The following is a 144,179-nucleotide window of genomic DNA, read 5'->3' on the forward strand; positions in this document are numbered from 1 at the left end:
TTTACTCACACATCCTAAAGAGCTGAGCACAATCCCCTTACTGCAGAGACACATATGAAGTCTTCTGTTCTCACATGGTGAATATAACAATGGAGCCAACTTTACCATTAAATGTATTAGTCATTCCGGATGAAAAATGGATAGTCATTTCTAGCTAATTATAATAGCACCTTTTACCAAATAGATTTTATTAGCTAGTGCTGTTTCTGGCTCACTTCTTTCTGCTTTAGATCAGGTCATTTAAAAAAAAAAAAAGGATGAAAGTTTCCATTAATCTGATGCCTGCAATATAATGTGAAATAATTGAAGCTAAAGCTGTATGTCCCAGGGAAAAGTCTGCATCACCAGCTAATGATTTCAGACATTCAAATAAAAAAGCTGTTGTTTTTTAAGATAAAACAAGTATAATAAATCATAGGCCTAATTATAGCTGAGCAGCTTCGCTTACGCACTTGCTTGCTACATAGGATACCTGAATAAACAAGATAGAAAACGTGGCTTTTACGTTTTTTGTCTGTCCACCTGTATGTTTCTTTTTTATTATTATTACAGCCCTTTTAGTGAAAACTGTAATAAACTCAGAGCTGGATATTTGGTAGTGTGTGAACCTTCATGAATCCATCACAGAACTGCAAGTAGTCTATAAACTACAAGTCGGACAAAATTTGTGGCAGAAATCTGGCACCTACAGACATTAGACAAATACACCACAGTATATGCACTACTCTGAGTAGAGACTTTCAAAATATGAAATTTTCCTTGGCTTTAAAAGCAGCTCAATTATTGCTGTTGCTGGTAAATAGTTAGCTTGCAATCCTTAGCGTAATGTTCAGTTAGAACCTCTCAGTCAGATGACTGTATTTCAAAGTTAGACGTAGCTTTTGGATATCATTACGACTGTGGTCTAATTTGTTCGTTTTAAGTCTGGTTGAACACAACATGATGCTCACATAATGCATTATTGCTCCCATGGAATCCTATATAGGCTATAGCCGTGTGTGCTTTTAGGGTGGAGTGGTAAGGTGTGCAGCATCCCTTGTTTCCTTGACTTGTGTTGTCAAGATAAAAATGCTCAGCTCAGTGCTTCATGACTCGTCTCCATTAACCAGTGGGTGATGTCACATTGGCTATTGTCATTATTAATATACAGAGGATGGGACAACTATAGTAAAAAGTAATTTACCTTCTGTAATTTCCATCTGCAGTAGTTTGGCAGCATGGCACTGTTGGGCCTCGTAATTGAAAGAGCAATGCCTAACGTAAAATTCAACCCTTTTAATCAGCTTCAGATATTATGTCTGCTTTATTCATCAACAGGCCTCAGCTGGTCATGAAAGTGATTGTCAGTCAGTTGTTAGCCAGCTGTTAGTTATCAATTAATTTTGAAATGGGGAAAGTATGAAAATGGCTGTAATTCCCAAACACTTAATATGTTTTTTTGTAAAACCCCTTGCATTAAAGCTACATGTCATGCACAATATAGATCTAACTGTACCTGGAAATAATACGTGGGGAGAGCATGAGCGCTCAGCTCTTCGCATTAATAACACTGCCAGCAAAAACACTTGCTTATATTGTCTGCTGAGCACATTGTCCACATGTGTTTTTGTACTTCATGTCTTTAAGGCTGAGTGTTAACTCTCAGCATTTCACGTTTTGGTTGAGGATTTGGTTCAAATTTCTGAGCAAAGGTAAACAAATAATATAATATTGAGATCAAAACAAGGAGTCGTAAGAGTGTGGTGGTGGTGGCCTGCGGGGTGATGATGGACTGAGGCCTATGCAGACAGTTGGTCATCACAGTCTCTAGGATCCTGGAGATTGTTCTTTCTTTGCTGATCCATCGGGATGACACCTTATGGGTCAGCTGATACCCTTCTGTGCTGCTGCTGATGTAGCTTGGCACGGGCTTGGCACTGAGTCGCAGGCCCACATAGGGTTTTGAGACAGATTTTCACACAGATCCACGAATGTAAGCTGCATTCAAGTCCTATTTGAAAACTGGGACATCTGGTCTTCCACTGTATTCTTTTTGTAAGTAAACAGAATAGCTCATCACACCTCAACTAGATAACATGGATTTAGCCTTTTTAATACAGTCGGGTGTAGACCAAACCTGCTGCTGCTGACTCATTTTCTGAATAACTGATAAGTCTGTTAGTGTTTTCTGCATCAGAAATTCTAAGCAAAAGATTTTGTTTTTTCTCTTCCAAAACTTTAAACCTTGCTAAATAAAATACACCCATACCTTTCTAGTGATTACATATAGTGAATTAGCCTTTTTCAAATACCCTGTGTTGGTTCTCAAAGGACGCTTTATAAGCAAGAGTCTGTCAAAAAAGGCATTTGCAACTCTTATCATAGATAGTAATTTAATGAGAGGCACTTATAATAGACTCTAGCACAATTAGATGTTTCATGACAACCTTTGGGAGTACAATTAATCTCTCAAATGAAATTGGTCTCAGTGCTCAATATGTCACCCAGTGGGATACATCTTAATTTCTATTCATTGACCCTGCATGAATTAAAGCTCATTTCCTCAACGTGTAGCTTTGTGGTGGCTGCCACAGCAGGATGCAGGCTTTCAGTCGCACTAGCTCAGAAAAACGTCCCCTCTTCCCATTTGATTCAAGGATTAGATCTGATTACAGACTTGAGCTGAACAACCTCTGTGACAGCGGAGCAATCTCCTTTTCTTTGAATCTTCTTGTTAAATTTACATAAAATTGATGGGATTTTGTCTTGAGTTTCTTTTCATTCTCCCATGTTTCATGAGCACAACAAGAGCGTGTCACAACACAGTAAAATAACCAGCCATGGACAAAGAACCAGGGAGTTACGCGTTAACTGATATTATTATCAGCAACTGCTGTTGAGTTTAAAATCCTTTATAATGACATTCATCTATTGTCATTGGTTTGCACCTATCTAGAAACAATAAACCCGTAACTCTACATATGTTGTTTCTAATAATGTTACCATTGTTCAACAACAACACAAAGACATGTTTCGCTTTTTCGCTTTGGTGGAAGTGTATTGTGTAAGTGGGAATGTAAACATAGTTTTGACAGCAGTTCTCAAACCATGAAGAGAACCATGTGCCACACAAGCAAAGAAATAATACAACCAAAACTCCTTACGCACTCATAGTCCACATCTACTATATGACAGGTCGCCAGCAATAGAAAACAAGTAATACATCTTTTTTTTTGCGTAGTCATGAAAATATCTGTTTTATACAAAATTAAATACAGTTACAGTATGTTACACCTTTTTCCCCCCATACAGGTGAGTTCAAGCATGACTACAAAGCCTCTTAAAAAAAAAAAAAAACATACTAGATTGGTACTTTTAGGGAATTGAAAACGCATGTGCAGCTTTTGGCAAAACAACAGACGCCCTTCCGCAAAGTAAAATCACCAGGGTCACCAAAGCACATGAAGGAGAAAGATGGTAGCAAGGAGAGAAGATGGTAGCAAGTAAGGAAGGAGGCAGTGAGGCAACATGATTTTAGTCCCGTCCACACTATTATATATATATATATATATATATATATATATATATATATATATATATATATATATATATATATATATATATATATATATATATATATATATATATATATATATATATATATATATATATATATATATATATATATATATATATATATATATACTTTTTTTCTTAAACTTCAGATGATACTTAGAAATCATGTGTCTAGTTTTATACAGTTTGCTCTCAGGATGTGGGTATCTTTATCTGAGTGGAGTATCCAGTCTGCCTTTATTGAAGTATAAGCCAATGACAAGATCACAAAGCAAAGGCTCCAACCGTTTCCTCTGGGAAGTTATAAGACAGCAGTGATTTCACCAGACCTTTCATAAATCCTTCTATCATTCAGTATAACACATCAGTGCACAGCCATTTGCGCTAATAACACTGCCATCCACCACTGTGGCCTTGGATATACAAAAAAGAGTTGCTTATATTGTCTGCTGAGCACATTGTCCACACATTCTTTGTTCTTCATGTCCTTAAGGTTGAGTGTTCATTCTCAGCATTTCATGTTTTGGTTGAGGATTTGGTTCAGGTCCCTCAGCAAAGGGAAACGAATAATAGCGGGAACACTACAAGGGTAAGAGTGTGGTGGCGGCCTGTGGGGCGATGATGGAGCGAGGCCTGTCCAGACAATTGGTCATCGCAGTCTCCTGGACCCTGGCAGCGAGTTCTCTCGCACAGGATGCCCGTGAAGCCGGGGGAGCAATGGCAGCGTTGATGGTGGTGGCACGTGCCGCCGTTCTGACAGCGCAGCATCGCGTTGTCACACACCCGAGCTGCACAGACAAAGCAGAAAGGGCAGGGGAGACAGGAAAGCGTGATTAATAGATCACTCAGTGATAGGGCGGCAGAGAACATCAACAGGCAGGTTCACGGGGCACAAGCTGCCTCTTCCTGTCCTGTCTGTACTGCTCTGTGTCCTTAGAGCACAGCTGACACATTAGAGAGGGTAAAGCCAAGGACTTCAGAAAGTGTGCAAAAAAAGGAAGAGGACACCGACAGCAAGGGTACATATTAAAAGAATATAATGCTGCCAACAGCCTCTGAAAATACTTAACAAAGGAACACAGACATTGTATGGATTCATGGATATTTTTAGTAGCGCCAAAGGGACTTTATAGCAAATAATTCTGGCAAAACAAAAGAGCAAGCAAACCATGGCTCTGATGAGGTGAATTTAATTATTTGAGAATCAAAGGATGCCAGAGTATTGTGAAACAGCCCCTCTGTGCTGAGGTGAAGAGAACAGAAAGAGGAGAAGACACGGGATGGATACCTGGCTCCATCACATCACCACAACCTTTCATATGCAAATGAGCATTTCCAGGTATTTCACCAGTAGCTGTTATTTTCTTCTCTGTAGTTAACCTTACAGCAAGCAATACAACATTGTCAGAAGAAGGATGTAATATCAGTGGCTGGAGTTTTACCGGCTAACAAACATTTCTTTGTTTTGATGTAGACTGATTAGGACTACATAAGTTAATATCCACATTTCCAGACAAAAACTCACAACTCAATTATCCCAGGAATCCTCTCTGCTTGCAGAGGTGAAATCCTGGAAGAGGTAATATTTGCCAAGAGATTTCAGTGTAATTGGATATCTCTCCTTGCATAAATAGTAATCACATTTTTGGTTTTCAGTAATGTGGCTCATGCATCAGAATAAACTCAACAAATAATCATTGCTCATGCCAAAACCGATTAAGAAGGCATTGGTATTGCATTTAACTTAATAATATTCCCACCCACTGCACATAGACACCACTGCTGTTATGCACTTTAAATGGAAATTCCAGCTGTGGACACAGGGTTTTATCTTTAATATAGGATTTTCAATAACTTTGCGATGAAGTGTTGGAAATGATGCTTCTGGTAGATCTGCTTTTCCTGACATGTCTACATCTTCTTTGAACAGTCTCCAGACTTGTTTTGTGTTAGCCTTGTTATGTTTAATGGCCTTTCTGTGCTTTTATTTAAAGCGTCAATAACAGTGGCACTAAACAAGCAAATATGGTAGTCAAACCCTTTATTTTAATAGTAAGTTTGTTACTGTATGCAAAAGTTTTTTTCTTTGTGTAGCTGTTTAAAAGAATGAGTCTGGAAAGGAGAGTTCTAAAAAAGACCCAAATGCAGAAGGGCGGGTAAGGCAAACAAAGGTGAAATTTAATGAAATTTACTAGAGATGAATAACAAAAAGATGCTGGAGGGTTAAGACGTGTAATATCAACAAGCCAATAAAATAAAAAGCAAAGAAACAACCCACCCCACCAAATAAAACAGTAAGAGAAAGAAATAAGCAAGTGAAAATGGGCAGGAAACACAAAATAACTCACACATGCACTAACAGCTGACTAAAAAACATAACAAGTAAAACTAACAGGGTTGGGAAAAGCAATCAAACTGACTGAAATAGAGACAAGGACAGGGCAAGACAAAGCATGACACATAATCTAAGTAACACATGAGACAGGAATATAATTTACATGTAGATATATGTAAATGCAATAAACAAACTAAACTAATTAATAATAAAATGGGCCTATGGCAAATCCAGTCTCTGTACACGGCTTGAATGTTGTGGGACTTTCAGATTACAACCATTTCATAACTAAATAGGTTGCCAATCAAATGTCAATGCATTAATCGTGTCTTTCTGTTGTGTGAAACTGACTGACTGGACCACCACGTGGGAACAATGTTGTAGTTGTTGCTCTCAAAGAAGGGACAAATATGACTGGGGAGATATTTTAACCAGGTGTGGTGGGAATGGACTCATGAATTATGGGTCCAGAGTGGGCGCAAACATTAATGGCCCTCTCGCAATTCCCCAATCAGTGATTTCTAGTCAGTTAAAAAAATAAAAATTCTAACAGCTAATGCAAACACCTGCTCAGTGTGTTTTGGAAAACACTTCAAGTCTCAGTAGTTTAGTCAACACATTAACATTGTTGCCTGTGGCCGAAGGATAATCTGTGTATCCTCCAGCAGACCCTCAGGACCATTACCTCTCTAAAAGCATCTGTAAAACCAATTAGTTTGCTTATGCAGAGGCTTAAGACTGTTCTGTCTTTGTTGTGCTGTCGTGACAAAAGATGCTTTACGCTATAAATTAATTATTATTTTTTTGTTATCTAAAGTGAAATGAAAACTTTCTCAGTTGGTTGTATTATAGTAACAAAGGACAGCAAACCAAGCATGGTAGAATACAACATCCACAAAGTAAACTACCTGGATGCAATACATTTCACATAACCGTGTACAGAGTGGACAACAGAAGAAGAACAGATTGGCTTACATCCACCCCAGCCCTCAACCCAGAGTGCTCCCTAGGTTTAAAATTGGGGTGTGGAACGTTTGTTAAATTACTTACTTTTTTTTTAAAGAATAAATCGTATTTATTTTCTCAGCTCTTCTGCTATCGCTGAAGTGACTAATACTTTTATCATGAAGTCTTTGTATATACCCAATATTTTTTAAACTATTGGACAAATATTAGAGTAAATCTATTACTCAGTTCTCCCCTGTGGTGATAATAGTTGTCAAGTTATATCAAGAAATATTCTATAAAGACAACAAATGCACCCAGTCTCTCCAGGCCTGCAATCTGAAGCAGCAAGATCATATAATCTAAAATAATTCCTGACATGAATATTTATTCAAGACCTGCTATTAGATGTGGTTTACTAACACTAGGTATCACACCATCTTCCATGAGAGAAAAGTGTCTTTTGAATCGGAAGATGTGAATGAGAAATTCATTATTATGGGTAGTTTAAATTTCCTGAGCTAGATTGTTATGTAGTTTACTTTTTTAAGTGACACATTAAATAAGTGCACTGGCAGTGAAAGTTAAACTGTCCTCCTGCTTCAAACCCATCCAGTGGCACATATGCATCTCTTAGTCAATAGGCAATGGAGCGGATGCTGGCAGCACAGTAATAATGTGGGAAATTTGGCAGAGCTGGTCCTCCTTCTATCTTCAATTTACATAGATGAGCCTTTCCCATGTAAGAATAATGGAATCTGAAAGGACACCGTGGGACACTGTAGGGAGCGTCCCTGTAGAGATTCCTCACTGTATGCCACACCAGCTCTTAGCTTAAAATTTGTAGTCTTCAGTCTGGCTCGGAGGAATTAATGAAAACATTAAAGGGCTATTTTTCAGCCTTTGTAAAGCACCCTCCAGAAGACATTAAAAATCCCCCCCCCCCCCCCCCTTTTTTAATGCAGTGGGTCTACAAATTTACCCTGTGTGACATCATTCACTCTTGGGCTTGTGCAAGTGAAGACACAGCAATTCCAGTCGTACCCAAGGACCGGCGTACTCTGCGGGAGACATATGTGCACCTCACACCTCTGTCACATGTGTGACATTTTAGCAATATAACTGTTATGACAGAGCCACTCTGGGGTTTTGGTGCTGCACGAAGCAACATGGAGAACATTTACCAAAGCAACAGCACAGAAGTGACAGGAAGGACAAACACCTGAATTATGTTTCCCATTGTTGTTTGTGGAATTGCAATTGTGACACAATTTAAAGCAATTGCATTGTGCTACAACTGGATTAGACTATTGTGGATACATTGAGTCTATTGTGGTTGTGACACTTTGGACTTATTCATCCTTCTTTTCTGTTTTTTAAAAGGAGATTGTAGTCTGTTTGTCCAAAAGCACACTCAGACAGTTCTTTTATCCTCTCATCTCTGTGAACTCTTGATGTCCTCACATACTCCGCAGCTGAAGTGTCTGAGATACCGAAAATCACAGCACGATAAGTTAAAAGGCACAAATCGATAAGCTGGATCACACTGTAGCTAGTGTCACTCTTTTAATGAAAGATCTAGATATGTCATGTAGTGGAGGTGTATTCTATTGAACATCCAATCTTGTTACATACATCTGTCTGTACCAGCCAATCGGGTTTATTACATGAATGAGGTTTGCTCATGATGACTGAAAGTGAGTCATAAAGTTTAAGATCCAATTTTTTAAAAAGACTACCCTGCAGAAACAAAATGCCCCTGTATTTAATTAAAGTTTAAAATATATTCATTCACAGTTATGCATTTAATATTTTTTAAAATGTCTCTATAACTATGGATTCGTACAGGTAATTGACTTTACCTGGAGACAGTTGTCAGATACAGGATCTTATTATCTGCCTGGAGACAGAATACTGTTGTTTCAATTACACTCAGTCAATATCTTTTGCCATGATGTCAGTGAAAGCTGAAACTTTCATTCAGCCATATCCCCAGTTATCGTATTAGCATGAAGGCTTCATCATTAGTCAGTAACTCAGCGCTCTGAAGTTCAATATAAACTGTCAGTTGTACAGTAGCACTTGAAGGTGGTTTTTAGTATATGTGCTTAGTTACTTCTGGGCCGACAGTATGATGAGGACAAGGCTATCACTTTTATGTTGATATGCTATACTTCAATGCAGCTAACATGCTACCAGTTTAGCTTAGCACACGGGAAACACGGGAGAAACCTCTGCTAATGTAGTTTGTTAGTTGATTTTTTTGTGTGTTTTGCTTTTTATTGGGTCTTCGCAAACAACAGAAGTGCGTATTAGGTCAACTATATACCCATTATTATAGTCCAGACTGGTTTGTTGTAAATGCTATTTACACTTAAGAGCAATTAAATCAGCGGGTGTTCAGGTTAAGGTTTTAGTTTTATATATCACAAATCAACAGAAAATTAACAGATAATTTTCTAAATAATTACTCAAAACATTGTCTGCTTCAAACTACTGGTGGAGTAACATAATCCATTTAAAGATGTCACGTTTGATTTAGAAAATTCTTGATGGAGTTGTTGTTTAATGGCCAGTTTCATTTAATTATTTTTTGACGGCAGAAAGATTAGATTATTGTTTAATCTCATACACAGTTTTACAAATCCAGAAAAAGAAAAAAAAGAGGGAACCCCCCCTCCCCATCTTAATTGTGGAAATCCTCAAAGTCTTCTTTTAATTTTTTTCTCTCCTGGTTGTGAGAGCAGTGGTGCAGATGTGACTTAACACACACTACACAGAAAATCTGGGTTTGAGGATTATCTGGAGATAGCTGGAGATCAATCTACATAAACCCCCCCTGGAGCCTATTCTCTCCTTCCTTCTCCTTCTCCTCTTTTTTCTCCCTGTTTTTTCTTCTTCTTCATTTTTTTCCTTTCAGAACGTGGCAGAAAGGGTGCACCCCTAGAGAACATACTGGGTAATTAAAAAAAGGGCATGATCAAAGGGGTTAGAAGGCTGTGGACTCGGTGATCATGAGGCATGTGGTCCATTCCCTGCAGTGTTCTCACAACAAAAGGTCTGCCTTGTAAGGACCAGCGTGTGTTTGTTTGCATGCAGGATGAAAGCATTGGGGCTTTGGGAAGACAACCTACTGCACACAAGAATTTGCATATTCTACATTACACTTTTGTTTTTTTCCAAACGGTCAATCAATAACCAGTCGATAATTTTTTATCTATGGGTAATGTCATGCTGAAGTTACAAAGCCAATAAGCCTACCTTGATTACGATTTGCAACACCAAGAGATGAAGCATTTGCCCGATCTGTGTAAAAATGGGAAAGGTTATGTATTACACTGGCTGTCAAATAAGTCATGCTGTTATTTAGTTAAAGCACAGGGACAGCATGCATAGTTGCTGGTTTTTACAATAATGACCTTTATCAGGCCAAAGATATGTCCAATTTTCCAGAAGATTCCTGCCATACATTTGGAGTAGTAAATGGCTTAATGTAGAATAGTGTGCATGCAGCTTAAATGAATTTTCCACAGTACAAAGATAGCAATGTGTATGCATGGTAGCTGCTTTTGTTATCCAGTATGTGGAGACACCTTCAGGCATCAACATGCAGAGGGAAGCATGGCTGGAACCACACCTTCATTTAAAAAAAAAAAAGGTTTTCCTTTCTTTAGGGCAAATATCTGTCTGTGCGCTTAGAACAAATATTCTAGTTTGGAAAGGAAAAATCATTCTGATACACTGGCCAGACACTCGGGACTTCCACCATATTTTATAAACTCGCCAGTACCAAGATGTATCAATTGTTACCATTATTTTGCAAGTTTTCACATAATAGCTACCAAATATACATAATATTTCTAACCACCAATCCAATTTATGCATAGCTTAAAGTAATGAATATGGCAAATCTTAAGATCTGAATTTGTTTTAAACCTCAAAGATTATTCAGACTGGCTTATGGTATAATTAAAACCCAGAAATTTGATAGCTTAATTTAAAGAAGTGTAACTGATTTAGTGCCATATGGGAATTAATGCACATTGTTTTTTATTTAATATGGCAAAACAATCATTTCAAACTATGAAAACCGGCAGCATGAAATATGAAAAACTGCTGGAATGTGGAAAAGGTTTGAAATAAATTAGAGGAATGTTAAAAGGTTAAATTGTTATTAGTAGGATAAACTCTAAAGTTTTCAAACACTCTTACTTTTATGTCAGTGATCATTATTAGAACTACACTGGAGAAACTCAACCTCACGCCATGCATCGTTTCACCCCCTCAATAGACGTGGGTATTAGGATTCAATTCTACATGAGTGCCCTGGTAGGATGGATTTTTTTCCCCACTGTGGAAAACATGCTGATCAATGGTAATGGCAACGTACAGCACAATTTCTCACACAACATCATCAGTCAAACAAGAGTTAGCCATGACTGAGGGAGGAAAATATTAGTCAGCATGCCAATAAAAAAGCCTGATCAACTTACGCACTGGTCTGTGATTACTGGGAATACCTGCGGAAAGAGCAAGGAAATAATGTATCATTAACGCATTGACTCATTTCTTTTTACTTGTGAGAGAAAATATTGTTGATGGTGCTGTTTACTTTGAAAAAACAAAAAACAAAACACCAGCACTTATCACATTGATCTCCAGTGCATTCGCTGATTAGCAGCAGCTACTGTATTGCTCTAAAGAGAACCTGACCACTCCGCCTTCTTCTGATGATAATAACAGGCCTGCTGGCAACAAAATGTCAACCGAATCAAAACTCTATTGAAAAAGTCTTGTCATCAGCAGTTTCATTCATGTTTTCAATAAACAGAGTTTTTCTCTCTCATCTGCTTTTGGCTTATGTTCACCGTTTTTCAATATCATCTTTGAATGAATGAATCAACACATCAAACGTCATCTACAAATGCTAGTTGCTGTAATCGTCTTTCATTGTCAGGTTCGTGGAACTTCCTAATATGTAGAAAAGAGAGATAAAAGCTCATTAAACACACTGGGGAAGAAGAACAACAAAAAATTACCTTCAACTGTCTTAAAACAAAACACACATTTGCAAACAATGACAACCTGACAATCCATGTGTGTTTCGATCTGGCTGTGGATTCACCATCTTTGTGTGATATTTATCACCAAGCAAATGTGACTCCAGGATTAGTGCAATTTTGGATGCCTTTCACAAGCTTTATCACTTTGCGTCACGTGATTATGTTTCACTGGGGGTTTTAATATTGTTTGCAGCCTATTCATCACTAAATTACCTGTTACAACAACTGTTGAAAAAAACGGAAAATCAGAGATTCTGAGCTCCAATTTGCAAAAAGCACATTTAGGCTGCAATTTCTCACTCATAGCTTTATGTGAGAAATGGAGGGCAAACAATATTGCCCTTTGAAGCCAAAGCACATTCTACAGTCTGATCAAACTCTCAGACCCAACCTGCCTTAACCTCTGAACCTGCTTTGGAACACAAGATGAGTTGACGCTCTTTGCAAAGTGAACTGTCAACATAATTCTTGAAGTGATTCCTCTTCTGCTCTGAAGGCAACTTACAGACAACACCCCTTTTCCCCCACCACCACCACCTACACACACACACACACACACACACACACACACACACACACACACACACACACACACACACACACACACACACACACACACACACACACACAGAGCTATTTACTTCAGAAAATCATGGATTTGAATCACTCTCAGTCTTTCTGCTGCTGACAGCTATGGCCCCTAGCAACTCAGTGCACCATTTTGGGCTAAAATTTATTAGATGAAGGGTCACGTATGTCCATATATCTGCATGTACAGTGGTTTTGAATATGTAATAGACCCTGCCCTGTTCCTAGCGGTGAGATAAATGACTTCCGAGATTAAAGAGGAAGACTTGATGACAGATGAAAGCTATTAAATCGTAATTACATTTCGCATGTTCCACATATTTGTGGTAATATAAGGGCTGTATGTTTAATATCCTCATGGGAAAAATGAGCTTCACATAATAGGTAAAGGCATATTATTGGACCCAAGCTTAGAAATAAGAATCATTCAAGACTAAAGTGTGTTCGTTCAACACCTGGGGGACCAATATTGTTACGTCACTACCATGTGCAACATTATTGCATTTTATGCCACTTCCAAACAACTGCTAATATTGCTTTTGATATGGGTAGACCTTGGTTTCATCAGTTCAGTGCAGATGCGGCCAAGTGTTGGATTTTTTAATAACACCCTGTCAATCTGACAGTGAGCACCACATTGCCAGGAGATTCATAACACAGAGGAGGTGTAGGGGTAAATCCAGCAATATCTCCTTAGAGTTCACAAATGTTCCCACAAACAGACTCCCACACACAATCGAGTGTGGTGCGTGAGCGTGTATGTCATGCGTGTGCGTGCACACAGCTTAGCGTGCATACATGCAAACAGGAGACTGATAAAAAAAATTCTAATGAACGAATAATCATCCAATCCATCAATGAGAAATTTCCCTTAGAAGAGCAAGAAAACTAGTGTTACTGCACAAATTTACCAACACAGCGGATCGATAGCAATACCATATCTCTGTACAAATCTAATCATAACACGATGTCTGAGAATTCAAGTGAGACAATCAAACTGAACATCTGAAGAACTTGCTGTCAATCCCAGCAGACGGCTGCTATGAGAGTGTTTCTGACTGGAGGCTGAATCAGAGCGAATGGGGGACCAGAGGGCTAGATCTTCCACCATCTGGCCTTGCCTGGCCGTCTACCACCATATCCCTGCGTGGCTGTATTAGATTTATTGAAGCAATGAGCCCCCTGCCTCAGGCATGGGATTTGATAAATGTGACTCAACTCCAGTCCAAGATTATAATGGGGATAATGCAAAAGAGCACCTTCTGCCTCAGAGATACCAAATTCACACTTGTCATGGAGTTGAGGTAGCAATAATAAATTCAATGTTAAAGTGTTACTACTGTAGGAGGACTATTGACACTTATTTAATTGTGAATACTAAATGAATGAAATACAGAAAATAGGTTACCAGTGATGCAAAGACCCTAAGACTAACAGGTTACATTGAATTTGAGTCAGTGATCCCATTGCGTTCGCATCCCAGGGCACAAAATACTTCTATTCCGTCAGATGCAGAGATATGGACAAGGTGTCCTTTGGTGTCAGTGCCTTGACTTGCTGGCTGCAGCAATATTAGACACAGAGAGATTAAAGTTCTCTGTTAAAGCTCGCTATAGTATGCCTTACGTTTGTCAGACAGGAGAAAGCTGTCTGTGACCTGCTCAGGAGCTTTCCCCTTCCCAACATTAACCCTTCACACTGAAAAATGGAGACTTACTCAGTATGTTTAAATGTGACACCGATGAATCCTTTACATACACATACATCCATATGTCACATGTTTGGACTGAGTCGCCCATCTGGTTATTGTCTGACAAAACATGAATGTGAACAGTGTTTTTTTTCCGCTGTATTTTTCTATATTTTTTCTATACTGGCTTTGCTAACTACTTGGAAATACTTTAAAATTATTTATAAGTAGCAATTTAATACAATATCAAAATAAGAAAATTATAGGATCTGAAAAAAATCATTAGCGAGAACAAATACTAGTGCATCTAGTATTATCAAGAGCTTGATGCTGATTTCCTTTCCCAGCAGTACCAAACATCTACCCACACCACCAAAGCTACTACCAAATGGTTTGCTGACCTTCAGATTACTGTGCTTGACTAACCAGCCAACTTGCCAGACTTGAACCAGGTATTGTCAAGACAGATAAGAAACAAATGACCCAGAAATACAGATGAGCCAAAGACCGCTTTTAAAGTGCCAAAAGCTGATCTGCTCCAAACCACACCACACTTTACCAAGTAATTCTTGGTAATCTACCGAATGTTTAAATAGACATACATTTGGAAAGCTGTACATCATTTATTCTAATAAATTGAGACAATTGAGTTTGATTGTTTTTTTGTGAAAACACAAAAAGCTTATGTTATTTGACTTTACATGAAATGAATATTGAATAAATGAAAGCTCACCCTTTTTATTTATGAATTTTTTTTCATATTTTAATGTTTTTGTGTTTATAACTAATATGTTGTAATTTCTCTTGACAAATGATTTGAGTAAACTATGTTGAAAGGCTGTGCACTCTTGGAATACCCAGCTATTCACCAGTCAGCTTGTCACAATGTAAACATGGGTCTTTTAACGAGTTTCACCTCAAATGTCAAAAATACAAGTTATACTACTGATCATTGTCAAATATGATGTGACATGCAAGTCCTCAGTATGCAGTTTGTTAAATCTACAATGCATTAGAAAACATAGTCAAAAAACTAGGCTACAAACAGCATCTGGCAAAAATGCAGTGCAGTGGCAAAGAGCTGAAATCATAAAGAGGCAGAATAAGCTCTCAAAGAGAATGAAAAAAGATGTTTCATTGTGGCTCCCTTTATTGGTAACAAGCAGCAAGAGTGGAAACAATGTGCTGCCAGCCACTTGCAAATTAGCTGCATGGCCAGTGCTTGTCCACATAGCATTACAAGCGCTTCCGTACTTACATATATTTGCAGTTCCTTTGGGTATAGGGAGGTAGGACCCCACACTCCAGGCTCTTCCATGGTAGTGCTTCTTACAGCGGCTGCAGTCTGGCCCTGTGGTGTTGTGTTCACACTCACAGCCCAGCTTCCCCTTGTCAAACACACAGCTGTTGGCATGCAGGTTACACTTGCACCTGAGACACAAGAATAACAACAAAAGACAGAGACATGAATAGGCATCATTCTGCATCCATTGAATCAATACTTTCTGGAGGGAATATGCATACCCTGCCCTCGGTATGTTTTTTTGCAGCTTTCAAAGTTTTTGACAGTGGTAAATTAAAATCCTGGTGGGTTATCTGACTTGGATCGTTCCTCCACAAAGCTTCATTATGCTCTCCTTTAAAAAAAACAAGGCCTCATTTGTTACTGCCCCTGAGAACAGCAATGCGAATAAGGTCACTTTTGCCACTCTTGCTCTAAATGAAAGGCACTCTGTAAGATTCGCTAATTGAGCACAAAGCAGGGATCTGATAGAGAGATGATACAATAAAGAGAAGCTGGGCAGCCAGAGAATACTCCTTTTTTCTTTCTCTTCAAAGTTATTTGGCAAGGGAGCTTCCAGGCAGGAAACCCTACCAGTTGGCAAAGCTGGTTTATTAGACCGAACTGTGGCAGAGCTGACAGATTCTCCTGACAGGAGAAGAGAAAAGGGCGGATGGCTTTCAGGCGCTCCAAATCCACCTCCCTTCTGACCACATGGAAGAAGCATGCGCCTATGCTTGCTGAAAAAGAACAAGCTGTTTGCAATTTGAGTCTCCTCTGAGTGTTTCTAAACAACCTGAATGAGCAGACAGTAAACTACGTACACTTAGAATATAACCTTTTTTCCATTTGTGTTAACTCCAAGGAAAGAGCTCTACCCGAGGCAGAACAAGCTGTTTTTGTCGCCAAATGAGATAATACAGTTTCATATAGTAAGTGTTCCAAATATAATTCCCTTTATTTGATTTCAGTCCCATGAGGGTAAAAGGTTACAGCTAGTGACCTCAGATCTTGTAAGGAGGAGGGCACTGATACAGAAACAGCTGGGATGCAGGCCATTGAGTGAATCTGACACGGGAGACCTCCCCAGAGGTTTGGTCAGCTCATGGTTTCACATCATGCCTATGTTTGTTTTTACAATGTGCTTCCGAGGGAAGATTTCTCTCATTTGAGAGTCAGGATCTGGGTATCTGTTTCCTATAATCACCGCTGAACATGAGACAAAGAAATAGCAGCAGCAATCTGAAATACATCTGTTCTAATTGACTTTCTGGCCTTACTGTGACATCTCACTTTAATGATAGATAACTGCGGGAAACAAAGGAAACTAGACCCCGTCTGGTATTGCTGTTAAACAGAATTAGAGAGTCAGTGAATAAGCTTTAAAGGAGCGGTTCTCAAACTATTTCTGCCATGGCCTACTTCAATCAATACCAACAAAAGAAGCTCAAAAGTGTACTTTACATAAAATAATAGTAGAATTTAGATAAAAACAGGACATTAAATAACCATCAGCACAATAATATCAGAACTATTTTAAAACTAGGATTTAGACTTTCCTTTTTTACTTACAGTATGTACAATGACAATTGGATAAACTGACCCTGAATCCAACCCTAGTTATGCTACATTACTTGGGCTACTGGGGCTTTCCATGATGCGTGAGTGTTTCTCCTTCTCTCATACTTTTTCACTCATGCTGCGTTTATACACAACTTTAGTAGTTTTTATTCATCTCTGGTTCTCACATGTCTTTGTCCTGTCTCCCTCCCCTCTCCCCCAAACCATCGTGACTTGTGTGACATCGTGACATTGATGTCGTCACATCCTTGTGACTGCTTCTGCTGGAGGATTCTTCCTGTTAAAGGGGAGTTTTGCCTTTCCACTGCCTCCAAAGTGCTTGCTCAAAGGGGATCATCTTTGTATTATTGCAGGGGCTTTACCTTACAATATATAAAGTGCCTCGAGGTGACTGACTGTTGTGATTTGGCTGTGTATAGATAAAACCGAATTGAATAGAAAAAGTCTCTATCTATCTATCTATCTATCTATCTATCTATCTATCTATCTATCTATCTATCTATCTATCTATCTATCTATCTATCTATCTATCTATCTATCTATCTATCTATCTATCTATCTATCTATCTATCTATCTATCTATCTATCTATCTATCTATCTATCTATCTATCTATCTATCTATCTATCTATCTATCTGTGTCTAAATGCACGCACACAAATCATCTTTCCTCATTAGCAACCATTATAAATTGCGATGAATATTGGACGACAATCACAGCAATGAAATACTAGTGCCTCTTACCACGCATTCCCTATAGTCCTTAACTTTTTAATCAATTAAAGTCCCCGCTTCATAAAATTAATGACTGGGTGTAGCTCTTCTGCCATGCAGACAGCATCAGCTCCCTGAAGTCAAGAGCGATGAGATTTGACCTTCCACTTAATTAAAAACCAGCAAAATCTGGATCATCAGGCCCGACCGGTGCAGCTAGCAGGCTGATAGAGTAGAGGATGTGGACTCGGGGGAGCTTGGGGATGTGACGCTTTTGCCACTGGCATTGTCATATTGAAATCAGAGAATTTTATTTTTTAATAAATGGTTTTGGCCACAAGAGGAAAGCGGTCCCCTGTAATTCCAACCTATTGAGCTCAAAACACTATAAAAACACATTTTATAATTGCTGGTTCAGTACTGATATAGGCGTGTTTTGTCTGCAGTGAGGGGATTATTAAACAATTACAACATGAGCATCTCAATAAATACAAATGACACAAACAGGTAACTAGCACTAAAATATTAAAATCTTCCCATCAGTCAATTATGCAACAAAGTAACAATGAACTCTATTTCAAATGCCAAAACAGCTGACTGCTGCTGTGCAAAGAAAGAAAATTTTTTAAAATGTGGTAATTTAAAAGGAGCAACACTGCAGATTTAACAGGGTGGAATAGATGTTTCATCCTACTACTGCTGTCAACAAAACAAAACAAAATAAAGCAAAAGGAGTCTTTAATCTTGACATTAAAAAAGAAGACATTATAATACTGCTAATTTTTGCTACATGTGGAAAATAAAGAGACATACGGATCTTGATTCCAACTAAATTTGCTGCCTGCTCATGCAATTAGCAAATTATTAAGCAAGATGGATTTTTGGTTTATTTTCTGTTGATACTCTCGAGTAGACAGCAGAAGTGCCTTTTCTTCTCCTCTGGCTGCTGCCTAACCTTGGCTTCTCCTAGCTGCTTGGCACTGTGTTGACAGGCTCACTATGTCTAACACAGCTTTTCTTCCCTGTGACAGCTTCTAGCATCACTGATTCAAGACAAGAGAGAAGTACAGAACTTAAGTTAAATAGAGAGCCTGAACTGGCAGGTTAGAGAAACTTTCTTTTTGTTTTTATTATAGTTTTTCTTTCTTTTTTCATTTCCCTTTATTACATTTTTGTTGCTAACCGTCAAATTGGATTTTCCAAACGGAAAAAACCCCCCATTAATTTATCTACTAGAGTGTAGTTTTACTTCAGACAAATACCTGTAATTACTGCTGTTTTCTACAGTTATATAAACGTATTATTGTGAAGCAGCACTGACTAATAAACCACTGTAATAAACTATTTTGATAAAAATTATATTTTTATTACAATTTCATTTAAGAAAACATTTCAAACATTTTAATAACAAGAAATCTTAGTTGAGAAAAGAGGCATCACACTAGGTACCTACTAATTTGTGCTTATTAACATGAATAATAAAAATGTAATTCCACCCCCAAAATTGACTTCTTGGACAGTCTGTTAGGAACGTTACCTTAAAGAATCATATTAGATAATTCCCTTTAAAATGCAATACAATCATGGTCAAGTGATTGAATTCCTTGAGTTAGTTCCTTAAATTATTGTCACTTTCGATCTAAGACTAGATATCCACTTAAAGAGGTCAAGGTGACCACAGTTGGCTTGTGGAGCCAGCCTCAAGTGGGCACTCGAGGAACATAATGTTTTGCTTCTGCACTGGTCTGAATCTGAAAAAATATATACTTCTTTTTTCCTTTTGACAAGCTATATAAGCTAAAGGACCGGTATGAATGATATAATTGATGGGTGACAAATTCAATTTAGCTGTCATGGTTTCAAGGTCTCATTGGTTACTGCGGGCTCTCTAAGTGCATCTTGATCTAGCTCTTTTTATATTCACTTTATAAAAAAAATCTTTCAGGTTTGTGTGAAAGGCAAAGTTGATGTGTTATTGAACAAATAAAAGTAAGAAGTGACAAAGTGCAATGGAAACAGACTTAAAAAAATCATTTTGTGAGATTACATTTTCTGCATTAGTTTAACGGCACTTTCAAGATACAGTTAAGATGAAAGAGAAACCTGTCTGCAATTTATGTTTTCTGAAGCACTTTATTAGGACAGAATCAATATTATTAGTAACATATATACTTTTCCTACAAATTTTCCATGTTGAAAAGGTCTGCTGGTGCACTGAGTCTGGCCTTTACCTTTTATAATTCCCAGGATAGCGCTGCTAACTTTAGCCTGAACATAGGTCCAGTCAATCAAGTGTGCTGGTGTGCAGGAACATGTGTGCAGACCACTGACATTAAAGAAGATGTTGGTTATATATAAACTTGTTCCAGTAATATTTTACTGTTAGCAGATTAATAAATCACCAAATCCATGTCTACCAAAAAGCTACATAAAGCTTAAATGCTACAAACTCTCTGTTTCTAACTTATTTCACATCTTACTTTTTTATCTTAGGTCCATCCATCCATCGATCCGTCTTAGTTATTTATCTAATGAGTCTATCACGGCTGTCACAGGGCAAGAGACAGGATATACCCTCCACAGATCCCATTCCATCACAGTGCTAACACAGAGGGACAGACCATTTACAGTCCCATTCACACCTATAGCCAATTTTGAATCACTAATTAACTTAATAGCAGGACTGTAGGAGGAAGCTGGAAGCCCTTTTTTTTCTTTTACCACTTCAATTAATTTGTTGCTGCTATAAATATTATTTCATGTTAATGTGTTAATGTGCGATGTGCCTTGTTGTAGCTGGTTCAACTTGGATTCTTGAAATGATATAATTTACTGTGGTTGCATGCAAACTAACACTTCTACATAGTTAGGATATAAACTGCTAGAGCGTTGTCCACTGCTATGAAAACAGGCAAAATAAGAACACCTCCATATAACTTACACTTAAAAAATACAACAGATTAATACTATTAAATTATTATTATTATTATTCATTATTATTCCTATTTTGTCAAAGAGCATCACTGCAAGAAAATTGTCTAAAAAAGCTGAAAATGTTTATGTTGGTACTACTGTCAGATTTTTTTTTTCTAAAATGGACACACAGTATCTTAGAATGGATAGCCTTTCTCCCTTTTTCATTCGAGATTTAACCCATGGCCGACACTTTGACTGATAAGACTGAGCAAACCAGTCTCCCTCAGCTCCATATCTCACCTGTTTCCTCACACAAGTCACCCATGGTCAGAGTCCGTAATGTGCCTCCATGCTGTATAAATACATACTGAGGTTTCCTGACACTTTTTCTCTACAAGACACTGTACTGAGCCTCACATATCCTGACCAGTGATAGCTTTGACAGATATGGAGAGATCAAGGCTGTTGAGGGAAACTTTGGCCTTGGTGAGAGTTTTAGAATGTCAATGTGTTGCTGGGAAAGACAGAAAAAAGGCCACCACCTAACAGAGAGATGGTGGCTGTTTGAATGAACACTGTAGTGCAAGTACGCTACAGGGCTCCAAAATAAGAAAATCAGAAGTCCTTGTTTTATTTTAAAAAGAATTATTTCCCCTGAAACAATATCTAACCTCTTTATCCCCAAAGGGGTTTCTGAGCTTCGTGCTCGAAAATGAAATGCCCAAAATTATTTGATTATTTCTCTGCAATTACAAACTCTGTGCTTACAATCTTGGTATCAAAATAAAGCTAACACTTGTGAAATTTCATCAGAGGTGTAAAGATTGCAGCAGATATTACTGTGTAAAAGTTACTGAGACTGGAACACAGAAAAAGGAAGTAGATTTTAACCTCGCCTAATTTCTTTTATTTATTTTTCAGCATATAACCATTTTAAAAATATGCTTCAGTTCACATTTCATTCCAGAAATTCAGTAACCAACATATAAACATCATCTGTGCAAAGATTTATTTTGATTTGTTTCTACAGTGAAATAGTGAAAAATTTACAACACTATCAATACATGAATAAATGTCAATTTTTGGTACACATTGGACACTAGGCCAGTTGAATTTTTTAGGTATTAAAGAGCAGAAATTAATTAATTTTATTAACAAGCCTAAAAATGCTTTTTTTACAAATATATTTTTCTAGGAATTAACCACACATTTACATGGCCTTTTCTGCCGTGCGCATGGAGCATTTAATTGGCCACTGGCCCTTTAAAATTTGAGGGGCTGTAACTTTGGTTTCTTTTGGTCAATTTGCATGATTGACACCTCTTTTTATTCGTTTGAGCCAATAGGAGCACAATAACGATGTCACGGTCATGTTACTTCAACCAATCAGAAGTTGCAAGGCCAAATCCCGTGGGCCCAAATTTACTGCATGTGGCGTCTGTCCAGTCACGTGTCTGTAGGTGGGTCTAAAATGGAGGTTGTTGACGGAAACGGCTCTGATGCAGCTAGTTAGGCATGGTAACTGCTGATAATCACGTGGCTACCGGCTACGACAAAAATAACAGAAATCAGGACGGTAAGCCAATTTCTGTCTTAGCATTTGCGCAGTGTGTGTTTTTGTGGTCTTCTTTTGCGACGCATTCAGTGAATTTTGGTCAGAGCGTGGTGAAACTTGGTGTTTGGGGTCAGTAATAGCTCTGGAAGATAACCAGCCTGTCTTTAGCCAGTTACATGAAGTTTGGAGAATTTCTTGTTTGGTGTTGTTTGTTTTGCGGATTTGTGTAACTGCTCGTTTAATCGTGGCTTGTTTTCGTTGTGTTTGGTGGTTGTAGAAACGATTTATAAGCGATTTTAGCTGAGATTCAGAGGTTTCTGTGGATACCACACATGTTGGGACTTATATTTCTCAACCCGTGTTATAACCGATTAAACGTGATCTCCTCCTTTTTCCCCCGGTACCAGGGGCGTGGGGCTTAAGTGGCTAAGACAATATTTACATTTCTGGAATAACCTTAAAACCAGTTATTGGGGAAATATATATCAGTGAGTGTCAAGGTTTAATGATATTACAAGTGGCCATGAAGTCATAATGGGTATGAATACTATGGTAATCTTTTTGAAGTTTTGTTTTTCCTGGGTGTAATAATTGCATTCAAACAGCAATTGGGTGCACAAGTTTGAATTGATTTATTATTTGATTTATTATGTATGGATTTATTATTGAAAAAATGTGTGTGTGTGTGTGTGTGTGTGTGTGTGTGTGTGTGTGTGTGTGTGTGTATACTTGGTTAATAAATTGCAACTTGACCAGGTGCGTGTAGCCATTAACAGGTGTGTGGCATAATTCCGATATTTGACCATCATTCTTGGCAAAGTAGAGTTCATTTAAATTGGTTGGTTTCCTGGCACAGACCAGGTTTTCCAAAACACAGGTTTGAGTTTGGGGCCTTTCCAGAAACTTAAAGTTAGCCTGCTTAATCCATTCCAGAACCAGGTTTAATTTGTGTTTGGGATCAACGTCATGTTAAAATACAAAATTTTGGCCCTAGTTACCAGCTAGCTGTTGATTTGAGGAGAAATTGAAGAATTTGGAGGTAGTCCTCTTCATTGTTCTGCAATGTATAAATATCACAGACAGCAAAAAAGTCCCAGACATGACGCTGCCACCACCATGCTTGACAGTTGGTACAGTGTTCTTAAGCTTGAAGGCCTCACCTTTACCTTTCATAAATTGGCATAACATCAAAATGCAATGAAAAGAAAACACAAGTCTTTCTACAGCATGAACAGAACAAATCCAGCTAACACAGTGAGCTTGCCAGGGTTTCTTTACATTGAATTCCTTCACATTTCAGATGGCATTGAAGTTTTTCACAAAAAGGCTGGTGAGTCGCAGAGTCACCTCATTACAGCAGCCTGTGTCACTGTGAAATTGAAGAGTCCGATTAGGCTTGTTTTTGTCGCTCTACGCTGTGGCCAATTTTGTCATTCTTCGCGGTGTTATGCAATACATATCAAGCAAATTGTTTGTGTTCCCCATTGAAATATAGAGTAGCACCGCCAAGGCTCCACAAAACGCTGGAGAAATATTAGGAGTGGATCACAAGTTAATTCCCCCTGCTCCAATTTTCTGCTGAAGCGAAATGAAATTTGAATTTGCATGGCTTGGGCCACTGCCCCTGAAAGCCTGTGATTTGTTTACATGACAGGGCCTATTATTGAGGTTGTGCTTTGATGTAGGAATACAGTATGGTAATGTCTATCCCCCTAATCCCACCTCACTCCTCATGGTGGAGAGCTGTATCATTCGTGATGTGATCTAAGCAGCTGAGACAAGGAGGAAGTAGTGAAGGAACCAGAAAGGGAAAGCTATATTAATATGAAAATCAGAGTTTGGCTGCATGCTCTACAGTATATCTGACAGCATAGGCCCTTGCATGGGCACGCAGTCACCTAGTGCATTATGATGAGTGAAAGCATTAATACAATATTTTCAGGAAAATAGTTTTAGCACTTTAATAGGAAGAGGAGAGAAAACAATTTGCCACTGCATTCGTTAAGAGTGGAAACACCCACATAAACCTTTATATGCCCATATAGCATTAGCACTCAAGAAGCCAAAGCAACCTTGTCTGTTTCACTTCTGGTATAGCCTTATCGTACAATATCATACAATAAATGTAGCAAGAGAAAATTTGTGATGATTTTACTGGAAAAATGACTGATGCCTCTCCGGAGACTGCTTATGTTGATTTACTTTCTCTATCTACCATATATTATTTACAAAGAAAACCTAGGCCTTAATGAGCACTAATTAAACACTGGAGACTAGGAGATGACTGGCAGAAAACATCGCAGCATGTGACAGACATCTGGTGGAAGATAAGTGAGCAGGCGTTGGCAGAGCTGGGAAGAACCTTACATTGGAAGCAGAGTAATGCTGGGGTCGTGTGAACCTGCACTTGAACCTGACTTTCAAACTCTGTCAATCAAGCTGGCTACAGCTGTCATGGTTCACAGGGCATGGGCTTAGAGGATTGGGAGTGTGTGTATGTGTGTGTACTGTATGTAAAAGACTGGATAAGAGCCAGTAAGTCGGTGTGCTTGTTTTGTGTGCAAGCATGTTTGCAGTTTGTGCTGGCTTCTGTGGCTATGTGAAGAGCAAGCTCGCATTTACAGTGTCAGCAATAGAGATTCTGTAACAAAAAAACTAACAAGAAAAAACTGCAAAACACAAAGCTGTGTTTAAGTCACAGTGAGACACAGTGCTTTGAACAATATATCTCCTTCCAGCTATTCACTTTGTCGTGTGTCAGTGAAACTTTGTAAAATGTAAAATTTGAATTTTTTAAAAAGCATAAATATCAAAAATCCTTTTATTAATCACCCTTTATTAATAACCTAAAAAGTAACAACTCTATCAGTATTTCTTTCAGATACACTGTGCTGTAACTGTACACAACAACTAATAAGGACTTTTTATGTTTTCTATAGCTTGATAATGATAAATGGTCACTCAAGCTCGTTAACACGCTATACTTAGATTTTTACATACTGTATATACCTGTAGGTTGGGTATCATTTAAATGCAATTAGTGCACAGTTAAATCTTGGGCCATGGCAGCAAGGTCTGACACACTCTGAGGGCAACCTCCTACAAGGGAGGGAAAGAGAAATTATGCAAAGAAGGTGATTTTGGTTTCTGGAAAATTTCCATGTAAAAATTCTTCAGGACGAAAAAGTATAAAATTGAACAAGCCATGGTAAGAACCCAGCGACTAAGCTGATTCACAGAGCATGGGTTTTCTGTGCAGTAGTTTTAAAATAAGTCACTTCTCAGTCCTGTTAAGGGTGACATCCTAGAACACAACTAGCAGCTCTACAATATTATCAGCACAAAATACCACACTGCAGAGCAAAACTGCTAAGCATTTCCCAAATCAGATACACTGTGATGTTATGAACTTGCAAAACATTCTCCAATCAAGGTCAAACTACTGCCATCTGTCAGCAGCACAGGCTTCAATTGTAGAATATGGGAGATGGATTAAACTAAGACTTAAGGAGAAAATCTATAGTGCTACAAACACTGATATAAACTGAGAAACTTGAAAGAAAGATCTGCAGAGACAGTAAAAAGGCTATCTTTTGCATAGAATGATATTCAAATGTCAGTTCTAGTTTAAATGAGGGAGGGAAATGTGTAGGCACATTATACAGGAGATAACGTGGCATAATGTCATTACTCTGCTTTTCCCCAATTCCTGTGTGCAGCTCTTTGAGACACAAACTGATAGATATCCTCTGGGTTTAGATCTTCTTTATGCAGTTCAATGGGGTGTGGTAACCATCATGTGATGGCACTGGGGAAGAGCTACAAATTTAGTCTTCTTTTAAGTGCAAGATACAGTTGAAATGTGGGATACAGTACTTTTATGCACTTAGGATTCCCACAAGGGGAGGGAGATGTAAAGTTTTTCTGTGGCTTGAGGGGAACATTTGGGAGTGTAAAATAACAGTAAAATGTTTCATACCTTATCTAAACCTATTATTCTTTTTATTAAAATTGCCTTTGAATAACTCCCATGTCTACCTCAGAGGAACTGTTCAGGATAAAATAATTTTTGGTCTTTGAAAATTTGGTTTGGTTTAAAATTTGTCAGCATAAAAAGTCAGTGGGGGATAAAGGATCTCTTTTTAATTTCTGAAAGCCTGCAGTTATGTCAACACAACTCTTATGTGTTACAAAGCTTGTGTTTTACACTGATCTGCACTAGATCTGTTGATAGAAAAACTAGCATATCATGTCTATTCTAAGTTTAAAACTGGCTTATTACACAAAAGTTACGCAAGTACAGCCCATAATCCTAGCCAAGGCATGCCATCTGCAATCTTGTATTCACCCACAACAACTGTAATCTATTCATGCTTTTGCAGTATCTGCCAGTTGGTTGCATATCTAACTAAACCAACCGATGCAGCCACAGCATTACTCTACTACAGATGGCAAAGTAAAATATTCATTTTTATCAAGATGTCATAATGGTCAGTTGTTACAAATTAAACCTATTCAAAATGGAAATACATCCCAGTGAGACCTACCAGTCAAACCACAGCATTGAAAATAAAATGAAAATACAGGTGCATTCTGAAAGCAATCACATTCAACCATTAACAAAACATATGACCAAGCAACTGCAATGTCTTGGAAAATGATTGTGGCATTTCAGCAATATCTCTTGGTTGATCTATATTCAGCCAGTCTATGGTCATTCTAAAGATTCACGACTGACATCAGTCAAAGAAAAAGCACAACGTCTTCTTTTAATGCTTTTTTCTTTGTTGTGTCATGAAATTTCTCTGTCAGTAAGAAGGCTGTTTAATGGACCTCAGACCTTTTACTTTGATTAAATGAACATTTCAGACAAATACTCACACAAGAGAAGAAAATCTGCATCTTTGCTAACACTAAACACAGCTACACTAACTACACTAAACACAAGTATAATGATTGTACAATTCCCAACCAACAGTCAACTTAGAAAGTGCTATAGTCTTTCATGGCTAAGATATCAAGTTTTAATACTAGATATGTGAGAGTGCTGCTTTTCCTCACCCCTTCCACCTAGTCTCATGTCTGCCACACCCACATCACCTTGCTCCCAGTTTTCCCATTAGCCTGTCTATTTCCATTCATCACTCTGGCATAGTGTACAATATATTCAAGATTCTCTGTCTCTCCAAATGTACTCTTCCCAGGTTGTCTTTGGATGTTCAATCAAGCATTCCAGCCTTGTTTTGTCCTGTTTACTTTATTGCCTTCTGAGATTTCTTGCCTTACTTACAGTCTTTATTCTGTTCTCACCCTCCTGTTTTGTTTGCTTGATCCTTTTTTCCCCAATTAACCCATAATCAACTTTTCCTGACTTGCTTTGGTGTGCATTTGGGATGTCCTCACTGCCTTCCCAACATTGGACTGTGACAGGAACTTTAAAAAGACTAACAAAAATTGACACAAACAAATAAATGAATAGCAGGCGGAAGACAAATCAATATTTTATTTACAAAATTGCACTTGCAAGATAACAGGGGGTGTTTAAATCCTTTCATACACAGGACAGTGTTCATCTAAACGCATCTAAAGGCGCTTTATCTACTAAGGTGATTTTGTTCATACAACAGAGCAAAAACCACAGATTTTCTCTATGTTCTGTCTCACCTAAAAAGAACCTCATGTTTAGCAATCTGTGATCCTGAAGTGATCTTACACAGTATCCATCATGAGGCAACCGTAGCCATGTTGTTGACAGTTGCTAATTTTAATGTTACTTTGAGACCGTTCTGTGTAAAATGGGAAATGAAGGAGAACGAAACAGTGATGCTCAAAGAAAGAAATAAAGGAGAAAAGGTGAAAAAATCTAGAGCGTGACATGGAGAATACGAGAAATAGCACATTAGCACTTATAGATTAGATGCCTCTCGTTCCCAGGCCCCACTGCAGCCCTGCAGATGTGCAGCGGTGACCACGCAACCTGCCGGTAGCGGTCATGTCTTAATTAACAAGCAGACATCTGATCAATAAGTGAGGAAAGATGGAGAGGGAGACGAGAAAGGTGGGCCCGCTTGCATGGTTCAAGGTTTTTGTTTTCTGTTGATGTGGAATAACATTAGAAATCAATAGCACAGCTAGCAGTGCCGCACTCTCTGACTCTCTATTCAGAAAAGGTGAAAAGGAGAACTCCATTTCAATTCTTTTCCCTTTTACCCATCTCCTTTCTGTCACAATAAATCATTACAGGGGATGATTTGTGACAGTATTGGTACATTTTGAATCAAAGCACTGTTGAGGCATTTTATAAACAACTCGTAGATTATTAAAGGAGAAATCTACTCCTTTTCTTTGCTGCCCTAAGAGGTAAACTCAAGGTTCCTCACTTTTGTAATGTGAATCTGCTAAGATATGCCATCTGCATGCCTTTTATAAATGAACCAAATAGGAAAAGCTGCTGTTTTCTTTTTTAAAGCACATTGTCAGTTTATTTGTGATAGCTACTACAGCTGTATGGATGAACGCACATTCAGTGAAAAATCATAAGATTTTAGTGATAGAGATGTGATGTATAGCAGTTTAGGCAAAACATGATATTTGAATGTCTATAAACTTCTTGTTAGTAATCATGATTGACTACAAATGATCTCTTTGACAGCATAAAAAGGATTTGCTTAACAGCAATAATTGAACTGACCGATACTGAAAATAGTGGGAAAGTAACTTATTGATATCTTAGAAGGATAATTATTAATTGCATTCTAGTGTGCTGAGTCGTTGAGACACCTGTCTAGTGCACTGGGAGGACAAGTTGGGAAGACATTTCTAAACCGATGCTGATTCCACAACCATCAGCTCTAACAACTAATGCAAGTTAATTGGATGTGTAACAAACTGTGACTGTTAGATTAGAAGAAACTGATTAGGATGTTTGATTAGGAAACTGATTAGGAAGAAACTGATTAGAAACTGATTAGGAACAACCCAGGAACCACCAAGGTTCAAGACTGCCATGAACTGAAAACTGCTGGATCACTGTACACAGTAAAATGAGTTTTACATTGCCATGGACGGAGAGGCTGCTGATCAAAAAAAGGAGTCCATCTCCTAAATCGACAGCATCGAGCTTGCCTGAAATTTGAAGCTGTCCACATAGAGAAACCAAACGCTTTTCATTGCTCTGAAATCCTTCCTCTTGGGCATGAAGCTGTCAGATTTAAAGACATTCAGTAGGAAGCGGACTGAGCTGCCTTTAGTACGACAAGTTATGACGTGGCAACTTCTCAACATCTTCAACTTCCCCTCAAACCAACAGGCAAATGGCTGAAACTTGGACACAGTTGGGGGTTCCAACAGGACAATGATTCCAAACACATATCAAGACTGGTTTTGGAATGGATACAACAAGCTTATGCTGGCTTATTATTACTATTACTGCTGTTATTGTGGAATTTGTGTCTCATTTTATTTTCATTTCTGTAAAAAAACAAAAAACCTTTTGTCACTCATTTCCTGTCTCCAGCCATTTCATTTCGCATCCACCTCAGTTCCTATTGTAATCTTGTCAAACCTAGCCACTGGTCTGTACTTTTGGCTGTTCTAAACCATTTAAAGTGAGTCAGGGGTTACATACGCACTCTATATTTTATCAAAAAAAAAAAAATCGTAAAAAGCCCCAAATTATCATGACATGCAATAAACAAAAAAAGGAAAATTATCATTACTATGTTATGTTTGTGGGTTTTGAAAATGACATTTTTTGGATAAATCCACACCAACAATTTGTGTTTACACTAAAAAGGATATTGAAAGACAGTGTGTCACTGCAAAATATGTACATCCAAATCCTAACTTATAGATCACCGTGAAAAAATAATTTAATATTTATGTTCAGAGCAATAACATCACATTTACAAACACTTCAGGATGTAACTTGAGACTAAATATTCTGGTGTGTGTGTGTGTGTGTGTGTGTGTGTGTGTGTGTGTGTGTGTGTGTGTGTGTGTGTGTGTGTGTGTGTGTGTGTGTGTGTGTGTGTGTGTGTGTGTGTGTGGTAGAGAGAGACTGTGTGTATACGTCAGTTAAAGTTTATCAGTGTTTGTGGAGTATTCTGGGAATTCTTGGACAGGATGGCCATTCTGTGATAAGGCTTTCACATTTGGTTGTAGCCAGAAGGCTGCTGGGGCTGGTGGGAACTCTAATCAGTCTCTCCCCACCTGCCTCCATCACCCTCTTTCATGTGAGTTACTGATCCACCTCTGGACAAAAATCGTATGTTTATTTTCTTTTCTTTCTCAGTGCAAACTTTTGGTCAAAAATTGAATTTGATGCCCAGGGGCAAGGTGGAAAATTGGGAAAAATAGCTTATTTTCCTCACATTCAACCTTTTGCTACTCTTTCTAATGAATGGCAGAATAAGATATCTGTGGGAGATGCTATTCTGTGCTGTGGAGCAATCTCTGCAATTTAAAACTCATCAATTCATGTTTACACAAAAAAGAATGAATATTGAAAGACTATGTTTACTGCAAAATATGTACATTCATTGGCCACTTTGTTAGGTACGCCTGTTAGTCATCTAGGATGTAGACACATCAAGATGACCTGCTGAAGTTCACACCTGGTATCAGAATAGAAAAAACTGTGATAGGAGTGACTTTCAATGTGGCATGGGTATTGTTCCAAATGGGCTGGTGCAAATATTTCAGAAAGTGATGGTCTACTTGGTTTTTCCCACACAACCATATCAAGGGTTAACAGAGAATGGTCCATTATCCAGTGAGAGACAGTTCTCTGGATGAAAATACTTTTTTGATGCCTGAGGTCAGAGGAAAATAACCAAAATGTTCAAGTTCACAAGAAACAGTAACTCAAATATACACACATTACAACCAAAGTATGAGGAAGAGCATCTCTGAACTCATAACACAGTCTTGAAGCAGTTGGGTTACAGCAGTAGAAGACCACAGCGAAGGCCACTCCTGCCAAATAAGAACAGTAATCTGATACTACAATTTGCACAAAGAATGGAAAAATGTTGCCTGAAGAGCTTCATATTTATTTTCAGTTGGTACGGTCAGAAGTTGGAGTAAAAAACATAAACGCATGGATCTATCTTGCCTTGTGTCCACAATTCAGGACCAAAGTCTCTGAGGAATACTTCCAGCAGCTTGTTTAATGAAAGTCATGAAAGGTTAATAATAATAATAATGGATTGGATTTATATAGCACTTTTCAAGGCACCCAAAGCGCTTTACAATGCCACTATTCATTCACTCTCACATTCACACACTGGTGGAGGCAAGCTACGGTTGTAGCCACAGCTGCCCTGGGGCAGACTGACAGAAGCGAGGCTGCCATATCGCGCCATCGGCCCCTCTGGCCAACACCAGTAGGCAAGTAGGGCAAAGTGTCTTGCCCAAGGACACACAACGACCAGGACAGAGAGCCCCGGGATCGAACCGGCGACCTTCCGGTTACAGATACGCTTCCCAACCCCCTGAGCCACGGTCGCCCGTTAAAGATGTTTTGATGCTAAAAAGGTGTCTCACTGGTACTAGTATCATGTACTCCATAAAGATCATGGTGAATGTATTGTATATCTGTCTTATGCCTGCCTCATATTTTTATTTTTCCTTAGTTTTGCATTTGTATTGGCTCAGTGTCACTACAGGTAGCATAAGGTGACACCTGACCTTACAGAGGTTGCACAGGTATTCCAAATTCATGATGGCACATGATCATGATGCTGTTGGCAGAAGTTTTGCTGCGTCTCCCAGCACAGTCTCAAGAGCATGGAGGAGATTCCAGGAGACAGGCAACTATTCTTGGAGAGCTCCGAGTGCAAGAGCATCATAATATGGCCTCCAGCAGGCCACTGGTGTGAATGTATCTGACCAAACAATCAGAAACAGACTTCATGAGGGTGCCTTGAGGCGGTTGGTGGGCTAGTGGGCCTTGTGCTCACCAACTCAACCGGCATGTCCATGAAGGGATGTAAAGACCTCTACAGACTCGGCAACAGCGCCCGAACTGCAATTAGGTACTGAGATGAAATCCTTCGACCTACTGTCAGACTCAGTGTTGGTGCAGTGGGTCCTGGGTTCCTTCTGGCTCATAACCATGACCGGGAGTGGTAATTGTAGTCAGAGTATGCAGGCAGTTCCTGGAGAATGAAGGATTTGATACCACTGACACAGGCAGGTTGCACCTCAGACTGTCCAGAAGTTCAATTGATGCCCTGATCCAGATCTGGGAGGAGATCCTGACAGGATGCATTCATCGTCTCATTAGGAGCATTTCCCAACATTGTCAGGCTTACATATAAGCATGTGGAGGCCTTACAAACTACTGAGTAACATTTTGAGCAATTAAAATGAAATTTCCGAAAAAGAACAAGCCTGCAGAACCATTTTTTTACTGTGAGGTTTTGGTGTTTGTTAATTCAATCATCTGTAGTTTGATAGTTTTCAATTCCATCAAACGATGTAGCATCCTTTCTTTTCTAACACATTACACAGCCCATATTAGTATACATATCCAGCATGTTTTTCTTCCAAGTGAGATCAGATGTGTATTCAAAATGTTCCTTTAATCTTTTGAGCAGTGTAATAATAAGAATATTAGAGACCTGTGAAACTGTTACTTCTGAAACAAAAAGTGTTGCTCGCTCAAATAGGAAACCTCATTGACACAACATAAATCTACTCGTTATTAAAGAAGGCAAGGCTAAATTTGGAACAACAGCCTGGTAATTGTAAATGTATTCACGTTTCACTGATGTGTCCCTGATGATTACCATTTAATCAGCTGCAAATGCTCTTAATTACAAGATTAGTCTCCTACCAATTAGCCAATGTGCTAATGGTTCTAATCTGCCATTGAAGTTGACTGAATTCTAATTAGGGACTAACTGTTTTAATTCACCTAGGGCCCATCTGATGGGTCATTACCAACCTAGTTACCCTCCTATAAACTCACTGCAGAAAGCAGCACAGGTCCCATTTGGAGAGCAGCTGTGGAGGCTTTATGATCATCATGTGGGTGATTTCCATGCATCATGAAATGACAGTGTTTCCATTTCCTTTCCTCACAGAGGCATTCTGATGACTCACTGAAAAAAAAACGCTATTATTCTCTGTAATATCACACTTTATGTAAATTAAACGCGCACCATAAGTTCCCTTGATTTTACTAAACAAAGCATGGTTGTTTAAATATAGGAAAAAGAGGGATTGACTCTTGTTGAAGAGTATTGAAATTAAAATATGTCAAATATGGTTATAGGCTTGAAAAAGAGCTCAGCACTAAATGCCTTTTTTAGGTGCCAGTGGACAGAATGGCAAAATTAATTAAACAGATCTTTTGGACAATTACCCAAAAATAATGGATGTTCATAATCAGAAAACAATTCTACTGATAAAAATATCAGTAGCTCTCATTGCCATCAGAAAACAGCTGATAAAAGGCTATTAGCTGATAGCCTTTTATGGATCTCACCACATTTATGGTTACATTGTTTTCTACAATTGCTCCACATCTGCAAGGTGCTTTGTAACCCAACTCTTCCCCAGCTCCTCCCTCTCATGACATCATCTAAGTTACAGCAAATATTGTTGAGTTTATGCTCTTCTCATCTTGGGATATTTTGTAGGTATACAACCTAACAGATAGCAAGTTGTGCACTAAATATAGCCATCACACCAAACACCAATTCAGGCATTTATTTTTCTGACAGTAATGGTCTTGACTGGCTATTGACTGCACGGTCAGAAGATTTTCAAAGCAAACACTTAACTGAAGTAAGTAAGGTAACTCTTGATCTACAGCTTGACTCAATGATTATTTCTTAATCCTCCAGCCATTCGTCTGTCAAGTTATTTTTCTGATAAATAATTAAGAAATTTAGTATCAGCTCAGTCTGCTCCTTCTCCCAAAATTCTGGTCAAATTAAATAAAAAGGCTGCATTGAACTTAGCCTTTGCAAACTAAACACTTGTGAAAGTTTAAAAGGTTACTATAAGAGTGGTACTCAGCGTCCTATCTTTCTGAATTACACTGTAAAAAAAAATCCTAATATAAAAGTATTTTACTGTGTATTTTACAGTTTTGTACTGTTCTTCTAGAATATCGTTACATTTACATCAATAGACTTTGATTTCACATTTCAAATGTAAATGCAATGGGGAAGGCTTTAGGACCCAGGGGACCCAAGTAGCAGCAGGTGCTCGTCGTTTCATTTGTACTGATGAGCGGCTGTGAACAATTGTTGTGTGAGTAGGTGAAGAGCCTGAGAAGTTTTAATTGTCTTCTACACAAACGGTTGTTTTAAACCTCTACAGCAGAGTTTCGAGGTACAGGCTGTTTTTCTTTCAGTGCTTTTTTTAAAAATTCGTTGAAATGTATTTGATGTTTATTGTATTTTATGTTTCTAGTAGTGATTTTAGAAGACAAGCCAGGTGTGCAGCAAACACAATTGTCTGCTGGAGGTATGTTAACTTAATACATTTGACATTTAAAAAAAAAAAAAAAAAAGTATATTTATGCACTACAATCTAATTTATATTGTACTGCCTTCTGCAGGACAGGCTGCACATGTGAATTTGTCACTGTTTTTTTTTCCTCCTTCTCTTTTTCTTTGCGTTTTTCTCCCAAGTTGGTTTTAGAGTAGGGTCACCTTTTAAAACTGATTTTTTTTTTTTATGCTGGGTTTGTTTTTATTTCTACTGGGCTGGTGCAATATTAGTCGGGCAATGTGCAATCCCGGAGCTGGGCTCTTACCTTAGGGGAATTAGGTCTTTTAGAGGTGCTCCGTGTGGATTTGCAGTGAATAAGTTTTATTAAGAGTGATTTTAGTGGCACCAATTATTGCCTGAACTAAAACACAGTGCATGCGATAAGTGTTCTGTTGGGCTCGTATTTATTTGGGGTGGATTTGTTTCTTTTAAAGCAGCGAGCATCTGGGACCACCGGGGTAGAGCAAGCCCTCAGGTGATAGTTGCATTGCTGGCACCCATACGGAAAAGAAATGGTAAAAACTGTGAATACAGAAAGAAATAGTAAAAAATGTGATTACTCATGAAAGTGGCCACTTTCTCATTACTTTCATATATTGTTTTAGTAAGTATCCAAAACATACAAGTTTCATTATATAATTTTTCAAGGGACCTTATATCTGTTTTCACTCTTATATGCTTTTCATACAAGTTTCACACAAGACAGATACAAACTTTATAAGATTTATATATATCTTTTCCATATGGGCAGGTTGCACCAATAAAACTATATTGTGGTCGTTAGTGACCTTCCCCATTTTGATGTTTTAGGCCTTTTGCAAACCCTTTGTTTTCTTTTAAAATAATAAATTTTAACGTATCTGACTGATATCGACCCTCTTGTCCCGTTTATTCTGGGCTCGTTTCTGTAAGAGCTTTGGTCCTGAAAGTTTGCATGAGTAGTATAGAGGCCCTTAGCAGTTACTCGGTGGCTTTTACTCGCTACATAAATTAACGTAAAATCACTGTAATGTAATAAAACATAATTTTTTTTTTTTTTATGTATTTGTCTGTACATATGCATATTTAGATTGTTAAAATACATTCACAAATGTATCATGATTTCACAAATATTTGTCCATTATTTGAAAATGTAATGCTATGGAAAAATGCATAAAATGATTCTTATAAACTTTTTTTACATCAAATAATTATTATTATTATCATTATTGCTATTTAGGGCAATCGTGGCTCAAGAGTTGGCAGTTCGCCTTGTAATCAGAAGGTTGCCGGTTCGAGCCCCGGCTCCGACACTCTTGGTCGTTGTGTCCTTGGGCAAGACAATTCACCTACCACCTACTGATATTGGCCAGAGGGGAATTATAAAGTGGAATTGTAAAGCGCTTTGAGGGTCTCAAAATGCGCGATATGAATGGAATCCATTAATTTGTTCCTAATTTAATGTTTAAAAGCACTTGAAAAAGGCAAAATCCCATGTAAAATTAGGGCAACAAATTGTATTTTCATTACTGGAAATAACCGTATTTTTGAGTTATTTTCTATTATTTTACGGTATTATTTTGGCGCCCCAGCTGCCGGAATATTACTGTTTTTTTTTTGTTTTTTTTTTAAAGATGTTTTTTCTAACAGTGTACCTTTGTACCAATTTCTTTCATTAGGAAGCCTGCTTATCAACATGAATCCAGTCTTTCAATCATTCATCTCACTTCATATCTGGACAGTGGGGGACAAAATGTAAAGTACTGTCTCCAGGCAATTTTTTTTTTCAAGTGGTTTCTGCACACAGGATGATTGCAGACACTCAATGATGCCAGTGGTTTCACAGTCAGGTGATTGTAACTGACTGATACAAACAGTGAACATTAACAACAATACAAGCCAGTAGTATTGTTAGACCTACAAGTCAAAATCATTTGTCATTCATTCAGTAGCACTGAACATAAACACAAATATGCAACTACAACAACCTATTAAGGTGTGTGTGTGTGTGTGTGTGCATGCATATATATGATACGCTCATAGTTTTTGTTCAAACAGAATGATTTAGGGGGAAAACAACTTTTACGTGCTTGTAACTGTTTACTTATCCATTTTAAAAAGCCCTAAATTAGCTATCTTTTCTGTGGCTTTCAAAAATATTGAGACCTATCAAACACTCTGCAGTACTTTCTGAAAACCTGACAGTTTTGTAGATGGAAATTTACGTAGTTTAAAAAAAATCAATAGCTCATAATGATGACATGGAAAGATGATTTTAAATTTTTGCAGATGTAATTGACAATAATGGACACTGCCAGCCAGGACTGATTTTAACTGACACAAGGTCCAAGAAACTCTCTGCAGACCTTTCTGTTAAAACTGTGACACGGTGTGGATCAGCAGTGTAAAATCATTTCTAAAGTTTCAGTTTCCATAAATCTGTCATCTCAGTGACTCTGAAATAAGGGAGGTTTGGAATGACCAGACCTTTTTATGGAGTTGGTTGTCAACCAACTCTGCCGTTGTTCATCAGTCAAACCTTTATACTAGAAATGCTAAATATAATGAACCAAGAAACACATGAAAGCTCACATCTGAGTTGACAAACAGAATTTAAAGTAAAATATAAAGGAAAAGATTCTATGTCCTGATGAGACAGACTGTTCTGAACCCTGCTGTCGAATACTATGTCTGTTGAACAGCCTAAGGGCAAATACCTTTACAGTGAAACATGGTGGTGAACCTCAATAGCAAGGACAGGGAGAATGCTCAGATGTGCCACGGGAATGAAATCAGCCACAAATCAAAGAGTCCAAAGACTACTACTACTTCTTCATCGTGGCTAAGTTGTTTAGACTGGGAGTAAAATATTGACCCCCAAAATGCTCATCTTTGCAAGTCCATCTTAATAAAGCAGGTAAAAATCTGCTCAACGTGGAAAAAAACAGCTGAAGTGCAAAAATGCTAAGAATCTGAATACTTTCTGAGGAAACTATTACTACTGAACATTACCATATGTAAAAGAGCTTACCTGCCCTGCACTTTGATGTCAGAGATTGCGTAGAAGTATCTAGATAGGTTGTTCTCATCTACCATGGTGGCTCCAGTGGCTGGCTTCAGCAGCCTAATCCTTAGATCAGTGATTGTGAAGAAGTCTCTCAGGTTCTTGGTGGTATCCAACTGGCCATATAGTGAGGCCATGTTGTGTAGTCGAGGCCCAGCAAACAATGCAAAGCGGTCCTTTATCTCAAAACGTACTGTCTTGTCATTCTTCCACACGTACCCTCTAGAGTAGTCCTCGGTACAAATGATGTCCAGCAAGGTCTGCTGGGTGAGGTCATTCGCTGTCTTGGGCTCCATGGTGAAAGCGTCCAGGCAGTCAGTGGCGTAGAACTGGTAAGGGGTCCAGGTCCGGCCGTAGTCGAGTGATTTTTCCAGGACCATCTGTTCTGGTCGGCCTGACTCGAATGTGAGTACGATGTCATCAGTCAGCTCAATTGTCTTGTTCCATGACAGCGTGATGTTGACCTGCAGAGGCTTTGGGTATTTCTTCCATGACGTTGATTGCCAAAAAGTTGTCGGGTTGCGACCCTCAATGTCAAACATCAACTCTGGAGGATGAGCCAGCTCCTCAGTGGCAGCATCACATTCATTGTTGCACATATAAGGATTCTCCTATAAAAAAACAAAAAAAGATACAAGTATCGATTAACATGTTTGTTTTTGCCCCATTCTGTATGTGATGCAATCCAGTATTTAAAAGTATATTCTTAAAAATGTATTACTTTAAAAATGCCCATTGAGCGATGATGTGAGCTCTTTAACATGTGCAAGAAAACTTCAGTATCTGTAATAATTTTAGTGAAAAGCACAAGACAACTGTAGCATAAAAATGAATGCAACATCAAATTTACCAAAAGAAAGTTAAAACTGCACGACCTATTCATGAGAGTGAATTAAGATTTCACAATTCGCTGACAAGCGTTCAGTGTGCAAGGTATGTTGAAAATGCACTTCTTTATACACTGCTTCCCTTTTAACACCTGTACAATCTATCAGGGAGCAACTCCCTCAGCTAAACAGGCAGGCAGGCAATGCTACAGCACATGGATTTGATCAGAACTGATCAAAGCAGCAGTAAAACATTAGAAATGCAGCCAATACTGAAACATTTTAACGTGCCAGTTTACCTTTGCACAGAAATTGTTTTCTACTATGTACTTGACAGTTTAAAAGCTGCCCTTTGTGGTTTTAGAAAAGAAAGCTTGGCAAGTGACTTGTCAAAACGGTAGGTAAATATTTAGTTTTTCATAAAATATTCAGTAGAAATGCCACAACTTACAAAACAGTTATAAGGCAACATTGAGCAATATTCTCATCCAAAAATATCCCACAGGTTGAGGTACTTTAACTTGAAAAGTTATTTACTTTTACATTGCCTTGTTGGCTCACGATCCCACTGCTGTACTCAGTAACATTCTATCACATTCAGGGCCAATGTGTATTTTATAATCTGCTCCAGGAGACAGTGACCCTCTCACTAAGATGACACTGTGGATGCCATATTCTAGCTGCACGAATTCCCTGCCTAAACTGCCACCCAAATTGCTTTCGTAATTGATATTCCTGTGTTGTATTTCAGGTGAGATGGGAATGGAATCCTGATGAGTGTTTCTTATGAAATACGCAAAGGGACATGCATTTTTCATAGGCCTGTGTCTGCTCTGTACCATAGTGAGTCTGGATGTTTGAGTGAGCATGTTTGTGAGAGGAAAAGAGGAGCTCTTGATGTCTGTGTGTTTGTTTGTGAGTGAGAGGGATAGAGAGCTCTGAATGTGTTTGTTTGTGTGTGTGTGTGTGTGTGTGTGTGTGTGTGTGTGTGTGTGTGTGGATGGCAAAGAGAGGAACAGAGAGAGCTGAAACAGGCCCAGAGAGCAGAAGACACACTCCAATTGACATTCCTCTCACCTCTGCTGCAGGAACAATGAGGTTAAGTGCTGAAGAGATTCAGATCAACTGTAAAGCGGTTCGATAATCAGCAATCATCCAACACTCTACACGCAAAATTATCTAAAGGTGAGAAAAGTGCTATCTGCAACATTAGTCACTTATCTCTCCAATATTGTAGTGCATTCAACCCAGACTGCCACTTTCTCTGAAGATCACTGCCAGGAATACTGATAAGCAGACGCTATTATATTTCATTTGAAAAGACCAGTAGCTGCTTTTTGTTTTTGAGTAAGTGCATCAAATATCTCCTCCCCAAAGAGGGAAAAAAAAAGTGATGCTTTATCTTCTTCACAGGAAAATGTATGGATGACTTCCCTGCTTTAGATATAGCTCTCCAGAGACCGCATTATTTCCTGTGAGACTATGATATGTTATCAGTTCCTTACTCCTCAGCTAAAAGTGATAACTATTTGATGACAAGACTGAAAGATTGTGGGTCACTAGGCCTGCTCAGCTGACTCAAAGGAGCATTGCATGATCCAATTAGGAGGGTAATAAGGGTTATGCTGCCACCACAGATTGTAAGAATAAGAGAGAGTGGGAGGGAAAGTGAATGTAACCTTTTTTAAAGCAAGACTTCAGCTGCTAAAAGTATTCTCCTCTCACGCCCATGCACACCCACACACATACAAAGCTAACACAAAAGCTTGAAAGGCCGGGCTGTAGAAACACAGAGAAAGAGAGATTTGAAGGAGAGAGTTGCGCAGTAATAGGCAGGTTGGTGGCTGCCTGAGTTCTGCCACAGGGACAATAAATTGTACTTGAGTCAACTGTTTACCAGTGATGTGTGCTAAGGCTCCTTATATTCCCTACTTGTGCTTGAACAGCCTTGGAGGTCTGCTCAGAGCTCAAACCTTAATGTTACCTAGAGAGAGAGGGAGGGAGAGAAATATATTGTAAGAGAGTGATTTCCCTGTTGTCATTCAAGACCATGAATTTTCACCTATATTTGATTTATTTGTTGTCATGGTTTGGTTCGGGGAGCAGTGGGGTGGCTGTTTTTGCATCTTCCGAAATGGCAGCCTTATTCACAGTCGATATGAAGAACTCCGACCACGGCGTCCGTAGCTAATGAGAAAAACAATTTCCCAGCAGAACAGTGAGAAACAGAGTGAACAGAGGCTTTAAAAAGAGAGAAATTTGCTTCATCACACTCAATGGCGTGTCCAGCGGGGTGGCCTGGGGGGGCACAGGCCACCCCCCCAACCAGACTGGCCACCCCAGGTGCCACCCCAAAGGCAAAACAATAAAATTCAATCAAATATCAAATGTCCGATTATGTTTTCACGGTGACGCTCAGATATCCGAGTGTAAGTGAATGCAGCATCGGCTTCTGCGCTATGTGCATCACGTTAGCAAAGGTAGGAGAGCCAAGCACGAAAGACGTCACTGCAGGAAACAATTTTTCGGTGAAAGAAAATGAGGACAGAATAAATGTCCCGGTAAGTAATATTAAGTTTGTTGAGTTTAGTAAACTTCGGCGAAATTAGAATACCAAGGAAAAAATAACACTTAAAGAATTATTGCAGCCGTGGAATATTTCAGACAGTATGCTACAGAGGGGAGCTAACATAAGAGTTATGAGTTATAAGATGTAATCTAAGTCGTAACATTGCTGTATGGAGCTGCAGATTTGGTTGCAGGTTAACATAGCTGGACTGGCCATCGGGCTTATTTGACTTATTTTTTATTTTTTTTGTAACGGCATGAACAATGAGAGGTGGTGGATTGGCCAGATGCAGGTCGATGTGTAGAAATAACTCCGTTGTTTGGTGGTGGCTATGGCGGGGCTTCCACAGAGGCAGCAGGTGGATGAGGGAAGGGGAGGCAGGAGGAGAGCCCCGAGGCAGCCGCCAGTCCGAGTGTCAGGTGAACTGAACTTCAGGTAAGAAGTTATGACCTGCAGTCTATCTGGGTCAGATATGAACTAAGTTTAGGTGGAGTTTATTTTCGTTGTGCTGACTTTTTACTGTCAGTTGCAATAACTCATACTGCGTTCTAGCCAGCTTGGAGTTTTTATACAGCTGTTCGGTTGCTATGATGTTACTGATAGTGAACTTTATTTTATTCATAAGGTTAGTTAGTAGAGTTGCCAACGGCTCCTTAAAAATGGAATGGTCCCTCAATCAGAGAAAATATTACACGTTTCGTATTGAGCTGAGAAGAGACGCAGTTTGTCCCGAACTTCAGCTAGAATGGAAAAAGACACAAAGCTGGATTTATTCTGTCTTTACGCTGCACAGCTGCCTCTTCTCTCATCCTCCCTCTCCTGTTGCTACTTCAATCATGAAACTGATCGATGATCAGCTGATCGGCTTTTCTCTCTTGTTTGTTTATCGCCCACTTTGCGCCAGAAAGACGAAACCAGCAGATGTCGCGCTAAACAACAGCAGCACGTTTAAGCTTGATCGGCTGTTGTTAGAATTTATTTAATATTAATTTCTAGTATCAGCTGATGTTTGCTGGAGCCACAGCTGTAAAGCTGCTGGTCATGATGTCGGTTTGGATATCTGGTGAGAGGGAAACGTGAAGACCACCCACCAGGATCCTTTTTTATGTAGCTGACAGCTGGTAACTGTGCAGGGGCGGGTCTAGCAAAGTTTTGCCAGGGGGCCAGGTAGGGCATTAACAGGGAAAGGGGGCACAAAGAAATACTTTTCTTTCCTATTCTCATTTAAAATATCTAGCTTTTATTAAATAATTATCTAAATCTTACAACCAAAGTTTTTATCTGACGTAAAATGTATAGAAATCATACATATACCAAAAAGACTGTACATCACTGTCACAACAGGGTTTGTTTTCAGTCAAAGTCTTTATGGCTTTAATACCTGGTGGGTCGGTCTGTAGTCAAAATGCCCGATTTTCTGTCCCAGTCCAGCCCTGCAGGTTATACTGGCAGTGTCACCATGCCAGCTGAATGTATTTCATCATCAGCCAGTGTTGTTCTTTATCAATATTACCAAAGTTTACCATAAGGCAGCATAGAAAGTATTTACTTGCTTTCAGGTTTTATTCAAATGTTAGTCTTTTCAGTTGTTTCTCCACTTTTTTCCTGTTTCAAAATCAAACACCAGTTTGTGAGAAGATTATCTTCTTTTTTTAACAGGCAGAGAAAGTTTTGCATTGGAATGGCTAATTTGTCAATTGTTTGCTACAAATGTTCGTATTTTAATATTCAAAAATGTTTTTGCCCAAAACATATGTGCAGTATATGTCAGTAAAAATACTATGCAAATATTGCTGTCCTTGAATGCTGAGTAAACACTGACAAAGCACTGATTGTATCTCTTGTACTTTATCAACGCAGTATCTAAAAACTTTGCACCGTAGTGGTTAAAATCTCATTCTAATAAGAGTTAAAAGTGCATTTGGTTATTAGGTTTATAGGATTATTGAATTATGGTTAAGGGTTGGTAGAATTTTTTTTTAAAACATTATCTGCCAATTAAATCTGCCACCCTTCTCCAAATCTGTGCCCCTACCTGGCCCCCCCAACAAAAATTTTCTAGACACGCCACTGATCACACTAGTAGAAGTGTTGGGAGACCAGTGGAAAGCAGTCATAAATTTGATCCATAATCATTTTCTTAGTGCCTGCCTCAACTTTCAGGCCTTCGGGGAAGTGATCACTCTAACCAAACAGCCCATTCATATTTGGGAGCTGGCTGGGGACAAACCTTTCATAAAAGCCCTGTCCATCATTAATAACAAACAATAATCTAAAGTCTCTTTTCCAGTTGAACGTGAAGTGACATGTACAGTATTTAGTTTCTACCAGTAAACCCCACCATACTTCACTGCTTTCATATAGCCCAGTTTAGGTGAAATGAAAGACTTAGACAAAGGTCAGGACCTTCCATCGGATTTCCTGTGGTGGTTATTTAACAACAAAAACAGTGCCTTATGAAGATCAATACCTTCTGTGGTCATTCAAGACCAAGGCTACAGCGCTATGCCGGGGGGGAAGCTATTAAAAAACAATAAACCCTCTCAACTTGATCCTTTACCTGTGATCATAGGGGCAAGTAGTCAGCAGAGGATTTGGGGGAAAAAAAACCCTGAGTTTTGGACTAAAATGAGATATTGATCAAATGAAAAATGTGGCCAAACAAATTAACTGGTGCCACAAAAATATAATTGAAGTAATAATGGCACCACTTCTAACCAAAATGTTTCATGGTGATGATATGATTCGACTACAATATCAATTCCACTGCATGTTTGAAATACTAAAAACACATTTTTGCTAAAGCAGCATGTTTTTTTTAAAAATTTTTTAAATATCACCTTATTTTAGTAGACAAGAAGATTTATTTCACATTTAACAGACAGAAAGCATTTAGACAAAACTAATTGTCAAATTAGAAGAATTATAGTAGCCAACATGTTTGCACGGTCCTTATGGTCACGTGAAAAGCAAAGTTTTCCAAGGACTCTATGCAGATTTGTGAAAAACATTCTTACTTTCAGGAATTAAGTTGCCAGGTCTCTCTTGGAAATGAGATTTGTATCTGAATGAGATTTTTTACCTGGATAAATAAGTATTTAAAAAATAGCAGCCAGGTTCTCCTAAACAGTGCGGCTAATAAATTAATTATCAATAAGTGGGAGCACTTCTATAAAAGAGGTCTCTGCACACAGGATGATTGCAGACACACAGTGATGCCAGTGGTTTCACAGTCAGATGATTGTAACTGACTGATTGTTACAAAAAGACAGTGAACATTAACAGTGCAAGCAAGTAGTACTGTTAGACCTGCAGGTCAAAATAATTTGAAAGCTGAGTTCATATTTTTCCTTCAAACAGAATAATTTAGGTGGAAACCAACTTTTATTTGCTTGTAACTGTTTAGTTATCCATTTTAAAAAGCCCTAAATTAGCTAGCTTAATTTTCTGTGGCTTTTGAAAATACTCAGACCTATCAACCACTCTGCAATACTTTCTGAAAACCTGACAGTTTTGTAGATGGAAAAAACAGTAAAAAAAAAAAATGCAGACTGCGAGTCAGGGCTGATTTTAACTGCATGAAGTCCAAGAAACTCTCTGCAGACAGAGGTTTTGATAGTTTGCTCGTCTAGAGCATTCAGCTGATGGTTGAAGAAAGAAAAAGAAAAGAATCAAAATGTTGCAATGACAAAGTCAAAGTCCAGACCTCAACTTGATTGAAATGTGGTGGTAGAGAATAAAAAAAGCTGTCCTTAAACAAAGTCCACAAATCACAATGAACTAAAGACATGTTGTAAAATAACTCCACAATGATGTAAGAGACCGAAAAACTCATACAGAAAATAATTACTTCAACTTATCACTGCTAAGAGTGTTTCTATAAACCATTGTCTCATGGGGTAGTATACTTTGTGTTTTTTTTTTTTTTTTTTTTTTTTTTTTTACAGAACTGCATAGAGTCATGTGAAAATTTTCTTCTTCATGCAGATCTACAAATCCATATTATCACTATAATTTCTCATTAAATCTTTATCTTGCATAGTACATATAGGTTCATGTTATAGATTGATGACCTTCCTATGTATCTCACACCCACTGACATTACAGAACATACAACACTGCAAGAGCGTCTAATGGGTCATCATTCATTGGCATTGCTGACATCTCTGTTACCCTCATGGCTGCTGTGTAACGGAGCACAGTTTCTATTGATGCTAGATGATCCGTCCGGGGGCACTGCCTTAGTGAAAGAGTGAAAGGAGGCCTGAACAGCAAATGATGTCCTAATCTCTGGAGCCTATACTGTACAGCCATTTATGAGGGAGACCCACATTTTACACACACACACACACACACACACACACACACACACACACACACACACACACACACACACACACACACATATACACACATAATGTGTGAGGCAGATGCTTAAATGAGTGACATATGGCCTGTGAGATAGACAAAGTGCAACCTCCTGTTGAGGTGCCGTTTGACAGAGGATGTGGCTCGGAAGATAAATTCTGTGGCCAGTGACAGCCACTGCTGAAGAACGGATAGAGGCAATCCAACCAATCAGTTTAGCTGACAGATTTCTGGACCTGAAGCACAGATTACATATTGAACTCAGCATAGTTTTGCACTCCAGTCATCTTCTTTAAGGCGTGCTTATTATTTCAGACTATTTTCAGACTGAACATTAACATGTTTTGGCTGGTTTACTTTGTCTGTCTATTGCTTGGAGACATATCACTTTGCATAGTAAATGTGTATTAAGTGAATTAGACTTCACTTTTTTCATGGTGATGTCTCATTTAAATTTACACACTACCCTGTGATAAATGTGTTCAATTTTAGGTGCAAAAAGAGGCTCAGAGGATATGAAGAGAGATGCAATTTGTGCACTTAAGTTTACCTTGACTAAGAAAAACAAAAGGAAGACATAATGATGACATTTATAAAGTCATATTTTTCAAGTTATTACTAAGAGTCAGACTAAATCAAACAACTTCTTTGGGTTTTCATATGGAGTGTTAACCCACATTAGCACCTACATATACAAAATAATACATGTCTACAATGATACTCTGTATGCATGCTTATACAAATGGAGTAGAGAACAAATTTATACAAAAAAGGAGAGAAACCACATTTTCAGTTCTAGCTAAAACTGACAACTTGATAACAATGATTCAGTAAGCATTTATGTTAAAAAACAAAAATGCAATTTCATCAGATTCAATGCAACAAAAATAAGCATATAAATGCAGCAAGCATTTTTTTCTTGCAGTGTGGGTGGCCAAAGTAAATGTGACAACCAGAAGCACTATTTGCATGATAAAATCTGAGGGGGTAAGGGAAAAAACAAGAGTTTATCTAGATTATCTAAACCGCATTATTTGGAGGTTTATAGAAAATAGCAGTGGACTTAAAATGGAAAAGTTTAAATTAGCAAGATTTTGAATAATTTTAATAGAGGTTGATAATTATTTTGATAATATAATATTATGATAATTTTCCACTCACCCACACTTTTTCTTCCCCGGTAAATCTGACTAACCTGTGGGCTTCCTGAAATACACAACAACATGACTTCTTGGTACTTTGGAGATTGTTGTAGTATAATTCTGTGGTTTCCATTCTTATTCATGAAATCTGCAACTACAATTTTTAAGATGCTTCAGTATTTGTTTATATGTACAAATTGAAGTAAAAGTGCAATATGAACCCTATGGTAATATTAATCTGTGACCTGCGTGTGCCTCGCTAGTTTGTGCTGAGACTTCAGTAACTTATTTGACTCAGCACCTCTGTGGCAGCAAAATCTCTCCCATTGGACCTGAGGTGTTGCTGGATTAATCAGCCCATCATCCTGCTCGGCCTTGCACCTCCTGACTTGCCGCATGACACCTGCAGACCTGTCGCTGGCCCAAACCCCCTTTATCACACAATCGGATGCCCATCCTCATTCATGGGGTGCACCAGAGGAGGAGAAACCCTGACAAATGACAGTTTGAAGATGTAACTCGGCTGCGATTCAGTGTTCAGGTAGTTGATCCAAGAAAACCAAAATGGCGATAATTTGAGCTGAAGCGCCACTCGACAAAATCAGAAGATGCCCATCAGATGTGACAATAAATTCTCAACTCTCAGGAAAACTCTCTTTTGAACTGAACTCATACTGTTCCTGGCTTTAAGTGAGGATGATACATTTGTAATGATGCACAGGCGACAGGCCAAAACGATGATATCCAGGAATGCACATGTGTATAGTGAGCACAGAGGCTGGGTGTTGATCTTTTCAGGGCTTGGTATAAATTGGACAGAAAAGACAGCTGAGATGAGCCATGGTGAGATATTGGTAGAGTCAGAGCTTTGGCAGAAACTCAATAGAGCTTTAATGACCTGCAGTCAGGGCCAGCAGTGGTTCACAACAGAGCCAGACTTTTCATTCTTCTGACCTTCAGAGGAATGAAGGACATCCGACCTCTGTGTGTGTGTGTGTGTGTGTGTGTGTGTGTGTGGGGGCGGGCTGGCTGGCTATCATATCATTTCTGAGGTTGGTGGGATATGGGTGTTACTGACCTGACGACACATAAGTTAAATTATATATAAAACATGTACATTTAATACACAAGACAATAGGATAGTTTAAACTAAATATTTTTAACAGTAAAATTATACTTATTATAAATTGCAGGAGCTTTACAGAGGAGATAAAAAAAAAGTTAATATAACCATTACTTAACCTCAGAGATGTGAAGTAATGAAGTACAAATACTTTGTTACTGTACTTACATAGAATTTTCAGGTATCTGTACTTTACTTGAGTATTTATTTTTCTAGCAACTTTTTACTTTCTACTCCTTACATTGCATCTGGCTAGCACTACAGAAGATACGGAAATGTGAAGGGAGGAGGACTTTTGTCAGGTAATTTTAAGGAAGCTGTAGGAAGACAGACAGGACAGGAGAGGAAGAAAAAAGGTTAGATTTAAAGGTAAGGCCTGCTCAGTAACACTCGATAAACTGCAAATTTAAAGCTTATATCTGATGTCATAATTTTAATCACATATTGGTTTTGTATAGGATGTGTTTTGATAAATTATGTATTTTCATATTGTGAAACCTCCTGCAAAACAAACTAAGTATACTATGTCTGTGTTATTCAAATGTTGCATGAACATACTGGATAGTTTTGTGCAGGATAAGCAGGTTAGCTTGCAGTAGAATTCACAGTGGCTGTGGTGCTCGTGGTCAGATTTAGGTTTACATCAAGTGTAGCAGAGATCATTTTGCATTAAGCTGATTAATTCAAATTAACTGACTGAATTCCAACTTTATACTGTGAGTATAAACAGTATAGTGTCAGTGAAAGGGATGGACATTAGGCATGATAACTGCTCAAACTGTGTACATCTTGCTTGATTCTGATGTGTAAATCCACAATCAGCAGCACATCAGCTGATTATATCCTGCAGACTAAGAAAATCTACTGAAGCTCACAACAGAAATTACTGTGATTTTTTTTTTCCCCTGTGCTGAGCCACTGCACAGATATTAGGGTTCCCCCACCTTCTGAATCTCACTTTAACCCTTAACTGCATAGAAAGCAAAGAAAGAATGCCTGTATGAATGGGTGTAAATGGATGAATGAAGCAAGTTGTATAAAGCACTTTGAGTGCTCGGATAGAGTAGCACAGCACTATATAAGAACCAGTCCATTTACCAGTTACAAAAAGGTAGGAACTCAAGATGCTACATAAAGATGGCAGAAAAATATTAAATCTAACGAAGGAAAAAAAAATAACGCAGGGGAAAAAAACCCTCAAGGACACAAGGTTGGAAAAACAGACTGATATACAAAACCGAACATGGAAAACAAAAAATCTGAGAAAGAGGCTATATAAAGGTCTTATATATAGATCTTAGGCTATATATGCATTCTCAGGGGAAACTGACAATGTCACACAAGTGAAAACAATTAGGGCAGACATTACAAAAGGCAAGAAAACAAAGATAAGAACAAAAGACACCAAAGACACAAGATATAAAATATTTTCAAAATAAAACAGGAAATTAAGATTAGCCAGTCCTTAAACTCATGACAAAAAATTTAGCCCCATGACAAATGTAATAGCAAGAGTTTTTATACCCGTCAAAGATAATAAATAAGACATATACTCAATGATTATTTGAGAAAACTGTGCAAATACACCAGTATGTTCCTCTGAGTGTCACGCATGACACCGCATACTGCAGATAAAATCTTATGCATGAGATAGTTATGCAAACAACATATCGGAGGGTGTTGTAATGTGTTATTGGTGCAGACGTTTGATCAAAACGAAAACACAAACTTCTCCCGGCGCTCGTGTTTCAATTTGCCACATGCCAAACACTCCGCCCTTTGGAACACAGCTCTTGCCAAAGGAGTCCCTTTGAGGGTTGCAGCACAGCCAGTCTGGCCTTTTAAAGTACACTGCTTGGCAAATCAAGCGCACCACGATCCAGTGCCCCAGTCTTGATTGGGATTCACAGGGTGTCAACAGACTAGGAGAAACGCACTCCACATTAATTAACACCTGGCCTCATTATCTATCCCATGTGGCAGAGTTCCAGTGGGGTATATTTAACACTGCCTTATTATCATGGGGGATGTTGGAGGTGAGCACTTGATTCTGTGTATGAAATTTGTGCATTTATATATGGAGAAGTGAATTAATGTGTTTTGTACTTGTGTATTTGTGTGGCTGATTTTGCTTGTATATGTGGATATGTGGATGTGTATGTTTATACACCCATGTGTATCTGTGTATTGCTGTGTGTGCTTTGTAGGTATCTGCTTTGTGTGGGATATATCCTCTCTTGTGTCAGAATTCAATAAAAAGCTTTAGCAATGCTATAAAGAGTGGATGTTTCAGTGATTAATAGAAGATGTTTAATTCTCTTTGGTAGATTTCTATCTCTTTGCCTACTTATATGGCACAATTTATATTTCTCTTGTCAAGACCTGTCAGACAGAACACTTAATGCAGTCAGATATTTCTGTGTAAAAAAAACACCACTCAAATTTAAAAGGTTTTGATTCTGTATAAAGTAAGCAAGCGTGCAAAAGTAAATTGGACAGGCTGGACAGACTAACATAATTTTAAATAGCGGACATCATGGACATCACCAAATATTGAGTTTCTTCCCTTGAGATGCTTCTCCGGGTTTTTACTGCAACCATCTTCAGTTTCCGCTTGTTTATGAGTGCCTATCTTCATTTTTGTGTTCAGCACTAAAAACAGACTCTGCTGGGTTAAGATCAAACTATCCAATTTCTTTGCCTTGAAAAACTTATTTTTCTTTGGCAGTTTATTCTGGGTCATTATCCACTTGCACTGTGAAGTAATCAGTGATCAGTTCTACACCATCTGGCTGAATCTGAACAGACTGTATAGCCCTGTACTCTTCAAAAATCATTCTCCTATTTATATTAGCACTCACATAATAAATAACTAGTAGTAGTTTCACTGGCAGCCATACAGATCCATGATCTAACACTGTCTCCATTATGTTTGATGCTATTCTTCAGACTATGAGCTGTTTCTTTCCCTATCCATACTTTTGCCATCATTCTTGTGAAAGTACAAAGGAGTATTAGGGGCACATTAAAAAAAATACTATCAATCATTTTGAGATAAAAGTTGAGATAGTGTTTACAATTGTTGTTTCAAGACAAACTGCCATAGATGCTATACCCTCTAAGTTAGTGAAATCATTCTTCAGAATCAGCTTTAGTAACAAGGAAGGAAATAATTTTTCTTTTGTCACATAAACATATTGTGGTGATGAGTATAAGGATGCTGAAAAGCTGGTGCAGAAATCTGCGGCTGCGGCGGCTCAGTCAGAAAAACCACACAAACTTGGAAGAGTGGATTTGTACAAAATTAAATTTCTGTTCATGGCTAGATGCAAGGATGGTTACACCCTTGCACAATAAAGAGGAAGTATGTTTTATCACAAGACGGCTGATCAGTTTGTTCCACTATCTCTACTACACAAGGCTTTTTTGTAAAGGGTATAGCAAATATGGCAGTTTGTCTTTCTCAAAATATTATTTCAACTTTTTCCTCAAAATACAATTTTGACTATTTTCAAAATGATCAACAATACTGTTTTTTTTTTAATTTTTTATATGGCCTTATTCTATGTCATAAAGCTTGCATTCATATGTTCAAAGAATCATTTTCCACAACTGGGCACTGCCTTTAAGAGCTTTTTATAGAGTTTAAGCAGTGGTTTACACCTTTTCTAAACTGTCTGTATTTCTATTGCTGGAGGTGTCTGTCCATTGTAGATGTCATCAATGATACATCTGCCTCCTCAGGACTATTTTTGACTTGGCTAGACACTGAGATGTGGTTTCTCTTAATCAAGGGAAAAACTCTGTGATCATCCACTCGAGATGTCTTCTGTGATCTTTCAGGCTTGTTGGTGTTGTTGAGCAGGCCTGTAGATTCACTTTCTTTGAGGGTGGACCAGATTGCTACTCTAACCACTATTAGCAAGTTTTTGTCATCTTTCTGATAGATTTATTTTTTTCTTCATTTTAATAATGGACCTCTTTCAAATGCACCAGCAGCTCTTTGGACCTCATATTGAGATTTCCAATAGGCAGCTACCAAATGTAAGTTCATGAGAAAGAATCAGCTCCAGATTTTTTATCTGCTTAATTTGTCATGAAAGAAAGAAAGAAAGAAGAAAACAGCCCTCACTTGCCATAAACCTGCTCAAAAGTCCAGTTATTTTTAAGCGTCTAAAAATGGAGAACAATTTACAAAATTGCCTGTATTTCTTACATAATTAGTGCAGTATTTTTAAATCAGTTGAATTAAAGCTAAAAGTCACTAGATTAGTCCAACCTCGTTTTGACTATTCAATTTAAAATGCACTTTGGTGTTGTACAGAGGCAGAATTACAAAAAAAATCATTGTCCAAATACTTTGACAGTATTTTTGGAAGAGTTGTTTTCTGTACCTATAGTAAGAACCCAGCAAGACGTGAAAAACCACAGAATTACATTTTGAGCCTTTGTCTTATGTGACTGCATATATTGACATTATACTTTTTAGCACATATACTCTTTGTTTGCCAGTTTAGTCACAGATATCTTGCACATCTTGTGTTTATGTCTTATACACAAATATTAAGTATGAAACTTGCTTATAATAGAAGCCCACCTCAAGTTTCCATAGCAATGCAAAACAGTAGGTTGTGTTTACATTTGGAAATTGGAAGTGATTTATTTACACCTTCTAGCAAACTTTTATTTGGATGAATTATTTTTTTTCCATTTTGGCTAAATGCCATTTTGTTTTTACATGATACAAAGTCTTACTTGCATGCCTGTGTCAGTGAAATCAGTATTTACCTGTCCAGACATGAGCAATCATATCAGGGTTCAGAATAGTGGTCCACAAACTTAAGGTCACAATGACCTTGATATTAGATCTAAATCTAATCAGTTAATCCAAAAGTGCAAGTAAATGACTCCAAACAGTCCTAAAGAGATCATATAAACCATTGTTTCAGGCATAATTCTGAACTAATACCAGCTATAGAGTATAATCTGTAACACCTTCTTATCTACCTCTTGCCATTAAATGCATGTTCAAATGTTTTCAGCCCTGGAAGTTCATGTTCACCAAAGTCAAACTTATTAATACCAAGTAATTTGACCTCATAAACAAATTATTCCACTGGAATTAACATATTTTTCACTCTGTAGTCCAGGTAAACTTGCTTCTGCTGAGTAAAGAGGCTTGTGTCCTGTTTAACATTTGCCACATAAAACCCACAAAATGGCAACTGTTTGCATCAGTGCACTCACTTTCAGTCCTATTTGGCCCTACAGTTTGCAAGTATTTTGAAACTAAATTAGAATTAAAGTGTAATCCAATTCTTGCCTCAGAATGCTGACAGGCTAAGTATACATTGATAAGCTGCCGTGAAATCAATATTTTATTGATTTGACTCATTTGTTTCATATAAGCAGCTTGGAATCAGATAGAAATCGATCACTGGTTCTAGGTGCACTCTAATTGAGAAGAAAATCAAAAGACACCTACTCAGTCCTTAGCTGTTCACAATGGGATGCAGGGGCCATCTCTAAGAAATTGGTAGAAACTGGGATGAAATTGAAAGAGTGAAAGCAAGAATGAGGCGAGTGTGAGAGTGAAATTGCTGCATTGTTCATCAGTGTGTTAGCTCATAGTGTGTCAACTCAACCTCCATCTTTTCAGTCTGCATAGTTATTAGAGGCTTTTATTAATTTGAAATGCCAAAGTAAGGAATAAAACATTACTGAAATGTCACCATTTCACTGAGCATGATAAAATCGCACCAGCCACTTTTGGAAACGAACACTCTTCCCCTCTGTACTTTACATCTCTACCTCTCACTTCCTCCCTCTCTTTACAGCACAGTCTCTTTCATTCTTTCTCAGCGATCAATATGGCCTGACAACATGATGGCTGGGTTTCCTAAGGGGAGGTGGGTTGCAACAGTTGCCTGTCATCTCCTAACCATTTCTGTCTTTCAAGTCTGACCCCTATTACTCAGTGCATGATTCTTTAAAAAAAAATACAAAAACATAAAACAATGCTCTGTAAGGGCTGACCTTTTCAAATTTCATTTTTCTCATTTGGACTTGTTTGAGATTTTAAAGGCAACATATGGTAAGTCTGATGCAATATAAATATTATCACCTTAACAGAACAGTGCAGAATTGTTTTGGTCATGTTTGTGGATAATTTGAAGCTACAATTGATAAGCTGTTTGCCTGCTTAGCTTAAAGACTTGAAAATGGAAAGTTAATTTGCTTCATTAAATATAAAAAATAACAAATAGGATAACTTTTTAAGGAAGATGTATATTTTCACCTTATGATACTGTAACAGTAAAGCAGTAAAATGTAGAATCTATAGTCTGTAACTCAACTTTTTGAACATTTAGCTCCAAATGAAGGTGGTGCCAATATCCAGATGCGGCCTCATGTAATTCTTGAACATTCTTGCCAGCCACAAAAAAAAAAAATCACATTATACAAACCCAAGTTAAACTTTTAATCTCTTCCTCCAGGGACCATTTCTCGTATCCGGGCACTGATTTAATTAAAAAAAAATATTATACATCTTTATATACAAGCTATATCTCTCTATATATCTATAGATTGATATTCTGGGCATCTCTGCTCAAGCTTGAGACCCGAACCCAGATAAGTGATAGAAAATGGAAGCATTCATGAATAATTTTCTAATATTAAAATTTGTTTGATGATCGAAAAGATTTTTGACAAATATGCAAAAACCAAAACAAAGCAAAGCAATCTGTAAGGGGGAAACACTTTTTCCACAGTGCTGTAGATAGACTGTGCTTGTTTCAGTGCGTGTGCTCAATCTCTCTGATTAATTTCCTTGTATGAATTAACACTGCCTCTCATCTATTAATCAGCTCAATAATCATTGATCATTCTGATCAACCTAAATCCTCCATATCCAGCACAGTAGACATTTGACAAGAATGCCTTTCTGGAAATTCAACAAAATGTTTTTTTTTTTTCTGGAAATTGGCAAAAGAGCACTAACATTATTTTCCAAAAACATTTGAATAAAAAAATTCAAACACTTTAATACTTTACATTACTTTGCATTTTATTGTATTAAAACATTTGCTGTGTTTTTAACACTAATAACTGGTAACCTGTTAAACATCTCACCAACAAAGACTTCTGTGTTTACTGCTTTGAAAGCATTCCTCCCCTGTGAGAGAACTTCTTGATTGCTTGAAACCCTTTATTCTAGGCAAAATTATAGGCAATGTCTTGAGGGATTGGAAGTCCTTCACACACACATGCACTTCACATCTTAGAAAAAAAAAATCTTTCACAGATGGATGAACCAAGTGGAGTTTTTTCTGGGGGCACCAATAGAAAGCCATGCTGCCAAGTAGGTTTTGAGTAATTCAATTACTATATCTTAATAAGAATTTAGTTCAGCTTGTCAAGCATGAAGGATGCTGAATAGATATACAAGCACTGAAGGCCGAGAAAGCACAAAGAATGCAGCTTAATAGTGAAAGAATATCTTTTTATTTTTTAAATTGCAGCAGACAGTGTCCAGTCACCTTTATGTCTTTACTGAAAAGCTACAGGAGGCAAGGTGTGCAAAGCAAAACATGCTCACATGGAAGTCACTGCAACAATATCTTCACTGGGAAAGCACTTCATTAACAGCTCTGAATTATAACTTCTCTTGAAGAGTTAAGCTGGCTCACTGGTAGTGACAGGCACCATGCCCAGTGAAATGACAAATTATTTCTTAAGTGCTCATTTACTCATGTTTGTATTATGTCTTTGCCAGTAGAGTGCCACGAATGTGCTAGCACAGTTACAGACCACACACAGCCCACTTTGATCTTAGGAGGCCCGGACACATGACACTCCCCTTTCTGTGTAAAGTCACATATTTTACTTTTTCCACCTGTTAAGGAAAAAGCTGCTGTGACAAAGAAAGAAATCGGTCAGCATGACTCTTTGGACTTAAATTGTAAGAAATAAATGTATAAAATTACAGTAGTAGTTCTGGTAGCTCATTGTCCAGATTGTCCATTTTTTGTGGTTGTTGTTGTTTTTTTTAACTTTAGTCATAAAAAAACCAGAGATTTCTATAGTAAAAAGCAAAAAAACAGAAACAAAGTCATAGAGGTTTTATTAGAGATATAGTTCAGCATTTTGCATAAATTGTGAAAGCTGAAATGTCTGGTGCTGTAGGCTTTCTTGTCAGATGGCATTTTTTGGGGAAAAAAAACCAGCGGTTGACAACACTGTACACAACGGCAGACCGGTGCGTAATAAGCAAGCAAATAAGACAGAAAATAAAGATTTTTGGTGGGAAACTAGTCTTGAAGCACACTGAGGTAGAGCTGTGAAGGAAGTGTGATTTGATTGTGGTGGAAGCAAGACAGCTAAAGTAAGTGGGGATTCATCACAATGTTTTTCAAATATGAAGTGTAGTTTACTGGTCTTCTTTTGCTGCTGGTTCAGTGATTTTCGGTTGGAGAGTGACCAAATCTGGAGTTTGAGAAGCTGTCAAATGTTGGCTTTTCATGCCCGATGGGCATGTCCTGTATGTGGGATCCGGGCTTTGTGTTTACATCTTTTGGCAGAATCTGTTTACCTGCTCTTTAATTGTTTGCTGTTTTAGCTTTTTGGTGGTCATTGAAATGGTTTTATAAACTTTTAGCTGAGATTCTGACCTTTCTGTCGATACCACACATTATCACATTACTATATTTAAATAACAGATCTGGCAGTACATCACGTTAAACTAGCTGTTCTCCTTCTTGTCCCTGGTACCAGGGCTCACTGAGTTTCAAATAACTGAAATGCATTGTGGTTTCATACATGCTGCTTTACGGCCAATGAGCACTTTTAGGCAGCGTACACTAAACTTATTTTAAGACAATCGTGCACAAGCTCTCGTGGGCCACATAAAATGACTTGGTGGGCAACATTTGGCCCACAGGCCTTGAGTTTGACACGTGCTAGCATTTGCATGTGTAGCGAACTAACTGTATGTGGCTAAACTATGGGAAAAAAGATGTGTCATAGATGATGTAAGTGGATTTCCTTTGAATCATTTTGAGATACATATTCCTACTACAGTCTTGTGAAAAAGAAACTTTGCACAGGACTGTGCGTTTGTGTGAAAAACTAAGTACACCCCATGTCTCAGTAGCTTTCTGCTTTTAGCAGCAACAACTCAAAGAAATCATTTTCTATATAACTTTATAAGACTCACAATGCTGTGTATGAATTTTGGCCCGTTCTTCTTGACAATGTGGCTTCAGTTGACTGGGCTATTGCAACACTTGATTCTTTTCTTTTTTGTTGATGTGCTTGCCGTCATTGTCCTATTACATGACACAATTTCTTTCTGGCTTTAGGTGTCAAACAGATGGCCTCACATTTGAGTCTAGAATACTTTGGTATACAGATGAGTTCATCTCTACTTGTGCATCTGTCATTGTACCATGAAGTTCAAAGTGCATGGAAAACAACAACTTCTGTATCCAAATTACTTTGTGCTGAAAATCATCACAATGGATGCAGGGCGGGTCTCAGACTACAAGCACGCAGCTTCCAAACCCAAAGGCAGCACATGATGTCAGGTATGTGACCAGAAGCATGCTTGTTTACAGGGTTTTATTCTGAGAATTTTCCCACATTTTTGTCACGCCAACACAACCCTCCCTTAACCATCCCACCCTACTTGCCAGATTTGTCTCTGTCTTTTGACTTTGTCCTTTTTCTCAAAGTAAATTAAAGCAATACATTACAAATGCACTAGAAAGCATACATACCTTCTCCATGAACCAACTCTGAAGGGGGGATCGGGCAGATTTAAATTATGGATAATGTTTGGTTATCGTTGACAGAATCGTGGAACTTTGTGTCACTACTCATAATGAAATGTTTTGACGTTGAAACAGAGAATGATGAGGTACTGAGATGTATTCAGCTCACGATAATCTCTCTTACATGAAGTTTGTGGGAGTGTTTTTTATTGAATTATTCTATTTGCTAAATGTTTCCAGTATAGGTTTAATAACTTTCTCTGTGGAAAATGAAAACCCAGCTATCCAAATTAAACATGCTCCAATGAAAAGATTGGGGTCACAAATAATATTTACCTTACTTTGGCAAGAAAGCAATTTGATGAATAGCAATTACAGAGCCTTTGAGTCAGCAAAGTGAATACACTTTGATAATGGATCAAGAGTTATGCAGATAAATTACAAAAAACCCCACAAAAAAGGGTAACACATGCTGACATATGTAGCAAAAATGTAAGGCTTAGGATTTGCAGAGATATATAAAAAGAAAAATCTGTGAAACAGCTGGCCAATGTTATAACAATAGAAGTTTAAATACATTTTGGTAATTCAGCTGAAAAATCCTGCATTTCCTTACTTGCATGTGCTTGACCCCAGCTGTGTTAAGTGGAAATGTATGTCACATTTTCACTTGATTTTAAAAGCAGTTGGCAAACATAATGTCAAGAAACATCACGGTCTGACAATCTGCCGTGCCAACCAGCTTGGTTCCATCATATGCTGGTGAAAGTAGTGGAGTGTAAAACTCACAAATCCACAATAAGAACTGAACCATCTGTTTCACTGAATCAGAATGGTAAGCTTTCCCGTTTCGTAATAGATAATAGATAATCTTAATAGGCATGCACTTTTATATGGATAGCAAATATCATGGGGGTGTAATTTGAGATTATAGCAACACAATTAGTAACATTTTTGCTCAGGAAGCAGTATTTTCATATACACATTAAAATGTCAAAACTGGCTTTTGTGTACTCGACAACAGAATAAAGCAATTACGATATACAGCAATAATACTGTATGTGCTCTAAATCAGAGTGAAAACATGCTTTGAATATTAAGCCAGGAATACTCTGCCTATTTAAGCCACAATGCCCATCATTTTCTTTTATATCTCCATGCATAATTCATCCGTCTTTGTATTTACAACCCTCTAAGATTTAACCTGTCACAGATCCTGGGGCAATAATGCCGACATATCTCTATCTGTCAAGTGCTCACCTCATATGGAGCATCCAACCTCCACATGTTCAAACAAGACATGGATATTATGCATCATCAGCTGACAGAAAACAAGGGAGAAGGAAATTAAAAAGCCAGGAGACAAAAGAAGTGGCAGGCGAGTGAAAGAATAAATGATGACTCTCCTCCTCTCTCGGAGTCAGGGGACATGTTGCATGTCATCTCGGTGTCTTGGTACGCAGTGGTGCGGTGATGATGTGCTGGGCAGGGCCAGTTCAGAACAGAGTCAAGGGCATCGGGGTGACGGCAAGTTAAATGCTCCAACTGTTCCCTGTCTCCAAACAAATACATGGATGAGTGAATTCCCCACCGAGGAGGAGGGGTACAGAGATCAGAGAGGTCCAGTGACAGTTTCTGGCTTGACCTCTGAACTGCTTGGTTAGTTCCAGAACTGGAGATAGACACATAACTCCTGATACCACTACTTAACCTGGTTCTGCACAGACACGTTCATCACTTATTGCTGACCCTCATTTTATCTCAGAAAATTGGACTAGTGAGAGATTACAGCTGATCACAAACTATACAAAATAATAAAATGAATAATGCTGCTTCTTTATTCACTGAAATAACTGGGAGTAGTGTAAAAAAGTGATTTTGGTCAAAACCATAAGAATACAATTACAATGTATTCTCATATTTTATATAATCTAATCTTTTCTGCCTTGCAGTTGGTACTAGATTGATGGTATAGTGTGAGCGTGATTATGTGATGGGGTGTGGTTTGTGGCACAGCTGAAGGGGAGGGGTGGAGCAGTGGGTTCAGGGTGTGGTGGCATAGGAGGCTGACCCACACCGCTGTTCTTCATCACCTGGTCAAGCCTTCCCTGTTTTAGTAAGTTGTAGGGACCTGACGCGAGTGGTGTGTGAAGTGTTGAGTGAAGAAGGTAGCTGGAAAGCTGCTCTAAGAAAAGCACGAAAGATGCTGAAAATAAGGATCACTGGACTTGCACTGATGTGTGCTTCAGGTCTTTTTGTTACAGATTAATCCAAACATCAGTGCAGACTTGACATTGAAGACCTAATGCTTTTTACTTTACCAAGTTTTAGCCCTAATTACAAGCTCTGCACAACCAAATATTTCACCAACTCAGGCCTAAAAACACACATGATATATGCTTTGTTAACAGCTGAGCATTTTGTATTTTGAAACTTGAACTTGACAAGCAAGATGTTTCACTGCAATCTAATAAATGCACACCATGATCTATTGAAAATAACTGGAAGCTGGCAAATAAGGGGGGATATTTACCAAAGTCACAGAGTGAGATGTAGTTTGACTTTCTCATAGAATAGGTCTTCATTGATTCATGAAACCACAGAACTGGCCCCTACATGCCATGAGAAAAAAGCCATTTTGGAGATTCATCTGTCATTGCCCTCACATCCAATGTATGTATCAAAGGTTACGTCCCCTTTTCTCCCCCATAATCTAGTTGTCTTTTTAAAGTCTATTACGCCAATTCTGTGTGCATGTAAGACACAGACTGAAATTTCACAATGACTGCTGTCATTGCCAGCAAAGATAAGTCTGCTGCATTGACTGTCAATAATGTGGCAGTCTCCAAGCAGCTTACTCGGAGCTCTCGTCTCGTCTCTCCTTACTAAGCCTCCAAAGGGGGCCGTGTGGCAAACTGGCAGCCACAACTTCTTTCATCCATTCTGAGAGAGCTGAATAAAGTTCAGAGGAATTACAAGAATATACCCAGTTAGACCCAGAGTAGCTGGCATAAGCACGATTACTGAATCACTCTCAGAAATGTTTACACAATTGCCAACTTGATGTGGTTGAACCAGCATGGCTCAAGATAGCGTAGAGCATGTGGGCAGATGACACCTAACTCAGAGCTCACATTCATTCGTTTAGATTAACTGCCAGATCCCTAGATGTTGTGGAAGCACAGAGTATCTCTCATCTTCTGCCACGTTTCAAATCACCAAACCACTGGGTTCTCTAATCAGAAAGGTACAATCCAGACACTACTACACTATGGCAGCTTCAGAGGGAAATGCTTGACAGGGTGGTCTATTCAGCAAAAGAGAATTTATTTATCCAGTATATCCAGATCCATCTTCCTGATGCTAATTTATGCTTTGTGGAGTAAACATATCCATGCTCATGCACTTGAACTACAAAAAATTAAGTCTATCTATGAAATGCTTGAACATTAAACCTCATTTCTCGCTGCATTTGATCCAATGGTTTGCTACTTTAGTGAATTACTATCAGATCCCCACAAGCCAGCCTAATATGGCTTTTAGAGACAGAAAAAAGGTGTGTAATTGAAAACACTTATTTAGTTTCTCTGTTTTAACAGCTAATTTTCATTAATGCCCAAGTGGTACAATAGTATAATTATCATTTGGCCAGCAACTTTTTAAATACATTTAATTGGATCATTTGTATTAATACAGAATATTACAATTTTATTGTTTCCTTCCTTTCACACAACCTGTACAGTAAAAAATACCAGTGTTGAGTGCTACTGAGTGACAGCGCCATAGCACACCGTAGGAGAACAGGCTTAATACCAACACATTCTGAAGAACCCCTGAAGGTCTGCAGCTAAAAATATAAACAAGGCTAACTCCTTGATGCAGAACACATCTCCTACACCCTGTATATCCTGGAGTCTCATTATTGAATATTGAGTCTCTAATTCAAAAGGTTGTATCTTTGTCATTTTAGCAAAACCACAACACAATTGAATGATTAATGAACCTTTCATATGCATAAAATCTTCTTTGAGCAGCAATCGAAATAGGAAATGGGAATCATAAACACATGGAGAAAGGGATGGGGGCCAAGACATTGAGGATTCTTTGACCATCCACTATGAGGAAAACCAACTCCTGGGAAAAACTGATTAGAGTCGGCTCACAACAACAGGCAACTTAGTGATTGGCTGAAAGAGCTGATTTGCATGCTCCTCTCATCTTCAACAAAGTCTCAGGAAGCACTGGTGGATAAGGTCACTGGTGTCAGTCTGCATGTAAACAGATCAAACACACAACAGGCATTTAAGTGTTTCCAGAAGGAGTCTGTGTTCTTGATGATCTAGATAATCATGACCCCAAATTCATGTCAGAGGTGAAAGGCATTCTAGCCAGAAGCAAGAATAGTTGAGAGTTACCATACAGCTGGAATTTACACTAATGGGACTGTTCTGTCCTACCAATGAGGCAGAAAAGTCTCACAACAGATCAATATGGTTTGTCCTCAGCTAATCTTTTCAATTTATTTCATTTGGTGGCTGAACACAGTCTACTTGTGTCTTTACGCACATGCAATCATCCAGTGAAGGAAAATCCTCGAAGTTTGATTATTTTCAACATGACATTGTTTTCTTAGGCACTTCCTAAGCGAAACAGCAAGTTGTGCTGATGTCATTTGTTTAGCAGTGTAATCTGTTGTAAATAAAGTGTTCCGCATAGAAAAAATGATGTAAAGCATCTCAAGGGGGAACTGAAATTTTGTAGCAAAGTCAGAACCAAATATTATAAAAGTCCTGTGAAACATGTAAATTCCACCAAAATCTTTATGATATCATATGCGAACTATGAATGCTTGTTCAAAAAATTTGATACCATCCATCTTGTGAACGGGGTCGTACATACAGATTTGCTTGTAAATACGGACATATTTCAGTCTGAATTTAAGTGCTGGACTCACTTGACAGACTGATTTCAGACTGAAGTATTTATTATTAGTTCTTATTAATCTCTGGATCTTTTCCATAGCATGTCTTTGTCCTGCCTTCTTCCCCTTCACCCCCAACCGGAGGTTTCTTCCTGTTAAAAGGGAGTTTTTCCTTGCCACTGTCACCAAGGTGCTTGCTCATAAGGGATCATATGTTTGTCTGGGTTTTCTCTGTCGTCTTTGTATTATTGTAGGCTCTTTGCCTTACAATATAAAGTGCCTCGAGGCAACTGCTGTGGCGATTTGTCCGTATATAAATACAACTCAATAAAATTGAACTGAAACTATTTTACTTAAAATTGTTTTTAGTTTGTCCCTGTGTATCATAACATCTGTGGAGAAAACTGATCCACAATATATTTTGTTAGTTCTGTATTTTGCCAACATCAAAATAGATAGAGATTTCATGTGCTATTAATATTTTAATAAAAAATCAATAAATAATAAAAATAAAAATAGATTACAACAAAAGAAATATAAAACACAAGTGTTTCTAAATTATACATAAGCTGAGTATGCATAAAAAAATGACATGGCAAAGAAATATAAGACATCTTTTCTATGAACAAATTCTGTATTGACAAGAAAAATCAAACAAACATACAAAGTATTCCAACCACGTTGACTCTGTTTGTCTCTGTTCTGTTCTTTATGCGCCCCGTGTTATGTAAATGTTGAACATTCAGGATAATCTACTGATCTGATAAAGGTTTCAGTTTGTGTTTTGATAGAGAAAAAAAAAAAAAAAGCTTACCAGAACGTCACACCCGACTGGAGACTAGCTCCTTTTTCATCCTACAGTGGCATTAAATGTCTCAATGCCATCTGGAGCTGTGAGAAGAAAAGCCCTCCTTTTAAAGATGCCCATTTTAATTGGTAAATATTTACTCGCACGAGCTCTTGGCAGGCATGAACATAACGTCTAATGAAGCACTTTAAAGCCTATGGGCTCTTACAGCTTACTTTGAGTGTGATTCTAAACAAATGCAACCTGGGGTTGAACTGTTGATGAAGGTTGATAAGGGGGCTGAATACTGCATTCACTGTTCTTTGTTTAATAACCGTGCCAGCACCAGTGCAGTTACCCTGTCAGTGCCTGTGTGTGTGTGTGTGTGCAGTCATCTGCACAGATGCAGTCAGTCTTCAGTCAGCTATAAAGATAGATGTTTGTTTATGTATTTGCATGTACTTTGTCTGTTTAGACTTAGTAATAAATCCATTTTCACAATATTTTTGCCCCAGTATAATTTGATATTAAAACATATTTATTAGAGCGATCCTAAAACTTTCCTTTGTATGACCGCTAAAGGGCAACAGTTGGAAGGACATCAAAAACTTAAATAAAAAATACATTTGTAAGAGAATTTCAACAGAATATGGAAAAAAATGGCTCCAAATTTGTGTACATCTAATGTACACATACAGATTTGTGTATGCCTGTGCATCAGTTGTGCAAGGACATATTTACAGATTGTTTGTGCATGTAACGGTTTCCAGTTGTTTTGTGCATCTGTCTGTTTTTACATTTACCAGTCTCTCCAAATTCATCTCCAAGATTTGCACAACAGCATGTGTGTGTATGTTGCTGCTGTTGTCCTAATGCACAGGTCTACATGTACATTAATCTCCGCTGCAGCGGCAGCTCATTGCCTTGTATGCGCCGCTCTCTATCCCTGACCCAGTATGCTGTGCGATCCTGCCTACAGCCTCATTTGTCTCCATCAGGGGACAACCGAGGTTACGACTCACCAAAGCGCAGTATGTTTCTGGCGGATCTCCACACGTGATATTTGGAGGGTCGAGGGTCACTCGCAGGTACTCTGTCATGTCAGTGGCTTCGGGCTGACAGGCCATGTAGTCCCATGCCAGGCCTTCCTCTGTGTAGATCTGGGACTTGCACACGTCATAGTGTCCCCAGACCGCAGGGTAATGTTGCATAGCGTGGCCCACACTGGTGCACAAAGCTTGCAGAGCGAACAACACAGGCAAGAACATCGCTGATCTCATTCAGTATGGTTTCTGTAGGATTCTTCTTTTCTTTTCTTTCTCTTTTTTGTCTTTTGCTTAGTCACAGAAATGACGATAGCACTCTAACTTAACAGCAGCTTTGAACGGGGCAATAGAGCATTTAGGAACTGTGGCAGCATCTTGCTAGTTTTGTGTGAGGAGCTTCAGGCAACTATTAGCCCCCATTCAGTTATTTTGTCTTTGATTGCCACCGCTTCTGCCAGGCTGATGAGGTGTGTCAACAAGGGGGTGTCTTCGCTAGTGTTGGTAGTTGATGAAAAGGTGAACTAACGGTCAGATGTGATGTGCAGAGGAGTGACACTCCTCATAAATCAGCAGATATCTGAGCTTGATCCCCAAGTATACTTTTTGGCACCAGCAGCATCCTAAAGGACAGAAGAAAAGGATAGCTTAATGAATTAAAAAGATTGGATACATTTACAAAACATTTGAAATGCGACATTAAAATATTAAATGAGTTTTAGCATGGCTTGCAGGGAGCTAGGTGGAGAAGTCTTACATCTTACTACCCACTCCAACACATGCACAAACCCAGACACAAAGACACACGTATGTGCAATAAGTGCACAAGTGTAATGTATGGCTTTGCTGCTTTTATGGGTCCCTCAATAATAACCTTTTCAAAATCACTGTGTACAATTCAAATTGAGCTTCTTCTGTAGAGTCTAATCTCCATGTGATTTTCATACATTGTGCAAAAAGACTTATTTCCATGTGTCAAGTCACTACATTTAAGTTATTGCCTTTTCTGATTCTTGCTCCTTTATAGCCGAATGTGGAGTTGCATTTGTCTCAGCACCTTAAGAGGCATTTGGGAAATATTAAAGTAAAATTGGAAGACAGAAATAGTCTATTTGAGGGATTGTACATTTCTCAAAGCAATCGCAAGCCATCAGTCAGATGGCCCGACTCATCAGGTAATGGTGCCTGGCAGCAGTCAGCGGAGACCTGCACCATCTCAGTGACTCAGGTAAAAAGTGTGTGCAGTAGCAGGGACTAAATGAAGCAAGCATATACACTAGCACCTCCAACTGAGTATCACTTTAAATAAGAGTTAAGCTACTGTTGACTGTCAATTTGCCAGAGCTTTTGCCTTAGTGAAAAGTATTTGTTGCTGTGAATAGCTGTACAGAAAAAATACATTTCAATCTAACCTTTGCCCACACAGGTCACAATGTTAAGAAACGCGCATGGTTATCCTCTTAAGTGCAGGTTAAACGCATTGTGCAAGGGGAGTTCAGCAGTACTTGTTGAGGCAGAACCATTACTCATTGAATTTCTCTGCTCTGATTCCTCCAGCTGATACAGTACATGAAGTTGAACCCGTAACTTTACGGTCAGCAGCTTTCCTCTCTACCCTTCAGGCTACAGCCACCCCCCCCCTGTGACTGACAGTTACAGCTGAAATTTATTTATTTATTTAGGTAACCTGGGGTTTGAAGCGTGTGGAGGGAGTTTTATGTTCAGAAGAGTGAGAAAATTTGGTGTGTCAACACAAAGTATTACCATATTTGAGGTTATTAAATCAAATTAATCAATTAAGCAATTTAACAATATTTATCAAGAGAAACTCATTTTAATGAGCGATGTCTCTGTTCACGAACACATACTACGTGATGCCTGCTAGCATATGGAGGTATTAGAATTCAATATTTTAATTTGGTCATCTTGTCTTGGACTGAAAATGGTGCCAATTTGAAGGAGTTAAGATCACATTTCAGACTTCCTTAGAAATACTGCATTCCTTTTTCTAACCTAATGCCCCTTTTACAAAATGACTATGGGCTTGAATACATTCCAAATGTAATGAAAGTTATTCATCTGAGCCGGAGAAATTACTGAGCTGCTTTTCAGACCCTTCAAAGTGGGCCATGACAAAAGGTATAGATGAATGGTTGTTTAAAAAAGAAAGAAAGTAGAGGAAATAAAGGCGAAAAGGTAGAATTCTTTTTCTTTAAATGCACTCGTATCAGTCGGCAAAGTGTCTTTAAAACATGCCTGGAAGTGTAATTGTTGATTAAGTAATTTCTTTCGCAGGATGTGTGTATAAGATTTCATAAATATAAATGTCAGTGTCTGATCGGAGGTGCGTCATGGGATGGAGCACTTACGATTGACATGCAAACCAACACACACACCGTGATACTGCAAAGTCCCACACCCCCTTTCATAATGCTGAGGTTGGCTTTCATAAGACAGTCAAATTAGGTAGCAGCAGCAGGGTGGTGTAGGTCACTTATCGCTAGGAACATTCAAAGCTAATAAGGGACAACAAATAGGCCTGACCATGGGATACTGGATTTAATTCACAGACATCTAGAGCAATGAAATTATATCCAGATGAAAGGCAGGTATCAGGTAGCTCAGTAAATCGGCATAGACAGGTATGCTCATTGGTGCTAAGGTAGGAAAAAGGAATTGCAATTTTTTTAATCTTTACTCCTCTAAAAGAGAAAATTAGTGCGCCGAGTAAGCGTTCCCACACAATTTATGAAGTAAATTCAACTGCTTTTCAATGAAACATGACCAAGAGAGGTGACATTTGTGATAGCCACAGCAATTTGTACTGCATTAATAATATGCCTCCGTGCTGTAGTGTTTGCATATTGGGCTATACAGCAACACCATCAGCCACAACATTAAAACCACTGACATGAAAACCTGTTTAACACTTGGGACATTTCTCAAGAAAACGCGTTCTGTGTGTTGACCTCCAGTCTCCACAAATCCCAAATTGATTAAGCATCCATAGGAGGTACCAAAACAAGGCAGCTCCATAGAGGACCATAATACCAGCTGACAATGTACTCTAGCCTGACACTGTAGGACACCATAGAAATGTCAGTGCCCCGATGGACCAGAGCTGCTTTGGCTGCACATGGGAACACATTGCAATAATTGGCAGCACTGTATATTTTGCATCAAAATTATTACACTGAAAAAATTAAATGCAGAAGAACACTTGTTTCCTCTGTCATCGCATGTCTACCTCATATTCTGTGCTACTCAAAGTGCAAGGAGAAACCTGTGAATGTCATAATTTCACTGAGAAAAATATGAGTCAGCTTCTATATTAGAAGTTATTAATATTTGAGTAGCCCTCCATATGCCGGGAGAAAGCTCAGAACTTTGGATGACCACCCCCCCACTCCTTCTCTCTCTCACACTCTCTCTCTCTCTCTCTCTCTCTCCCTTCATCTCTTTTCCTTTACTTGTTTTTGAAGCCTCTGAAACACCCCCTTGTGTCCACTTGCATTCCATCCCCTGGGCAGCTCAAGCATAGCAGAGTGTTTTAAAAGTCAGCAGGCAGTCGTGCCCCGTGGCTTATATTGGTTACAAACTCCCAGCCAGACTCTTAAAAACCATAACGGATGTATTCCATTCATTTTATAGTAATCCTGCTTAAGTGTGGCTTTTCTCTCTGTCTCTGAGTGTGGCTTTTTGATCCCCTCTTAGCTCTCATTTTCTAACCAACGTGAAAGAGAGCTGTCCATGGTGCTGAAAGGCAGGACCTCAGATCTACTCCAATACTCTGCACCAACTGACATCAATGATTGCAAAATAACACTCGTATTGATTTTGAAATAAAAAAAAGACCCTAACATGACAGTCTGATTTGCACTTTGTGGTTTTTCTACTGACAATTGCTATTTTACCGTCTTGCCTTTTCTTTCTTTTTTTTGTACTGGGCATCAGTCAGGCTTTTGGATGTGCACACATACAATACCTCCTATTGTGTTCATTGATTTTGTTGAATTCCAACCAATAACTTATGATCCATAGCCAGTTTGAGCAGACTAATGCTTTGTTTCTGGCTGATGAGTGCAACAATAAACGGGTTAATGCTTCCAAATTTCTTACAGCCAAGAACAAACCCCCCAATATGAGTCACAGTGGGATCGACTGGCAAGCAGAAGCATGTCTGTACTGTAACACATTTATCTTCTGACTGTCATTCCTTTCCGTCTTGATCCTTCATTCAATTGTTATTTCTCTTCAACTATCTCTTTCTGTCTCTCTCTCTGTTTACAACTGTGTCTCTTAGCTTCTCCCAATATGAACACTTGACATAAAACATACAATTATTGCCCCTGGGCTGCACCTTTAACCTCTCCAACTGGAGCCACGTTAGGTCACTTGTTATTTAAGGACTCACTCTAGGATGTGGTTGATGTAGTTACAGTGTGATGGCCCCAGACACAGCCAGACAGCCTTCACTACAATCACATATGAAATCATGCTGTCATGAGTTCTTCTCCAGGACGACTAACATGCAAAAACGCACAGCATCAAAACAAATTTTTGAAATTATTGTTCAGCACATGTAATGTTCAAAGACAGAGCCTCGAGCAAAAGTCTTTTTAAATAAAAAAAAAAAGTATTTTTCTGGTCTCTAAATGATTTCAAAATGGAACATGCAAATATCTGATAGAGCTTGAAAAAATGACATATTTTAAAGAAGCTGTTCTTTTATGTTCTGAATCCAGTTTTGCGCAGAGACATGGCACACCTAGATTTGACTTTGCTGACTTGCTGCGCAACAGGTTAAACTGACATTGTTTCCACTATTAAATTTTGGGGGCGGACTTGAAGAAAGGGTTTAGGTTTAGGTGCAGACTACACATTTCAGTTTCTTGTTAAATGAAGAAAACCTTCTGAATACATTTAAACTCTTTGAAGAAGGATGCCAATTAAACACTATGGACATGCACAACAGTTTTTATATATCTCATATAAAACTCGTGGTTATGTTACCCACTTCTCACCTAACAAACGTTACCGTTCCCACAAACAGCCTACTGCAATTACCCTATTACGGCGGCCCATTTAGTAACGACGATCCCGGTCACAGAAGCAACAGTACACAAATAACGAAAACGTACAAACTCATCTGAATGCTCAAAACATAACACTTACATTTAAATACGCTCCTGGGACAATCTGCTCATTCAACAAGTTATTTTGAGGCCACCGGTAGTTGCAGAAAGACGTTTATTGGTCTCTGACTGGCTCTTTTCTTTCTAATTTCCTTCTATTTTTTGCACCACATAGATCAATAAAAATGATGTGTGCGCAGAAAGCGGGAACTGACCTGGAGACTACGATGTTCTCTCTTGCTCCCAACTTTCTTTAAACTTTTGCATCCGAATAATGAACACGGGGACCCGATCACCAGAGCTTTTCTTCCCCCTTTTACAAACGCCACTGTGCCTTCACGGGTGTCCAAACAAGCGGCTCCTTGATTTACGCAGCGCTGGTTGGCGCAGCGTTCATCCGAATGGCGCACGCGAATACTTCAGAAGCCTTTAAGGTAATTCTCAGTTGTCCCAAATTCGATGAAGTCCATCAACGGCTATTAAAATACATCCCGATGAAGAACAACTCTCGGGGTCGTTTGGATAGGTTAGACTGATTTCTCAGCCCAGCCGAGTTGTGCTCGGAGGAGGAAAGAGATAAGCAATCTTTCTCAAATGGAGCTACTATGTCCAGTTACATATGAGCGCTCCGCCGGGTCCTAAAGATAACACTGACTGGCTGGTAAATCTCAACTTCAGTCGTTGTTTTACCAGAATATTACAGCCAGTTCCCCTTTACGCGCAAATTAAATGTAATCAGAGCAGGCACAGTAAAACATGCGCTTTTCAAAAATGCTAGAATATTTGAGCATTTGATTATTTTTAATCTACATTAAATTATTCCAAAGTAGACAAACTTGCTGTAGTCTTGAAGTTGAATAATATTCATAAAGTTGCTCCATGATCTCTTGCAACGGACTACATCGGTTTCTACATAAGCTTCCAACTCATTTGAAGCCAGCTGTAACTGTAAATGCGCTAATGATATTTCGAAACCACAGCTGCACTGCGCACACATACAAACACACGCGCACACACAATAATGATGTCCACCTAGATTTACTGTATAACAGTTCTGAATCTAACCCTATTGCCGCACAGATCTCATCATCAGCAAAACTCACTGCGGTTTCATTATCACATCGCACGAACCATGAAAAGGAAGGGCTGCACGTGAAGAGTAAAACCCCCCAAAACTTGACAGCTGCGACTCTTCGGGGCGAAAATTTCAAGTACAGCACAATTAGAATGCAGCCTGCGGAGTTTTGAGAACACGAGCTCGGAAGAAATAAGTGAAGGACCCCCCCTCCTCTAAAAATATAATATAGGTTATTCATCTATGCACCAATAACCGCCCGATTGTCTGACACATTGATTGCTACTACAACATCACCGCCTCGGGTTTTAATGCGATCAGAAAATAAATAAAGGGGAAAAAAGATCTTACCTGTACATGTTACAATGTGGGGAAATAACTGCGCTTGTAAAACAGATAAGTGAAAAAAAAACTCCTCCGGTCGGAGTTCGTGCTGTAATTATTCGTTGAATTTTGCGGGCAGAGCTAAAAGAATAACTACAGTTAGGTGCGTCTGGCGGGCTCCCTTGGCGCGGAGTCACAGATGTCACCCGCTCCACTACAGGGTGCCAAGCAGCACGGCAAACAACCACGGTGACAGGTCGCTTTGAATACGCATTTTAATTGTGTTGTAATGCCAACTGGTGGCGATTGCACGATAAGAACAACCGCGCCCAGCTGAAGGTCACCACAGTAATTGAGCAGTCCGCATCTCACGTCGACGCTGGAACCGTTTAAAAACTTCTAAAGCAATAAGAATCAATAAGTCTCGCGCTTATTCTTAGTTCATATTTCTACCAGCTGCAAAATTACTATGCACATTCAGAGGCACGAAGTGAAAAACGGTCTTTTTCTGTTGTAAGTTTAATAAGAAATGCAAATATCCATATTTCTCTGATAATCTTTTCTCCGATTAAACATTTTCACCGTTTTTGCGACTCGCATGAATCTTGAGTACTCTGGGCGGCTCTTGCGCCCTTTAGGCAAACTGACCGGCTGTATAAGTGGATTTTCAATAAGAGCAAAATATTTTTCAAATATGTGACGTTTCAAAGCTCTGCGTTGAAGTTGTTTGCTATAATAGGTAATAATTATTGCGTTTTTGAAAGCCGAGGGCTTTCCAGTATTGGCTGTTGGCGTTTTCTGTCCTTTTCTTCTCATATCTATGGATGCAGATGACCTTCCTTTCTTCCCTTCTTATATTCATCATCCATTCATCCATCTAATTTACAATTTTTTTCTTGTATTTTCAAGGCATCTACTTGACCTTCATTCCTTCTTTGTTCCCTTTCCTCCCGCCTCTTTTTTTTTTCTTCCAGAAATCTGAATAGAAGTCTTATTCCTACCCTTCATTTCCCTGCTTGTCCCTGGTTTTGTAGAATGTAAGCTAAGCAGTTATGTGTTTTAAATGCCCCCAAATAGCACCAAAGCCCATATTGATTTCTTGCAAATTGATATGCAATGAAAGACCTGTAATCCCATTAAAAAGTGACAATGCCATTTCTGTTCTGATAAAGGCAGATTTTGGTTAGGACTGGAGCTGCATGACAACAAGTCTCTCAACCCCAGTGAGTAAAGTGTCTCACGCTGTATCAGAGGGTTCAGCCTTTGCTTCCAGCTACTGCTGCTCTTGACATTTCCATTAAATCATTCCTCCTGGAAATACTACTATACCACCCTGACAGTCACATGACTGCCCCGCTTCATTTTGATTTGAGGCATACATAGATAGATAGATAGGTAGGTAGATAGACTGACCATGTGAATTTGATATAGTTGTAATTTCTGATTGCACAATGTCGGTGAAGTACTGGGACCTTTAATCTAGGCAGACTGCTATTCAAGTTGATCTATATAAAAAAAATGCAGACTGCTACTCTTGCAAACCCCAGCCTCAGCCCCCCCTGGTCAAAGGCTCCAGGGTCAGCTCAGTGAATAGACAAAGCCTCCTTGAAATCACATCAGAGAGTTAGAATTCCACCATAGCAGCTCCACAGTTTTTCAGCAGAGTGCTACAGTGTTTGACGAGGATACAGAGGTGGAGTCTGCCCTCTCACCCTCTGCACACCCTTTCCCTTGGTGCCACCAAGAACCTAGGCTGACAGAGATGGAGCGCTTGCTGTTTGATTCAGTTCCCGGGGGTCTATTGATAGTTTCAAAGTGGAGTCCACCTGCCACTGCTTTAATCATCTGTGACCCCACTGCATGTTGGAAGACCACAGTGGGACAGCAGGATCAGCAGCCTCGTACTTAGAGTGTGTGTGAGCAGTCAAGAGGAAGAGGAAAAGAAGGAGAGGCTGACATGCAGAGATGATAAGGAAACATTTGGACCTGCAGAGATGAGATAGATAAGATGTTTTTGGTGAGCTGCAACTTTTCCAAATTCCAAACATTTTCTTTGTTCTGCCTAGCTTAAGATTTCCTTCTTTTTTCCTAATGACACATTTCTATCCTATTTAAATGTATTATTGGTGTATTTAATCTTATTTCTCTCTAGAGGTGGGGCAAAGTGAATCAGCATGCAGGCACAACTTATGGCTGCCAAATTAATTCAATTTATTCAGAAACCTTTCTTAAGGCCAAGGTTGTAATTATGGCATGCAATTAGAGGGGGTATAAATATTAGATAACTTCCCAAGTCCCTGTGAAAGTTAACCCAAAAGCTGTTTTTTTCAGGTATTGGTGATTTACATAAAGATCTCAGAGGCCTGCCGGCTATAATTAAAGTAAAATTCACATGCTCTGACAAACATCACTCAGCTATTGCAGAATTTAGGTGAAGAGGTTCTTATAACTGTTTACACGTGCTGATTGCATCACTAGAAGCTTACTCACAATTGAAGTGAAACGTCACCTCTGAAATGATGAGCTGAGCAACCCTGTGTTGGCATGTGACAGTATAGCTTTTCACCCGGCAAGACATAGTTGTGAATTTGAGTGGGTTGTTACCACACTTAAAAGTGTCTGTGTAGAAGGAATATGTGACACTGTTCTGGAGAGTATGCCAAAGCCACTGCGGTGCAGCTTAGAACAGGAAGTGATCAGGGTAAGGAAGGAGCTGGGAGAAGCAGGAAACACTCTTTGGAATTGGTTCAAGCACTTGCAGTGTGTCCTTGTGTGCATGTGTTTGTTTGTTTGAGTACATGTGTGTTCAGGCAAGAGTATTGCTCATTTGAGACACTTAAGTTTGTAAACATCCTTATTTACTTCTTTGGTGAGATGTTACAGATGAAAGTTAGTGGATTACATCACTATCTTAAAATCTTTATTTCTTTTATTTACCAGTGCACAAAAAAAAGTGTCAACACAACAGAACTGCCAACAACAAATAAATCTATATGCTGTCTGCACCTTTCATTAGAGCAGACCCACCACTGAGCAGGAATTGGGTAGAGTATTGGTACACTAATTAGTGCTGTTGCCTCACAGCATTAAGGTCCTGGGTTTGAATCTGGTGGCCTCGTGGAGCCTCGCACCTTGTAAAGGACTCGCAGCCTAGCCAGACGAGTTATTGTTGTTGTTGTTGAGCACAAAATTAATGAAGGCGCTTCTCCTTTAATGCCAGCAATTTCAAAATCTCATTAGATTTATGATTTGAAAGTTTTTTGTATTAAAGTTTAATTTATCGGAATTTCTCAGCAAGACTTGCATGGTGAATCATGCTAATTATTGCCTGAACAATTCATGGATATGCTTGAGTGAGCGTCGTCTCTTGCCGTCTCTTGTTCCCCACTATGGATTGTTCTCTATGCCTGAAAAACAGAAACCTAAAGACGATGTCAGACTAAACAAGTGAAAAGAAGCAGAGATACTCACTGATTGTCAGGCTAACAGTAGTAGTGGAAATCTTTCTCAGAGCTTAAACCACATTATGAATAAACCCAGTAGTTTCCTATAGTCTTGTGTAAAACGCAAGAAGCACCTTACATTACATATAGGAATGGCTCATCATTGTAAACATCACTATAAATAAATATATTAATATATTGTGTTGAGTGGGTACTGGGTAGTACACCTAAACTGTTTGCCAGCTATGATCTGGCCCCAAAACCAGGGCTCATAAGCAGCTGGAACCCAGCATCACTTGGTTTGGGAGCTGCTGGCAAAAAGCCAAACTCTCTGGGAGCTGTTCTACATTTTACAACATGATGGATAGCATAAGTCAATTTTAACCGTAACAACAAATCAGTTCATCAAGCGCGCTCATTAATAGTTGAGAGGAGGTAAAGGCTTTCTTTTAGGACGACGGCTAAAATTTAAAACCTCTAATGAGGTGATAACTGTGAACGATTCCCATCTGAACGATAGGCCAATTGACACGTTCTGATTATTTCCTGCCCTTTTACTTCAGTAGACAGATGAGATGATGCTATTGAGTATTCAATTGTGGCTTTATGCGCGGCAGATAGCTCATACTTGCCATGGGCTTATTCAAATTTTCATGAAAAGATGACCTTGAAAAAAATTGTATTCACAATGATAGAATCAAAGTGCTTGAGGTTTCACAAAACAAGCCTGAAAGTGAGTGGACAAGCCTGAAAATAAAAACACTTCAAGGTTTGGAGGTGAAAAAGAACATTCGACTTGGTAATAGACTGAAGGAGCCTTTCATGTTTTTGTTTTTTTTTTTAAACAAAAGCATTGATTCTGATAGCTCTAAGATCGGATTCACATGTCCACAAACCCATGTGAGCCTCTTGACATTTATTAGGTATGGCATGCCAAAAAGTCCCGTATTCCCTGAGGTTCTTTTGCTGTGTCTTGACAAGGTTTTGACTTTTTATGTGGCGCAGAGGAAAGCTGAGGTTTTCTTCCAAGAGTTCTGGTGGATCATAATGCTAACAGTCTATTCCACAGCACAGTGACTCACAATTTCAGATTCTAAAACAGACTTTAAATAGATTTTTGGTAACCCTATTTGCTGGGTCGTAATTGCTGTTTGGCTTTATCTTTGCCAGCATGACATTTGGTGAGGTTTAATGCCAGAATCCAGAGAAACTGCTGTGTCACTTATACATTGTAAAGTTTATTAAATTCCCTGAATTTTTCAGGAAGAATAAAAAAGAAAATCATTAGATTCAGGGTGGGATGCTGTTTCTTGGCTCGGTATGGATGTCTAGAAGCTTTTCAGTAGTTGGGTGACCACTAACATACTTCCCAGAAGGCTGACTTAGTTGGACTATATCCCAGAATCAATTATCTATAAACTGGATTGTATTACAAAGAACAAGAGTTCTGAATATAGCTTGTCGAGGTACTCTGGAGACAAAACTGAGTTTAACCAGCTGATGCTAGGCACATGTTAAAACACTTTAGGACAGACCACTGTTTTAACAGTCATTAATTAAAGTTCTGATCAGTCATTCATTAATCCTTGTTCACAGTCAAATGCTTCCCCCTGTTTTACAAGCATTGTCATGGGCATGTTTTCTTGCAAATGCTATTAATTGATAGGAGTTTTCTTGTGTTCTGCCTTATTTATCACCTGACTATCAATTAAGCCTGCACAGTCTGTTACTCCCATATATCATGCTATTTGCGTCTGTCATGTTTTCAGCGGTTCATTATTTTCAACATGGACCATTGGCAGCCAACAAGGTAGTCCGTGACCTCTACCTAATCTATTTTTGATTGAGGGTAACATATTTTCACATAAAAACTGCTTCTGGTGTCTGTGTGGTTTCAGAATATTGATTCCCAGATTATGGGAATGTTTAAAAAAAAGAAAGAAAAAAAAAAAAGGAGTCCACTGTCTTGATTTCTGTGTGCATATGCGATATGCAAATGCTGAACTAAGTAGTCACCAATCCATGCGTAATCTACTTTTTATTGACTCTAGCTGCTCGTAAACTGAACTCAGTTGCATGAGCTTCTTTACTATCAGGAGAGCAGAGATCACATCTTCAAAAACTCCAGCCAGCAGAAGGAATAACAAACCTGCTCCCACTAGCTCCTCCAAACTACACACATTTCACTTTCGAATTAGAATAGTGCAGAAATTGGCTTACTGCTGTTTCAGAGACTATTAACTTGCTTGTCTCTTGCCACCAAACACGGCAAGATATTATTATTTCTAAATAGTTGTTATAAAAAAGATTCATTATCGACTGCACCTTATGTAATAGTCACAAATTACCCAGCGTGGCGTCTGTAATCTCAGGGATGGACTCTGGAAAAAGTTAGTTTCCAGACCAAATCCAGGTTAGTCTGAGGTTAGACCAGGTTTATAAGATCATCTGTTAATGCATTCATCCCCATTCACACATATAGTGGAGAATGACAACAACTGGTTTGTCTTGCTCCCAGTATTAACAGATACTGACATGCCTCCAGCTCAGTATTTCATCAGAAACTCAGGTGATTAAAAGTAGAGGGGGAGCAGATTTCCAATTGTTGGAATGTCTCAGCCACAAGTTTTCTGGAGCATTGCGTGAGCATACTTTTATGTTGGAGATAACTGTCATCACATATTTTTTTTCTGCCAATCTCATTTTCCCCCAAAACACGATATTTTGGGAAATAGAGCTACTGTATTTTGCAGGCTTATGAATTTGCCCATAGTGTTCTCTGTTCTCTCTCTATACTACCCCTTATATGTTGCTACTTTTATTTATTCCATCCACACAAGATAGATACATATGCAGACGAGTACGCTGACACCAGCACACACATATCATTCCAACAAGAATACACATATTTGTAAACAGCGCCCTCAAACAGAGGCATCCTCGTCAAACATTTCCTGTTGTTTTCTCGTTCGGCTTTGCTGTACTCCTTGAAGTAACCTTTCCCATTCTGAGAATCTGCAATGCAGGCTGCCTTCATTTAGGTGTTTGTTGGGTGGGCAGGATGAAGACTGCATTATTTATGATGAGGCAAACCAGCAGCAAGTGATAGGCACCAAACAGACACGAGAACAGCTCCTCATAGCCGAGTGAAGCAATCAAACAGTCCCGCTGCATTTAGTGACACCTCATGACACCTCTTTTCATTTTAAACATAGAACATTGCATCCTTCCCTGCTGAGAGCCTCGGAGAGGACACAAACAAGAGTCTTCAGAATTGGAAGTCCCAAAGGAGGTCGCTTGGGATATCTACTTCAAATGTTGGTGTAAAAAGTGTTGCAGCTGATTTGTCAGAAGAGAAAGAAATGTGTGGGAATCATGATAAACATTTCCCCAGATGAACAAGGACACTTCTATCTCCACCCCTCATCCGGAGGAAGCATCATTTTCCACAAAAACAACAAAACACCACATCACTGCTGAAATAGGCAGCCATCTCCAGGATATAGACCGATCTAATAAATTCACATTACGATGCAAATAGCAGCTATTCTTTATCACCCACTACTGAATCTTCTTTGTTTGCTGGGATTTACATTAATCCAAGAATCCAGAGAGAGGCTGACAGACAGAGACTTACTTGCGATGTTCATGTTATGGAAAATGAATAAGGCATGAAGGCGAAGTGTTTGGGTGCAGACCAGGCTTTGTGTCCAAGACAGGGATGGCTTGAGAGTGGGTAGGGGGTGTTGTGGGATAGAGGGCAGTGTGGAGGCCACAGGGTCTGCAGGCCAGGTCTGCAGAGAAATCCTCAGTTTTTCTTCAGCATGCGAGTCAGGTGCTTGAATCCAGCAAAACCTCTTAAATATTAAATGCCAACCACCTGCAATATTTTTCCTCTTTCTGTTCAATAATAGAGGCCAGCAGTTGAAGCTGTAATATTTCTATGTGTAAGAGAGTGGTGATTGCATAACAGTGAAAGATATAAAGCACATTTACAATAATGCTAAAAACATAAACATCCAACAGTGTGTATTATTACACATGTATTTACATCCTTTACAGCATGTATAGACTGTTATAGAAGAATAAATAACATATTTTGCTCTCTAATGAATCCCTTGTATCCACAGAGTTTAAAAGCAAGCTGACAGGTCATTCATTTTATCTAAAATATGTGGGTAAGAAGAACCGCGAAACAGCAGTAGTCTAATTTGTGTACATTTTACTTAATTAGATGACATGCACATTGCATGTAACAAATCGATGGTTTGTTGATCTTTTCATCCCTTGAATTGACTTCAATCCCCCAAATGGAATTTAGGTATTTTTCTGGAGGCCCAGTGCTGGCCTCATTTCCTGATCAAAAGAGTTCTCTGTTCCTGTCTGGGACAGATGTGGGATTAAATGGCTATCTTTGATGACTCACTTAGAAAAATTACAACCCTGTCTCCAAAGATTACCCTCCCTAGTCCACCCCCTCCCCCTGTTTGGCAGTTAAAAGACTTAATTTTGAGATGTCAGAGCATTTGATGGACTCGTCGCATAAACTTGATCATTTTATATTTCAATTAGATAATTTCTTAGTCTAGCTTTCCTGGCTATGTTTGAGATTTGTTCCCTGTTTTCATTTATCTGACATGTTTTCTTGTATTTCTAAGCGATTAGTAATTATTCACATTTTTGCAGTGCCTCCTGTATCTCTTTGTCATTGTCTATCATCTATTGTTTTCTCTCAGTGTTAGCTTCCCTGTCCTCCCTTTGCTTTATTTTGAGCTTCTTCAGCATATCTGGTGCTTTTGCTATGTTTTTTCATCCTCTGTGACCGTCTGTCTCATACACAACAGTTCAGCCCTGAATGTATGAGTTGTGTCTACTCACGCTGGAATTCTGTTTTGTTTTAAGTAGCTCATTGAGCTAAATATTTCTTGCTTTTTTGTTTTAGACACTGAAGACTTACTTTCTCATTATTAATTATGCTTCACGGTCATGCATTTGGGTCTTTTCCCCTGTGTTATATTAATAGAATGAAACGACCATAACTTTTAACCAGATTTTTGACAGTCTATGTTGCCCCTCTCTTAGCTATTTATGTTCATTGTACCCACAGCTGCCCAGCGTGCCAGGGTCACTGTTCCCTAGTGCTTTGGAGGTCCTGCAGCCACTGCAGTTCCCTGGCCTCTAATGCTTCCAGGCCCTTGGCTGGCCTTGGTCTTTTTCAGCTTCTGCTCAAGAGTCAGTTCAGAATCCTGCCCAGCTTACAGAGGGGATTCACCTCAGTTGGTGACCTCTTTAGGTCTCTCTCCTGTCTCCTAGCTCCAGTGCAACTGTTCTTGTCTGCCATGCTCTCCGACTATTTATTCAACCTTTCCTGCTCATCTGTTTTCCTATGCCACTCCACCTGGACACCCAGGTCTCTCTGCTCCAGGCCATGTTTGGTTTTGGCAAAATCCGTCATATGTCAGTACACCAAAGTAAGAGTATGTAGAGTAGAGTATTTCTGAGCAGGTGCTGTTTTAAAATAGTTCAGAAATTTTAATTTGTCATGCCTATAATTAAACAAAATTCTAGTTTTGTTGAGGATTCTGACATTTTATGTAATATAAACATTCACTTTTACTACAAGTGGCAACGCATTTGGCAACTCAGCAAAATAAAAGAAAGAAAGAAGGAAGCCAATGTTGAATTACCACCTGACTGGAGCCTTCTTACAAAAAGAAAGCTAAAATTTACAGAATGAATAGTGTCTCGGTGCTGACTTTCAGCCCAGTTATGTCCAGCCGTTGATAGAAGAAGCTGCTGACATAAAGAAATCCTATCTGCCAATGGCACTTGCCTTGCGGGGGCCTGTCCTACCATGGTGGTTCCTCTTCTTGCTTTATCTTCTTTCTCAGGTTTCTGCTGCCTGAAGTATTCACTAAGCACTTGGTTGATCGTGGCCATCTTCCTAATATAGTTATGGATCTTTGTTTATATCTTTTAACATATATATGTAGCACTGTTGCCTGAGTTCAAATCCACCATCTGGCCGGGGCCTTTCTGTGTGGAGTTTGCATGTTCTCCACATTCTCTCTCTGGCCTCCTCCCACAGTCTAAAGACATGCAGTTAGTGGGGTTAGGTTAACTGGTGCTTCTAAATTGCCCGTAGGTGTGAATGTGAGAGTGAATAGTTGTTTGTCTCTCTATGTTAGTCCTTCATCAGATTGTCAACATGTCCAGGGTGTATACCTCGCCGGACACCCTATTGTAGCTAGGATAGCCCCAGCCCCCCAGACTGACCTGCACACCGCCTGGATTGACCACAAGAAAGTCGTCTAAGGAGCTTGGAAAGAAAGTCTCACACATGGATCCTGGACTACATCAGCGTAGGAGAGATGAACTCCGAAACCTGATGCGTTCTGGTTAACTGAATCACGATGTTAACACAAACACCCTTGTGTTTCAAATTGAAATCCCTCATTTAATGCACAGTGGATATTTGCTCTTGCAGTCCGTGGGCATAATATTAAATCATTACTGAGCAGTCATCAAGAGAAATGTGTAGTGGACTGCCTTGGTTACAGGGTTGGTTTGTGCTTCTCTATAACTGACAAGGAGCAGAATCCACTCCAGTTACTGGAAATGTATTTAAATATGTATAGTCACATTTAAGAATATTCACACTTATATATTGTCTTTGCACGGCTTAATAAAATATGGGCGTAGCATAGAGGTTTCCACCTATTTATAGTCTTTAGGCTAAGTTGAGCTAAATTAAGTTAAGCTTGAACCAGTTTCATTCTATAAAGAAAGACAAAGACAAAGAGAAGCTTCTTTTCAAATAACTGGCAGGACTACTATTAAGATTTACAGTTTTAAAATGCTGAACTATCCCTTTAACCTTACACCAGGTTACTTATTGCAGAACTAAAAATGCTGCTAATCTCAGTATATTTTTCTTAATAATTATGAAGAATTGTAAAAGGTAGTAATGAGCTGTTAGTGGCTGTTAGTGGCTGGGAGGAGATGGTATGAATATTAGGAAGGTGCGCAGGGCTCCATCTATGTCTGAACCCAAAAGCACAGTGCTTGAATACCTAGCATACCACAGTAGTCATCACTCTTGACAAGTGAGTTTATTTCCCAATATTTGAAAGCGTTCTTTAATTTTGACTCTATCACCCCTAGGGTGATGAGTCTTTGATTCACTTCAAACAAAAGCATGCATTACTTATGCAGTTCAACAACAGCCTTACAAACTGTGTTCTGTGCATTAAGTAATTATTTTTTTCTTAATGGGTTATTTAACCAGTTCCTTACATATTCTTCTTTATGCTTTTTGAGCATTAATGAGGAGAGTGGAAATTATGGACCTGAAAAAATTTGCAATTGAAACAGACAATGGAATTTAAATTAATATCAAAGATGAAAAGAACTATATCCATGCTGATGGTGAACCTGTAGACAATGCATAGAATACAGTCTCCACTCTCAGTTAAAGCAAATGGAAATTAGTTTCTTCTGAGGTTTTATTTAATTTTAATAGTGTGGCTGGTCTGGAATAAGTGCTTAGTGACCAGTGGGAATATCTTATTGGACAAAGAGAAAGTATTAACAATAACAGCAAATGCAGCCTGAAATAAAAAAAATAAAAAAAATCAAGTGTGTCCGATGTTCATACTGTTAAATGTGTCATTTATTTTTTGCATACTGCAGTTTAAACATGGAATGCCTGTACTCAATTGACATTGGGTTTTAGTGATTGTCCAGAGGCGTTAAACTGAAGTTTTGGCTGGTGGGTTTCCAAACAATTCCTCAACTCAACAACCTTATATTTTTGCTTTTTAAAACTGTCTCTGTAGCCTTTGGTTTTTACTTTTAATTAGGCAAATATTCATGCTGTCTAGAGAAGTCCTAATGACTCTGGTTGTTCTTTGACTTTTTATTTGGGGCTAACATAAAGTTTTGACCAAAATGCCTAAACATCTATTGGATAGACTGTCATTAAAATGTTTCTGTTCAGTGTGTAGACTTCTAATTTGTGTTTAGAGCTACAGCAATTAGTAGATGTGGACATGGTATCACAATAAATATTGCTAAACAGCAACTTGTTAGTATTGTTAAAGTTGTACAGCTTGACTTGCTATAGAAGAACGGTAGACTCTTAGTCTTGCTTCTTTAAATATTCTGAATGTCACTCAAAAAGCAACCTTTGGGACCTTTCATGAGTATTTTCAGCATAGTGTGTGACAGGAACATGGATAAATGAGGTACTAGTAATACACAAATAAGAAAGTAATTCCACTTGGGATGGACAAGTAAAATTATCTATATATTTTACACTGTACAGAAAATTTTTCAAAGTCACAAAGCCCTATATAGCTATATAAGTAAAAACTAGGAATAATCACAATACAATAAAACAGAAAGTTAAAAAACCTTTAATACCAATGCTGTTAAAACAGGATACAAACATAATAAAACATAACAAAAACACATAGTAAGAAAGATAACTTCCACTGACTATCTTTTAATAACAAGTCCACATGGAAAAACATAAATTAAACATAAACTGCATAATTTTGATTGTTGCTGATAATTGTTGTTAATGTTCCCCTTCGCAAATCGCTATCTTATTGTGGTGCAGGGAATTGTGTGTCCCAGGGATTCCAGGGGATATGTTGTACTGGGGCTCTTTGCCTGGACAGTTCACACTGCCCAGGATAAGGTTACCGGGGCCCTAGACCCTAGAGCCAAGCCTGGGGAGGGTGCCCGAGGGCGAGCGTCTGGTGGCTGGGCCTTACTCTATGGGGCCTGGCCGGGCACAGCCCGAAAAAGGGACATGGGCCCATCGTCCTGCAGGCCCACCACCCAAAGGAGGTGCCGTAGGGATCGGGTGCAATGTGTGCCAAGCGGCTAGGAGCGGAGGCCTCGGTTGGCTGATCCCCGCCTACCGAGACTGATAAATAACATATATGCAATATTTAGTAAACAGTACTGTGCAAAAGTATAGTCACCCCTTATTTCATTATTTTGCCCCCAAGGAGCATGGCTTTCTGATTTTGAGGAATACTTCTCCAGGCTTTCTGAAGTTATTTCAGAAATTTTCTTTTGATATTTTCTGCTTGACCATTTTTTAGAGGAAAGGTTATTTAGTTTGTTGTGGCACTGAGCCAGTGTTGTGTCTGTACATAACAGACAACTCAGACAGTTAATCAATTTCAAATCATTTCTTTTGGCAAAACAAATAATTGTACCAATTTCTTTTGTCAAATCTGTGAAAAATGCCAAAGATAACACACCTTGACAGACATAAAACTACATTGTTGGCATCAAAAATGTAATTTCCAAAAAGTTAGCTGCTGAAAACTTACTCAACATGATGTACACTGTGTTATTAAAAATGAGGACGCCGGACAAGTTGAGGTCTAAAGAAAAAGCTGCTGGCTTAAAGCTATATACAGCAGATGAACAGTATTTGAAATTCAAGTAATTATGAAATAGGAAAAAAATCAAGCAAAGTTGACACAGGACCTGACAGATACATCTGACCCTTCAGTTAATCCATCTACTATTTCTTTGTTTGGTCTGTATTATTGTAGGGTCTTTACCTTACAATATAAAATGCCTCGAGGGAGCTGTTGTTTTGATTTGAAGCTATATAAATAAAATTGATTTGGACTGAACTGAATTGAACTGAATATTTTCCCGAGGCCTCATCAAAAATAGTCTGGTGGCTGTCAAATAGCTATTGATAATGAAGGAAAATGCGCAGAAAAGGTTGAGGTATGCCAAATTACACAAGAACTGGACTGAAAACCTTGTGCAACTTTCGTCTTATGGAATGATGAATTGAAACATCAAACTTTGTGTTCAGATTGTACAAAGGAGGTCAGGACACATGTACAATAGCTATAGACATCTCTAAAAACATGGCAGAAGATCTGTCTTCATTTGGGGCTGCATTTCAGGCAGTGGCCTGAAAATGAACGCAGAAAAATTTGGTCAGATTTTGACTCACCATACAATCATATTTAAAAAAATGTGTCTGGTTGATCATTTTTCATCAGGACAATAATCCCAAACACACTAGGACTGAAGCACTAAAAACATATCAGTGTAGAAAAATACACAATGGAGCACAATCATAGACTGGGCTCCCCAGAGACTGGACCTCAACTATATTGAGGCAGTGTTGGATCATCTTGACAGAGAACTGAACAATAGGCAGCCAACAATGAAAGAAGAGCTTCAGAATGTCCTTCAAGAAGTGTGGGGAAGTGTTTTGGGAGGACTACTGATAAATTACTGAAAAGCTACCCCAAGAGAGTTCAGGCTATTCTGAAGAAAAAAAGGTGGTCATGTCAAATATTAACTTTCAGGTCTATTTGAATTGTACAAACACTGCTTTTGCCTCATGCAATGCATTTAAATCAGCAGTAATAATACATTGCTGCTCCTTTTTCCCACTTTCATAGCAAATATAGAGAAATGGGGATTGACTAATTTGCACAGACTTTTACACAGTAATATATATATAAACATTTATAAATAATACTTTTATATACTATACTATTATTTAAAAATAATATTGACATTATCAAAATCAATTGAAACCACAACAAATGCAGATCATAAATACTTGCATACTCTTAAGTATGTACCTGGGAACATTCTTACAAATAGAGAACAATGGGCACACATTCTTACATGTTGTCAACACCATGGATACACACTCACTGTGACTTTCCCCAAGGTACCTTAAATCTCAACAAACAACATCTCCTTTAATGGAGCAGTCCATCAATTCTTCCTCATAGTGTCTCCCTCAGATGTGTACTTAAAAGTTAATCCCATTTCAAGGGGCAACTGTGAATGTGGCACACGTCTGATGGGCTATAAAGCCTTTTCTTTGGCTTGGATGATAGTGTTAACAAGGTCCAACACGGCACTATTAGGGTGCATTTCAAATGTTGCCATTATGTCATTGTGTTGCCTGACAGCTGTGAATGGCAGAGACAGAGGGGTTATAACGGGGAATTTCATCTGCTCTCTGACGAGGGGTGAGCTGAGACATGAGAACCTCTGTCAAGGCAATCCCAAGCTCGCCTGACAGATACCTGATACCTGGGCTTTAAAAGAAATGAGAATGAGAGTAAGTCTAGGGCATCATAATCCCTTTGGAAAGGTTTTCCATCTGTCACAAACGGCGGTGACCGGGCTTGGGTAATTTCCCCCCAGGATTTGCAGAGAACATTAAAAAAGGAGCCATGTAATATTCGCCCTACCTCAGAGAGGCTGGCAGGTAGAGAGCAGCAGAAATGCCATGTATGCAAGGATATTAAGATCCACTCTTTTCATTTCACATGAAAAGCCAGGCTCTAAGTTTGAAAGCCTCGTTAGGCTTGCGTCTGTTGTTACCTGTCGTTTGCATGGATCCAAATTTCTAGTACTCACACCTCACCACATAGTTATTATTCAACAATATTATATTCCATTCAGAGACTCTAGACTCTGTATGATTGTGCTTTGAGTGATTATTTATTTAATTTAAAAAATTAATGCAGCTGACACTGACTCTTAATTCAAATGTTCATAAGTCATGGGGCACAGAAGATGTTGTGATGCAATGTCAGTAGACACAACTACTGCAAAAAGAGTTTTGGTCTAATATCAATAATCTTTTATTTGTATAAGACACATGTGGCCAAGAAGGCAGCAAACAATGTAACAAGTCTGGACATAAGTAAAGAAACAAATACAACTGGACCCAGTACAAGCAAGTGAACACAACACTGGGATCATGTGCAATAACATAACCCTAACTCTAAATCCAACCATATCTCCTCGATTTCACCCACAATTATTTTTAAAGAAAAATAATGAGAGCATTTTGTAAATTATTTACCAGGAAAGCTGAAAAATGTACTGAATACATCCTCAAATTTTCATTGCTATAAAATGTTCACTCAAATTGTATTTTATCAGTTTTAAACCCAAACAGCCTCGTGCAAAATTGTATTTACTTAAAGTGACTGTAGCAGGATCAAAACAACATAAAAAAAACTAAAACCTTTATCAGAAGTAAAATTCACAATATGAACCATCATTTCATTTAAAACATGTGCTTGTTTCATAATGTAAGTTTGATACCTAGCTCAGTCATGACTGACTCCATCCATCACTAATTAACTCATCGCTATCGCTGTTTAAATTTTTGCATAACCGTTCAGTGGAAGAATTCGACAGCACCAGTGATCAGCTGCAAGGGAAAGCTAGAAAACATTGACTGAAGGGTCAGGGGTCACTAGAGCTCATTGCACCTGACAAGCCTCTGCCATCTGTAATTGGATTCTGCATCATAATAGGTGGTGTTTCACAGAAGGAAAGAAGCACAGCTCTGACAAAAGGCTTGCCTGCGAATCATATTAAAAGTCCACACCTTGCTTGTGTGAAGAGTGCCGTAGACAGTTTATAAGCAGTTCCAATTTTACATATACCTAAACAAAAGACACCATTGGTCTGGAAGTTTTCTGCAACATGTTTTGTACTAACCTTTTAATTAGCAGTGTCAGCAGTGTGTTTCTGTGCAGCAACAGTGGCAGTGTGGTAAGTACTACCTTTTACCATCAACAAGGTTCTGGGTTTGAATCCATTAAGCGGCCAGGGCCTGTCTGCATGGAGCTTGTTCTTCTTTTGCCCGTGTGGCTATTCTGACATACTCCCACACTCTCAGAACCGTTCATCCAGAAGTGGATGAACGGTTAAGAAGGGGGCAGACTTTTTTTCTTTTTGTAAAGCGCAGACAGAAATTGCATGAGGCACATCAATCTTACTACGATACACAAAATCATGCTCTGTTCACTTGTTTGTTTCTTGGTCATTGAACTACTCCTTGACCACATGGAGTTTACTAGCCAGATTGTACACACAGGTATATCTTATGCACCTGAAGGTTCTTAGCTGTATTAGATACCGAGATGTTGTCTAGTAACCAATGGACTAAAATGGCTCATTTTACCATTTATGAACATATAATACCCCATGAAATCATCCTATCATTTTAATTTAACAACAATTACATGTCATTTATGTCCACTCAAGGTGAATTATTCATGAAATCTCCTGCAATGGGGAAGTATGGCATAAAGAAATAATCTCCCACCACTTGATTTCTATTTTATTACATGTAGCATGGAAATGGCTCAGTTAGTTAAACACAGTCTTATTATTATGTTATTTCATATTTTTTATGTACATATTGCACATTTGAGTCCTTGCCTAAAAGGCAATGTTAGATTTCTTCCTATATAACATTTGTAAATCAGTCCCCTTATGATGTAAAGTGCCCTGAAAAGATTGTTCTTGTGCTATTTAAATACATTTCTTGTGAAAATGAATTTTGTAATTATTACCTACAAATGAAACTGTGGATTGCTTCCTGTATCTGTGTTAAGAACCAGGAGGAGGCAGATGAGACTGTGCTTTGTGGTTTGAGGTGTTGTTGTACTTAATACACCTGCCTATTTTGCTTTCCACCACCTACTGTTTGGCAGCTGGGATAGCTGGTGGGTGGCATTTGCTGACTGAGAGAGGGTGTTGTAGAAGAGACCTGTGGGCCAAGAAGAGACCTGTGGGTGTGAGAGACAGATGCCTAGGCCTACAGTGCTGAGCACCGAGTCAAACCTTGTACGCTATACTGCATGTTTGCACCAACATTTCCAACAGGCAAAGCTACGTGGGAAGTAGCACATTTCCCTGACGGTTGGCGTGTGTCAGGTTCAGCACTCTTTGCTATAGGGAGAGACCTGTGGGTATGAATGATGAGAGCTTTTTTATATGATGTGGGGTGCTGACATCAGCCCTGTGTCACCTGAGCTATCCACCATGATGCACGACACACCGAGATGTCATGATTATTTCCAGCAACCTTGCTGAAAAGTGACAGTACAGTATGTGAGAATGTGATTTAAGCAAAACACTGCTGAATACCATTTGAGATTAGGTCACTGACATGTAAAGACAGTACAGAGCATTGTGTCATGGCATCTCATAACTATGACTTGTTGAAAATCAAGTGTATAAAGATGAAAGGAATGTGATGTTGGGAAATTTAAAAAAAAAAGCCAGAATCTTCACTGTTACCATTAAATAAAATAGATGTAAACATCAGAAACTGTCAGTTTCAGAAAGTTACAGCTAATGTTTCTAAACACAAACACACACTGTGTAATATCAGACATGTGTCACTATGCTTCTGACTCTTTGTTCAGTTGACATGCATTTCATACACAGATATGCATTTCTGTTAACTCCCATTGTAACATAAGCATACTGTAACCATATGCTACTATAGAATTGCTGAGTGGACACAAACATGACACGAAAATTATGCCAAGCCAAGATGTGATTGTTGCATTTGCTTATCTAAATGCCAACACAGTTAGAGAGAGAGAGAGGGAGGGAGAGAAATAGTATTCACAATATCCTGAGCAGAACTTTACAGGAGAACTGCATAATGCATAATAAAATGGTTGTGTTCAAGCCACTGCTTCCAAAGAGCCAAACAGCAGCCCAGCCTGGAAATATATGTGCCAGTCATGTTGTCCCACTGAAGCAAGATCATGAGAGAACTGTGTGATCTGTTCATTAGGCTACTGTATCCACATCATTAGCATGTTCTTAGTTCAAATACTTTGGTAGGAAGATCCAAAAATGGACCTCATTCACAAAACTGATTTGTCAATATTTTCCTAAATGTGTTCATACTCTCCAAACAAATTTAGAAGACCCTCTGACCATATATGCAAACTAAGTTTAAGGGCTAGCTATCTCAGATAATTTACACACACCCTTAACTGAATACAATTGCTAGCACTGGAGAAACAGCATTGAGAACTTGGAGCCTCAGATTTTGTAATTAATTAAAAACTAATTGCATAATGGATCAGTGTAGATGTCGTATGTTGTTATCTGGTTATACACCGAGCTAAAGTGTCACCACATTAAATATTTGAAACCATGGAAAAATGTAATTTTTCCGGCTTCCTTGGTGGCCACTGTTGTTTCAATTTTTTTGTTGGAATTTCTTCAAGTAACTTATTTTATCCAGGCTAACACTGGATTCAAAGTACAATGATGTGGTATACAGTCATTATATCTTACCCTGTAAAGCTAATCTAAACCTAATCTGGTTAGTCTAAAGATTATGGGCGACCGTGGCTCAGGGGGTTGGGAAGCGCATCTGTAACCGGAAGGTTGCCGGTTTGTTCCCCGGGCTCTCTGTCCTGGTCGTTGTGTCCAAGACACTTCACCTACTGCCTACTGGTGTTGGCCAGAGGGGCCGATGGCGCGATATGGCAGCCTCGCTTCTGTCAGTCTGCCCCAGGGCAATACTCAATCATAAACCATCAGATTCTCCTGTGTCTTAATGATAGAGATATGATATTGACGAGTCTGTTAACATTTTTCCAGGCCTTCTTTCCTTTCTTCGAATAAGGTGGACTTTATTAATGTAGTAGCGCTGTTCCAGTCTTACCTACCAAAGTGCTTAAAGCATACACCTTTATTACTATATTACTCTACAGTGTTTTTCCTCTTGTGCACACTTACACTATTGATCTGTCGGGAGCAGCTGTGTTGTTTTCAGTTTGTATTGTGTTTAACTTCTTCAAATTTTTTCTCCATAGTATAGATTCATCTTCCACTTGTTGGCATTAGACTTTGTAGTAACTGGAATTGGTCAGATGCTGCCAAGGTCATGTCTTTCATGTGCACTTTCATGCAGGGGAAACCCTGGGTTAACAAAAAGAGTTGATAACTAAGGGTAAGGGAATCCAGATAACAGAGACGTATGCTAGGTATTTTGAACTCCCTTTGTAATGCAGTGACCTACTTTCTTGCCTTTAGCGGTGTAGGCTTGCCTTTCACATTGTAACCAGTTTCTCCATTTCACCTGGAGGTTTGAGAAATGGGGCACTATGCCGATTGTGTGCAGATTTCACAAGCCTTTCAATGGTAAGAACAAAATATTCTGGTGCACAGGGTTTTATGAATGTTTTATGATGGTAAACGTACATATGCATTTGTTTTTTGTGCAGGGTAGGACCATTTTCACATAAATATTAGTGAATGACCACCATTCTAGTCAGCCCTCTGGATTAATTCATAAATGAAGCAACAAGTTGCGAAACTTTGTAGATACATAGTAAACATAGTAAAACTATAATCTGAAGAGGGAAAGTTTTTGAAACCCTTATTTGCGGCAAAGTTTCAAACTTTCTAAGAACTTTTTTAAGAAGTTAAAGGTACACTATTTATTTATTTAGAATTTACAAAGACTACAAGGACACTGACCAAACAAAAATTCATGAAACCTGGCCAGAGTTGTAGCATGGGCAACATCAGAACTGACTGAAGTAAGTTGTAAGATTTTATACGATGTTCAAAATGTACTCTCTGGCTCCCCTTCTAGTTACTCTTGTTAGTATAAAATATAAAAAAGTAAACTATAAGTTTTAAAATGTATAAAAATCTCAGGCATAGAAAAGGAAAAAGGGCAAATACACATTGTAAGGCACGTTGATCAGGGGGCATAATAAGAAATAGCAATCAGCAGACTTGGGAAGCATTCTTGTGTAACTGCTTATATATGGGTCATTCTTGCTGTTTCCACATTATTACATGAGTGAAAATAATAATGTGTAATAATTATTGTGCAGTATATCTCAAAATTCAAAGGCAAATTTACAAATGTAGCCATCCATCCTTTGGGGCTGTATGTTTTTTGACTGTATTACTTTTCGTCCACTTCCTAGTTTACTTGTACAAGCAGGCAGATACTCCTAGGTTTAACGTGTGTTTTTTCTTTGTGATATATTGAAGATCTGTCAAAAGTATTTCTGTGTTTTTACCCAGCACTGCTAAATGTTCAAACTTCTCAAATCCAAAAAGGTTACAGAGTTGGTCAGAAAAAGATTAAATATTTATTTTGCAGTCAAGTTACAGACCATTGTTTAAATGTTCTAATACAAAATCCAAAGTCCCTGATGCTCCTTCAGTTGATCTAACAGTTTCTCCTTGTTCACTCGTTCTTCCTTCAACTAAACAGGTAAATATGGCTCAGCATAGTAATGTGAGCAACAGTGCATGGCCCTGGAATTATGCCTGTCTGATGCTCACCCTTGAGACACAGTTGAACAGTTCAGTGCTGAACCAGAGTAGAGCAGCAAGAATGAATATGCACTTTGACTGGGTGAGTAGAAACCGTAACCCCCTTAGCCAGGCTGTCTGACAACCTCCTGCTGTTTAGTACTTGACTTGTGGCAGCTTACATTTCTTTTCTTTATGGATGATATGTTTTAGTGGCTCAAAAGCTAAGCTGCTCCTAAATGATAAGAGGAAAACTTTATTATATACTTGTTAAGCTTGGTCACTTAATTTACCAAATTATTATTTGGAGACTGACAAGGAATCTATTTGGAGGACAAATAAAAGTATGTATTGAGGTTATATAAATATAGAGGTTAGATAAAGATATAATTTATCTAACCTCTTTCTTTGTTTGTTTCTTATGCCACAATCAAAGTGACAGTGATTTCCACTAAAGTGGTGTCAGAATGCAATTACTGACCTAGTAACAGAAGAACGCAGTATACAGAATTGGCGCCCTTCAGAAATACTTGAGGAACTGTCGTATGTAAAAGTAATTGTTTATCCCCAGCTGAAATTTTTGAGAAGGGTACCAACAAGTGCCTTTTATACTCCCTCGTGCAACAGCTCCCTGAATTCAATAGGTGCAGAAATCCTTGGCTGCTGAGGGTTGAAGATATGCACATTACTTTGAAACTGATCAACAAAAGGATGTGATGGTAAAGTGCAGAGATCTTGCATGTGTTCTGCTTATAAGATCAGGGATTTGTGCTAATACCTGGGCAGTTTCAGGGTTTCTATTATTAACTGTCAGTTAAGTTACACTGGATCCCTGGTGATGTTGCAGAGAGCAAAACAAGCCGTATGACCAGTGTAACAAATTAAAATGAAAAGTAATTAGAAATGTGTAATACACTGTCTTTTTGAAAATAATGGCCCCAAGACTTGGGTAGGGCTGCATGCTTTAACTGTGGGAGCCAGCATGGCCAGTGGACTAACAACAGCAGGCCAATAATTTGCAGGTTGTACCTGCTGTTATCAACCTCTTTCACTGCAGATGACCAGCATCCTCTCTTTGATTTTGTTTCTACCATTTTACTGAGCATTTCAGAATTGTTGAATGAAAATCCAGTCCATAATTCAAGTGAACTTAAACTGTAAACATAAATTTCCTATTCTAGTCAAATGTATTTTGACACAAAAAGAGGCTATACATGAAGAACAGAACAATAAATTACAATGATCCCAAACTTTTCAGGAATATTATATACACGTGCACCTATGTTTTTACTGCATACATAGATCACAAAGTTGTGCTTTGACCTATAGCAACATCTTCATTACTTTCTTTGACATAAAGGCCTTAGAGGCCTTACAGTAAAGAGGAAGTTAAGTTACTGTAAAGCACTTCCCTGTATGGTCTGTCACAATGAAAAAGAAGCTCAGTGGAGCGAGAAGAAAGAGGAGCACATGGGATGTGACAGGCAGGACTGGGGCTAAGTGTTGTGTAGAAACAGGCAGTGACCTCATGGGAAAGGTACACACCATCTTAGTTCATGAATTGGCTCCAGATGGGAACTGGCAAGTGGGAAAAGCGGAACAGAATTGTATTGACAAGCTATGCCTGGACAGGCCCTGAGCAAAGCCATTAGCCATGTTGCCGAGTCACCAGGGAAAGCTCCGTCGGTTTGAGATTTCACTTCACCTCAGTGTTGATGGGGACACTCTCCACCCGTCCAGTACAGCAGCCAAACACTTCGACAGAGCCTTTATCAAAATACTGATGAGAAAAGCATCACACAACTCACTTCATTTTTTCAGGCTCATTTTCTAATGAAATTACAAAAATCTTTTCTTACTTTTACTATGTTCTCACAGAGAAAGATGAGGGTAAATGACATAACTGGGTATTTATCAGAAGATTTCACCACTGTGGTTATGTCAAGATGGTGCTTGTTTCTAAATACTAAATAGTGATTATTATGTACAATTATCTAGAATAGAATATTAGGATATTATGGAACACTCAAAAGGATTTGCCTCATTGGACGCACAAAGAAATTAAAAGAAATAATAATCCCTTCATTTTCCTGCACTCATTCAATTCAGAATCACAAGGGAATATAACCTATCCCAGCTGTCATAGGACACGAGGCAGGGAATACCCTGGACAGGTCACTGATCAGTCGCTGATATAAAACATAAAGACAGACAACCATTCACACCTACACCCAAAAATTAACCTTTGGACTGTGGGAGGAAGCTGGAATACCTGCAATACCAAACAGAAAGGATTCAGAAGCAGGACCTTCTGGCTGTGAGGAAGCAGAACTAACTACCATATGACGAGAAATAATAACTGTATGGTATAATGTAGCACATTCAACAAACTTGCCAATGTGCTGATTCAATGAACGAATAAATAAATAAACAAATCTGCTTTCTGTCTAATTGTCATAAGACCTGCAAAGAGATGGGTTTCATCATTAGCTGAGGGCCGTGAGTAAGCAGTAGTTTTTATTCAGATCATTCAGATAATCTTTTTAGTCTTAAATTAGTAGGTAACACGGTAAAAAATGCAATGAGAAAAAGAAAGAAAGAAAATAGGCAATTTTGAGAGTTTAACAAGATGTTACAGCCCATCTCTATGTTATAAAGTGAGCATCCAAGTGCAGGCCCCACTTTTTGACAGCAGTGACAGACATGATGTGGAGCTCACCCGGCAGTGCTGAGAGAGGCGTCTATTCTGATCAGTTCCACTTGGAGCAGGATATCTGGAGTGAACACTGTCAAAACCCTCTGCAGTCCTCTTCCCAGCTGAAGACAACCATGCCACAGCGCATCCGTATAGACAGGCCTCAATACCTCTGTCGCTGCAAGAGAAAATTTTGTGACTGTGTGAATGCATAAAAAAGTTAGAAGATGGTATTTTTCTTTAATGTGGGGCAAATATATTGGGGTAGACAAGCTTTAAGAATTTTTGATAAACCCCACCATATCAGCAAGCTAGATAGAATATTTTTTTCAGGAGTACTTTAAAAGGATTTGTAGCTTTTTAAATGGTACAGATTTTGTCACATTGATGTAGTGGTATGTTTTTTTTAAGGATTATGGATGATGTGATTATCTATGTTATTAATAACAAAAATTAAAACCAGAATCAAATTTTACAGTGCACTTGTTTTTGCCTTCCAATCCATCTTTGAACCTTTCTCTCACCTTATACAGTATGTATGTGAATGCATTCTTCCTCCTCTAACTTGTCTATCACCACCTACAGTATGTGTTGGCGTGCGCCTCTGTGTATGCATGTGTTCACTGTCTGACTCCATAAGCCAGTGGAGTCGAGGGAGTTGTCAGAAGGTGGTTGCCCTGGTTTCCTTAGCAAGAAAGATGAGCATCTCCTGCACAACCCCAGAACAAAGATGCAATCTGCCTGAATGCAGCAAATAAAAAATAACCATTAGGAAAAGCTCTGAAAAAAGGGAAACTCTCGTACAAGGCAAAACTAAGTAGATTGAGTCTGACCATACTGAGAACGATGAGCAGCTCTGTCATTATTTTAGTGTTATGCACCTTGGACGGGTGGCAGAACTGGAGGACCGTGTGCCTGGCGAGACTGTCGATCGAGGAGGCTGAAGATATCTACCTATTCGTAACCATGATAACAGGGTTCACGCTGATCGGCGTTGGCTTAGCCCTGGTTTATCAGAGAAATAAGAAAGCGGAACCGGCTGTTCAAACCCCCACAAGGCTGCCCGCTGGATTCGAAGCGACGGGACGAGGTGCGACCTCTCACAACGAACGTAATATGGTCAACACCTTGGAGACGCTTACAGCTGCTGTGAAGGCTCAAAACAACACCATTGAGCGTATGAGGGGAAACATCAGAGAGAGGCCTGCTCAAAATGAGACCCTTGAGCGACAGTTGGAAAACATCGCGGAACGGATCACTGCAGTTGTGAGGTCTCAGAATCAAAAGACTGACAACACCACGGAACAGAAGTTTGATACCATCATGGGGAGGCTCGCAGCTCTTCAACGGGAGATCGAGAGACCAGCCTCGGAGTGCTAGAATTCGAGCTGCTCACAAAGGAGAAATCAACAATATGCAACATTTGGACACCACGGCCCCAGCTGCAGGCCCAAGGCTGGAGCCCACCAAAACAACTCCCTGATAACGACTGTGTGATGACTATTCTTCCCGCCCCATGAAGGACACCTGGATTGGCTGGAGGACTGTTTACTTAGCCTGATAGGCCGAAGGACACTGTCTCAGCTAAACTATGGACACGCACACACACACACTTACACTGATAAGCACTCACTCATCCCCCTCCCTTTCCAACGCCTTCGATGCTTGTGCCCTACCGGGGATGATAGCAGTCAACTGGACCAGCACAGATGCTGCAGGACCGGATGCGCTGTCTACGCCGGCTCTCTCTTACCCTTTACCCGCCCCTGTTGCTTGTCTCGTGTTTCTATGGTGTATTGATAGTCATGTGCTTTTGTGCTGAGGTGTTTTTTCTTTTATCAAACTGTTCTCCCACTAGGAGCTCAGTCTGAGTGGAGTTTTTTTTCTCCTCCTCTTACCTCATGTAGTGTATTTTCGTTGTTTTTTTCCTATCAGCCTACCTTCTGACATGTCTGCCCAATGTGATGTTTGTGTAAAGTTGGTCAGAAGGTTCCTTTGTGAGTGCGCATGCGCCATTAGCGTGCTGCCTGCTGTAACCCCTAATTTCCCTCGGGATGAATAAAGTATTCTGATTCTGATTCACAGTAAATCTGGATTATGAATCCTCATCTGATGGGAAGCAGTAAATTGTGTCAGAGGATTAAAACTCTTCCGCACACTTGTCTCGGCTTCTTGGGAACAGTTTGTTTGCTGTACTTGTGTCTGAACTCCTCCACAAGCTGATGGATTTTGAAGATCCAGAACACAGCCTCCTTGGGCTGTGTTAAATGAATTAGGTAGGCCTGAGTAGCTACATTTTTAGCTTCGTGCACTAGATGCACATTATCCTGAGCTGTTGAAAGCCTAAATACCTGCTGGGCCTCTCTATAAACGTTCAGCTGCCATCAAGAGCCCACAGAGAGGTCGGAAAGAACGAGAGACTGCACAGGATAGAGAGAGTGTTCAGCAGAGAGTGGCTGATGACAGCAAAATCAATTAATTGAATGAGTGGACAACTCTTGCATGGATCGAGTTTCACTGCTTTGATAAAAACAAAGTGCACATTACGGTAAAAAACGAGTTAAGCACCTGGAGGCTGAGCAAAGATACTGACTGTACTCATTGCTTCTCATCTCTTACAGCTACAGAGGCTCCCTGCGTTATGCTGCTGCTCACACAGACGCCGAGGCCCCAGAAGACGCCTTTGCTTTCCCTCCCAGGAGAATAACATCCTCCATCAATATTTAAGTTTGTTTATGTTTAGCTGTTTCACTTTATTGACCATGCTCAGGGAACTTAATATTTTCCTTTCTTGTCTTTGTTTTCATATTGCAACAGCTCCAAGCCGCTAGGTTTGCATGTACTGTTTTGTCTAGGTTTCTTGTGTTAATTCAGTTTGTCCTAGAAAACACAATCAAAAGCATTTCTAAACTGTCCTGCTAAACCTTGAACTAAAGGCCTTATCATTTCTTTCTCTTTATGAATACCATCAGTGCTGTTTTAACTTGACTCTCTTCCATAAAAGCGTCAACATTACCTACATACAAACTGTTATCAGCAGTTTCATTCACCTCTTCTGTCCAGTGTTTTCCCCTGACAATATCTAGTTCAGTGCTCACTTATTTTAAGTCTAATGATCTATGACAGCCCAGGAACTCTTACAAAAGCCTCACTGGTTTGCTACCAGCTTTATTCATGATTAAGATTAGACAAGATAACCAGATCACAGGTGCACCGCATCAGTCTCTGCTACTGTCAATGGGATTACCTGTCCTCTGTAGCCCAAGCTGTACAGAGGGAGGGATAGAGGAAAGAAGCTGGGGAAATAGGTCAAGCACACAGATAAGGGCAGGTGTTCTTTTGAAGATGTGTCTACAGTCTCAGAGGGACCAAGTACCGCAAAACATTACAACTTCAATAAAAAAGAGGGAGCTCCTGTTAAACTCAGTGCAGGGGTACAAGAGGTTCTGTTCAATAAGTTTGATTAAATTCAGAAGTGCGTGTCTTAGCAGCGTAATTATTGGATTTAGAGGATATCCATTTCATTGCTGTAATGTTCAACACACTCTCTCTTTTTCTCAAACACGCAGATAGTAAGATTAAATGTGAAATAATACTTTTTTGTGTGGTTCACTGATTTCCTTGCCTACAAGTACCATTAAAAATATACAGGTCCTTAAAGCTTTATCAAGGGGAAATAAAGCTTTTGCTAATAGAGATCCTGCTTGTTACTCAAAATGATACTACACTGAAGCATAGGGAGTTTCAGTCAACAGTCACACGGAGATTTGAATAGCAAAAAGCTTTACATACACAATATTTAATACTAAAAAAGTAATTTTTTGATCAGATAACTCATTTGAAGTAAAAGTTAATACAATACACACATTTCATTATTGCACGTAAATGTTAGGGACTACATTTTTTCTTCCTAAAATGGTTATAGTGTAATAAAAAGAGGGTCAAAGATCCTGTCAACAAATCATTCTAAATGTTGAAGCTTTATCCCCCCCGATGTTATCATTCTTCTGTGTAAGCGAACCATTCCCAATGAAATGTGGGATTTTATCTTAATATACAGAATTCCACTTTAACAAGATAAGTTCTCAGGTGCACCCAGAGGGATGATGTCATTGTGATGAAAGGCAAAGTGGTCATGTCTTTCATGTCGACAATCCCTCCATTAAATACCAGATGAAAGAGCAGCTAAAGAGAAAGGAGAGCTGGTCATGCTGGATGGAAAAGACAAAGCTGATGCTTAGAACAGTGTTTCAAGGACAGGTGGCATTGTGACTCTGCACTGACAATGAATCTGCCGACCCCTCTGTCATCTTGGGAAGTAGCTTTGACCTCGGTGACGGATTTTGCATTTGGCATCCTTTTGACTTTCCTCCAATGCCGACATGAAAAAGAATCCAGATACTTTGAAGTTAGGTGTCAAAACACAAGTCCTCACTTGCTATTGAATAAGTTATGACAGCACCTCTTGTGGACAAAATTTGATTCTTCAAGGTTTGTTTGGAAGAAGTTTAAAAACACATACTTGTAATGCTGCAAAAAGTAATGTGGCAACATATTTCATGGTATAAGGTTGTGGTTTATATGCTATAGGTGTAGTTAAAAGAAGATAAAATGTTTAACATCTAACAGTAAAACTTGTGAAATTATAAAATATAGTATTGTATACCAACCAAAGAAACAACTGATCTGCAAAAAATAAGTACATTTTCTATTTTTGTAGGACTTTTTTCTCCTTAAACTTAACTGTGTTGCTATTGTGTATATGTATATGTATGCTAATATCTTTTATATTGGACGTTTTTTATGAGTGGGGTTTGTCTGAAAACCCTTTTGTTTTATAAAGCAAATTTAACCTTCGGACATTAATTGTTTAAATTAATTATTGTGAGCAGGAGAAACAGATTGTTACATATTGTAATTATTTTACTCACACGCCTACCATTTTGCCTTCAGGAGAAATCAACTTCAACAAGATGCTGGTGACATGATGATACTCGCTTCCACCACCAGTGGGATACAGTGAAAGATTCGTCTGTAATTTGGTTTTCTATACAGGTACTCATTCATAAACATAGCAAGGGAGGGTGTGTTTTCCATCTGTTATATAAAAAAATAAAAAATTTACAAGACTCTGCATGTAGCTCATTATATGGATTTCAAACAAGCCATCATATCGGTTGTATAGCAGTTTAGCTTGCCAAGATTTAATTGTCTGTTACCCCAATGTCAGTTGATGCTGCTATTTGCTACAACCCCCTGTCTCCTCATCTCACCATAGCCATCCCACCCCCTCATTAAGTGAATCGTTTCTTAGGATGCTCTAATGGCTCCTAAATTGTTTATGGGGCAATTTAATTTGTGTGTTAGGAATCCTAATAAACACTCTTGGCACACAGACAAGTAATTATACGATTGGCTAAATAGATAATTGGATGGGCTTGAAGATAAATTAATGCTTCTGAGGAATGCTTTGAAATGCAGTAATTTTTGAAGAAATGCAAAGCAGCAAATTTACAGTATGCCATACTATGATAACTACTGATTTACGAGTCCATAAAACCAGGTGAAATTGCTTTTTTTCTTAGTAAATAAAGTGTGTTTTCAGATTTTGTAAAATATTGTTTGTCGCCATTATGTTTTCTCAGAAAAGAGCAAATATCGAACCACTTTGGGTTTGTGTTTACAATATAATCTAAGCTACCATTGTGTAGCTTCATCCAATAAGATGAACTCTCCCTGGAAATCTCACATATTGCTTTGTTTCACTGAGGAATACTAACCTCTGACAAAGATAAGAGTCTTTTGCTATTGAGGTCAAGCACAATATCAGTGGCAATATAGCATCAACAAGGCTATAATGTAGAATATATTGAATTAGTCCCTTATTCTTAATTTAGAACATTGATTCACAATATTTATTATTAAATTATATTGACTGTAAGCCCACAAGTGAGATGCATGAATGATTGCATTTGTAAAAGTGCAGCAACATATATGTACAGAGTGGTATGATGTAATGGTCTTATGTCGTGGTTTGAAGCTTGAACAACGGCTCTGACCATTTTTGCATATCAATGGTGACATGAGACTTCCGTGGGCTTTCCTGGAAGTTTTCATCAGCAGAGCATCAAATAGCCCGAGTTTGTGTCAAACTGAAATCTCTACGCGCCAGAGCTTGAATGATTTATGCATTTGTCATTTCTCATTTGTTGAAACAAGGTGTCAACTTTTTTGTTCCATTGCACCAGTCAAGCCCGCAAAGTCGAAGAGATAAGCATGGAGCAAATGTCCTTGAAGAAAATAGCAAAGTCAACTTGGCAATTTGTTGATGCTCAAGTATTTCCTTGTGAAACTGCACTGTAGTAGTCAGTGACCGTGTAACTTATTTGGTAATCTGTCCTTCGATGATATGGTTTCACAATGGATATTTGTGCATCGTGAAAAAAATAGTGCTCTGTCTCAATAGAAAATTGCTTCGTTTTTAAACACACCTAGTCATGGTAGACTGATTCAATGCTTTGATACACTTTTACTTTGACAAATCACTACAATATGGGCCCAAATATGGGAAAAACCTGGTTATAAGATCATCCCCAAGGAATTGGAAGCGCTCTCTCGTTCAGCACTGATGATGATGTCCATGGGTTGTAGACTTCAGGTAGTCACTGACTACAAAAGGTTTACAAGTATTAAAAACAACCTTTATATTATATTATATTATTTTTTTTTATAATATATATATATATATATATATATATATATATATATATATATATATATATATATATATATATATGTCTATCACACCAGGCAAGACCCCAGGTGCAGGCTGTGTAAAGATGCCCCTGAGACAATCCAGAACATAACAGCAGGGTGCAAGATGCTAGCAGGCAAGGCATACATGGAACGCCATAACCAAGTGGCCGGCATAGTGTACAGGAACATCTGTGCCGAGTATAACCTGGAAGTCCCGAGGTCAAAATGGGAGATGCCCCCAAGGGTGGTGGAGAATGACCGAGCTAAGATCCTGTGGGACTTCCAGATACAGACGGACAAAATGGTGGTGGCTAACCAACCGGACATAGTGGTGGTAGACAAACATGAGAAGACGGCCGTAGTGATCGATGTAGCGGTTCCGAATGACAGCAACATCAGGAAGAAGGAACACGAGAAGCTGGAGAAATACCAAGGGCTCAGAGAAGAGGTCAAGAGGATGTGGAGGGTGAAGGTAACGGTGGTCCCAGTGGTAATCGGAGCACTAGGTGCGGTGACTCCCAAACTAGGCGAGTGGCTCCAGCAGATCCATCGGAGATCTCTGTCCAGAAGAGCGCAGTCCTGGGAACAGCTAAGATACTGCGCAGGACCCTCAAGCTCCCAGGCCTCTGGTAGAGGACCCGAGCTTGAAGGATAAACCGCCCGCAGGGGCGTGCTGGGTGTTGTTGTTTATGTGTGTGTGTGTGTATATATATACGTGTGTGTGTGTGTATATATGTGTGTGTATAATCTATGTCACTGTCTAAATACTTATGGACCTATCTGTACATAAACCTACATCTGTATATGCCATGTCTAGAGACTGTGACTCATATATATATATACACACTGTTTGCTGCTACAACTACACATGTTTCTTTTCCAAATATTTATTTATAAGTGACTTATGTATGTATGTATGTATATATATGTATATATTGTACTATTCTTAGTTAGCGTATTGTCTGTCTTGTCTTAATGTTGGTTTAAAATGGAGCACTGTAACAAAAAATAATTTCCCCCAGGGATCAATAAAGTATTCTGATTCTGATTCTGATTCTGATATATTCACACTGTTTGCCATCAGGTAGTGGTCAGGATAATTTGTTCTGAGCATTTTTCAGACCGACTTTTTGATCTTATCATCTGTGCGAGGTGTAATTCTCATAATCTTCTGTTGATTATGATGATCTGCATAATTCTTTCTTTGGCTTCAATGTTTCAGTGGAATTGATAAATGAAAACTGCTCTATATGAAAACTGAACATTAAAAGTAAAAAGGTGGCTATGGAATTTGATATTTAGCTTAATTAATTAATATATAATTGTTATATATAATTTGATATATATAAAATATATAATGTATAATATATATATATATATATATATATATATATATATATATATATATATATAATATAGAAAAATATATTATATAGTAGAGTAATATAAATGTATACAACCTTAAAGGCAACCAAAATTATATATAATGCAAAGCTCAAACTGAGGGTCCAACAGCATGCTTTTCTTTAGCCCTTGTGCCATCATGTCCGTCCATCATACAATGAATCAGATCCCTTGTGGACTAACAGATGGAGCCTAAACATGTTAGTCATTCAAGCATTCATGAAATTTGTTATGGGAAGGATATTCAAAATGCAAACTCAGGACAAAGATTAAATTAGGCACAAAATGTCAATGTCAGGCTGGTGTGAAATGACAAAAACATGCTGAACACCAGCAGTGAGGGATGACTTCCCGTAGAGACAATTCAAACCATGTAAAATCAAACACTGCACCAGATTTTATCTTTGCTCACCCCTCTGAGTGCTCACCATCAGTCTGCTTTCTGCTGCTTCTGGTGACTAGAACTTACATAAATGAAAGTACTGCTTTAAACTGGAGTGTTGCTGTATTATAGAATGTGGCAGCAGTGGTAAAAAGACAATATATCTTCAGTGTAATAAATGTCATGGATACCTGGCTTAAAGGCTCAGGTCACCCCCAGAAGCTGCAACATTTCAGGTTTGTCTTTCAAAATTTTCAAATTTATAACAACCATTTTTTTAACACTACAATGACTATTTTTTATAAATGCATAAAGTGTAAGAAAATCTAATGGTTTTGTTATGTATAATAAATTCATGTTAAACTCTGCAGTGTGCACGTGACTCTCAATAATGCCTGTTGCATGACATTTGGAGGATACTGGGTTTCTTTCCCCACATGGCTCATGGGTTGCTTGTTATGTCTATGTGCACAATTATTGTGCATTGATTTGGAGTAATTTCACTGATTCTCATCATCTGATGGGAGTGCACCTACTAACAGTAGATTTACTTCATCAGCCTCTCTCTCTCTCATGTCATCAACAACCTCCCAGTGTAATTTTTTCCATGTGGCGTCAAAAATAATTCAGAAATAAATTATTTTTGAAATCTGAAACAAGGCCAACTGTCTCACTAAATAGTAAGCTTTAAGAGGCAGCAAGAGCTTAATGAAGGCTCTCTCTGTCTCTATCTTCTCCCTCCCCCTGAAGTCATCCTTGTTCCAGACAGGTTTTTATGACAGATGTATCGCCTGCAAAACTGGTCCGATCTGATCATGTAATAAGCCTCAGTAAAAAGGCTCAGTAAATGATGTATTTTGGCTTTGGTCCGATCAGTTTTATTGCATTTTTTTTTATCATATGAACCCACAGTTTCATTGCAACCCTGTTTCCTTGATGCCTTGTTTCTTGGCACTTAAGATAGAGAGTCCATAATAATATAATCCTGTGCATTGCTGACGCTATGTCACGAAATAATGTCACCCTGCATGCCATTAACTTGTGTTATCTCTGTCATAGTGTATTGTTCCTGTTTTGTTATTCTCCTATATTACTGAGGTGGAACCTTTTGGTTGCACCCTCTTTTGCCTTCAGAAATTTCTTAATTCTTAATTCAGCAAGGTGCTGGAAACATTTCTTATTCTTTTCTGGGCACAGTGACATTGATAGTATCCCTCAGTTGCTAAAGAGCTGTAGGTTGCACCTCCTTGATGTGAATATCCCTTTCTACGACATCTCAAAGGTGAATCGAGATCAAAAGCCATTTCAGTATACACTCAGCTTGTCATATTGAAGAAACCAGTTTGAGATTATCTGAGCTTTGTGACATGATGCTAAAGCAGCCATCAGAAGATGAGTACAGTTTGGACATAAACGGGTGGACATGATCAGCAACAGTGCTGGTAGGTAGGCTGTGGAATTTAAATGATGCCCATTTGGGAATCAAAGAGTCCCAAGAAAATGCTTTTGGCACCATTACACCACCAGTGTGAATTATGGATACAGTTAGTAATCTGTTCAAGCCAAATTCTGAGTGGATGTTGTGTATCTAGGCATATTCAGATGACTGTATCTTGCAAAAAAGTATTTGAAAAATGTTTAACTTTATATTATATGTTTACACAAACTGATATTTTTCTGCTTTTGCAAACATTCTTACATACACTGCATACATAACTTTTGGGTAAGTTTGGCCTCATCCTGTCAGTCCAGGAGCTTTTGCTGTGTGTGTCAAAGGAAGGTTTCTGCTGTAGACTTGAGGGATTCGCTAACTAACGCTGAACAGGTGGAGCGAGATGGTGACAGATAGAATGGGAGACAGACAGACGGACAAAACTGAAAAGAATGACAGATACAGAAAAAGAGAGACTGAGAGGCTTGGGAAGAGTGATGCGTACGTGTCTGATATAGAGGGGGTTTAAAGTGCCCCAGGCTAAACCATGTGTAAAGACGGCAGAGCCTGAGAACTCCCTGCTGCTGGGGAAACAAGACAAAACAACAAGCCCAAATGTATAAACTTTAACACCCTGTCCTTCCTTGTAAGTGTATGAGAAATACCCAAACCCACTCTGACATTTCACTAACTCAGTGTGGGACAGAGCACTTTGAAATGATGGTTCACTTGCAGCTACTGTTGGATTGAGCTGCACTAGGTTAAACTAAAATATCCTTCTGAATTTTTATCGCAGTGATGTCCAAACACTCAAGGTCAGTGGACTCAGAGATTAGATTCACAATATTTATTTTTTTCCTCACTAGCAACCTACAGCTATATGCAGAGGGTTCCCTTTTATAGCTGAATTCGCAATTTGCCAGCAAAAATAAACGTCATTTGTACATGACCAACAGAGATTAGGCTTTTGGCATTTAAAAAACAAAACAAACAAGCAAAACTAATACTTCTTTAAATGCTCCTCTGAATAGTGATTGTCCAGGGTTTAGAAACTGAACCTGTCACTGCTTGCTTTGTATTCCTCAACACATGAAAGCAGTGTGCAGGACACTGCAATAAAAGAAATACTAGGTTTCAAGTGCAGCAGTGAAAATGTCAGTGTTTTTTCGTGTCCGTCTGATGTCCATCTGATGTCCATCTCACACAACAGACTTCCAATCTACTAAATCTGTCAATCCACACTGATTGCTCACCTACACCTGTGAATAACCCGCCCACATAGCACCCACATTTTGTGCGTAAATGTTTCAAGCCTATCCCTTTTTTAACACTATTTATATGTTGTCTAATTTTTAAAAGCTACTATTTGTAATCACTTTCTCTTGACATAACCTGAAATCTCTTTCTTGCATATTTTTTGTCTGATTTATGAACTGTTGCTGCCTAGTGGATTTCTCCTATTTTTCAGCTTCTCTTAGCGCCTCTGTATTGCAGACAGAAAGCTTATTTCAAGGACAAAGCTGGCAAATGGAGCTCGGGGTCATGTGGACTGAATGTGTCAAATACTTCAGCAGAGGTTACCCACAGCTCACATCTTACTTTCAAGAAACAGTTTGTATGAATAGTATACACATCAGCCAAGTCAGACTCCACAGTAGTAAAAAAAGAAAAGAAAAAGAAGATTAAAGTCAATTTTGAACAATAAACTCACCTTCCACCAGTACAGGAGTAGCAAAAATAATTAACTAAAGAGAAAAGTGTTGACCAATGTGCAGTTACTGGAGGTAAGCACACTTTTCTTTTAAGTTACGTAGCTTGTTTAGTTGTGCGCCAATATGAAACTAAATGTAGGTTTTCACCCTCAGCATAAGGGAACCATACACCATATAGCATCAAGGCAATGACAAAACCTCTTCCAAATCTAAGACAGAGCAGCGAGACAAGATACTTTGAAAGTCACAATACTAAGGGCATAGGAAATGACTTTAGCACAATAGTAGTCTGCTCAATGTTCAATTATTGCTGATGAAAGGGACATTTTGTGGAGCGGACATCAGAGAGTGGGATTAGTGAAAGTGATTTCCTTGTCCTGGGTTGTTTGACAAAGTCTGCCTGTAATCCTCTTGAAAACTTTGCCTGTCTTGGCTTTTCCTGACCGCTGGCTTTCCTCTCAGCTGAAGATGGCACACAGAAGAAAAAAGGACAAAAAAAAAAGATGTCTACTTATCAAGCAGGACCTGCAAAAATATTTAGCAGTAGAGTAACCTAAAATCTGAGTGTCATGAAAATAAAGAAAACATATGTTTTATTCCTCTTTGTCTGTATGCTATGCAAATAAAGAGGAATTTCATGGTACAAATGTTAATAAAGCAGTTTAAATACTAAACATGTCACAACTACAAAAAGGACATAAAAGATATTTTACAAATGAAAATTAAAGATTGACCTAAATTTCAAAGCTTTTAAAGAATTATTTCCTGGTTCACTGTTACCCACAACAGTCAGTGTGAAGATTAATCCTATTAAAGGATAAAAGCCTTGATTAATTTAGTGTAAAGGGAGCAAATAGTGCTTAAAAATGGAATAAAAGCATTATTTCCATAGCTGCTCATAACAAGCCCAAAGCCTTTGCTTAGACAGAAGGTGGCTGATTTTATACACAATTTGCAACAATGAGCAACAAGTTTTACCATCTACAATATGTGTGCATGTGCACTTGGTTATTTTCATTAAGGAGGCAGTGAAACAATGGCAGCTCTTCTATTGCACAGATGATCAGTATAATAATAAATTTGAATTTGGAATATGCTAAATATACTCAGTATTTTCCAGGATCATTTATACATTAAAAAATAGCAAGACTTTTCTGTAATTATTCCCATATTCAAATCCAATAAAGATTAAATTTATAATTCAAAAACAAGATTACCTGAAATTAGTTCAGTTCAGATTCAACTCTAGTTTCAATATGGCTGAAAAATTGTATTCAGTTTGTCTTTCTTTGTGACAATTTTTCATACAGTTCCAAGATCCAACCAAGTGGATCTAAAGACATGAGGATTTAATAAAACATACCAAGATTTGGCAGACAGTCACCATTTAAATAAGGCAGGATTATAAAGATGGAGCACGCTGGTAGCGGTGAGATCCTTGCTGCCTGAGGCTGTCATAGAAGAAAGATTTACCCCACAGAGGTCTTTCTGACAGGGAATGAAGAAAATAATACCTCCTTCACATTTCACATGTGCATGTATATTGCAAACCAAGAAATGGGGCATTCACTGGTTGCATGCAACATCTCCTCTCAGTGGAGAAAAAAGAATTTCTCTATATGAGAGTACAGCAGCAGATAAGGGCATGGTTATACTAGATATGTGTTGACTGAAGATAGCAATTGTTTACATGTTTAGCATATTGTATTTCTCCTAGATAGAATTTTCAGCTTTGCATATTTCTGTAAACATGAACATGACAAAAAGGAACAGACATCGTTCTAAATGTTGTAATGAATTAATGTGAATAATGAATCAATTTGTTTTCTTTGCACTCACCTTTTTTCACTCACTATGTGCTTAAACACCACTCTACATTTAATCATTAGTTATTTTTAACCTTTGGCTCTATTCCTATACTACCTCCCATCACCCACAACCTGTCCCACAATATGGCCATCCCCCCCAGCCTGTTTCTGTTGGAGGTTTCTTTCTGTTAAAAGGGAGTTTTTCCTCTCTACTGTTGCCAAATATTTGCTCGTACGGGGTTGTTTAATTATCGATTGGATTACTGTACGGTCTTGACTTTATAATATAAGGTACCTTGAGGCGACTGCTTTTGTGAATGATGCTATATAAAAAAAATGAATTGAATTAAATTTTAAAAAGAAAGAATTTAAAATAGAAACAGACTTTGAATTGCATTATCAGCAAGAACTGATCATTTCTTTTTTAAGTGGGGATCAATCAATTTGCGGTTCCACCAGCCAGCAACCTTACCTGGAGAGGCCAGTAAAAAAATTAATCTGACGGTTCCATTTTTAGGCCAGATCTAAATTGTTAAATTAGATTCTTGTTTGTGAAAAGACTTTGTTTAAATTTGTAAAAAAGGAGGAGTGGAGTTTTATTTTTTTTACACAGGAAGTTGAATGTCACATTGTGAAGGCTTAGTGTCATAGTCGTAGAAAGTTGAGTGTGATAATAGGTCATCAGATAATAGAGCTACATCCGTTATGTTATATATTCGTTTTTGGGTAATAAAGCTACTCTATTAGATTGACTAGATTAATTAAACTGAGCTAATGATTGTGATTTGGGTTCCAATAAACCCCTTTACAAAGTTATCCACACAAGCTTTTTTGGTAGAAAGCTCTCTGGTTTAAAGGAGACAAGGTTCTCTGAGAGAACGCCCTGAAGTCAAAATTCTTCAATGTGCATTAGGGGTACACCTGATCCTCTTGTGGTGTGAAATCAATATTACAGAAACAACCTCTTATTTTAAGCACCTGCATCTTTTTTCTTATCTTTCTCTCATTCTTTTTTTTTAAACTTTTTTTCTATTCATTTCATTCATTCTTACAGCTTCCACAGTCATGAGACCGAAATTTGGTAAAAGCTGCTGTTTTGAATACTCTGTGCTAACTACCACAGCAGTGTTGCTTTAAATTAAGATTGTGGCTATGCAAAAGTAGTTATACTAAAAATGTGTTCAGGTTTAATCATTTAGAACACTTTAAATAACAATTTTAAGTGTGTGCTTAAAGTGCTTGTGGCCTTCATCAGGGGTCATCGACCCTGATGAAGGCCACAAGCCGAAACGCGTTGGTTAATTATTAAAGTTGTTCATCTTCCCTTAAGTGTTGCTGGAGTGCCTGCATTGTGAATTCTTTCATCCTCTCCATGCACCTTGGAAGTAGGTGAAGTTGTACCAGAAATTTTTGCCGTGAACACTTTAAATAAAAATGGTTAAGGCTTTTAAATATAAACAAATGCTACAAAGGCTATTACAGGAAAATGTGATGTTTGTAGCCCCGAGTATGTCAGGAACACAGTAAGCTGCACAATCAGCCAACATTTGCTTCTCTCAAAAACATCTTTCCTTGTCAATATTTAGCAGTGATAAAAGGGCCCAAGCAAGAAAAGGTAAGAATGAGCCACACATTTCAATGCCAAAGACCAGTATTAGATATCATGTAATTTGAGTCAAGTAGTAGACACAAGCACAAATGACAAAAAGGTTAAAGACAATGGCAGCACTCAGTGTTAGGAAGTTTAGTAGCTTGCTGTGTCACAAGAATTCTAGCAGAAATATATATTTGAAGTAAAAGCAGAAAGACGGGTCTACGACTTGCCCTCAGGGACTAAAGTTTGTAGGATCAAAGATCCACAATTCTTTACTCTATGACTTTTGTGTCAGCTTTCACTGTAGCTGGGGATTTTTAGATTGAGTTTCTGGGCTTTACCAGCGACACTGTTAGACACATAAGTTTACAGCTTTGATTAAAATTTGTGAATCATTTGCAGATATCTTAAACTTTTCTAGGAATAATATATGCATTGCTGTTAAGAATGCAGTTTGAGCAAATCAAGATTAAACCATTTGATCAGAAATCCAAAAAGGCAAAACCAGTCAAATCAGAAGAATTATTTTAAGGATCTGTCTGGAAAGGAAGGCTCTGCACTGTATCTGTCCTTCAGAGGAAATGTATTTTGAGAATATTCATTAAAATGTCCAGATGATGTTTAGATCGCACCTGCAATGGTTAGGATGCGTTGTACAGTATGTGTCAAATTATTTGAGATGAAGGTGGATAACAGCTTTAATCTCCATAGTGGATTAAAATGCCAGGAACAGAGCCTGGGCAAATCCATAGCTCTCTATTCACCGAGGTGTGCTGGCCCCTGTGAATATGTATAATCTGTTTAGTATTCTTAGACAGATCCAGTGCATTTTCTTCAGATGCTCACCCCTTTCTCTCCATTTATTGAATCGTAATAGGATATTTAAATTTAAAGAATCATGTTGAAGAAATAATTCCATGTTGTCCCCATTAATCCACACACAAAAGGGATGAGCCCCGTGCTGAGGTCTACACTATACTGTTATCTGGGGGAAAAAGTAAATAAATAAATATTTGTTTTCTGTATTGCTATATCTGCATTTGATCATTATTGAACAACAGTGATTAACCTTATGAAATATGACATTTAGAGATCGGATAAAATAGACTTAATAACCAATTTTCTATCTATGCAAAAATATTCTTGCAGAAACAATAAAAAACAATCTGGCTGTTTTTATCTGTCTAGGGCATTTTCCTAGAAGATAGATGATTTATCCAGTCATTCAAGGTCGTCTACTTGGGCATGTCCACACGAACTCAATTTCGGTTGCTATTTTATGCTCACTTGCTGGAGTCGCCTTGACCACTTGCACATTACTGTTTCACCAATGGACTTGCACATGTGTCTTCCAAGCTGAACTGAATTTCAGGTGATGAGACCTTGGTCTCTTGCAATGACTGTCCTGTTTACAGTATTTTTCAGTTGCAGGCTCCACACTTAAGGCATAGCATCAGGTAAGGAGTAAAGCCATTCATTCATTCTTTTAACATTCATCAGGATGTGCATTATCTCTTCCCTATAGTTCAGGGCTGGGGAACCTGTCCTGCAGGTTTTAGATATCACCTAAATCCTGCAGATGATGTTTAATCAAATGATTAGTTCTTTACCAGGCCTCTGGAGAACTTCTAGACATGTTGAGGAGGTAATTTAGCTATTTAAATCAGCTGTCTTGGATCAAGGGCACATCTAAAACCTGCAGGACACCAGTTCTTGAGGCCTGGAGTTTCCAACCCCTCCTATAGTGAGACTGCAACTTGTCAACTTGGCTGTATTGTCCCGAGGTCTAAAGAAGAACATTCAGAGGAAATAAGCTGAACTGCTATGCATGCTGTCTTTTGCATGTCAGAGAGCAGTGATAATGTGACATTTTCTTGTCCACATAAATATACTCTTCATTCACCACCTAGAACACTTGTCAACACTTTTTCCACTTCCCAAAAATGAAAATCAAGTTAAAGAATTTCCATTTTGACACACTAGAGGAAAGCCAGTACTCATGGGAGAAACATAGATGTAAAGGATTTTACAAAAGGATTCTAGAAGAAGAGGCCATTCTGAAAATGGTCCAGAGGCACACGAGCTGATAACACTGAACATGATATTAGGCAAATGATCTTTTCTGAGAACTTTTTCCTCACACCTTCCAAGAACATTTATTTCTGTTGGTCTGTTATCTTAACTCATCATCCTTAATTCTGTTTTTCTTCCAGACATCTGTTCATATGTCTGTGAATTGTTCACTGTTTGGAATTCTTCTTCCTCTCTCTATTACCAGCTGTATGGCTGCCTAACAGTCTAAGTACTGTTTTTCCTGCACCTGTTTTGTCTCCTCATCCTTCCTCAAAGTTTAATACTATGCATGACTTTTAAAAATGGAGCCAGAATGATGAACATAGAGCTGCCAGGTATTGACAGTTAACAATCTAGTAGAAACTATGCTTCAGTTACCTGCTAATGATGGCTAAAATCACATCAATATGCTATACTGTGGTTGATATAAAAACTTCAAGGATATATGAGATTCTTACTTTAAGAATATATTTAAAGAAAACATGTGGCGGTGCTAAGTGGAGTGTGGCTTGGACAAAAGTTGAAAGAGAACCTGGATGTGGGAAGAGTTTCTTAAGGCCATGGAGCAAGATTTTCTGTTGGTCTCTAAGTAGTTTGGAGAAACTGTCTGGTGCCTCAGGAGAGTAAAGCAGCTTCCAGCTCATGTTATATCTGGCTGGATTGGACTCCTGCTGAGTTCAACTAAGGATATAGTTTGACCGTGGAAGGAATTCTTTGAGGATCTGCTAACTCCAGTGACACACCTCCTATAGCAGAAACAGAGTGTGGCGATAAAGGGGATGACCCATTCATTACTTTGTGTGAGGTCACTGAGGTATTTAAACATTGGCCTCTACAACATCAAGTGGAGGTCGGGGCCAATGGGTTGGAAAGTCTGTCCATTAGTTAAACCTCAAAGGAACAAATTTTGACTAATCCTGGTCGTGGAAAAAATTCCTCTTTTCCCTCTAGAGGATATTTGAGGGTTCATGCAAGTTTGCCCAACAGTCTACATGTGTTTTGTATACATGGAAGGCTGCAGGGTGGCCTCTCAGGATGTCCTTTTGGGGGTGCTTTGGGACAATGGGGTATCTGGCACATTGTTGCGGGTTATCCAGTCCCCGACAGTGACAGTGGTCAGCAATACATTAGACTCCCTTTTTAGCATACAACAAGGAGGTCTTTTAAACCAGAAAATTATTTACTGTTTCACCTAGTTTAAAATTAACAGTGTATTTGCCACGTTACTCAGTAGCCTTATCAGTTGAGTCACTGTCAAGATGAAGAGGTCACCAATCTCAGCATGTTGTGCTCCAAATGTGTCATGACCAAAACATCAGGGAGACATCACATCCCTCTCCTACACAGGAGTCCACAAAACTACAAGGAAGCTTTGTAAATTTATCAGCAAAGTAAGAAACAGAAACAGAATTTTTCACTGGGAGAATACATGATGATAAATGTATAAAAGATAAACTGTCTTTTGTGAAACAATCTAAAATGCTTGTGTGAAAAAAGAGAGTCTGTCTGTCAGCACTCCAACGTTACCCCTGTGTTTACTCTAACATTTGTGAAGAATAAAAAAAAAAAAAGAATATATTGAGGAGTAATCTTTGCAGCACAGCAATGCTTTATGTCTGCATCCTATATTGTATGATGCAAAGTAAATGCACATATCTATGTGACAATTATCATTTCCTGTGCCTTTTTTTTAAATGATGGAAACATTGCAAAATAATATTAGAAACATAATATTTTAATTAGGTTTTGTTTGCAAATTCTAGTGAGCATCACTTGGTCCATATTGCTTGCAGTAAGTCAGACTTTTTTCCGGTTGGTATTGGACTCCAAGGGCTGCCTGAGTTTTGGTGGACAAAATTTCTTGGTGCAGTTAGGTGAGAGTCTGCACTTTGCTGGATTTGTTTCCTTTGCTTTTTGCAAAAGATGTGGTTCTGCTGGATTCATCAAGTGGTGGCCTCCAGTTTGCAGTGACATAGTTTTCTGTTAGTGTGAGAATGGAATGTGGGTATGGAAATTTGCACCTCTTGGTACAAAGCCATGATTCCCACCTTGAAAAGGAGTGAACCGTTCACTCAAAGACAAGGATGAGTTGCTGCCCTGAGTAGAGGAGTTGTTCATGAGTGAGGGTTGACTTAGGCATAACACTGACAGATAGACTGATGTAGGAGCAGCAATGACGTGAATGTTGCACCGATCTATTGTGGTGATGAGAATGCTGTGTGTAAAAGTGACGCTGTGAATGTTCCTACACTCACCAATGGTCATGAGCTTTGGGTAGTGACTGAAAGAATGAGACTGGCTGGGGGCCGAATATCTCTTGGCATGTTTGGAGATGTCTGGGTGTGCCTCTAGATGAGGTGACTGGGAAGAGGGAGGTAGGGCCCAAGTGAAACTTTTCTCAACTTCCAGGCAAGCGATTGAAGCACTTAATACATAATTAGTTAATATATAACCTGGTAGTAAATACATTAGTGAGTTACCAAGGCAACCAGAGCTAGAAATGTCTGCAGGCAACCAGCTGTCATCTTCAAAGCAATGTACAAATTTACTTTTCTTTTTCTTTTTCTAAGGAGTAGATTGGAGAGTGGGTCCGTGGCCTCAGGCTTTCCGTAAAAGTCACGGCATGCCACTGGTTTCATGTATTAAGATGAAACCAGTGGCAATTATTAAAACAATCATTTTAAAACATCAAACTCAATATATCCTTCTTTTAATGTATGTTCTCTTGTCATTAGTCCAACTTTGTTTTAGTGACTTTATTGCTAAAACAAATCTTATAATGACATACTGGTTTGTGATAGACTTCACAGAGAGGTTCAACATTTGGAGCCATATGCATGCATCTTCTGCTCATAATATTTAGCCAGGTTTGAAGGCAAATATGGCAAAATCTTTCTACAGCACTCCAGCTTCCAAACAACAGAAGGTAACTAGAAATGAGAACTGGTGCACTATTTGCAAGACTCTCAAAATCTTAATGGTGATTGACAGCCATAAACACCTACATACATAAAATGGAGTTCAAAGGGGTTCATTTGCATTCACAACAAGATGGTTTTTGACAATTTCCCAGCTGCTCACTGTAGGAAACTTTCTAGAGATAATGATCCTCACTGACAGATTTGGTGCAATCAAACTTGTTTCTACAGTTTCTTTTCATTGTGCACACTCCACCCTAACAAAGGTATTTCCAAAACAGGAAGTAAGAAGGTGTGCAACTAGGAGGAAACTGTTTGTGTCCAAGAGAAAGTTTAAAAAGAGGATAATCCTGGGTGTTCAGTCTGTAAAACTGCTGTATAGCTTCTAGAAAATGATGCATTCTGAAATATTTGGTGCAACTGATAACGCTATAGTATATGTTATTACTACAGCCTAATAAAGGTACCAGATCTGTAGGGTTCAACTTTATAGGATTATTTTTCCTTTAATTTGTCACCCATCTGTAGCTGTCAACAGGAGCTGGTATGTTTGAAGCTGTCCATGGAGAGAGAGAAACCAGGCAGGAAAAACAGAGACAGGCTGACAGATGGAATGAGAGATGCCAGTGATTCATACCATGTCAAAGAGCCTTGTGATGGTGGTGGAGGGGAAGGGGGGTGAGAACTTCAACCTCACCCCAGGAACAGTAGCATTGTTGTTCTCTTGATCATTATTCCGACCACATGTGGTCTGCATGTTGATGCCTTGCAGAGTTAATGTTTGAACTCGTGCACCTAACATCTCAATTTGTAACAACAATTGGTAATTGCATGAATTGCTCTGACTATATCTGATATTATCACAATCTGAAGCAAATACGTTTGAAAAAAGGAACTATACTCATGCTGAGATTATTTTGGCATTGTATTTAGAAATGCATTTAATGAGATTTAATAAATGGTCCAAGTACCATATATAGTATATAGTTATGCATAAAATACACAAACACACATATGTGTGTGTGTGTGTGTATGTGTGTATATATGTGTGTGTATATATATGTATGCTTTATTAATAATAATGGATTGCATTTACATAGCGCTTTACAATTCCACTATTCATTCACACACGCTGGTGGAGGCAAGCTACGGTTGTAGCCACAGCTGCCCTGGGGCAGACTGACAGAGGCGAGGTTGCCATATCGCGCCATTGCCCCCCAGTAGGTGAAGCGTCTTGCCCAAGGATACAATGACCGAGACTGTCCGAGCCGGGGCTCGAACCGGCAACCTTCCGATTACAAGGCGAATTGCCAACTCTTGAGCCACAATCACCCCGTACAATTACTTACTATTATTTATATAGTAAGTAACTGCAAGCACCATCAAACCAGGTTAGCTGCTAAATCACTATGTGATATATTGTAAAGTTGATTTCATTAACATTGAAAATATGAATTATAATCTTCATACCTCAATTTAATTTTATTTTATTGAAAAAGACACAGATGTGAGGAAACTGTAGTGTTTAGCAAACATTACTCAAATGCCACTGCACAGGCCATTTGTTTTGGACTTTTTCATCCACTGATTAGTATGCATTTGTTGCACCAGTTACTATCTGCAGCAGTCAGACAGCTTACATGGGTCTGACTAAAACTGCAGTGGTCTTGTGCACCATATTGAAAGATCATGTCAACACATTGGTGTGCTGCACTAATGTGTTTTTCATAGTTTTATTGCTGACTTTTCAAAGCAAAGAAGAATACATTTCATCCAGCTTTGCCTTTTTAGTTATTGGTTAGGATTAGTTCATTCCTATTTTTAGTGCAATTTGTAGACAACAAGAAAAATATAGATTATTGCCTGTCTTGCCCTTTAAAAGTTGTGAAACCATAAACAACAGAAATTCAATAAATGTTGTCATTACTAGCACTGAGTAATCTCACAGTTCAGTTTTGTGGCTTAAGCAGAAAAGATCTGGCAACAATGTACTCCGGTAACTGATAACACTTCAAATTCCTTTCAAACTGTAATATTGCTGTGTAATTGCAGAATAAGTAGCTTCACACTCCAATCTAAATGAGTCTTCAGATCACAATCCTTTTCCAAACATAGCCAGGCCAATCGACAGCACAATTGATTTCCTGATTAATGTCCTGGCCCACCTACTAGCACTGCAGCCTAGAGACATAATTTTCTTGTGAGCATGATCAATAGCAGCATCAACATAAATAAATGCAGGAAGAAAAGAAATTTTCCTTAGTTGGGGCATTGAATCCAAAGAGTAATAGCATCTTTGACTGTTTTGCAGCAATCTAGAGCAACCTAAATTACAAATTGATACTTTATTAATGTTTAGCTACAAAGTACTTATTGGTAAAATACAAGAAACATGCAATTATAAGAAGAAAATATAAAGTATTAATTTATTTAACCAAAACAGTAAAAGACTATCAAGATTTGCCTTATAGTATTTTTTCTTAGAAAGCACTGTACTAATTTATAGAAATTCAACTTCACAGTCAGCTGAAAAGCAAAAAGAAGAACTGTAAGGTTGACTTGAGTGTAATAGTTGCCAGTGATGTTAGAACACTGAGGTAGAGGAATTTTCTCAGGACTGGACGGCTGACCTCTCACTAACTTGCTTTTAAATGATGAGCAGAGATAAAATATGTAGTAGGCAGTCATCTAATTTTAGCTTCTAGCTCGTTCATCATCACTTTCTAAGTTTTGTGCTTAAAAAAGGTCTTCTGGACACATCATCATATCCTGACAATATTACATAGCAACAGCTACAGTGTCAGACAGGATATGTGGTTATAGACTTTAAAGGTACATTTAGAAGAGCTGTTCTAGGGGTGGCAATGATATTAAGTGCACACACTCTCTCCAACATAGTGACAGGTCTAAAAATCTGTGTCCATCAGATATTAATGTCATGTTGTGAAACCAAAATAGTTTGACCAGAATTGCTCTAGTCTAACTGGTCAGAATACAGTGCATCTGGAAAGTATTCACAGTGCTTCACTTATTCTACATTTGAAATGTTACAGACTTATTTTAAAATGTATTAAATTCATATTTCAACTCAAAATTCTACACAGAGTTACATACTAACTTTTCTTTTTATTAAAAAATAAAAACAAAACTATAACATTCATATGTAAGTCTTTGGTACTCAAAATTGAGTTCAGTTGGTTCCTGTTTACATTGATCATCTGTTACATTTGATTGGAGTCCACCTGTGGTAAATTCAGTCAACTGGACATGATTTAATAATAATAATGGATTGCACTTATATAGCGCTTCTTCAGACCCTCAAAGCTTTACAATTCCACTATTCATTTACTCTCACATTCACACACTGGTGGAGGCAAGCTACAGACTGACAGAGGGGAGGCCGCTGTATCGTGCCACCAGTAGGCGGAAGGTCTTGCCCAAGGACACAATGCCCAAGACAGACAGAGCTGGGGATCGAACCGGCAACCTTCTGGTTACAAGATGAGCTTTCCAAACCCCTGAACCATGGTCACCCCATTTGGCTGTGGAAAGACACATACCTATCTACAGAAGGTGCCATAGTTGGCAGTGCATGTCCCCATTCAACCTGATGGAGTATAAAAGGTTCTGCAATGAAAAAGGGGAGAAACTGCCCAAAAAACAGGTTTGCCAAACTTGTAGCATCATACTCAAAAAGACTTGAGCTTGTAATTGCTGAAAAAGGTGCTTCAAGAAAGTATCGAGTATTTATTATTTTTTTAATACATTTGCAAGAATTTAAAGCAAAGACTTCTTTCATTTTTTCTTTGAAAGATTTTGTCATATGTTTAGGTTACAGGTAGGTAGCAGTGGCTTTTTATTTAACCTGAAAATATAATAGTGGGATCAATCACTTCATTTAATTAGCTCTTGACAAGAAAAATAATTAAATATATTCCATAAATGTCAAAGTACTCCAATTTTTCCAGCATTAAAATGTACACTAATATTAATCGCCACAATTCCTGGTGCTGCAAAGTGACCCTAAAAAACAACCTGTGAATTATTTGGTACACTGAGGACCAGCATTGGTTCCAGCCACTGATGACTTTGAAAGAATAATTAAAGTGTGGGCTAAGTGTTGCTTGGGGATATTTTACATTCAGTAGAAGGGATGGGACAGGGAAGCGGCCAGAGATATTGATTACTGCTGGGATTACAGCACCATGAGCATCGCTCTCAGTCCAACAATGTAATCATCAGCCTTCTACTTGTAATGCACAAGTCGCCTCTGCCTCACCATGGGAAGGGAAGGAGAGAGGCAAAGGGAGCCATGCAAGTGGACAGAGAACAGATGGATAATGTTTCATCTGACATTGTCCTTCAACTCATGATGGATTTAAGGCTGAAAGTTTCAGTTTGGGTATTATTTTCAAGGCTTAAAGGAGCCGTCTCCTAGAATTTGCTTTGATTTCAGCACCTAATGTGTATTTACTGTTAAAAATATCTCTACAAAATAATTGTTTTTTATAACACCTGTTCTGCTAAATAAATTAGATCCATTTGGTAGAACAAGGCTGCACTCTTTCCACAGCTTATGTCGAGTTTAAGATTGTTTTCCCCTCTTCAGTGACTGTCACCATGGCTGCTAGCTCTAGATTGGATTCACAGATTGCACTGATGTAAGTTGGCAGATACTTTCCTCCTCTTGAAAGTTTAATCTTTAAATGCATGACAGTGCTGATGCAGCAGTTTCTTTTTGTTACTTTCAAATACTTTTCACTGTTGTCTAACTCAACACTATCTCATATCACATGATTATTTTATAGATAGATAGATAGATAGATAGATAGATAGATAGATAGATAGATAGATAGATAGATAGATAGATAGATAGATAGATAGGGTTACATGGGGATTTCAGCTGAAAACAAGTATAATGCATTTTTTGAATATTTTATTTATTTACTTTTATTTCTGAGCAAGTACTTCTTAAGATTTTAAAACCTAAGCTTTTCTTTATGTACAGCCATAATTACAATAATACATAGATATTTAACATTACTGTGGATACCACACAATCAGCTATGTAATTGCTCTTTGTTTGACTACCTTTACATTGTGAAGTGGAAGTGCTCTTGAGACAGTCAAGGGCATTTCCTAGAGTTCTTTAAGACACCGTAGGCCCTAGGGCGTTCCTTGAAACAACTCCCCATCAGAGGCAGGACATCTAAAAAAAGCGGGCTAGGTGACATCATGCTGTTCCTGTCTTTTCAATGCAAAGTGTCACACTTGCTAACTGTCGGGCAAACTGCAACTTTTTGACATGTATTCTTAAATAAATGTTTAAGAATCTAAAGGTAGAGCTGCAGTGGAAGGCTGAACATGCTTTTTATTATAAATTCTTACCTGTGATTATATGATTTTTTTCTTATTTTTCTTTGCACTGATGAACTTTCTGTATCCCACATGACAGCAGAATCTTTTCATTGTAGCTATGTTAATTATTGTAAATGACAACAGCGTCTTTTTTAATAGGAAAAATAGATGTGTGTTGCATACTGGAAATAGAAAATGCAAATCTATAACTTTTAGTAATTTGTTCATGTTGTTTGAATGAAAGCATCAAGCAATAAGGACATTTAATATAGTATTTAATAATACTTTAATAACACTTAATGCACGTTAAATGGTAAGTTCCACCATATCTGAAGGTAACAACACTAACATAGTTTTTTATTTTTTTTTAATTTAATATACTGATAAGATCTACACAAGGAAGAACCAGTTGGTTAATGATCAACATAAAAAGACAGCAGTCCATACGTCCAGTACTCAACTGAGTCATACCTGATGTTGGTGATAGAGATTTGGATTTGACCCAACACCCCGATGGGGAAAAGAAGAGTTTGCCTCAAGGCAGTAGGGTATTAGGTAGATAAGCGTCCTCTATGTTGCTCACAGCTGAGTAAATGGGATGATCATAGCAAAGGATATTTAATACCAATAAGCTGTCTTTGCTTGAAGACAGATTGAAAAGGTGTTTTGAAGTGCCTGTAAAATGTAATGAATATGCAGAAACTGCTTCTCAAAAGTATGTCTCACTAACTCAAACAAAACATTTTTTGTAAACAAAAACAGAGCAAACAAATGCTTCTCAGTACGCAGCACTTAGTCTAGCTGAGGAAAAGTTGGAATATAAGCACCAGTAACTGTATTGGGTCAGTCCAGTCAGATGCCAGTCAGTGAGATTACAAAACTTGTTCAAATACCGCCTGGTCAAAAGGATAAACTGAAATCAAACGAAACTGAATTGCGACCTCACTTTCCACCCTTTGTGTGTTTGTGCTGGCAGCAGAAAACAAGGACAACTGGCACAGTATTGACAATCATCAAACACAGATGTTCAAACCCATGCAAAGGTATTGCTGCTTATTTGGTTGAGATCCAATGTGCTGAATTAGATAAGGAACAAAAAAACATGGAAACAATGTTTACCAGTCATATGGTCAGAACAACAGAGTGGAGATTTCAGCACGCTTTCAAGGAGTTTTTGGTTTTTCACTTGAAAAGCAGCCCAATGTTGACGATGTATGGAAGTATAATTTGGAATCAGTTATTATGACATATAATGAAATATAAAATGAAATTTTGTTGGTAGTGGTGAAACTGAGCATTTACTTCACCCTTGATATGCATTATGGAACATAGAGGCAGCAGCAGTTTGAATTCCTTTGTTTAGGGAAAAGAGCATCTGCAGTGCTTCTCTGAGGTGGCACTTGTCATTGAAAGAGAAGAGAGAGATAACCAGCGGGCCTGCAGATAAGTGAATCTAAAGACCTCAATAAAGCTCAAGCCAGGAGTGGAGGGCGACACAGACAGGTATTAGTCCATCCATCATTTTCTTCACTTGATCAGAGTACAAAAATATAACACTCTCATCTAATCTGCCTAGCTCTCTATCTTTGTCATTGGTGACTACAGATAGCCAACAGAGGCTAATCTCCAGATTATTGATGACTATAGGTTGTCAGTGATTTGGGTTTATAGCGAAGGTCTTACTCTCTCGTGTAAAAAGAGAAACCTTTTTTTTATTATTGCTATATTTTGTATTAAATATTACTTTATCACCTATTTATTTTACCTGTATTTTTAAGTCAATACTGCTTATTTGAGTTTCATTGCCAGATCTACTTACTGTAAGTTTTGCTTTCTTATTGAGTGTCATACAGGGGTAGTGTAACTGAAGACTTCATAAACTGGGACCCCAGGGTTGCAAGCTGCTGGAGGGGTGCAAGGTGCCCAGCATACATTAGTGGCCAATCCAATTAAAGTTCAAAAAGTGTTCAAAGGCTCTTACCTTAACAAGCTGGTTGATAAATAAGAGTTTCAACATGTAATGGAGTTGAAAGAATTTTTGGGTGCATTTAACAATGTTTAAATATATTTTACCTAGAATGAGTACTTACAGTCAATATGATTTTCAATCAATGTGGTTTCAGTCACACATTTGTGCAAACTAGTAAAATGTAGGACAAAACAAACAAACAAACAAACAAACAAACAAACAAACAAACAAACAAACAAACAAACAAACAAACAAAAAGCATTTAGGCAAGAGATGAGCTACAAAAAAATACAGATTACTTCATAGTTGATAAATTGAAAAAAACAAACATAAAATAACAGCTAAACTCTTATAATGTGGCTAAAACCCATAACAAAATCATTCAAAGACAAAATTCCAGTGAATAAATTATTGTAAATTGATGGTGTTAAAACTAGAAACCAGCACGACTTATCTTTACATCATGTGAAAGCATAATGTCACTAATGAGTACCCAGCTTTTGTAAGTCAAAGTGTGGCTGAAAATATTGTAATTATAAATGGAGTGCAAATAAATTAGTGAAAATGTCTGGCAAACATTATTACGATGGTGTTTAATAGCAGGTGAGGCAGACTTTTTCTTTGATCAAAGTTGCAGGGATGAAGGATGTGACAGGCAGGGAGCGCAGATGCTGTGTCAATATTGAAAAGTAAATCTGATTTAGTATATTGTGTTATTCTGATAAAACCCTTTCAAAGTATACTGAAACATTTTGCCTTGAGTAGGATGTTGTAAATGACAACAAAAACCTTCAGATTTAAATCTCATAGCTACTGACATATTTTCTTTAACTCTTAGATAATAGATGGGGGCAGGTCTCATTAAAATTACACCCAAAGGAAATAAAGCAATTTCATGTTTTGTTTTGTTTTTATTGATAAAAACACAGATGTTTGATACACTGGAAATGGATTTACATAAAGCACTTTTCTAGTCTTACTGACCATTTATTGCTTTAGACTGCATGTCACATTTACCTAAGTCTTCATACAACACTTTGAGATTCTAAACAAGACCTCTATAGATGTGTTTGCAATACTTGATATGCATTTCTGCGTACTTTCCAGCATGTTTCTACATCACTTCTAAGAGTACAAAACAAACCCACATTTGTATTTGGTCTCTTCATTTAACAACAATTATTTCAACATTTAAAACTGTGTATGAAATAAACTGCTTAAATCCTCCAAATACTTTTCCATCCAAAGTGTGAACGTAAATGTTGATTTGCTGTAGACAGATCAATGGCAAGCTGACCTTTGTCATTTAGTGTCTTACTTTAAGGCAATTGCAAAAGATCCTGGTTGCTGCTGCCCTATTTGATTTTTTATTGTTGGCTTTGATGAGGCGTACTAAAACAGGTCATTTGTTTTATGTCCCTTTCTGTCCCATTTGCAGGGGTTTGATGTTGGCTTCACTAAAACTCAAGCCAGAGGTCGACATCAGTGAATTAATTGCAGGGTGCGAGAGATGCTATTCCTGGACAACATATTGATCTTGGTATGCTGAATATGCTAAACATTTGTCTAACAGAGGTGTTTTGAAATTGGTGACGGTAGCTCCCCAGAATACCAGGACTCGATCTGTGGGGGACAGCATTAAATTATACTTGTAATAAAGGATGCAGAATTTTTATAATCAAGCATTTAATCATTTGGTCCTTTACTTTTGTCACAAGCAATTACCATGTTAAATAAGTCCATGATTAAAATTTTTAATTCCCTTATTATTAATGTTTGCTTTTGTACTGAGCAGGTTTTAGAATGGCTTTTCTCCATTTCTCGCTGAGACATGTAATCTCCTCAGAGTGAATATATGTGTACACGCATCCTACACACACACACACACACACACACACACACACACACACACACACACACACACACACACACACACACACACACACACACACACCATCACATCCTTTTTAAACATGAGATTCTTCTCCTTTTTTCTTTTTTTTTTTTAAATCTCTGACTTCTGACCTTGTAGATTTTTAGCAGCATAGAAAACTTTACTTAGCATTTTATGTTTTGTATAGCACATAACTTGTGGGTGAGAGGTATATGTACATAAATCCATCGAGCAAATGTTTGGCTCTTCCAAAAGCACCTGTTCCAGCTGTCAGTCCTGTTGTATCAGCAAAATGTATAAAAACTGACGTTAAAGAGTGTTAAACAGTGAATGGTTCCTTTTTTTTTTTTACACAACGAGCATTGTATTCTAGCAATATGGACTCTTTTCACTAGTCAGAAGCTCTGCAAGGTAGCTTTTCTACAACTGATGTTAGACTTGTTGCATGTTGATTTCAGTGTTGCCAACTCTGTAGCCAGAGATTTGTCTGAAATCAGAGTGAAAATGTTCCTCAAGATCCAGGAGTGTGAAATCAAATGTCTTTAATATCAATTAAGTTACCTCCAGTTTCATCTGAATCCTTTAAAGAAAGTGCTTCAGATTGGCCAATGTGGCTTTGAGATTAAGGTTAAATCCCCACCAATTTGTTTATCATTCTTTTTACAGCATATTAAAAGTGAATGAAAAGAACAACCAGTTTAAAAATAGACAAACAAATTGCAAAAGAAATTAAATTAACAGATAAAAAATTCAACAGGTAGCAAAACATCTCCTGGATTACAAGCTAGAATTTATGCCATGTCTACACTTTCAATTTTCTATGTGGGACTCTAATCTGGTGCTGTTGCCTCCCAGTGGCTGATATTGCTGTGGCCAGTGTATCAAGGTACAAGCTCCAGAGTGTGCTGTGAGCATAATAGGGAAACACAGAAGGTATCTAACAGTTTTGGCCGGGACTGAGATGACCTTGGGTAGATTTTTACTTCCAAAATTATATAAATAAATAAAAAAATTCACATTTTTGAAATTATTCAAATTCTTATTAAGAATATGCATCTTTATAAGAAATGAACTGGACTTTTAAAGCTTTATTGCCTAATTTTTATGAGCTTTTTTAGTAACATATAAAAGCCAGATAGGCAGGCGGTAGGAAAAACTTTTGTCAGAATCAGAGTTAAGATTAAATGACTATAGCTACTTCTTGAAGGAAGTGCACACCAGAAATGCGAGAAAAGGTTTTGTCATTTACTTTACAGTATTCACAAAGTCACATACATATTTAAGAAAGCCAATGAAAAGGATTTCAGCTTTACCCCTTTTGTAAAGCACAACTAAATATGCAATCAGAAACATATCCTGTTATCAAGAACATAGATGTCCTAACTACTGAGTCATTGTAGGTTATATGTTAGCTGATCGGAGCACTGAGATTAACAAAACATAAACACAACATTAAGCTACCCACTGCAGTATTAACTGTGTTAATGGTGAACAAAAAGAGAGGACAAATTCTACTGAAGAGAACAAAATAATTCAGGTAATCAAGATTTAGCGAATGGACCCTTCAGTCAACTCGATTTTCCTAAATGGGTCAGAATCAAAAATCTGCCAAAAAATGCACACTAACCACCCAGATCAGTGTGGCAGTACTTTGTCTACTAAGCCTTTGAGACGCATTTTTAGCTTTATAACTTTGAACTGTATCCAACTCAGAAATGTGCACAAATTGAGTGGAAATGGAAGCAAATTTGGAATAAATTGTAATGATCCCGTGTCAGTAGAAATATTGATAGGTATACCAAAATATTACTATTTATTTACTCAAATAAAACAATAATTTATTTAATTTGGCGGGACATAGCGGAAGTGCATTCTTCCTTTTTAATTAAAGTTCCAAAATTAAGTTGAATTTCAATGTCTAGAGTGACAGAAATCCATGCAGAATTGTAATTGCAGGATCTCTGTACTTTTATTTCTCTATCCTATCCCCCCCTCTCCTGTTTCATTATTCACTGTGCGTTCCAATGACTACACAATACAAACCGACCCGTCCCTCAACTAACATTATTGTCATGCAGCAGCTCCCAGTTTAGTCATATTCTCTCCTCACATCTCCAAACCAAAGCCCCCTCAAAAAGCCTTATAAAAATCTGTGCCCCGGGAGAGAGCAAACTGCAGAATACCAAAGTGTGCCAGGTGCAGCATTTAAAAAAGCGTCACTCTGCTTAAACAGAGATGCATTATTTAAAAGAAAACTGAGAGGCATAAATAGAGTAGATGCATGACAAGGCCCTACAATCTGTAGCCCCTAATAGGCCCCCAGTGGTCTTGGTGTGGTCTTCTTGTGTGAGATGAGTTGACTCGGTCCCCCTCTGGCTCAGGATAACATGCTGTTTGTCTTAGTTTGACCTTGAGCAGCTGTTTCTCAGTCAAACCACGATAATTTAGCCCAGTTGGACTGCTATGTGAAATCACAGAGAGTTTTGAATGACAGTAAAAGCTACAGCAGTTTTCTATTGTATTGTATTACTAAATGAGCTGAATGCCATGTTGCAGAGGAACTTTGTTCCTTTCCCTTCAAGACATCAAGGACAAGAAAACACACACACACACCTATATATATATATATATATATATATATATATATATATATATATATATATATATATATATATATATATATATATATATATTTATATATATAGCAGTGTGTGTGTCTCAGTCTGTCTGTTTTTGTTTGCACCAATTATATGAATTATTCTTTTTTTATCCAACAAACATTCCTTCATTAACATATGCAGAATCGTTTAAACCTCCATTTAAACTGTTCAGCATCTCTTGTACTGTACCTCCCAACAGTTCCTGGCCGCCATCTCTTTATCATGTGACACAGACAATCCAACAGCAGCTATGCCAAGCTGCAAACACATGGCACAAATGAATTGCTCAGATTCTGCCATGTGGTAGGCAAATGCCTAACTAGATGCAACAGAAAAGAAAGCATAGGCTGAGTTACAGACACTGTGCACTGTGAGTCACAATCCACTTTGAACCATATCGAGTTTGGACAGAAAACCAAAATGACCAACAAACACATGCTAATAAATTAGGGGTTATACCTGATTAACTTTTTTTTGTTGTCGTTGTTGTTTATTGTGCAAAAGGGAAAATCTGGAAGTGCTAATTTTCAGGAGTTATGCCTAAATCAATTAGGTTAGTGGATTTGCTATAGTTGATGAAGCCAGTGCTGCATTTTAAGCACTGGAAGGCTTTTCTCTAACACTTAACTAAGGCCTTATACCTCTCTAGGCTCTAGTGAGCAATCTTCACAGATCGCTGGAGTGCAGGTGTGCCACAGAGACTCAAATCTCATTAAAACGTGCATTACCCCCTTCCTGTCTTCTTTTCTCCAATCCTACCCAACCCTGCTGTAACCATATGGACCCCATACTGACTCTCATTATACGACATGAAGTGAATTCATTCCCAGGAAGACAAGGAAGGGGCAGAAGTGTTTGTGTGGTTAGGGTGCCATGTTTATAATCTGATCCACATCTGCGGATGGAAAGGCTGTTATGCTGGCTCATTAATTCACGTCTAAAAAGAGGATGGTATTTCTTATTATAGGGAGGTGGAATGTGTGGAGGCACAGATTACCTTACACTAGAGCCACACAAAGTAACCGTTATTAGGTTATTCTATTGCGTTACAATATTCTGCACTGGGAGTTGTTAATGGTGGAAATTTCAGTACCACTTTCACTGTTGCCATGAATATCATGACTGAAAAAACAACAACATTTTGCTTGTGGTCTCAATTTAAACAAAGGAACTCTGAAAAAAAAAACTAGACAAAAAAGGACAAAAAACAAGCAAACCCATCAAGCATAAATTGCCTTAAATAATTTGGGAATTCAATTTGATTTTTCCCAGGCAAAATCATGCAAGGGTTCAAACTAATATTATTATCTATCTATCTATCTATCTATCTATCTATCTATCTATCTATCTATCTATCTATCTATCTATCTATCTATCTATCTATCTATCTATCTATCTATCTATCTATCTATCTATCTATCTATCTATCTATCTATCTATCTATCTATCTATCTATCTATCTATCTATCTATCTATCTATCTATCTATAATAGAATCAACAGAATAGGTCCTCATCTTTAACATTTGGTAAATGTCTGGAAACTGAGAAGACAAGTTGCTGGACTTGCAAGAGAAATGTGGTGCTGAAAACAGGCCAAATGATTCTGAAGGTCACATCCATCCTACCTTTGTCAAGATCTTTGGACTTGATCCTTGCACACAGAGATTTCTTCAGATTCACTGAAGCCTTTGATTATGAGATATTTAAAGTCTTTGTATAGCTCCAGTCACTTTACCTTTTCTTGCCCAACTTCTTTGAGACCTCTCACTACTATCAAATTCAAAATGCCACTTTAAACATTTCATATGTTTACTATGTTCCATTGTTAATCAAATATGGGCTTTTGACAATTGCAAATCATTGCATTCTGTTTTACCCATATTTTATACAGCTTTCCAGCTTTTCTAGAACAGTGGTTGTAATCTAACAGTATATTTACATTTTTTACTTACATTCTTAAGTAAAACATATACTTGCAAGATGTGTGTAAACAAATTAAAGAAAGTCACTCGTGGACATATAGCACTCAGTCCACCCTCCTTTTAATCCATTATACACACTCAGAAGGGGTATATCGAAGCACTCTCAACCACCGTCATTAACCCCCTTTCCATCCGCTGACATAACAAAGTGAACAACCCCATAATCAGATGACAAGTGATGGAAAGAAATTAAGCAGGAGGAACAGGGAGGGTGGTGGAGAAGATTTCCTAAGCTTTCCTTAAAAGACAGCATGCAGGAAATTGGGGTGTCAGCTAGCTGTCAGGGTGCATTGGCCTAACAGGCGATGGTGTGCCGGGCAGCTGTCGTTGACATGTCAATCTTTCTCTCAACCAATCAATCTTTGACAGAAAGCAGAATAGTGGGGTAAAGAAGAAACTGCCAAAGCAATCTGCCACTGATCCAATTATGCACGTTTAAAATACTGTCAATTTCTAAAATAAACTTTATTTACATTTACTTTTAAAACACAAAGATAAGGCTTAGCTCTTGACACACAAGTGAAAAAAAAAGTTGATCCTTTTCCTTCTTTTTTGTCTCACCTACCAACCCCTGTTGTCATCCAAGGTCGAGCAAGTGTTTGGGAATGTCTGTGTTGGTGCATCAGAGGAGAACTGCTGCATGTGTTCAGTGCCAGCTCTGTCTGGGTGACCACCAAGCTGCCCATCTCCCCCTACTGCTTCTGCTTCCCTCTGCCTGGGCATGTCAACTTTCTGGGGCAGAGCAGCCTGGCTCCCCAGGGAGGGGAGACACAGCAGACCAAAGGGGGTGGGGAGGGTGGTGGGAGTTGGTTAGGGCATAAATAAAATAACACTTGTGTTTCACCTTGACGAGGCCAGTTGCCTGTTGTTGTTTTCCGCTATGCAGATTTAAGTCCAAAAAAATGAATATCCAGAGGAAATGTGACACCCTCCCTTGGGCTTACATGTCTTCAAACCATGTTTTGGTCAATGTTTAGAAGTTTTGCATTGTGACTGACAAGTTATTAACTTCTAATTGGTAACATTTTTCACAGTTCACATGGAAGCTTGCTAATTGAATTTTCATGGCAATCACAGAGAGCAAAGGGGCATTCTTAGTGGAAGTGCCTGACTTTAATGTGCGTTTTCAAACTAATCGCCATGCAAATGTTAGCATAAACCTGATAGCATGTTCACTATCAATATGATAATTAGCACTAAACCGAAGTATCGCTGAGTCTAATAGAATGTTACTCTTTGCTGTTAAAGATAATTAAAGTTATTAGAATGAATTAAAATAGAGGCATTAATGTCAGTTCCACACCAATCTGCCAAAACATCTAAATAAAAATAAAAGTGTCAACCTCAGGTTTGTTCTCAATGCCAAAAACAGACTTTAAAGAATTATATATTTACACATAGGGGATCTGTGTGATATGTTGCAATTTGTACAGCAAGCTATAATAAAAAGTGTTATTTGCCTTATTTCCACTTTCAGTATTTGAAAAACACAGATGATTTGCATTCTCTAAATTATCAACATTCTTTGAGCTAGTTTTGACAGATGGCTCGTGTTTTTTCAGATCATTAAACTTTTCTTTTTCAGTGAACATATGCGGTGGTGGTGCAGAAGCAGTTGTTGTAAGCTGATCGTTAAGCATGCTGAGTGTTAAATATTGATGTAGAAACTATAGAACTTGATAGAAACAGGTTAATCTTTTCCAAATTATTTTAACAGGAAACCACTTTAGTTTGTGGTTTTATGAATTAAACTGGTAGCACGGTGGCAGATCACTGGGCTGGCAGGGTCACATAACAGATTCTGGCAACTCCTGTCTAAACCAAATCATACAAGTTTAATGTTGTATGTTGCCAAGGGCTACCATGTATAATTAAGCTGTTTCTGTGTGTCCCCCACCCACTCCAAAAATATCCAGTACCTGGTAGACAGATTGGTATTTAGGATGATAGAGTGTTTTTCTGTAAAAGTGGAAATGTGTTCTGATAGGAGGCAAACAATAAAACAAACGTATTGGAATTTATGAAATAAACTAGTTTGTATGTGGTCAGATAACTGATTTTTAACATGTATATAGTGGTATTCAAAGCTTTAGGAATGTCTGCGCTCTTTAAGAAGTCATTGTCCCAGTATTACTCTGTGGTTAGTATGTCAGAGTAGCAGAGGCGACCTTGATGATTCTGCCACTCTGCAAAATCCAGTGATGATGGGGGCCATCCAGCACATCAATTATGTGAAGCATTTGTTGAGGTAATGTGCTGCACGCAAGGCAATGGGCGGGGGTGGACGAGACCTGCTGCACTATTCATGTCACCATCTGCTTCCTTTCACAAAGTCTTGCTCTACAGGTCTGTGGGCTCTAGAATCAGGCTTGGAGCCACTGCACAAACATGTGATTTAGACCAGCCAGTGCTGTTGCCCTCATTGTTTTGGTGTCAGCTATACTACTGCAATACAAACAGTCAGGAAGAACACCCGTGTGTGGGAATCTGCTGGAACAGGGAGAGAAAGGAGTTAACTTATGCAGCAGGAGACTTCCATAGAATTAACTATAAAGAAGGGCCAAAAGGGTCATAATGTAAGTTCCCAAAGCCAACACAAGAAATATGTATAGTACTGAAAAAGACCTGATTTCTTCTTGGAATTAATTGGCAATGACCAAATGTCTATTGTGTTAATTCAGTGTTAAACTTTAATATAAGTCATGTCTTATGGCAACATGACCAAATTTGTTGTGAAGATGATTAAGACCTGGCAATGGCTTAATTGAAAGCCTTAGTTTGCACTTCTCCGAGTATGTTTGTAAAGTAAATCCATGCTCTGATTAAACGTAATATCCACAATGAGTATCTATGAGCCAGAGCTATTTAATCTGATGGAGGCATCTTATCAGTATGCAAATTGAACAGCTCACTTTGCTCATTATATTAAATGAGCCATGACTGAATGAGTTTGTCTCAATTATTTCAAAGTTGTGCTGGGCGCCTGTTTCACGTAGTGGTATTTTAGCTTCATATTAGAGTTTCGGTCTAAAATTCAAGGCTAAATAGGGCTTGTCAGGCTCTACATTTGGGAAGCCTGGGGTACAGACCACACACACACATACACGCACCACACAGACTAAATATTGGCCACCCTGTGGGGTGTCAGCTATAAAAGATGACTTAGCTAGGCAATGATATCATTAAAGACTAAAGCAGAAAATGCATGAGGACACAAAAGGCCAACCTTCACATTGCTCTGTGTGCTGCTGCATAATCTGTTGGTGGGGGGTATGAATAAGCTCACTGCAAGGACGGCAGAGGTTTTGGAAAAGGGTAACTGTGACACACATCCATGTACTAATGGATATTATAGATTTAAAGCAATAACTGGCAAGTGTTTTTGATTTCTTTGCACACAGAAAAACATTTGATCGATGCGATTTTATATGGTTAAATTATTAATGTATATTTGATGTAAAAACAATATAATATGCATAAATGTATAAATAAAGACCTGTCATATACAAGTACTGCATAGATATATTTAAGCATACTTCTTAAAAATAAGCAAGTTTAACTTTTATTGTAATTGTATGCTGATTACAGTTTTTATCATATGTGAATTATGGGCTAGAACACCTATAAGTCAGCAGTAATGTGTCAGTAATGACAACATGAAGCATTACTAATGAATGTATGCTTATTCAATTCATTTACTTGTTTCTTGATTCAAATTTGCATTTTTTAAGACAAATGTGGTAGACAAAAATCATTTTTGCATTTATAAGATAATAAAACTGTCATATCATTAAAAGGTGGTTTAAAATATATCGACTCGTCTTTCCCAGGAGTAAGACTGATATAAAACATACCTGCTGAGATGTTGAATGAATACAAAAAGGCACACTTGCATATGATAAATGTCGTGGTTTTTACCTATATACTATTGTATTATCAAATAATATGGCAAATTTGAATGTACACATTACCATTGTATGCTGATACTACGCAGAAATATGGAATGTCAGATATTAGCTGACTATAATGATCCAGCAGTGATCAGAATATGGTTGCCGATGATAGAAGTGCTTGAGATCATTAGCTTTCTACAGCTCTTAAACAGAGCGATTAGTGGAAAACACTGGTATTAATGTCACACCAATTCACATAATTGATCTCTTACATGAATTAATACTACAGAAGGAGTTATGCTGTTTTGTGTGTTTTAAGTTTGTATGAACAAATGAGCAATGCCATTATATACCACTCACTTCTTTTACTTGGCCATTGACAGTGTATATAATTCATGTTCAATTTATATGATCCATCATGGATATTTTTTTCCATCTTGAATAATTCTGCACTGAATTTCATGAAATTATGAGATAAATCGCACAGAGAGCAAAATGTCTCCTGGACCTTTTCAATCTTGTTTTGGAAAACTTTGTCTCATAGTTTTTGCTTCAACACTGCCCCCAAGTGATAGGAGACAGAATAGTATTAGGTACCAAACTGCTCAGAGAAGCCTTTGTTTTCTTTTCACAAGTGAAGAGTTTGCTATGGAAATAGAAAATTTCAACTGAGCACCTAAACCTAAGCAAAAGAGTAGAAACAGAGCATGCTATTCAAAATTCAAAATGTAGATTTTGCTTTTACTGATTTTAAAATTTACATTGTTGAAAGTCTGTTTCATTTTCTTTATTAGAGTAAAAGATGGACATCAACTACACTGTATTTAATGTTCTCAGAGAGACCTGCACACTGTAGATCCAAAACTCAGCTGCTTCATCTTTAAGTTGATGACTGCCTTTCTCCTTGGGTGATGTGACAGGCAGGTCTGGTGCACCATATGAAATATAAAACAGGATGGGGACACCGTTGACAGCCATGTCACAAAGTATCAGTGAGGATGACAGCACCAAAGACCCTGGTCTACTATGCTGACAGCTCTGCAGCTAATCGGAAGGTACAGGTCCTCGCAGCTGCCGGACCAAAAGATGGTGAGTGGGTCAATAATTTAACAGGTGCAATATGTTGAGGCTAGTCTACCGCTAAGGTCGCCATATCCTTCTCCTGCACTCACTGTCTCACTGACATTTTGGCACATTTTGTGAACAAAGATTCATCACCTGCCATGTAGAGCTTTACATTAAACAGCATGTCACAGGTTTAGAACTTGATTCTCATCAAGCAATTCTAGTACCCAGGGTCGTACTCCTACCTTAGCCTGTGGTTATGTGGAAATTTTATACGTTATAAAAATATAATTATTTATAACTTTTCTTTAGTACAGTAACCAGAAAATCAATATTAGCATGATTTTACAGGTACATGACAACTATTTGTAAATTTCAGTAAATATTTGATTAAAACAGCCAAATTCAAATAATGATATAGTTAGTGGTTGTTTGTAACAATAACCACTAGTTATTGGAGTTTAGAATCTGTTTATAAGAATATTTATTAAACATGTGGTGTTGCCACTGGAGGTGTACTCAAGATAATCTGATGCGGCTGTGGGGGTACATCAGTCAAAAGGGGATGGGAACTACTCCTTTGTTAGGCTGCAAACAATGTAATACTTTTAGATGTCAGGAAAATTAAGGTACGCAATATAATAATATATATTATAATATTTAACATACAAAATTTAAAAAGTGGTTTCACTGTCTATATATTGTAAAGTCATCACTCGTTTTATTTAAAATCTTCAAGAATTCTGCATTTTCTCTGCTCATGTGCTCTGTTGCCATAGCAACCAAGGTGAACCAAGTTTTCTGGCAGGTATCACTTTTGCTGACATTAAAGTGTCACTGGTTCATATCTTCTGACTGGAACAGTAACTCGACTGGAAAGATGGCAATGGGTTGAAAGTGAGGGGAACAAAAGAGGACATGAGATGGAGAAAATAAGAATGGTGGGCCAACTCACTGGCCCTCTAGGACCTGGAGCTGCCCTAATGAGAGATGCCACCAGTGTTCTGTATATACTTTCTGTCAGTGATTCCCGGAATACCGTTTACATGAGTTAAAATCATAGCTGGCGTAAAAAGGATATTTGGGCCAGGATTTGGAAGTTGTTGGCCTTCTGATAGGAGAGCTTTTGAATGATCACCTAATGTGTCACAAAGGAATCTGCTGTGATGGTAATGATACTGCAGCAACTTATCAGAGATGTGCGAAGTGCTGAAAGAGGAATGTATTTTTACAAATTGTGTTATTAAAGTGTTTATTCATCGTAAGGATTCAGACTGTTCCTGCAGTTTCCCACAAATTTTGTTGGTTTATTCCCTACACTCAGGTTGAGGGGTCATATGATGATGATGATGAAGCTTTGATTGCACAATTCCAAGAGATGATGCATAAAATAGATATCAGCTGTTAATAATTTCCCGATTGCATAGCTGTTGTGAGGGCTGTACTCGTACTTGTGGGGACTGTGAGTGCTGTTTGTATAGTCGCTCATAAAGATCATGCTGAACAGTAATAACTGTTCTCTCCAACCTGTCAGCACATTGTGTTTTTCCACCTATAGCTAAATAAAAAAAATACTTCAAGTAGGACACCTATTATTAACAGCTGATATCTGTCCAGGTGGAGGCTAACCATTGGTGGAAGAGGGAATGAGGCCAGCTACAAATTGGGACCTGACTGGGCCGGCAGCCCCTCCTACTACTTCCTGTTTCCAGTGAGCTGCGCGTTTGGGGCCCTTCGTGGCGTGTGACAGAGCTGGGCTGCAGTAAAAACAGTTTAGAGAGTCGTATCTGGACATGGTAGCTGTAGGGGTGGGAAGCTGTTTCTTTTTCAACCTTTTTCTCCTGTTTCGGGTAGGGAGACAGGTTAGAGGTTTGTATTTTCTTTTGGGGTTGATTCACTATAGGTAAGTTAGGTCTGATTCATTTCCAGTGTGTTTTGTTTGTTGTTTTGGCCATGCCCACCCTGACGCTCGCTACCTGTCAAGTTAATAAAACGACTAGTCATTGTAAAGCTGTGGCTGTGTGATTAACTTCTTTTTATTATTTTTCTTGTGTTGCACTCCAGCCCCCCCCCCCCCAGGCCGGTGTGTAACAGAGATATACCAGTTGTTGGATTTAGAGTGTCCCTTTCCCCGCACAAATAAACCAGTATATCCCCTTTGCATAAATTGCAAAGGGGATATACTAAGATTTGTGGCAGACAAGTTGAGTAAGAAGCCATGTCATTAGTGCTGTGACTGTTAGTTTATTTGGAACGGCCAGAATTACTAACAGTTTTAAGCACAATGCCAGAGCTTTGTGGTTCACTTCTACAGGAGCATTTTACTGACCTTATTAATCATCTGAAATATAAAGAACAAAGCACCAAATATTTCTGGCAGAATGAATGAATGCACCTCCATTACTGTTATCTATAAGCCAGTTGTTGATCAGGATTCCATCATGGTCCTGTCAGGGATGAGGGGGCGGGAGGATGATGGACAGAACTAGCACACCTAAATGTATAGTGAGGGTGCACTGGGAACCTGTGGCAACTTCCACCTCTGCCAGAGCTTCAACTGCATTCCAAGGGAGGTCCGAGAAATTTAGTCCAAGTGGACCATGTTCTGCACCTCCATCGATGAGACTGTTGCAAGGAGCTGTGGCTGCAAGGTTGTTGGTGCCTGTTGTGGCCAAAAATACAGAACCAGTTGCTAAAGACCAGAGGGAGTTGTCAGGAATCTTATCAGGCTTGGTTAGCCTGTGGGACTCAAGAGGCAGCTGACAGGTAAAGGCAGGGCAAGCACAATGTTGCTCTGGCAGTGGGTGAAGCATAAACACAGGTGTGGGAAGAGACCATGGAACAGGAATTTTGGTCAGCCTGAAAGTGGTTCTACCGAACTGTCAGACAACTTATGAGGGGGAAGAAGTATTCCACACACACTGTCTACAGCTGCGGTGGAACGCTGCTGACCTTGACTGAGGATACAGTAAGGCGGTGGAACACTTTGAGGATCTCCTCAGTCCCATACTGAAACCTTCTATCATGGAAGCAAAGCAGAGCATGAGAAGGAAGGGGGATTACTCTCCCATCACTGGTTGCAAAGTCACTAATGTGGTTAAACAACTACACAGTGGCAGGGCCCCTAGGATGGATCAGATTTGCCTTGAGTTCCTGAAAGTTCTTAATCTTGTAGGGCTGTCCTGACTGACATGTCTCTGCAAAGTTGCATTGAGGTCTGGAGCACTGGCAGACTGGGGTGGTGGGGTGGTGGTGGTTTCCTTGTTTAAAAAGATTTAGGAGGAACAAAGCAGTTTTTAAGAGGAACAATGAAGTTTTTAAGAGGAGCAATGGAACACTGGACCAGCTCTTTATCCTCTCAAGGATATTCAAGGGTGCATGGGAGTTTGCCCAGCCAGTCTACATGTGTTTTGTGGACTTGGAGAAGGCATTCGACTGTGTCCCTCGGGGTGTCCTGTGGGAGGTGCTACTGGAGTATGGGGTGTCTGGCCCATTGCTACGGGCCATTCGATCCCTATACAACCGTTGCAAGAGCTTGGTTCGCATTGCCGGCAATAAGTCGGATTCGTTCCCGGTGGGTGATGGGCTCCGCCAGGGCTGCCCTTTGTCACCGATTCTGTTCATAATTTTTATGGACAGGATTTCTAGGCCGGAGGCAGCTGACGGGTATCGACAGGCCAAGCGGAATGCGGCTCGGGCAGTGGCTGAAGCAAAAACTCAGGTGTGGGATGAGTTCGGAGAGGCCATGGAAAAAGACTTTCGGACTGCCTCGAAGAGATTCTGGCAAACCGTCAGGCGTCTCAGGAGGGGAAAGCGGTGCTCTACCTGCACTGTGTATAGTGCTGGCGGAGCGCTGCTGACGTCGACTGAGAAAATTGTCAGGCGGTGGAAGGAATACTTCGAGGACCTCGTTAATCCCACTGACACGTCTTCCGAGGAGGAAGCAGAGTCTGGGGATGAGGGGAATGACCCGCCAATTTCTGGGGGTGAGGTCACTGAGGCAGTTAAACAACTCCTTGGTGGCAGAGCCCCTGGTGTTGATGAGGTCCGCCCCGAGTTCCTGAAGGCTCTGGACGTTGTAGGGTTGTCCTGGTTGACACGCCTCTGCAATGTTGCATGGAGATCAGGGGCAGTACCTGTGGACTGGCAGACCGGGGTGGTGGTCCCCATCTTTAAGAAGGGGGACCGGAGGGTGTGTTCCAACTACAGGGGGATCACATTCCTCAGCCTCCCTGGGAAAGTCTATGCCAGGGTGCTGGAAAGGAGAGTTCGTCCGCTAGTCGAACCTCGGATACAGGAGGAACAATGCGGTTTTCGTCCTGGTCGCGGAACACTGGACCAGCTCTTTATCCTCTCGAGGATACTTGAGGGTGCATGGGAGTTTGCCCAACCAGTCTACATGTGTTTTGTGGACTTGCAGAAGGCATTCGACCGTGTCCCTCGGAGTGTCCTGTGGGAGGTGTTGCGGGAGTATGGGGTGTCTGGCCCATTGCTACGGGCCATTCGATCCCTATACAACCGTTGCAAGAGCTTGGTTCGCATTGCCGGCAATAAGTCGGACTCGTTCCCGGTGGGTGATTGGCTCCGCCAGGGCTGCCCTTTGTCTCTGGTTCTGTTCATAATTTTTATGGACAGGATTTCTAGGCGGAGCCAAGTGGCAGAGGGCTTTCACTTCAGTGGCCTCAGAATCTCATCTCTGCTTTTCGCGGATGATGTGGTTCTGTTGGCTTCATCGGGTGAAGGCCTCCAGCTCGCACTGGAGTGGTTCGCAGCCGAGTGTGAAGCAGCGGGAATGAGGATTAGCACTTCCAAATCTGAGGCCATGGTTCTCAGCTGGAAAACGGTGGAGTGCCCACTCCGGGTTGGGGATGAGTTCCCGCCACAAGTGGAGGACTTCAAGTATCTCGGGGTCTTGTTCGCGAGTGATGGGAGAAGGGAGCTGCAGATTGACAGATGGATTGGTGTGGCGGCTGCAGTGATACGGACGCTGCACCGGTCCGTCGTGGTGAAGAGGGAGCTGAGTGTAAAAGCGAAGCTCTCAATTTACCAATCTATGTCCCTACCCTCACCTATGGCCACGAGCTGTGGATAGTGACCGAAAGAACGAGATCGCGGATACAAGCGGCGGAAATGAGCTTCCTCCGAAGGGTGGCTGGCCTCTCCCTTAGAGATAGGGTGAGAAGTTCAGCCATCCGGGAGGGGCTCAGAGTAGAGCTGCTGTTCCTCCACATTGAAAGGAGCCAGCTGAGGTGGTTCGAGTATCTGACAAGGATGCCTCCTGGGCGCCTCCTGGGTTGGTGTTCCGGGCATGTCCCACCGGGAGGAGGCCCCGGGGCAGACCCAGGACACGCTGGAGAGATTATATCTCTCGGCTGGCCTGGGAATGCCTTGGTGTTCCCCCGGATAAGCTGGAGGAGGTGGCTGGGGAGAGGGAGGTCTGGGCTTCTCTGCTTTGGCTGCTGCCCCCGCGACCCGGCCCCGGATAAAGCGGATGAAGATGGATGGATGGATGGATGGATGGATGGATGGGTGGCATCATAATGCCATAGTTGATGCCAATAAGATGGTTCCCATAATGAAACTAGCCTAGACTTTAAATTAAAGTCATCTGATCTTATCTTAAACTTATCTACAACAAGGTATAAGACCTGTTGTTGCAAATTCAATGCCAGGCCTGGAATGGGCCTAAAAAAAGTGGCCCTGGTATTGTTGATCCAGGTGACAAACCATGATTGTTGATCCAGGTGACAAACCGTGATTATTTAAAAACCAAACAAACAAACGGACAAAAAAAAGACAAAAATTATATTGACCCATCAGCCCAGATTACCAGTCCAACACTGGTTCATGCATTATCACCGTGGTATTTAAATCAGTTTTCTACTTAGAAAATAGGATGTTCTTATCACCTTATCTAAATAATTAGAACAATCTGACACTTAATTTAGGCACACCAGTAGAAACAACACATACTTGGTGAAAGACATTTTCTCATTGTTCCACTTTCTGAAGACAGTTCCCAGTTTGGGAACTATTCATTCTGATGATATTTCTACATCATTCGGAATGAAGCTGCTGAAAGAGAAGAGATCGTGTCTGAGACTGATTGATGTATCCCCTTTTTTAGGGTTTAACATTGTCTATGCTATTGTACTCAATGGATATAACCCCCCCCCCCCCCCCCCCCCCCCCCCCCAATAATTATGAAATGTGAGTGAAGTACTGCAGCTCATCCCACCCACAAGGGAAAGGAAAAATAAAAATGTATCATTACTTTATCTTAGGACCACCATTATCATGAGATGTATTTATTTAAAACATTGTGACTAAATATTATGAGTGGGTAATGACTATTTATTACAAAAGAACATATTCTGTGTGTAGAGTACATTACACTTTAAGTTGCAAGTATTCAGATGACGTGTGAAGTGTATTTACATGTCAATCTATTATGTAAATATAAACAAAATATTATGTCAAAAATGACAAAGAACATTTTCAGTTTTTAAAATAAGCTTTATTTGAATTTTAAAGATTCATTTGAAGTCATATTTCCGGGATTTACAGCTTAGAATTTGCATGGATAGCGATGAAGGGGTCCTCATCTTTGCCACTGATCGAGAAGGTGGCACGGCCATCACTACCAACACTGACCTGCTTCCCAGTGCATCTGCTTCCTTCCTTCTGACCAGAAATGACATCACAGTAGGTGCCACCAGGCAAGCCTGTGTTCAGGGTGACATTCAGGTCCCTGAAAGCGAAAATAAAGTCGTAAGAGTGCCATAATTAAACTTCATTGCCTTCTTGTATTTATTCTGCTTTCAAGACAAAAAAATAAAATAAAGCAATATAATACCACCTGGGCAAAGGAAGGCATTACATATCTGGTAAAAAAAAAAAAAAAAAGAAAGAAAAGAAAACATAAATAAAAAGGGATGCAGTTCATTTTTCTCATTCTCTGTTGAGAGAGTTTTACTGACTCAGCAGTCCAATCTGCTACCAAAATAATACAGTGCTGGTGTGGAGTAACAGCAAAAGTGTACTTTAAAGACATTTCATTTCCAGATGTCTTTTGTGGATAATATGATAATTCTATAGATCCTATACTAATAATTATATAATAACTAAAAATTATATAATAATACTTATTATTAATATTATTATTATTATTATTATTGTAGTAGTAGTGTAGTAGTTGTTGTAGTAGTTTTTATTTATTTTTATATATAATTAATAGTGCTCTTTATGAAACAGAGTTCCATTTCTAATAAAATAAATAAAGGCTTGAAAAACTACAGACATTTTTGAACTAAGCTTTTTTAAATTACACACACACAAACAAAGAGAACATAATCCTTACCAGTTCTCATTGTTAAAAACGATGAAACCACGGTTACCACGCCCAAAGGCAACCTGGTTGCCCTGGTTGTCCCACCAGTTGGAGTGAGGCTGTCCATTGACCACATTACGGAAAGTGACCATGTTACTAAATAGGAGAAAGGACAAATTACAATCATAATACATGATATCTACAGTTTTGATGGTCTAGCTGACAAAGCAGAACAATGTGAATTTGCATAAGGTCAGTGTGCTTTCTCCTGATTTCTGTGGACTTACGTGATCTGACGCCATCTATGCTCACAAACCCATCCATTCCCACAGGTCTGGTCAGAGTTGATAGTAACAGGCTTGGTTGACCCATCACCATTGCTGGGGGGTCCAATCCAGTCATTCTTATCCTATTATACAAGCATTAATGAACGCATTCAACAAAAAAGCATCTAATACACACTAGATATTGCATTATACTTGTGAACATACTTGTCCGTTTACAATGTTGCGGTCCCACCGATAGCTAGACATGACCCTGGTTACACCGTAAGGGTGGGCAAGCATGTAAGCAACAGCCATCTTGTAGAGCCTGGGGTCCCAGAATGTAAGGATGGATGCACCGCCAGCACCATGGCCTCTTTGGTTATCATGGTTGTCAGTGAAGACGAGAGCATTCCCGTTAGCCATGAAACCCCATCCTTCTCCCCAGTTCCTAAATACAGCAAAGAAAAAAGAAATGTATTTTATTATAGTTGATCTTTACTAAGTCTGTGTTCAGACCAGTACTTAAGATAGAGTTTGCACTGGTTGCTCTAACCACACTTAAGCCTAATTTTTGCAGTGCTATTGCAAAGCAATGTGGTATCTTGATAATTTGCTACATTCGATTAGGAGCAGCCATGGAGGATCAAACAACAAAAGAAGTGAAAAAGACATGCCAAGCATTCTAATCTGATAAGAAGAAAAGAATTCAACTAGGAATTACATAGATCATTGTCCAATGGACTTGTGTACTTCAGAAAGAAAAAGACATGGGGAAAAGTAATCAAGGTAAAGCAAAAAATAAAATAAAAGTGGTGTTGGGGTGAGTGCCAATGATTAATATAACAAGTATTTATTGATATTTATGGCCATGATTCACTACATGACTTCACTGGGTTCATCGGCAAGCCAGCCAGCTGATGGGTTATGGTCTGACATTAACTGAGAGTCCATTAATACTTGAAATGGATGTATCCTGCACATGGTAAAGCAAAATTTCCCTCCTGTAAAATTCTGCTCCTCAAAAAGTCAACATATGATGGATGTGCATTTGACTTTAACTTAACTTAAAATGCAACCAAATTGGCTGGCCCCTGCACATTTATAGTAGTTTCTATGAGTTTGTTTTTCCTTTACAAAGAGCATTGTTAAGAATGACATATCTCTGTTATATCTAAAAAAAACAAAAAAGAGAAAAAAAACTTTTTTATTAAATTGTGTAATATTTTCCTTAGCTATACCAGTAGAAGCAACACATACTTAGTGTAGGAAAGCTTCTGGTTGTTCCACTTTCTGAAGACCTCTCCCAGTTTGGCACCATATTTAAACTCAGTCACTCTTCCAAGGCTGACATATTCATTGGATGAAATAGCCTCACCTCCCAGATCAATAACCTAGAGCGAAAAGAAAAAACTGATACTATAGTCTGAAAAGTGAGAAGGGTTTAATAAGTAGTACTAAATTATCTAATGATGTTATTGCAAGAACTGTATATGTTTCAAACCGTCACATATTTTAGTAAAGAAAAAAGAAAGAAAGAACAATGCCAGATGATGGCATCTATTTGTACAGATTCTTATTTTGTGCAGTGCTGCTGCAGTTTAGGCAGACTCACCTGAGTGGCATCCCCAATTACCCCTCACCGGTTTAAAGTGTGGGCTAACTCCTGCATTATTGTTGTAGTTGGTATGTGTTCAGCTGGCAACTGGAAAGCTGCAGCTGTGTGTGTTTGCAACAGCCAGCAGCAACTTGAGTGTTAATATCGAGATGCTGAAAAGCATGTGAACATCATCGGGTCTGCATTGGTTATGTTACAGTGGTGCCAAAACCCAGGACTGGGCCAGCAAGGGAAGAAGCTGCCCAAATGGCAGCCGAGCTGGTGGCCACGCAATGGGGGCAGACGGCGGTGGGAAGAACTGCAGGACCAGGTGTTGGTCCCTGGTCAACACCGCCGCCAGCCCTATCCACGACCCGTGACGGCATGGGAACGGAGGTCCGGACTGTTCCAGCGCCCGTTCAGGCCCCCAGGGTGAGGCCAGCCAGGACACAGCCTGCCTCCGCACCCGTCACCATTCCTTGGGAGAGAGCGGCAGGTGCCTTGCTGTGGCCTGCACCTGTTCCTGCTCCCCGGAAGAGAGCCACCGAGCAACCACCGGCTCACGCACCTGGAGGTGCGCGAGGGTCCTGCTATGCCTGTGATCATCTGTGCTGGCTGGTCCACACCAGAGGCCAGCACACTGGCTGGACCTGTCCTATCTCCACTAGAGGCGAGCGCGTGGTTAGGTCCCGCGTGTATTCCGCCTGTCGAGCTGCCAGTGAGCCTTGGCTCGTAGCTGCCGCCACTTGCCATATGGGTGGTCCCCAGACCATCTCCAGGGCCATCGCTGGACATACGAGCGCAGCCCTCAGACCCACCTTGTCACCTCTCCCACTGAATACGCGGGCGGCCAATTGAATGGACACCTCCCTGTCGCTGGGGCAGGGGCAGCGGTCCAGGCTGATTCCCCCTCCCACTCACAGGGGTCTGCGGTGCCACTGTAGGGGAGGTGGATGCACCTGATCATGCCTTGCTGGCTTAAAGTGTGGGCTAACTCCTGCGTTATTGCTGTTGTTGGTATGTGTTTGGCTGGCAACTGGAAAGCTGCCATCACCAGTGTGAATGGGTGGACAACTGAATGCAGTGTAAAGCGCTTTGGGGTCCATAAGGACTAAGTAAAGCGCTATACAAATACAGGCCATTTACCATGTTACAGTGCTATTCTGGTCTCTGCAAAACAATAATTACATTAATGTTTCCTGTCCTGCAAGATAAAATATGAACCAAGATCTGTTCTACATTTCAGTCACATATAAAGGACATGTAAACTCTAAGACTTATCAAATCCTACGATTTCATGAAAACTGAAAAACATGCTTAAGTATTTATTTATTTCACCAAAATGTTTTTTTTTAAAACTTACCTCCTGATAGATGAAAGGTCTGGAGCCACTGGGGAACCACTGGGTGTTAAGGTTTTTCAGACGACCATAGACAACGCTCAGATCACCAGGCCACATGTGCTTGCAGGCATCCACTCTGAATCCAGCCACACCCATGTTAATCAGCTTGTTCATGAACTCGGCCACTTTGCCCCTAACATAGTCTTTCTCCAGGGCAAGATCCAGCAGACCCACCAGACGGCAGTCACGTACCTACAGCAGTTCATATTTATTCAGATTGTGGAGCTAAGAAGCAAGACATTGTACACTGTGCTGGAATTGATATGTTTCTACTATAGTATTCTCAATTAGAACGTTTAGCGAAATCAATGTAGTCATTCTAAAAGAAAGATGAGAAGGTAGAGACAAATGTCTCTTCTCTAACTAAAGATGACTTTTTTTTCCAACTTTGCCTGTTTTGAAAATTTAGTTCAAATTAGGAAATTCAATGAACAACAAGGAATATGCTCTGGTTGTGTTTAGCATCTGAAAGTATAGACTATATTATTAGAATATTTGGTAATAGAAAAATCAAGTATAAAATATATGCTTTAAAATTTCGCAATTTATTTGATCTTA

At 38.8% G+C, this 144,179-nt stretch overlaps 2 protein-coding genes across 3 annotated transcripts in view; both read right to left on the reverse strand.

Moving 5' to 3' along the window:
* Window positions 1-3,691: 3,691 nt before the first annotated feature.
* Window positions 3,692-70,006, reverse strand: LOC308383404 (netrin-G1-like). 2 transcript variants are annotated; one of them, XM_080861330.1, is made up of 7 exons: window positions 69,680-70,006; window positions 64,309-64,952; window positions 37,744-38,387; window positions 15,435-15,607; window positions 11,329-11,355; window positions 10,097-10,141; window positions 3,692-4,343 (listed from the first exon to the last, which is right to left on the reverse strand). In XM_080861330.1, exons 2-7 carry the CDS (start codon window positions 64,564-64,566, stop codon window positions 4,105-4,107), a joined length of 1,386 nt encoding a protein of 461 aa, XP_080717456.1. In that variant the 5' UTR covers window positions 64,567-64,952; window positions 69,680-70,006; the 3' UTR covers window positions 3,692-4,104. The 2 variants fall into 2 exon arrangements, with proteins under 2 accessions (XP_080717456.1, XP_080717457.1); XM_080861331.1 differs by lacking the exon at window positions 10,097-10,141.
* Window positions 70,007-139,590: 69,584 nt separating this feature from the next.
* Window positions 139,591-144,179, reverse strand: part of LOC308412662 (alpha-amylase) — a gene marked incomplete at its 3' end in the record, with an annotated part of 6,671 nt that continues 2,082 nt past the window's right edge. Inside the window, exons 4-9 of the mRNA XM_080907178.1 lie at window positions 143,583-143,813; window positions 141,883-142,016; window positions 140,851-141,073; window positions 140,647-140,768; window positions 140,390-140,515; window positions 139,591-139,780 (exon numbers count right to left, since the gene is read on the reverse strand). Of these exons, the coding sequence (XP_080763304.1) occupies window positions 139,591-139,780; window positions 140,390-140,515; window positions 140,647-140,768; window positions 140,851-141,073; window positions 141,883-142,016; window positions 143,583-143,813 (1,026 nt within the window). The remainder of the gene's footprint in view (window positions 139,781-140,389; window positions 140,516-140,646; window positions 140,769-140,850; window positions 141,074-141,882; window positions 142,017-143,582; window positions 143,814-144,179) is intronic.

This window comes from Rhamphochromis sp. 'chilingali' (genome assembly GCF_963969265.1).
Source record: "Rhamphochromis sp. 'chilingali' genome assembly, chromosome: 16".
Taxonomy (NCBI): domain Eukaryota; kingdom Metazoa; phylum Chordata; class Actinopteri; order Cichliformes; family Cichlidae; genus Rhamphochromis; species Rhamphochromis sp. 'chilingali'.

Coding starts and splice junctions, on each gene's coding strand:
- LOC308383404 (XM_080861330.1), bottom strand. CDS start 64,566: ATGAGATCAGCGATGTTCTTGCCTGTGTTGTTCGCTCTGCAAGCTTTG. Junction 15,608..37,743: donor GACATCAAAGTGCAGGGCAG/GTAAGCTCTTTT, acceptor CTTGTGTCTCAG/GTGCAAGTGTAACCTGCATG. Junction 11,356..15,434: donor CAAAGGAACTGCAAATATAT/GTAAGTACGGAA, acceptor CTCTTTCCGCAG/GTATTCCCAGTAATCACAGA.